This window comes from Malania oleifera, chromosome 2 (genome assembly GCF_029873635.1).
Source record: "Malania oleifera isolate guangnan ecotype guangnan chromosome 2, ASM2987363v1, whole genome shotgun sequence".
Classification (NCBI taxonomy): domain Eukaryota; kingdom Viridiplantae; phylum Streptophyta; class Magnoliopsida; order Santalales; family Ximeniaceae; genus Malania; species Malania oleifera.
The window spans coordinates 79467062-79609109 of NC_080418.1; the positions used below are offsets into that span (position 1 = coordinate 79467062).

General features: G+C 35.2%; 1 protein-coding gene across 2 annotated transcripts; it reads left to right on the forward strand.

Annotated features, from left to right (window-relative positions):
• The first annotated feature begins 55756 nt into the window (after positions 1-55756).
• On the forward strand, positions 55757-107722 carry LOC131149314 (probable LRR receptor-like serine/threonine-protein kinase At1g07650). Of its 2 annotated transcripts, XM_058099661.1 has the most exons (24): positions 55757-56093; positions 56568-56748; positions 58773-58844; positions 58981-59049; positions 59174-59245; positions 59474-59545; positions 59705-59776; positions 60483-60554; positions 60632-60703; positions 60793-60864; positions 60964-61035; positions 77555-77626; positions 77708-77773; positions 78116-78181; positions 78288-78326; positions 78451-78509; positions 80315-80700; positions 80813-81008; positions 81334-81489; positions 89827-89945; positions 90591-90801; positions 90911-91151; positions 106453-106603; positions 107179-107722. In XM_058099661.1, the coding sequence occupies exons 1-24, from the start codon at positions 55955-55957 to the stop codon at positions 107557-107559; spliced, it is 3108 nt and encodes a 1035-aa protein (XP_057955644.1). In that variant the 5' UTR covers positions 55757-55954; the 3' UTR covers positions 107560-107722. The 2 variants fall into 2 exon arrangements, with proteins under 2 accessions (XP_057955644.1, XP_057955645.1); XM_058099662.1 differs by lacking the exons at positions 77555-77626; positions 77708-77773.
• The last annotated feature ends 34326 nt before the right edge of the window (positions 107723-142048 follow it).

Consider the following 142048-nt stretch of genomic DNA (forward strand, 5'->3'; position numbering starts at 1 on the left):
CTTTAAAGTATATAACTTGATTCCTTTGTGAAAGAACTGTTGAGATTGAATTTCAAAACAAATTATATACTTTTTCAAAATTCTTAAACATGTGAGGCATAGCCTTCTTTATATTGTTTAAGTTTGTTTGATAAAATTCTCAATTTAAAGTGTTTCTGATGTATGTATTGATTTAAGGGTTAACAGTAGGACTAGGTCACCCTTCCTCGTCCTACATTAATGGAGCAGCGGGTTATGCTTCCATATTTCTCCTAAGGGGTGAATATTTACCAAGGTGGATATTGTTGGAGAGATGTGACTCATTTGAGTGGAACGCATGCACTAGGGAAGCATATTGATGCAAAGAACAAGGAAGCTAGCTGCAGGTTTCAGTCTCAGGAGATAACCATCAACAGTTTCATTCAGCACAGGTTACATATTTTGAATCGGGAGATCAGTAGATTAGGAGATTTTGGAGGATTTTCCTCTGGGGATTGCTACAAGAGTGTTTTAGATGTAGTCTAAGTCTTTTGTATGTATAGGGTTAGTATATATATAATTTTTTTTAACCCTTGATGTAAGCTTCACATGAAATAGTGAAAATCAGCTGCTTGCTCCTGTGGATGTAGGCAAATTTTCGAATCACATAAATTCTTGTGTCATGTGTTCTTATTGCTTGATTTTATTCTCTTTGGGGTTGATTGTTAATTCCCGTATATTCATCATTGAGTGCTTGCATTACTTGTTCATGATTGATTCGAGTTTGTAGGGTTTTTCCGCTGCGCATTCATATCAACATATAAATTCTCATATTTATCCACCTCAAACAATCCTTATCAAGCCTTAAATTAAAACCTATAGGTAGTGTTTTTTTAAGACTCTTTTTTGCCTTGAGCCTCATAACAGATTGTTCACATGAATTTTCTATATTTAGTTCTATCAACTATACTCCCCAACTATTTTCGTAACATGTTGGCAACACTAATATCAAAATAACCCACTAGTAGTACTTCAATAGAGACATAAACGGGAACTCCATCGAATTTGACACCTAAAGGCGGCACCTTTGGGTACATCCTTTTGACCACTAAAAAAGCTTCTTTAATTGTCTAGGGACCATCTTTAAAAACTCATCTAAAGTGCTTAGATTTTTCAAATTTGAAGTAATATATTTTTCTTTTTTTTAGTAAGGACGACTTGTGACTTTGGTAACCTCAAGGTCACAAGTTCGATTCCCACTTAAGGTATTACGTCGGTAAATTATTAGGAATGCATCAATGGATGAGTGACTTTCACTTTATCGAGTTTGGTGCCGAACCATAGTGTCCAACACGATGATAACTAGAGTCCCCAAGTTATCAAATATATATATATATATATATATATATATATATATATATATTCCTCCTATTGGAACCATATTCATTGCTCCTTTAAGCTTCTAGACACTCCGTAGGTTGAACTCTGCCATATTAGATGGTACATTCCCCATATGGAAGAATTTCCATGTAACTATAAACTCCTAATCTTTTTAAGCTTCCATTGAAATTGCCTGTCCATTTCAAGAATCACTTTTCTCATTGAGGAAGTAGGAGCTTAGCTCCCATTTTGATGCACTACAAGAAAACTAGTTTTTAGTGACGAAATTTTTAGTGACGGTTTCAATTTCGTCACTAAAAGTGACTTATTAGTGACAACTTTGGAAAACCGTCACTACTAGTCTACGTATTAGTGACAGTTTTGACAACCATCACTAATAAGTCCCTTTTAGTGACAAAATTGAAACTGTCACTAATAGTTTCATCACTAAAAATCAATTTTCCTGCTCGCGCCATCGTGGGAAACCACTTTTCACGCGAAAACTATCTTGGAAAAATATTAGCGACGTTTTTGAAGATATTAGTGACGATTTCAAGGCGTCACTAAAAGGTAATTATTTGTGATGGTTTATTAACCGTCACTAGTAGTGTAATATTAGTCACGGTGCCCTTAGCCATTACTAATAATGCATGTTAACTTAGAAAAGTCAACAATTTTAGTGACGGTTCTTTTAAGCTATCACTAATAATTACCTTTTAGTAACGGTTCTACCAAACCGTCACTATTTGTCTTGTATTAGTCACGTTTAATTAAATCGTCACTAATATAGTTTTTATTTAAAAAATATTAAAAAATTTATTTAATAATATTAGTGACGATTTTCATAAACTATCACTAATAGTCTATTATTAGCGATAAATTTATTAAACTGTCACTAATAGTCTTCCCTATTTTGCTTCCTCGCCAATATCAGCAACTGTCCACTACTACGAAGATAGTCTCCTACTGTCCCATCTGAATTGTAATCATCTTCATAAGCAACCCACCCATGTATAGATATTTGAACCAAACTCTTTCTTTTGCGTGCATCCCATTCCTTTTTAATTAGTACCATGACAATAAATAACTTCAAAATATTGCTCAAAGTCTATGGCATTTAAAAAAATAGTACATCATTGCAAAACTTGACCACAACATCCTTGGTCTATACATGGTCATTCCAAAGGTATCAACTTCAATATGTTTAATTAAATTATATAAGAGAATCTTGGCAAAATACTTCGAAACTGACCTAGCTAATGAGTCGGGCCCCTCTCAAACTCGAAAGCGAAATGATCTATATTTGGTCAATTCGAAACTGGGATTTTTCTTAACATAGTGGACAAAAAAGTTGGAAGAGTTGTCATTTATGTAATATTAGTGAATATTGGTTGAAAAGATTGATGATTTCTAAATTTAAACCTTTTGAATTAAAGTTCATACCTTTTGGAATGATCGTGTATGGACCAGGGAAGATTGATGTGGGGTGAAGTTCTACAATGATCGGAATGGTTTTTGAAATGGAATAGAGTTTGAGAGATGGGATGCACGTAATTAAGAACAGTTGTCTAATAAGCAACTTGAAACCACAAATGAGAATCTGGATGAGTTGAAGATAAAATACAATGAGAAGAGGATGTCCTATAAGTTTAATAGGACTAGAGCCGTTACACATCATATTATATAGCTTTTCCCCCAAGGAAGTTCCACTTTCATCATCTGCGGAAGATTTTTCTAACTTCTTTGAGACAGACTTTGTAGTATTGTGCAAAGGTTTCACGGAAGCGTTACTCATTTTTAGCTTCTTGAGTGAATCAGGTTATGAAGATCTTTTCTCACTTTTCCTAATAGAAGCAACCACTTTCAAATCTGAATAAGGAAAGATCTATATGTCTGGCCATGGACTGAGATTATTGTTCTTAACATAGTAGACGAAAAGTAATGGAAGAGGGAAAATTGATACTACTTTGTTTATAAAAACCAAAAATTAGGACATGCTTTTGGTTCAAATATATGTAGATGATATTATATTTGGAGATACGAAGGAGGATATGTGCAATGGCTTTGCCAAATAATGCATGCAAGAAGAATTTGAAATGAGCATGATGAGGGAGCTCACTTTCTTTCTTGGACTTCAAATCAAACAAGAAGAAAATGACACATTCATTAACCAATCAAATACGTGAAAGAATTGCTATCAAAAAAATTAACCTAAAATATGGCAAGGTATTGGCGAGGGACCCCTACGAGCACTTCCACTAAACTTGACAAAGATGAGCAAAGTATACCGGTAGATGTTAAGCTCTACTGAGGCATGATGGGCATTTTGTTTTATTTAACAGCTATCAAACTAGATATAATGTTTAGTGTACTGTATAACTTTTCTCCCAAGGGAAGTTCCACTTTCATCATCTGCGAAGATTTTTCCAGCTTCTTTGAGACAGTCTTTGTAGTATTGTGCAAAGGCTTCACGGAAGCATTACTCATTTTTGGCTTCTTGAGTGAATCAGTTCCTGAAGATCTTTTCTTACTTTTCCTAATAGAAGCAACCTCTTTCAAATCTAAATAAGGAAAGATCTATATGTTTGGTCATGGACTAGGATTATTGTTTTTAACATAGTGGACAAGAAATAATGGAAGAGTTGTCATTGATAGTGAATATTGGTTGAAAAGATTCTCTAAATTTAAACCTTTTCAAGTTTATACATTTTGGAATGACCTTGTACAGACCAGGGAATTAAGGTGTGGTGAAGTGATGCAATGATTTGACTGATTATTTAATTATACAATAGAGCTATAATTTGAGAGATCTTTTGAAATTGTTCATCGCGTATAGTAACAAGGAATGGGATGCATGAAAGAGAAACGTTGCGCTTTCTTCAAATATTGTCTATGCATGCATAGGTGGGTTGCTCATGGAATTAATATGATTACAATTCAGAGCTTGTCCTAGGTTTATTGGACTAGAGCCCTCACACATCATATTAATTATATAGCTTTTCCCCCAAGGAAATTTCACTTTCACCATTTTTAATTTTAATTTTAATTTTAAATGACAGACTATTAGTGACGATTTAGGAGTTTTAGTGACAGTTTTAAAACCGTCACTAATAGTCTGGTTAAAATCCCCAATTCCCCGAGCGAACCCTCCATCCTTTCCCTCCCCTTTTTTCCCTCCCCTTCTTTCCCTCCCTCGGTTGCTCGCCGAACCTCCTCCCGCCGCCGCCACCACCACTCGCCTAAGCTCACCGCCGAAGCTTGTTGAATCTAGCCGCCATTGCTCGCCGAAGCTCCAGGTACGTATAGTTCTTCTTCTTCTTCTTCACGTACAGTAACAAGGAATGGGATGCATGAACAAGAAACGATGCTCTTACTTCAAATATTGTCTATACATGCACAGGTGGGTTGCTCATGGAATTAATATGATTACATTTCAGAGCTTGTCCTAGGTTCATTGGGCTAGAGCCCTCACACATCATATTAATTATATAGCTTTTCCCCCAAGAAAATTCCACTTTCACCATTTTTAATTTTAAATTTAAATGACAAACTATAAGTAATGGTTTAGGAGTTTTAGTGATGGTTTTAAAACCATCACTAATAGTTTGGTCAAAATACCCAATTCCCCGAGCAAACCCTCCATCCTTTCCCTCCCCTTTCGTTTCCCCCCCCCCTCCTTTCCCTCCCTCGGTTGCTCACCGAACCTCCTCCCGCCGCTCGCCCAAGCTCGTTAAATCTCACCTCCGTTGCTCACCGAAGCTCTAGGTACGTATGGTTCTTCCTTGTTTTCTTCTTCTACTTCTTCTTCTTCTTCTTCTTCCAGGTACATATGGTTCTTCCTTCTTTTCTTCTTCTTCTTCTTCTGCTTCTTCTCCCTTATCATCATCTTCTTCTCCCTTATCATCATCTTCTTCTTCTTCTTCTTCTTCTTCTTCTTCTTCTTCTTCTTCTTCCAGGTACGTATGGTTCTTCCTCATTTTCTCCAGGAACATATGGTTCTTCCTCGTTTTCTTCTTCTTCTACTTCTTCTCCCTCGTGCGTGGTGCCTGCGTGTGTCTGTGTGTCTGTATTTGCATGTGGGTGTGTGAGTGTGTGTGTGGGTTTGACTATGTGTGGGTGTGTCTGCGTGGGTGTGTGAGTGTGTGTGGCTATGAGTGTGTGTGGATGTGTCTTTGTGGATGTGTGAGTGTGTGTGTGTGGGGGTTTGACTGTGTGTGGCTCGAGTACTTGTCTATGTACTACAATCTGATTCCCAATCCCCATAAATTGTTACATATAATTTGCATGTTGTTTGGATGTGTTGTATGTTGTTTGAATGTGTTGTATAATTCTGTTAGAAATTCAAGATTGAAGGATAGAATTAAATTAGTTATTTTGTAAGTAGTTTAAATTTTAGTTTTATTTTATTCTTATTTATGTTGTATGTGTTTATGTAAATTTTTTATTTATTCGATTCTTGTTTTGGGTATTATTATTTGACATCGTATTTGTATACTGTTATAGTTATTGTATATTCATTATTATTGTATTATTATTGTTTGTATGTTTTAGATTATTGTTATTGTAAATTTCAGTATTATTCAGTATTCCTTGTGAGTTTCGAAACAATTATAGATGGTGAGAGGCAATTTTGTTTAAACAATAAAAATATATTTAAATATTATCTTTTTATCCCTAGTTTAGCTAGTATATTAAAACGGGTAAAATGGAAGTAAATCAACCACATATTCTTGTCCTCTCAATACATGCCTCCTTCCATTTATAGGAAACAATAACAAATAAACCAAAACCCAACTAAAATTGAAGGGATTTATTCAAGTGCTTTTAAAGCTAAAAATTTCAATATTTCTATGCTCTATGCATACATGAAGTTATAAACAGTTAAAGACTCAATCTTAAGCCACTTGTCACGTAGCCAATTGTTGACACCAAATTCGAATGACCTGTTTATAACCAACAATTTTGATGACCATTTTGAAAAGATGAGTAAAGTATAGAAAATCGAATTACCGATTCTCTAACTCACTTTGTACTTTGAAAATGGAATCACCACTATTTTATTTTTTCGAAAAGATAAAAATAAAGGTGTTGGAATTGGTGTGATCTCAGGAGGGGGGTGAATTGGATTTTAAAAACTTGTTGGCTAATTTAAACATTTCACCGATTCACCACAAATCATATCTTATTCATAATACAAACGTGTATGTAAAATAATTAAACCATGAGTGCAGTATATCTCATTTAATTTAAGTGTGTGCATGCAAATAATTGTAACAGTAAATGAACAAGCATACACATACAAAAATTTAAGTGCAGAAATTTAAATAAGATAGAGAGAGAGCAACACTGGATTTGTTATCGAGGTTCGGTCAAACTAGCCTACGTCCCTGCCTTGGGCATACCCTTCAAGAATTCCACTAACCCTACTCACTTACGAGTGGAGCAGAAACCGTTTATAATGTCCTTCCGAGGTGGACATTCCCCAACTCAATTGCAAGGCTGAGCCCAACTTGTCTCACTTACGGGGTTGAGACTCTCCAATTCAATTTTCAGGCTGAACCGAACCGGTCTCACTTACGGGGCTGAGACTCCCTAGTTCAATTAACGGGATGAACCCAACTGGTACATTAAAACTCATTTTTGTACATATAAAAATGCTTCTAAATATAAGTAGAGATGTATACATTTAAGCTCTAAATACATGCACTCTAATATGGTATGAAATATGTGCTCAGTAGAGTAAGGGTGCTGTCAAATTATTTTACACAAATAAAATATATATGAAAAATGAGTATTATTATTCTCCTATAAAAATTTTTGCAAATAAAGAATATTTGAAGAATCTAGAAATTTAAGCTCGAGAAAATATTTGTGCTGTAAATAATTTTTCTTCTAAAAGAATATTTATCAAAGAAATAACCGGGAGAAACTCAACCAATACTCTTAAAATGATTTTTAGAAAATAAATAACAAGTGAGAGTATATGCATGTGAATACAAATAAAATTCCCAAAATGAATATACTCTCTTCCAAAGTGATTTTGAAATAAGTGAATGGAAAGAGAGTTTGAGAGTTTTTGTTTAAAACATGTGTCCTAAAGGAATGATTTTTGCAATAAAAATGGTTTGCGGGAACTTTGATAAACAAAATAATTTGAGAGGATTTTGGAGTTATTCAAAGTTTCTAATTTAGAGTAATGAGGGGGTATTTATAGATTTTCCAAAAATTATAATCGTTAAGGACACGCTCGTTATTTTGAAAAAAATTTAATTAAGCTTTAAACTTAATTATCGCAGTTAATTTTCAACAACCCGAGAGTTTCAGTCGCTCGGACCTAAGGGTCAGTCGCCCGAACACTCACAACTAGAAAAGTTTAATTTTAAATTTCAAGTTCCCGAAGACAGGTTCGGGTGGCTAAACCAAGGCGATTTTCCAAACACTCAAGGTTTAGTCGCCCGGTTCTAAGTTCGATCTAGCAAACTTATCATTTCGGTCGCTCGAGGTAAAAATGAACAGAAAGTTTGGGCGCCCGGGGAAAGTGAAAAAGTTAATATTATATGTTCGGTCGACCGAGGACACTTAGTTCATTTTGGTTCGATCGCCCAACCCAAGTAAACCTTTCTAACTTTTCAACCATTTGATCAACCGAGACATTTTCAATGCACAAGGTTCGATCGCTCGAAACCCTTTCAAACTTAAGCCTAAGTACTATTTTTGAGTAAAAGTTACATGCAGGGACCTAGGATCTCTCTAAGGTCTAGGCTTTTTAATTAAGCCTAAAAACCTGGCGTCGGTCAACTGAAATCTACCCTAAGGTCAAACTATGCCCTTTGGTTCCCTACGGTCAGTTTACAGTTCTATCTGAGCATTTAAGTCATATCATACTGATGTATGCATTATTACAAACCAAATAATACAAAATAAATGCATATACAATTAAAATATATATGTTTTCTTTTCCTCTTTGCTCTTCATTTTCCATGGAATTTTCCAGGATTGTGTGAGCTTTATGTCCTTGCTGGCTTCCATTTTTCGGTATCTTATGTTCATGCTAAAATGATAACCTATTCACACACTCAATGCACACATAAGATACTGGTGGTTTGTCAGCATCAAAATAGAAATCGGACTCAAAAAACCAACAAAAGGAAAACGTTTTTAAAGAGACCATTAATTCTTCAAATAATAAATTAATTGGTTAACATTCTATAATACTTGCTCTAAGAATGGTTATTGCGCTTATATTGTGTATGTGTCTCTCATGAAAAAAATATAAATTTTATAATGCTATATTTTTTAAAAGCTTACAAAAAGTGATAAAAGGCAATGATCGGTTGATTGACTAGGATAGATGACTAGGATATTGTTTATTGGTTGAGTTGACAGATTATTTACGTTGATGCATAAATTTTGAAATGCATGATTCTTAGTTGACTAAGATGTTGCATGCCGATTATTTGAACAAATTGAGAACTACATTTCATGTGTTCATTGAAGCTTAGACCCGTTCAAGAATGGTTACTATACATTCATGTCTCATCGTACATGTGAGACAAATCAAATAATGAAATTCAATTGATTATTAGTCATACTATGTAGACTAATAATCAATTGACCATGTTCATTATTTGTTTCATTTACGATTAGTGATGTTTGTATTTCAATCATTCTTGAGTTGTCCAATGTGAATAGTTTAGGAAGTTGTATTTATGTTGTTGTCATCGTTCACGCTTTGTTCATTGTCATTATATATTTTGAGCGAGTCTCTACTTGTGCTCTTTGGGTGCATAATGGGGTTTCGTGACAATTTGTTAGTGATGGAACACTAGCAACATGTTCACTTCCCCCATCTCGTGTACTTGGAGAGTTATGGGGAGATGCTACCGAAATTTAAAATGACTATAACGAAAGAATTTGAGCGATTGACTGCAATACAAATGCAACATTCCTGAATGGGATATGATACGTACCCTTTATATGGAAGATTGTTGATTTTAGGTTCATAATGTATGTGGTATAAACATTTTTCTGAGAATGTAATCAACACATTTACTTGAACATGTTATAGGGTAGTTAATGAACATGGATAAGAGTTGGATGAACACTCGGGGTAGATTTTTGGACAACTACGTGAAAGGGGTACATGATTTCATATAATTCGCGCGTCCTTGTGCAGACAAAACCAGTAGAATACAGTGTCCTTGCAAGAAATGCCAAAACATAACATTCAAACACATTGATATGGTTCGTAAACATCTATTATGCTTCGGAATGGAGAAAAGCTACACAACATGGGTGTTCCACGGTGAAGATTACACAGATCAAAGTGATAATGATGAAGATGAAGCTGAGGGGGAAAATATAGTAGGTGGTGATACACGTTCAAAAGGGTTGATCGAAATGTTAGGTGACTTGTAAAGGGGGATTGCAATGGACACGAACAACGTCAGTGTCTCGCATAATGGTGATGAATCTACTTCTGCAGGTACCATACCTTGCGATCCTAGTATGTTAAATCGACTAAGTAAACCATTTGCTAATCTCGTGAGGGATGCATGGGTGCCCTTATATCCAAACTATACAAAGTTCTCAAAATTGGAGTTCTTGATTAAGTTGCTTCATGCAAGTACAGTGCATGGATTATCTCAGAGCGCGGTCAACATGCATTTAAATCTCATTAAGGTGGCATTGCCTGATGGTGAAACACTTCCGAAGTCCTTTTATGAGGTGAAGACATACTTGCGTGAATTGGGTCTCGGTTATACTCCCATACATGCTTGTAGGTATGATTGTGCACTTTTTATAGTGAACTTGAAAATGCAAATGAGTGCCCAAAATTTGGTGAACCAAGGTTTAAAACTAATCAAAAGAAGGTTAAAAAGATCCCCCAAAATGTTTTGCAATATTGTCCATTAATACCACGTCTGCGACGATTATACATGTGCAAAAAGACTGCTGCAAATATAAGATGACATATAAAGAAACGTCTTTAAGATGAAAACACCCTTAGCCATCCAGTGGACTCGGAAGCTTGACCCGAGTTTGATAAAATGCATCTGTGATTTGCTAGTGATCCTCGCAACATCAGACTTGGCCTTGCTTCAGATAGGTTCATTCCTTTCAATAACATGAACAACCTGCATAGCATGTGGTCAGTTATGATGATGTTATACAATATGTCGCCATGGTGATGTATGAAAGAACCCTTCACTTATATGTCTCTACTTATTCCCGAACTGAGGGCACCTAGTAATGATATTGATGTTTACCTACGTCCATTAATTGACGAGTTGAAAGAACTATCAAAAAAAGGAGTGGAGACATTTGATGTGGAAACAGGGACAACATTTCGGATGCATGCTGCACTATTGTGGACAATTAATGATTTCCCCGCTTACGGCAACCTATCGGGCTGGAGCACAAAAGGTTACTTAGCATGCCCAGTGTGTAATAAGGATGTTGGGTCCTTACCCTTAAAGCATGGATGCAAGTTATGCTTTATGTGTCATCTTCGTTTTCTACAACTTGGACATCCTTGGAGGACTCGTGGTGTCAGAAGCTTTAATGGAAAATCCGAATGAAGGATGTAGCCAAACCGACTAAGTGGGGAAGAGATATTAAACTAGCTCAGGTTGATGGGAGATGTAAAATTTAGGAAACCACCGAACAGTAGAAAAAGGAAACATGCTGAGTGGGAGTTGAGTTGGACAAAGAGAAGCATCTTCTTCGAGTTGCCATACTAAAAAGATCTTCCACTATACCACAACTTGGATGTTATGCATATTGAGAAGAACATTTGTGAGAATGTCATTTGTACATTGCTAGATATAAATGGGAAGACAAAGGACACTACAAATGCTCGCTGGGATATGGAAGATATGGGAATTTGGCTTGAGTTGCATCTAAGTCGTGATGGGGACAAACTTCTTATGACATTATCCTGTTACACATTTTTAAAGGATGAGAAGAATAATTTCTTCAAATGGTTGAAATCAGTAAAGTTTCCTAATGGATATGCATCAAACATAGCTCGATGCATAAGCACGAATGAAAGGAAGATGTTAGGAATGAAAAGTCATGATCGTCATGTCCTTTTGAAAAGGGTTCTACCAGTTTTCTTTCGTGGACACTTGACTGAAGATGTTTGCTCTGTGCTAATTGAGCTAGGTATCTTCTTCTGAAAATTGTGCTCCAAAAAAATGACTGTAAACATACTTGCACGATTAGAGGAAGACATTGTGATCATACTTAGCAAGTTAGAGAAAATATTTTTGCTAGCATTCTTCAATGTGATGGTCTACCTAACCATCCATTTACCAAGGAAGGTCATAATTGGAGGATTGGTGTAATATCGTTGAATGTATCCTACTGAGAGGTAAATTATAAAGTCCTTCTACAATGTTCACGTGATTTCCTCGCTTTTTTTTGTGTGTACAAGTCACTAATGTTATGTAAAATGTACAGGTTCTTGTCCACTTTGAAGGGGTATGTGCACAATAAGGTATAACCAGAAGGTTCAATCATTGAGACATACATTGATAGTGAATGTCTTGCATTTTGCTCAATGTATCTACATAATATTGATATAAGGTTCACTCATGAGAAGCGAAATGCAAATGTTCATGTTATTAACGCCGAAGATGAAGAACTAAGGTGCTTTATATTTCGAGGAAATGTTCGGCCGTTCGGTGCATGGGTTTACGATTTCATTGATATGGATAACCTACAAAAGTCCCATTTTTATGTCCTCAATAATTATGATGAAACTATTCTATATTTCGAGTACATGGTTCCAAACTCCTTAATTTGCATTGTATATATATGCATATGTAAATACAATACAAAGTAAGGAGTTTGGAACCACATACTCAATATATGGAACAGTTTCATCACAATTATTGAGGACATAAAAATGGGCCTTTTGTAGGTCATCCATATCAATGAAATCGTAAACCCATGTACCGAACAGTTGAACATTTCCTCCTAAAATAGAGCACCTTGGTTTACACACACACACACACACACATATTTATGTATATATACTTAGTTGACATTAACATGTACTATTTTTGTATATAGTGAACATAAAGCTGAACTTCTGACTCAAAAGGAGAGGAATGTTGACAAAAGACATAAGAAGGAATTTGTCAATTGATTTGGGAGTCGTGTAAGTAACAAATTTTATGTGAGTTCGAAGCAATGTACATTATCAATATTAACGGTTTACTCATCTAAACTCATTTTTAATTAATAGATGAAAGTCATGTATTACAATAAAAACCAATGACAAGTAAAGATTTGTATGCATTGGCATGTGGCCCCAATCAACGAGTTAATCACTACAGCAGTTGCATTGTAAATGCCTTACGATTTCATATGAAGTCCCTCAAACTGCATAGAAGAACCCATAATCGTGGGGTTGCGGTGCTAGGCATAGAAGGAGATAAAAAATTGACTACTTTGGTGTCTTGGATGACATTATAGAGCTTCACTATGGAGCCAACAAACTCGTCCACATGTCCGAGTGTACCTGGTGGGACATTAGTAATAAAAAGATTGGGATAAACATAGATGCCTACTCTACCGGTATCAATTTTAGCAATACATGGTATCAAAATGACTCTTTTGTACTAGCGATGTAGGCAGATGAAGTGTTCTACCTTAAGGACATAAATTGAAGGGTGAATGGCATGTGACCCAAAAAATTCCTCCCCGAAGTTTGTATGATATTATACAAGTTGCAGATGTGGAGAAGAGTGTCAGCGAGGATGCTTTCTAGGATGATGAGTCATCTATTAGTGCAACAATGCAATCTGTTGCCAATGTTGTTGAGGAAGGAACCGATCCTATACCATTGAATAGGGTTGGTGCCACGACAGAACTCGTAGGGACTGTTGACATTGGAATTGAACCTTATGAAGACATTGACTTCATTGACAATGATGAAACTGATGGGGAAGATGAAACTATCATTGAGTACAGTCGTGAAGAGGAATACATATTAGAAAGTGAGTATGATATCGATGTTGAGGACGTATAGAGGGGTAAGCATGTTATGTTTTCACCATGTATGTGACAAGTGTAAAAAACAGAGAATATATATACCATGCATTCATCTAATATCCAATCTTCTTATATTTACTTGTGTATTATTTTGCAAACATGGCACCAGGAGGTCGTCGTCATCGAGTTTAGTCCAGACTCTTGACTACATCGTCCACTGAGGTTGATCCGACATCCTCGAGACTTGTGGAGGACAACCCACCTCATGCGACACCGTTTGAGCCCTCCGCACTCTTGCCCAAGGATGTTGATCCATCAACTGGGCATCAGACCCAGGGTGACTTGCCCACCATAATGAGCAACGTTGGTAATGTAGAGACCCAAAAAATAATAATAATAAAAATAAGTAAGAAAAAGGAGAATTTAGTTTGGCACATGCAAAATCGTCGACGATTTTGTGAGCTCATAGAAAACCATCTACGATTTTGAGTTACTAAGGGGTACTAAGGGTAAAAAAGGAAAATTTTGTTTGGTTAAAAACCAAACTGTCAACGGTTTCAAGAAACCATCGATGGTTTTGCATAGAGACAAAACCTTATAAATAGGTTCCAAGTCATTTTGAAACCGTCGACGATTTCGCATAGAGAGAAAACCTTATAAATAGGTTCCAAGTCATTTTTTTAGGTAATTTCATTCCTTCTTTCTCTCTCTCTCTCTCTCTCACTCTCTTAGATTTTTTGCCCGATTTAAGCCCGAATTAAAGGAGAAACGACATTTCGAGATTCTGGCTATGTTTCTCTACAGCTTAACTGGAGCGGTTTTGTGATTTAGGCTCTCTAGGCACCACTCCAAAGTTGAGGTAAGTAAGATGTTTTAAAGTTTAATTAGTCATTAAGAGTGTGTGGGCCTAGGAAGGTTAAATGGTTATTATTCTAGAGTTGAGCTGATTAAATTAGGGTATATGGATACAGGGTTTTGTGCTAATGCTACAGGCACTGTTTTAGGATCCCTGTATGCATATTTTCAAGAAACAGGTAAAAGGAATAAATTATGTAAGTCATTTTGGGAATTAGTTGTGTTGGTCTAGCATGACTTACTAATCATGTTTTGATGATAACAATAAAAGATTATTTAACATGTTTTTGCTATGAGTAATTGTAACGTCCCTCAATTTCTTAACATAAATTATCACATAATAAATAAAATGGTCAACCCGAACCCATGGGTAGCGGGGACACCTTTCAAACACAGTGGAAAACCTAGGAGCAGTAAACATAAAATCTCAAACATCCAATCATAAAATATAATACCAGAGCATTCTATACATCCTCACATACATCCAAATATCTCTAGGGTCAAACACAAAATAACTCTGACGCTATTACAAAATCTTACCCTTCTTACAGGGTAATCTCACTAACTCAACGGCGGCCCTGACCCGCCAGTCTCTCAGGAGCTCCTGAAAAATTAATTAAGTTTGGGGGTGAGACACTTCTCAGTAAGGGAAATAAACTAAATACAGCTGTGTGGCAACATGAATATTTAATGCATTTGTACGTATACAGTACATTTCATAATTCTATAAACATAATCATATCCGTACTGGGTAAACATATATTTTCACATCTGTTAATAAATCATATCATACATAAAATCATCTGTTATAACTGTAGTACTGAAAACAAATCCAGGATGACTAGCTAGCTGGTGTCATGTATTACCCCCCATGACGGGTTGTGCAGCCCGAAGGCGGGACCCGACAATGGCTGGCCGACCACTGCTGAATCAAATATGTTTGTAAGTACGATGAGCCCGCCACACCCTGGTCCGGACTGCCAGGTGGACGTCCACACTCTACTGAAAGCCACATCGACTTTCCATCTCCCATCCCCTCGTGGGACGGCAGCACTAATAAGGCTTTGTGCCAAAATTAACCCATGCTACGGTACCGAGCTCCTGGTCTGAACTAAACTAACATCCTGGTTATGAAAACATATAATACATGATCATACATAACATCATTACGGCCTCGTGCCGAAAACATAGATACGGCCTCGCGCTGAAATCATACATATGCCCTCACGCCAAAATCATAGTAAATATGGCCTCACGCCAATAATATAAATATGGCCTCATGCCGATAGCATAAATACGGCCTCGTGCCGATAACATAAATACATGGCCTCGCGCCAATAACATAAATACGGTCTCGTGCCGATAACATGAATATATGGCCTCGCGCTAAAATTGTTTCAGGTATATATATATATATATATATATATATATATATATATATATATATATATATATACTAAAAATACATCATTTATTACATAATCGTCAAAACCATCACAACATAACTCATATTTTCATAATACCTGAAATCATGCTTGGTTCGTAAAATCTTTCACATCATAATACATTTCATATAAAATAATATTCATGCCACACATATGCTGTTAAAAGTCATACTTCATATTCTAAAATCGTGAATTCCTTACATCTCATACATACATATACATTTCAATCATCATAGCAGTATTTTTCCAATCGTACATTTCATTCGTAATACACAATATAACATATGCTTTTCTGAAAATAAATTTACTCATAATCAATAATAATTTGTATGGAAAATTACTGTTTTAGTTTATTCCTTTACCTGCCTACTAAGAAATTCCTTAAGACCCAAAATTTCACGCCCTTGGCGCCCAAAATTTAATCCCTGCAATTTACATTTTTCCCAGATTAATTAATTTATTTCTCCAAAATAATACTCATCTAGCCTTCCCTAGGCTCCATATATCTCAAATTAATATTTAAACTATTATTTAACATCCCTACTTAATTTTCCAAGTTTTTCCTGCGGGTCCCAAAATTAGACCCGCGGCGCTCACCTGGGCCCTAAATTCCAGAAATCCTACTTCAGTCCTAGATGCTTAATATTTTAACATTTCTAAATTAATGCTAATTAATTAAAAATAAGCCCCTTAATAATCGCCGCACCCCAAATTTGGGGTTTTGGCCCGACACCCCCACGAGAATTCCGTCCCAGTAGACTTGTAGAGAATCATCTCTAGATTCTCGTGGTGGTGTCCGTTCGTCAATTGGGCTTATATTTTACAAGAAATTAAAGAAAAAGGGAAAAATGGCTTACCCCAGGGAATACGTTTACGCCGCTCCTACCACCGATCCGCTCCGGTAGAAATGACGGCAGCAACGAATGGAGTCTAGTGGTATCTTCAGATTTTCAATCGGGTGAAAATCCGTCATGAAATCGAGGAGAGAGGGAGAGAGAATGTGAGAAGAGAGAGAGAGTTCTGAGAGTTGCAGGTAAATAAAAATTTAAAAAAAAAAAAAGAATGAAGAAGAAGAAGATAGGAAATGGGGGGGGTGGGGGGCGGCTCCAATTTGAAGCACCTGAAGCTTCAAGAAGCTTCAGGTGATTTATAATAATAATAATAAATACATATTTAATTAATATTAATAATAATATATTTTATTTAAAAAAATAAAAATAAATTTTAATTTTTTTTCTTTTTCTTTTTCTTTTAAATCCAATTAATTATTTATTTATTTATTTTTTATTTTTATTTTTATTTTTTTTGGTTTTTACATTCTCCCCTCCTTATAAAAATTTCGTCCTCGAAATTTGCCATTCCCCTATTTCCCTTCCTTAGTGAAAACACTTCCAATTTTTATTGATTACCCTCACTTATGGCGAAGGAATACCGTGGTTACAACAAGGACTCTGGGAGATCACAACTATTCAAAATTCTCCCAAAACCATTCACGTTTCAAAACTAAAAACCCTATGTATCTTACATTACACTATACAATTAAAAACTACAATACTATTCCATTCACTTGACTGGCTCAGCTCTAAACTCCACTGAATAAGTGCGGATATCTCTAGCGCATCAGATCCTCTAGTTCCCAGGAAGCCTCCTCAATGGCATGGTTGCGCCACAGAACTTTTACCAGTGGAATCTTCTTCGTTCGTAGCTCTTGTTCCTTCCAGTCAAGAATCTGCACTGGCATTTCCTCATAAGCTAACGTATCGCCCAACTCCAGTGCTTCATATCTAATCACATGGGAGGGGTCTGGGACGTATTTCCTCAGCATAGAAACATGGAATACGTCATGGATCCTAGATAGGACCGGTGGTAATGCCAAACGATAGGCAACTGGACCCACTCTATCAAGAATCTCGAATGGTCCAATATACCTAGGGCTCAGCTTACCCTTCCTCCCGAACCTCATAACACCCTTCAACGGTGCCACCTTCAGGAACACGTGATCTCCTGTGTCAAACTCCAATTCTCGCCAACGAGTATCAGCATAACTCTTCTGCCAGCTCTGCGCTGTCCGGATCCTGTCTCTGATGAGTCTTACTTTATCCTGAATCTGCAGTATCAGCTCTGGCCCCAATACCTGTCTCTCTCCAACCTCATCCCAGTACAACGGGGATCGGCACCTCCTGCCATACAGTGCCTCATACGGTGCCATCCCAATGCTGGCCTAGTAGCTGTTGTTATACGCAAACTCAACCAGTGGCAAATACTGCATCCAACGACCTCCAAAATCCAGCACACATGCTCGCAGCATATCCTCCAAAATCTGTATCGTCCACTCTGTCTGTCCATCTGTCTGAGGATGAAAAGTTGTGCTGAACGACAACTGAGAACCCATGGCCCCTTGCAGACTCTTCCAAAAACGAGATGTAAATCGTGGGTCTCTATCTGAAACTATGGACACTGGGACGCCGTGGAGTCTAACTATCTCCTGGATGTATAACTCAGCCAATCTGTCCATGGAGTAGCTAACTCTGATCGGCAAAAAGTGGGCAGTCTTCGTCAATCGATCCACCACTACCCAAATAGCGTCCTGTCCATGCAATGCTGGCGGTAATCCTAAGACGAAATCCATCGCTATATGCTCCCACTTCCACTCAGGAATGTGGAGTGGCTGCAACCATCCCACCGATCTCTGATGCTCAGCCTTCACTTGCTGGCACGTCAAACACTGACCCACAAACTGAGCTATCTCCCTCTTCATGTTGCTCCACCAGAAAGACTCTCGGAGGTCCCTGTACATTTTAGTGCTACCCGGATGTACAGTATATAAGGATCGATGTGCTTCCTCCAGAATGACTTTCTTGATCTCAGGATTGGCAGGAACACATAACCTGGTATGGAACCTCAGGGCTCCATCATCTGAAATGTTGAACTCTGGTTCCTGACCATCCTGTACCTTTCCCATAAGCTCTACTAGTTCTGCATCATTCCTCTGAGCTACTTTAATCCTCTCCTGTAGAGTCGGCTGCAAAACCAAGTCAGCAATGAACGCCTGGTGATCGCCCTCTACCAGCTCCACACCGAGCCTCTCCAGATCCATCTAAATCGGATGCTGAATCTCCATTGCAGATACAGATGATTCCACTGATTTCTGACTCAAAGCATCAGCAACCACATTAGCCTTTCCCGGGTGGTAGCTAATAGTGCAGTCGTAATCCTTTATTAGCTCTAACCATCTCCTCTGCCTCATATTCAATTCCTTCTGCGTGAAGAAATACTTTAAACTCTTATGGTCAGTAAATATCTCACACCTACCCCCATATAAATAGTGCCTCCAAATCTTCAGCGCATAAACAACCGCCGCCAACTCTAGATCGTGGGTAGGGTAATTCTTCTCATATTCTTTCAATTGTCGTGAGGCATAGGCTATCACTCTCCCCCGTTGCATCAACACGCATCTGAGCCCTTTATGAGACGCATCACTGTAAATTACGAACCCCTCTTCTCCTGAAGGAATCGTCAACACAGGCGCAGTGATGAGTCGCTGCTTCAACTCTTGGAAGCTCTGTTCACATTCATCAGACCACTCAAACTTCGCTCCTTTCCTGGTCAATCTGGTCAACGGGCCTGATAATCGAGAAAAGCACTCAACAAACCTGCGGTAGTACCCAGCCAATCCTAAGAAACTCTTGATCTCGTGCACGTTCTTTGGTTGTACCCAATCAACTACCGCCTCAATTTTACTCGGATCAACAGAAATACCACCCTTGGATATAACGTGTCCAAGGAAGGTAACCTGTTCCAGCCAAAACTCACACTTCTTGAGCTTCGCATATAGCTTCTTCTCTCACAATACCTGCAACACTATACTCAGATGCTCCTCATGCTCCTCTGGACTCTTCGAATACACCAGTATATCATCAATAAATACTACCACAAACCGATCCAAGTACTGGCGAAAAACCCTATTCATAAGATCCATAAACACCGTAGGAGCATTCGTCAACCCAAACGGCATAACTAGAAATTCATAGTGACCATATCGTGTTCTAAATGCCGTCTTCAGAACATCTTCCACCCTAACTTTCACCTGATGGTACCCGGAGCGTAAATCTATCTTCGAAAAGATCTGTGTCCCCTGTAACTGGTCAAACAAATCATCAATACGCGGGAGCGGGTATTTATTCTTGATAGTTACTTTATTGATTTCTCGATAGTCAATGCATAATCTCATCGAGCCATCCTTCTTCCTCACAAACAAAACTGGTGCTCCCCAGGGTGACACACTGGGCCGAATGAACCCCTTATCTAACAGCTCCTGCAACTGCTCTTTCAATTCTTTCAGCTCTGCCGATGCCATTCTATACAGCACCTTCAAAATCAGTGCTGTCCCCAGAACCAAATCAATAACAAACTCTACCTCACGATCAGGAGGTAGTCCCGGCAAATCCTCGGGAAATACATCAAGAAAATCCCTCACCACTGGGATATCCTCCACCCTCAGTTCCTCTTCTGATACAGCCTTCACATAGGCTAAATATCCCTGACAACCTTCTGATAGCAATCTACATGCCTAAATAGCAGATAATAACGGAGGTGGGGTGCGCACACGTGATCCCACGAATCTGTACTCCTGTCCCTCTGGAGGTCTAAACACTACCACTCTCTGATGGCAATCAATGCTAGCATAGTGGGCAGCTAGCCAATCCATGCCCAAGATTACCTCAAACCCATGTATGTCTAAAACCACCAGATTAGCTAACAAATACCTCCCTTGAATATCCACTGGACAGTCCTTGAGTAGCTTCCTACATACCCCTACAGTCCTAGTTGGCGTAGCAACAGACAAACTAATTTCTAACTACTGAGGCTCAAACCCACACAATTTAACATAATCCCAGGCGATAAATGAATGCGTCGCCCCAGAATCAAACAAAACAGTAGCTTTAAATGACAGTATTGAAACAGTACCTGTCACCACATCTCCTGCCGCCTCAGCATCGCCCGGTGTCAAAGCAAAAACTCTGGCTGGGGCCGTATTCCTCTGCTGGCCTCCTCGTGGTGCCTGGTAACCTCCTCGTGCAGGTCTAGGAACAGTACCAATCTGTGTCAGACACTCCCTCATCATATGTCCTGGCTCCCCGCACCTGTAGCAGACACCTCGCCTACCACGACACTCTCCCAGGTGTCTCTTCTCGCAAGATGGGCAAGCGGGAGATGGCTGTGCACCCTAGAAACCGCGATTCCCGGTCTTCTGTCTCTGGTCCCTATAATAGCCACCTCTCTTCCACGCGGCATGGTCGGCTCCCTGCTGGAAATCAGAAGGTATGGATCTCTTCTTCTGCCTCTGCTCCTCAGCCTCTAATCGCTCACCAATCTCTGTTATAGTGGCTCGGTCAACTAACTCGGTGAAGTCCTGCAACTTCAATATCGATACCTGCTTGTAAATTTCTCTCCTTAAGCCTCTTTCAAACTGTCGTACCTTCTTCATCTCATCTGGAATAATGTATGGGGCGAAGCGAGATAGCTCGATGAACCTCGCCGCGTACTGCTGTACTGACAGCTGTCCCTGCTTCAAATTCAGGAACTCCGTAATCTTAGCCTCCCTGGAAGAGGCTGGAAAATACCTGTCGAAGAATATCTCTCTAAATCGCTCCCAAGTCATCTCTACAGGTATAGTCCTCTGCTACTCTAACAATCTCACTGCTGACCACCATCTCTCAGCCTCTCCAATCAGTCTGTAGGTGGCAAACAGCACCTTCTGCTCCTCTAAACACTGCAGTACTGCAAATATTTTCTCCATCTCCTGCACCCAATTCTCAGCGATTGCAGGATCCGTTCCTCCTGAGAAAGCTGGAGGATTCATCTTTATGAACTTCTCGATCATACAACCGTGGCCTACAAATAGACCACCCTGTTCTCTCGAACTCCTGGCAATTTCTGCCATAACCTGCTGTGCTACACTGCGTAAGACTTCATCTGAATCACTACCCGCAGCGCCTGAGGGTCCAGCACCCTCACTCTCACTGGCGTGGGCACTATTTCCACCATGGTCCATCCTGAAAGAAGAAATAACTTAACTCAAAACCTCTTTTCCTACGTGTATCCCCCAACTCATATAGTATATTCTCCTAATTAACTTATCACTCCTAATCTTAATTCAAGGTTCAATCCTGCAACCTAGATACCCAACCCGATGATAGTTTACAATGAATTTCCTGAAATCGTTACCCCAGGAAAATCATACAAACCACCACGGAAGTCCTGCATTTCAACTACAAAACCAGACCTCAAATCCTCTTATCCTATACTCTGGTATTATTACTGCTGCACTCTAGAGTCTACAGAACGTAGTATCCTAGGCTCTGATACCAAATGTAACGTCCCTCAATTTCTTAATATAAAATATCACATAATAAATAAAATGGTCAACCTGAACCCATGGGTAGCGGGGACACCTATCAAACACAGCGGAAAACCTAGCAGCAGTAAACATAAAATATCAAACATCCAATCATAAAATATAATACCAGAGCATTCTATACATCCTCACATACATCTAAATATCTCTAGGGTCAAACACAAAATAACTCTGACGCTATTACAAAATCTTACCCTTCTTACAAGGTAATCTCACTAGCTCAACGGCGGCCCTGACCCGCCTGTCTCTCAGGAGCTCCTGAAAAATTAATTAAGTTTGGGGGTGAGACACTTATTAGTAAGGGAAATAAACTAAATACAACTGTGTGGCAACATGAATATTTAATGCATTTGTACGTATACAGTACATTTCATAATTCTATAAACATAATCATATCCGTACTGGGTAAACATATATTTTCACATCTGTTAATAAATCATATCATACATAAAATCATCTGTTATAACTGTAGTACTGAAAACAAACCTAGGATGACTAGCTAGCTGGTGTCATGTATTACCCCCCATGACGGGTTGTGCAGCCCGAAGGCGGGACCCGACAATGGCTGGCCGGCCACTGCTGAATCAAATATGTTTGTAAGTACGATGAGCCTGCCACACCCTGGTCCGGACTGCCAGGTGGACGTCCACACTCTACTGAAAGCCACATCGACTTTCCATCTGTCATCCCCTTGTGGGACGGTAGCACTAATAAGGCCTCGTGCCAAAATTAACCCATAGCTACGGTATTGAGCTCCTGGTCTGAACTAAACTAACATCCTGGTTATGAAAACATATAATACATGATCATACATAACATCATTACGGCCTCGTGCCGAAAACATAGATACGGCCTCGCGCTGAAATCATACGTATGCCCTCGCGCCAAAATCATAGTAAATATGGCCTCGCGCCAATAATATAAATACGGCCTCATGCCGATAGCATAAATACGGCCTCGTGCCGATAACATAAATACATGGCCTCGCGCCAATAACATAAATACGGTCTCGTGCCGATAACATGAATATATGGCCTCACGCTAAAATTGTTTCAGGTATATATATATATATACTAAAAATACATCATTTATTACATAATCGTCAAAACCATCACAACATAACTCATATTTTCATAATACCTGAAATCATGCTTGGTTCGTAAAATCTTTCACATCATAATACATTTCACATAAAATAATATTCATGCCACACATATGCTGTTAAAAGTCATACTTCATATTCTAAAATCGTGAATTCCTTACATCTCATACATACATATACATTTCAATCTTCATAGCAGTATTTTTCCAATCATACATTTCATTCGTAATACACAATATAACATATGCTTTTCTGAAAATAAATTTACTCATAATCAATAATAATTTGTATGGAAAATTACTGTTTTAGTTTATTCCTTTACCTGCCAACTGAGAAATTCCTTAGGACCCAAAATTTCACGCCCGTGGCGCCCAAAATTTAATCCCTGCAATTTACATTTTTCCCAGATTAATTAATTTATTTCTCCAAAAATAATACTCATCTAGCCTTCCTTAGGCTCCATATATCTTAAATTAATATTTAAACTATTATTTAACATCCCCACTTAATTTTCCAAGTTTTTCCTGCGGGTCCCAAAATTAGACCCGTGACGCTCACTTGGGCCCTAAATTTCAGAAATCCTACTTCAGTCCTAGATGCTTAATATTTTAGCATTTCTAAATTAATGCTAATTAATTAAAAATAAGCCCCTTAATAATCGCCGCACCTCAAATTTGGGGTTTTGGCCCGACACCACCACGAGAATTCCGTCCCACTAGACTTGTAGAGAATCATCTCTAGATTCTCGTGGTGGTGTCCGTTCCTCAATTGGGCTTATATTTTGCAAGAAATTAAAGAAAAAGGAGAAAATGGCTTACCCCAGGGAATACATTTATGCCGCTCCTACCACCGATCCGCTCCGGTAGAAATGACGGCAGCAGCGAATGTAGTCCAGTGGTATCTTCGGATTTTCGATCGGGTGAAAATCCGTCACGAAATCGAGGAGAGAGGGAGAGAGAACGTGAGAAGAGAGAGAGAGTTCTAAGAGTTGCAGGTAAATAAAAATAAAAATAAAAAGAAAAGAAAGAATGAAGAAGAAGAAGAAGATAGGAAATGGGGGGGGGGCTCCAATTTGAAGCACCTGAAGCTTCAAGAAGCTTCAGGTGATTTATAATAATAATAATAATAATAATAATAATAATAATAATAATAATAATAATAATAATAATAAATACATATTTAATTAATATTAATAATAATATATTTTATTTAAAAAAATAAAAATAAATTTTAATTTTTTTTCTTTTTCTTTTTCTTTTAAATCCAATTAATTAATTAATTTTTTTTTTTTTTGGGTTTTTACAGTAATAATCTTCAGGTAACATGTGTTTAAAACTCAAGTTTAAGTTTAAGCAAAGCTCATTGCAAGACTTCATGTGAAAGCAATATGAAAGCTCAAAGAATATGAAAGCATGAATACCAAAGAGGAATTGATGAAAGCTTAGAGAGTTGAAGCTCAAAGAAAAAAATGACTTAACAATTAACAAGCTTGAAGACTCTAAAGCTTAGAATGTTTGAATGTCTTAAAAGAGTCTCTATGTGTCACGCCCCGAACCCGAATATGGGACCTGGGGGTGAAAATTGTAATCTAACCTGTCCCTATATCATACAAATCACCACAAATACAGTACAAAGGATGAGGGTCCGACCCCGTGGGGTTCCTAGGCACCCTAAACACATCCAAACACAATCATATACGCAGCGGAAAAAGGTCATCTATATACATATGCAGGGAGAGAGGTTTAGAGAGAGAGAGAGAGAAATAAAAATCTAAGTTTGCTTAGCTTAGAAGAAATGAGAATTTCCTTTTATAGCCCTTTCACCCGGAAAATTTTCAATTTTGCCCCTCTCTTAATATTTAAACCCATTTTTCATATTTCGGGTTCTTACACTATGCAAGTACTTCATTCAAATGATAATTTGTTTCAATTTGAAGCTTATTAGGAATTCAACTGACTTAGACACTAAGTTTTGTAAAACCCCAGAAAATACTTTTCAAAAGCCTTAACTTATTTTGGGGAAAGCAAAGAGTAAAAAGAATTTAGAAACAAAAATTTAAAAATTAGTTGTCTAGTCTTTGTAGGCAACTGAGAAGGATTTCCAGGCGACTAACTCGTATTTAAATTGATTTTGAACTAACCCGAGAGGACCGAGGTGACTGACTTCTGTCTTTCCAGTTGAATAACTCGGTTCTGCCTTGAAAATCTCTATTTTAAATGGATCCAGACGATTGACTCTAAATTCCCAATCGACTCACTCTTCGAGATTTTAAATTTTAAACATAACGGGCACTTTCCAAATTTGATTTTTTAAATTCTAACCGTTATGAAAACGTGGGAAACACTCCAAGTCACTTGGGGAATACGAAAAACTCTTGATTTCTCATTTATAAATAACTCCCCAAGGCTAAGGATTAAAACACACCAAGCAATTACAGCAATATAGCTCTCTTCCTCTCAAAACTCCCAACACTCTCAAAAGCTCTCTTGTGCTAATACTTTCTGAGTTTTTTCTACTGAGGTTGCTGTGAATCTCTTGCAAATTATGAGTCTACTCTAAATTCTTTGAACCTAGAAAGAAAGTTAATGGTGATATACTTCTAAAGGCTTCAAATTCTTTCAATTATTGTTTTGAATTGAAGTATATTATTAGTGTTGAATTATTGTACTGATTAGCTTTGTTTGAGAGTGTCTTTGTACACAAAAACTTTTTCTTATTTTTTTTGTTGACGGTTCAAGTTATTGAATCGTTGTTAGACCAAGCATGGGATATCGTTTGGAGAGGCACACTCTAGCCTATTAAAGGAGGGATTGTAATGGTTTGCTCTGCTTGTAAAGGAGTGGTATAGTTGAATCCTTAGGTGTATTGCCTAAGGCGAGGACGTAGGTGAGTATAGCTGAACCTCATAAAAGCTCTCGTCTCACTCTCTTCCCTACTCTCTTTAATTTTCCATTTATATTAACTATGTGGTTGATTGTTTATTTTTTAGTTCATATACACTGCATGGTTTGGAAATAAACAAAGCTGAAAATTAACTTGATATTGGGACTGCGAAAACCGAAAGGGAGTACGTTGGTTGATCAAATCTTATTGCAGAAACCATAAGGGAGTACATTGATTGATTAACACCCAAGACTCAAAAGTAATTAAAAGAAAATCAACAACGATCTTTAATCTTGAAAGTGATTGGTTCGAAATCTGAGTTTTGGAAGAGTGGTTGGGAATTTCTATTGTGTTTCATATTGAAAAATCAAGTGTATCTTGTGTATTAATAACAAGGCTTTTGTCAGCTACATGCATAAAAGCTGAAACTTGGAAGCATTTATGAGATTGTGTTATTATTTCATATTGTGAATCTTATCTTGGTTACCTTGGTTGGATTGGTTTGTTGGGTAATTGTTGAAAGATTTCTTAACTAATCCATAAAGCATTCAAAGTAAGCATACTCATTCATTAAGGTTGATAACTAATTTAATCTTCCGCTATACTTATTATTGTTAATCAATCTTACATGTGTAATTGTTAAAACTAAAGAGGATTGAGAAAGAGTTTATTAAAAAGGATTTAAAGAATATTTTATAATCCCAATTCACCCCCCCCTCCTGGGAGTATACCTTCCTTTTTCGATGATTAATTTAAAGCATGAGAAAATGATAATATTGTAAACCGGTATTTGAAAATACTGGTTTTGGAGTATCATATATTTATCTGAGCAATTACTAATTTATGAAATATTACTTAAAATTTGTGTGGCATGAGTATTGGTTTTGTTACCGTATATTTAACATGTGGGAATATTTTATGATGAAATGTGATTTATACTAGCAGATATTGTGAAATGATAGAATATGATTTTATATTTAACATGTGGGAATATTTTATGACAGGAAGTGAATTATGCTGGCTTATAGGAATTATTGAAAATAAAGACATGATATTTTGATACAGAGAAATGTGATTTATACAGACAAGATATTTTTAATTTTGAGATTACTATGGAAATTGTGGAAATGAAAGCCTTGATGGACCAATGATGTTATTGAGAGCACAGTACCGTTGCTAGGAAATGAGTCAGTACAACCACACTACTCGAGGAGAGTGTTGGTATTAGAAGTCAATTGGGCCTGCGGAGAGATGCTGACCGCCCTTGGGTCTGGACCAGGCTGTGGTGGGCTAATCGTACTATAGACGAGAATTGTTTTGACTTAGTTTGGTGGGCAAACCATGGCTAAATCCCACCTTTGGGCCGCACAACTTGATCATGTGGGGTGATTACATGACAGTGATATATGGATGCCCACTCAAGTTGGTTCCTCATTACAGACATGATGAAACTACATTTACAGACATGTTGGGTTTCGAACCCATGAAAACATATTGAGCACATATATATTTTTGAGAAAATATATGGTTGCAAATGTGTATATATATATACTCATATCCATATACATATATACATATATATATATATATATATATATATATACAGATTTCATGGTTACTCAATTAAATTATTTATTAAATGAACATGTTTTGATTCTTTTAAACTCATGTTGCCACACACAGATAATAATTTATTCCAACTTACTGGGAGGTGTCTCACTCCTTAATATTTTAACATTTCAAGAAATCTTGTGAGACGAGCTTAGAGAGCTCCGAGAAGGATTAGTGGTTTTGGGGATTGAAGTTAGCGCCGGTGAGACACTGCTATTTTATCTGTGTATAGATATGTTTATGTACCTTGGGTTATATAGATGATTTTGGGAGAGAGATACTTTTGTATTATGATGGTAATAGCACTCTGGTTTGTATTGTATATGGGATGTATGTATATTATGCTTCCTCTGTATTGTAACATAGCTTATAAACAGTTGTACTCGATAACCCATTTGGGGGTCAGGTGGTTTATATATGGTATTGGAGTTTTATGCATATAAAAAAAAAAGTAGTAAAATTTTCAGGTCGTCACAGTTTGGTATCAGAGCCTAGGTTACTAGGTTCTGCAGACTTCTGCGGATAGCAATACTATAGTATAGGAATGGATTTTGATGAGGGTAGGTTATGGATAGATTAGGAATCTAGTAAGTCATTTTTGGAATCTAGATAGAATCTTGAGTTTTGGTTTTGAAGCTTGGAAGCAAGAATCCATTGACGGTCTTCTGTGATTTTCTTGCGATGAAGGTTTCAGGAAAATTACAGCAAACCATTGACGATTTTTGTTTCTGTGCAGAGAGACCGGAACTTGAGTCGTTAGCTAGTTGGATAGGTCAAAATTTTGTGGGTTAGAGATTTGGCCTTTGAAATGGTTATATATATATATATATATATATATATATATATATATATAAAATAAAAGATAGGAGAGGGATTTTGGGCCAAACCATCGACAATTTTGTGTGGTAGGTAAAAACTATCGACGGTTTTGTGTCTGGGTTGTGTATTGATGCTTACAAAGAAGAGATGAAATGCTCAATTGTTTTCTTAGTTGATAATAGTAACCATCACAATAAGATAATGAAATTCTAAGATTGTTATGTTATATTTTCAAGATGGACCCCGAGAATAATAACGCGAGAGGAAGTAGCCATGTGGGGGCTTCCAACTCAGGTGCCAGTTATTCAAATCAAGTCATGTATAGCATGGCTCAGTAGGTGATAGCGGAGATAGCACAGAGTTCTAGGGAGCAGGTTTGTCCACCAATAGACTAAGGCAACACCATAGAGCAGTTCACCGAGATGAATCCCCCAACTTTTCCAAGAAGTGCCAAAAGAGTCTGACTGTACTGCATTGCACTGATGAACAGAAAGTTCAGTATGCAACATTTAAGCTGATAGGAGAGGCTAGCTAAGCGAAGGTGGTCAGCGGTGAAGCTCTTGGAAGAGCAGAGACTAGTACCTATAGCACTTACCTGGGGATGCCTTAAGAGATTTTTTTCAACCTCTATTTCCCCGCTTCCGTTAGAGATGCTAAGATGGACAAGTTTCTGAATCTAATCCAGGGTCATTTGACAGTGTCACAATATGCCTCTAAGTTTGTGGAACTAACCCATTTTTCCCCATTTATGATTCTTGATGAATTCAAGAAGGCGCAGAGGTTCGAGAGAGGGCTTATACGGGAAATATATGATCAGGTGGCAGTTTTGTAGATACTAGATTTTTAAGAGTTGGTGGATAAAGCCACCGTAGTAGAGACCAGTCGGCTAAGGGGTATAGGGGGACAGAGTCAAAGGAAGAGGCCCACACCTCCTGGATTCCAGGCGAGTACGAGTCAAGGGCAGTGGAGGAGATACGATGCAGGCAATCGGCAGGTGGAGGGACACCAAGTTCCTTAGGGTAATCTAGCACCTCCTACTTGCCCTCGATGCTACATGAGACATTCAGGGGAATTTTGCACTAGAGTGGTGGTCTATTATCGATGTAATAGACCTAGCTATGTGGCACGAGACTATCGTGTGCAGCTAACTAACGCGCCTGCTCTTATACCATACCGAGGGAACAACCGAGCGCCCCTGGCAGGCAGCTGAGGAACACCGCCTCGGCATAGGTGTACGCATTGACATTGGGAGACGTAGAGGTGGTAGGCGATGTGGTGATAGGTACCATTTTTATTCTGTCATATAAAGCTGTTATTTTGTTTGACTCAGGTATGACTCATTCATTCAAAGCTCGGGAGTTTGTCGAAATATAGGGAATAGAAGCTCAGACAATCGATGTCGATTTGTTAGTGGCTACACCGACAAGAGTCGTAGTGGTGTGTAGGAGAATACTTAGGGATTGTTCCATCAGTATTCAAGGGAGGTCATTGCCTACTAATTTGGTGGTTCTCGATATGCATGGGTTTGACATAATTCTGGGAATGGATTGGCTAGCTACCAACTATGCTAGTATTGATTGTCATCAGAAATAGGTGGTATTCAGACCTCCTGGGAGCAGGAGTATAGATTTGTGGGGTCGTGTGTGCACTCCTCACCACAGTTATCGCAGCTATTCAAGTGAGGAGGCAACTGCTGGAGGGATGCCAGGGGTATTTAGCTTGTGTGAAGAAAACACACGAGGGAGGGTTAAAGTTTGAGGATATACTAGATGTGAGAGAATTCTCTAATGTGTTTCCGGAGGATCTGTTAGGGTTGCCTCTTGATCATGAAGTCGAGTTTGCTATTGATTTACCTCTAGGGATGGTGCCGAGCTTTAAGGTTCCGTATAGAATGGTTCTGGAAAAATTAAAAGAATTAAAAGAACAGTTGCAAGATTTGCTGGACAGGGGATTTATTAGGCCCAGTGTGTCACCCTAGGGAGCACCGATGCTTTTTACGAAAAAGAAAGACAGGTCGATGAGAATGTGTATAGATTATAGGGAGATAAATAAAGTGACGATTAAGAATAAGTATCCTTTTCCTCGTATTGATGATTTGTTTGACCAGCTTCAGTGAACACATGTTTTCTCTAAGATTGATCTCCGATCCGAGTACCATCAAGTGAAGGTCAAGATAGAAGATGTTCCGAAGACAACGTTCTGAACTTGATATGGCCATTATGAGTTCCTGGTTATGCCATTTGGACTGATGGATGCTCTTGTTGCATATATGGATATAATGAATAGGGTCTTTCACCAATATCTGGATCAGTTCGTTGTGGTATTTATTGACGACATTATGGTGCATTCAAGGAGTCCCGAGGAGCACCAAGATCACTTGAGAATAGTTCTTCAGGTGTTGATGGAAGAAGTTGTATACCAAATTTAAGAAGTGTGAGTTCTTGTTGGAACATGTCACATTCTTTGGGCAAATGATATCCAGGGGTGGTATTTCTGTAGATTCGAACAAGATAAAGGCAGTAGTGAATTGGGTGAGACCAAAAAATGTTCATAAGATTAGAAGTTTCTTGGGATTGACAGGGTACTACTGCCGATTTGTAGAGGGATTTTCTAATATGTCAGGTCCTTTGACAATATTGACTAGAAAGAATGTAAAATATGAATGGACAGAAGAGTGCAAACAGAGCTTCCAGGAATTAAAGCAACAACTGATCACTACACCGGTACTAACAATCCCTTCAGGAGAAGGGGGTTTCATAATCCACAGTGATGCATCTCAGAAGGGGTTCGAATGTGTGCTAATGCAACAGAGGAAATTTATAGCCTATGTTTCTCGGCAGCTCAAGGAGTACGAAAAAAATTACCTAACACATGATCTAGAATTAGCAGTAGTGGTATATACGTTGAAGATTTGGAGACATTACTTGTATGGTGGAAAGTGTGAGATATTTACAGATCACAAAAGTTTAAAGTATTTCTTCGCGCAGAATGAGCTAAATATGAGGTAGAGGAGCTAGCTCGAGTTGATTAGAGATTATGACTGTACCATCAGTTACCACCCAGGGAAGGTTAATGTGGTAGCTGATACCTCGAGCCGAAAGTCAGGAAGTGCCTCATTATCAGTAGTGGTGCCGCAACATCATATCAGAATAGATTTAGAAAGACTTGGTGTGGAGATGATAGAGGGAGATCACTAGGCATTCATCGCCAATTTGGTAATTCAGCCCACTTTATAGGAAAGAATTAAGGCTGCTCGGATGAGAGATGTGGAGTTAGTAAAGATTGTGGATAAAGTGCAAAGCAGGGAGCCGATTTTAATATTTCAGATAACGGAGCTTTAAGGTTTTGTAGCAAGTTATGTGTACCCGATGATGCGAAAATTAAAAGGACTATCTTGGAAGAGGCACATCGTTCCCTGTATACGGTATATCCAGGAAGCACGAAAATGTACAAGGATTTGTGGGTATCTTTTTGGTGGAGCAATATGAAAAGAGAAATTGTTGAATATGTAGAGCAATGTTTGACATGCTAGTAGGTAAAGGTTGAACATTAGAGACCGAAGAGACCATTGCAACCACTTCACATCCTTGAATGGAAGTGGGTGCATATTTCTATAGACTTCATTTCAAGATTACCGCCGGCACTTCATGGACAGGACGCCATTGGGGTAGTCGTTGACCGATTGACGAAGACTGCCCATTTTCTTTCCATCTGAGTTAACTACTCCATTAGTATATTGACAGAGATATACATATATGAGATAGTTAGATTGCATAGAGTGCTAGTGTTCATCGTATTTGACCGAGACCCACGGTTCACATCTCAATTCTGGAAGAGTTTATAAGGAGTCTTGGGTTCTCAGCTGACATTCAGTACAACATTTCATCCTCAGACCGATGGACAAATAGAGAGGACTATACAGATATTGGAAGATATGCTACGGGCCTGTGTATTGGACTTTGGTGGTAGTTGGATCTAGTATATGCCACTGGTTGAGTTTGCTTATAATAATAGCTATCATACCAATATTGGGATGGCACCGTATGAGGCATTGTATGGGCGAAGGTGTCGATACCTGTTATATTGGGATGAAATTGGTGAAAAGAAGATTTTGGGCCCAAAAATAGTACCATAGACTTATGAGAAAATCAGACTCATCTGAGATAGGATTAAAACCGCTCAGAGTCGATAGAAAAGCTATGTAGACACTCGCTGGAGAGAACTGGAGTTTAGTATAGGAGATCACGTGTTCTTAAGAGTTGCACCGATGAAAGGAATTATGAGATTTGAGAAAAAGGGTAAGCTAAGCCCTAGATATATTGGACCATTTGAGATATTAGAAAGAGTTGGTCTAGTTGCCTACAGATTAGCATTACCTCCGACACTATCTAGGATCCATGACGTATTTCATGTATCCATGTTAAGGAAGTACATCTCAGATCCTTCACACGTGATCAGTTATGAATCATTGGAACTCAAAAATACCCTGTCATAAGAAGAGGTGCCCGTTCAGATTCTGGACCAAAAGGAACAGGAATTATGCACAAAAAAGATCCCCTTGGTAAAGGTACTCTAGCACAATCACGCAGTTGAAGAAGTTTCATGGGAGTTAGAGGAGAAAATGCGTCAGAGATATCCACACTTGTTCAGCGGGACCCAATATTGAACTAATAAAGATAAAGATAAATAATTATTTTTGACTTTGTCGTGTACAGTGTAGAGTAGTTGGTTATAAGTTAGTATTTTTTGTTCTAGATTATGTGGGGTTCTGGGAGAATTTTGATTTGGTTATTGTAATCTCCCAAAGCTGTTTATGTAACCACAATATTCCTCCATCATAAGTGAGGGTAATTAATAAAGATTCAATTTTGTTTTTCAATTGATGATATGAGTGGTGATTAACAAATTTTGAGGACGAAATTTTTATAAAGAGGGGAGGATGTAGAAACTTGGAAAATAATAATAATAATAATAATAATAATAATAATAATAATAATAATAATAATAATAATAATAATAATAATAATAATAAGAAGAAGAAGAAGAAGAAGAAGAAGAAGAAGAAGTAAGAAAAAGGAAAATTTAGTTTGGCACAGGCCAAACCAGCGACGGTTTTTTGAGTTTTGAGAAAACTGTTAACGGTTTTGAGTTACTAAGGGGCGGTAAGGGTAAAATAGTAAAAAATTTGTTTGGTTAAAAACCAAACCATTGACGGTTTCGGTTTTGCTCAGGGACTAAACCTTATAAATAGGTTCCAAGTCATTTTTTTAGGTAATTTCATTCCCTCTCTCACTCTTTCTCTCTCTCTCTTTGATTTTTCACCCGGTGTAAGCTGAATCAAAGGAGAAACATAATTTTAGGATCCTGGCGACGTTTCTTTGCAGCTTAACCGAAGCGGTTTTGTGATTTAGGCTCTCCAGGAACCACTCCAAAGTTAAGGTAAGTAAGATGTTTTAAAGTTTAATCAGTCATTGAGAGTGTGTGGGCCTAGGAATGTTAAATAGTTATTATTCTAGAGTTGAACTGATTAAATTAGGGTATATGGATACAGGGTTTTGTGCTAATGTCGCATGCACTGTTTTAGGATCCCTACAGGCATATTTCCAGGAAACGGGTAAGAGGAATAAATTATGTCAAGCATTTTTGGAATCAGTTGATTAATTTAAAGCATGAGAAAATGATAATATTGTAAAAGATTTTCTAACGTATCTGGTATTTGAAAATACTGGTTTTGGAATATCATATATTTATCTAAGAAATTACTAATTTGTGAAATATTACTTAAAATTTGTGTGGCGTGAGTATTGGTTTTGTTACCATATATTTAACATGTTGGAATATTTTATGATAAAATGTGATTTATACTGGCATATATTGCGAAATAAAATAATATGATTTCATATTTAACATGTGGGAATATTTTATGACAGAATGTCATTTATATTGGCTTATAGGAATTATTGAAAATATAGACACGATATTTTGATACTAAGAAATGTGATTTATATAGACAAGATATTTTTGATATTGAGAATACTATGTAAATTGTGGAAATGAGAACCCTGATGGACCACTGATGTAATTGAGAGCACAATACCATTGCTAGGAAATGAGTCAGTGCAACCACACTACTCGGGGAGAGTTGGTATTGAAAGTCGATTGGGCCTGCGAAGAGATGTTGACCGCCCTTAGGTCAGGACCTGGCTGCGGTGGGCCAATCGTACTACAGACAAGAATTATTTTGAATTAGCCTGGTGGGCTAACCATGGCTAAGTCCCGCTTTCGGGCCGCACAACCCAGTCATGTGGGGTGATTACATGACGGTGATATATGGATGTCCACTCAGGTTGTGACTCACTCAGAAAATGAGCAGCTCAGAAGCTATCCCAAGTATAGGAGTTCTGTCGTGTAATATTAAGCCCAAGGGCTAGATCGTCTCCTCAGGGAATGCGTTTTAATCTTAAATTTCACGTTCGTCTAATCGAAAATAAAAAGGCACTGAACTCAATTCAGATTCGGGTTTTGCATGGATCAATTTCACTTGTGACAAATTAAATGACACGCAATTTAAAGCCCTAAAACTAAAATGCATTGAAGTAAAAAACACTAATGGAAACCCTAACCTACTCAAGGAAACATCAGAGCACGCGTTAACAAAAACATGGTAACCTCGAACAAGGAATTAAAACACACAATGGAAAATTAATCAGATTCAGGCATGTGCAATAAAAATCGAATCTTTAACGTGAACTAGAAATTACGAATCCAAATCACAATTTAAACACAACGTGAACTTAACAGAAATTTAACGCTCAAAAGACAACAAACACAATAAATAAATAAAAAAAACACGAGCTTGAATAAAGCTAACCCTAAATTAACACAAGCTTGACAATAAAATAATAAAAAAAGACTAAACTTTAAAAAAAAAAAAAAAAAAAAAAACAACTCATGTAATTCCCTAAAAAAAAAACTTTTTTTTTCTTTTTGTATTTTATTCTTTTTTTTTTTTTAATAGCCAAACCGAACGTAATTAAAATAGATAGATAACTAAAATAAAAATTGAATGCCTCCAATAACAATTAAAAATTCAAAGTCTCTAATAAAAATAAAAATAAAAAACTACACTTTATCAATACCTAATAACTAATAAGAAAGCAAACAAAAGAATAAAAGAAATAGAGAGAGAGAGAGAGAGAGAGAGAGAGAGAGAGAGAGAGAGAGAGAGAGAGAGAGAGAGAGAGAGTAAAATAGAGCCGTGGAGATGGCCTCTGCTGCGTGGCTGGTCTGCTGCTATGAAAGCTGTGTAGAGGATGCTGAAGTGATTGCTAGTAGGAGCTGCTACTCGGGTGGAAGCTAGAATGGTGGGGATAGCCTCGGGTTTGCGGTGGATTTGTGGAAGCTGTCTGCTGGTGACTTTGCTGGCAGAGAAGGGGTCCTCGGATTGGAGAGCTGCAGCTGGTTGCTGGTGGAGTCGTGGACGGTGGCTAGAGCAGAGGTAGTTTGGGGGAGCAGGGGAGATTAACTAAGAGACAGGGAAAGAGTAAGGGATAGGGAAGAGAGTAAACTAAGGGAGGGACAGAGGAAAACAACACAGGAGAAAGGGAAAACCAGATGAAGAAAAGGAAAAGAGAAAAAGAAAAGAAGAGAAGAGGAAGAGAGGGAGAAAAGAAAGAAGAGGTGGGCAGAGACATAGGGAAAAAGGGGGAAAAACAGGGATTAAATAGAAGAGGTCTTTGCCCTAGACCCGGATGGCTCAACCTGACTGGAAGCAACTAACCCGGCCTTGCATGGCCGGGTAACATCAAGGCTTGTGTATTTTTTTTTTTTTTTCATTTTTTTTTTTGTTCTCTGTTCACAGCCAAATTTGCCCTTCCTAGAGCCCGTTTCTCATAAAACTCAAAACACGGAAAGTGTATATAATCTTTTTCTCTTTGTCTAAAAATTTGAATTGTCTTGATCGGAGCTCGTACGGAAAAATTATGCACAAAATACGAACAGGTACCGGTTTTGGTTCCCGGGAATTTTCCTAAGATAAAAAATTACCAAAAATTCATAAATTATGCAATAAAGCTCAAAAATGATAATTTTGACACTTTATTAAAATATTGGACATAATTGAACATTTAATTAAAAATATAAGCCGTAAAGATCGGATTAAAGTGCCCAATTACACAGTTTTGACGCGTAATTAGGTTGGTTCTTCATTACAGATATGATGAAACTACGTTTACAGACATGTTGGGTTTCAAACCCAAAAAAATGCATTGAGCACATACATATTTTTGAGAAAATATATGGTTGCAAAAGTATATATATGTATATGGATATGAGTATAGATTTCATGGTTATTCAGTTAAATTATTTATTAAATGAATGTGCTTTGATTCATTTAAACTCATATTACCACACACTGACAATAATTTATTCCAACTTACTGGGAGGTGTCTCACTCCTTAATATGTTAACATTTTAGGAAATCCTAAGAGACAAGCTTAGAAAGCTCCGGGCAGGATTAGTGGTTTTAGGGAGTGAAGTTAGCGCCAGTGAGACACTGCTATTTTATCTTTGTATAGATATGTTTATGTACCTTGGGTTATATATGTAGTTGTGGGAGAGAGATACTTTTGTATTATGATGGTAATAATACTCTGGTATGTATTGTATATGGGATGTAGGTATATTATGCTTTTGTTGTTTTGTAATATAACTTATAGACAGTTGTACCCGATAACCCACTTAGGGGTCGAGTGGTTTATATATGGTATCAGAGTTTTATGCATATAAAAAAAAGTAGCAAAATTTTCAGGTTGTCACAGGTAAGGTTACGAGTATTTGATTTAGAATAATATATTGATGATTGTACACATGCATGATTGTTCATAATTAACTCTTTTTACAACATTGACCTCGTTGGGGACATAGATGATGAGGATAGGCCGTGGTGCAGCAAAGAACACGGTCCTCAAAAAACACCTGGAGAGGAATGGTGGGCCGCGGATCTGGATCAATATTCCTCCAAGCTTCATGGCTCTGCTAAACGATTGGTGCATGACATAGACATGGGGGCTCATAATTTTATGCCGACAATATGCTCCAATCACCTGCTTCAGATGGCCAGATGTGACAGAGGCTCAACGCTTGGTTCTCTACGAGCGCATATTGGTAAGTAGCTCTAAACCATTTCTTTTACATTTAATATACTACACAATTAACTGTCTAACATGCTATATGTATTTCATATGTAGGTGAAGTTTGATATGGACATTTTCACTACCGACCATGTAAAAAAAGGTTGTGAACACTCAGTTGTGCGCTTGGTTCAAGAGCTGTCGCACTGAAATAGGCAAACATTTTAGGGCGATGGGAGATTAGGCTGAGGCTCACCCATTCGATACAATTTCCCTAGAGGATTGAGAGGTGGTGTGGTGCTATTTCTGTGACCCAGCCTATCAGGTGATGTGTTTGTGTTGTTATAACTGCATTTTCGTATTTTCATAGCATATCACTTGATTCTTTTGTGAAAGAACCATTTGGGAATTGAATTTTGAATCCAATTATATACCTTTTCAAAATCCTTAGACCGGTGTGATAAAAGCATGATTTGTTTGATTAATGTTTATTTGATTCAATTCTTATTTTAAAAGTATTTTTCATGTGTGTTGATTGAAGGTTGAAACCCGTAGGACTAGGTTACCCTACCCTGTCCTACATCATCTTGGTATCAGAGCTTAGGTTAGAATAGGCTGCACCCTCCAAGTCCCATTTCCTTAGCCGTAAGATTTTGTTTTCCCTAGTGTGTCTGAATCCTTGTCCAATCCCTTGGATGTCTACTCAAGCCAGGAAGCCTTAACAAGGTCGTAGGATTAATGATAAAAGAGAACCACCTATGCCTCCTAGAGAAAGGCCTTCCCTCCTTCCACAAAGACGAGTGAATTGTCAAAATGACTTTGCTAGGAGACCCCCACGTCATGAGCCCTATGCCCAACATTGGAATGATGAGGACTATGACGTTGATGACCTTCATGTTATAGGGACCATCATGATTCTTACAAGGATGTAATGAGGATAGAAACCCCCACCTATGATGGACAAAAGGATCCTAAAGTCTTCCAAGATTGGTTGATTGTGATGGATGCTTATTCTGATTGGTGTAAGATGACTGACCCTCATCGGGTTATGTTTGCAAAAATGAAATTAACGGGGCAAGCCAAACTCCATTGGATAAATGTTGAGAGGCAAGAAGCGAGAGGCTACGACGTTCTCCTCAGAGATTAGTTGGTGTGAGACAACATCTATCCATCATGTCTTCACCATCTCATATTCTCTATGCCATTCGCATACGAACATCCATAGTAGCAGTACTTACACCTATTCACTGCAATTATGAGGATTTCTTGGTTTGATTCAAGTTCGTTGATCATTGGTAAGATATCCTACAATTCCACCCTGTAATATATATCCTAATCCCTCCCTAACTTGGTTTTAAACCCTTGTTTAAGATCCCGTAAGCCTCAATTTCTCAAAACCCTAAAAACCTAAATTTTATTTCAGTCCCGTCGCAGGTCAGGCGACTGACCCCAAGGAGTTCAGTCGACAGACCCTTAGTTGCTCTTGGTATTTTGCCCAGAATCTAAGTCAAGTGACTAACCCTCGACTAACCCTTTATAGCTCTCAGTATCTCACTCAAAATCTCAGTCGGGCAATTGACCTTCAACCCCAGTCAACTGAAGACACCCAAAACTCTAAATCTTTGGCATTTTTTACACATATTTTCTTGCCAACTGTGAGAATATGATTATGATAGCGTAGACTTATTTTCTTGAATGATTGAATAGCATTTTCATAGCATATCACTTGATTCTCCTCTCATTAAAAGGTATACTCGGTATGCGGTAGGAAAATTTGTGTAGGGAGTTTTGAAAATGAGTTGATCTAAATTACACAATGTAATTATGTAGTCATATTTTCATATTTTATTATATGTATTGTGTATGCAATGAAATAAGAGATCCAATTTCTATAGAAAATCACATAGCAATATTTTTATTGTTAGAATAAAAAAAAGAAAACTTAGTAAACTTAGTTGAATTTAACAACCCAAGTATCCAAATTAGGCATACAAGGTCCAAACCAAGCTCAGTTAGTCCCGACACATCTGTCACATTGAACTAGACTTGCCAAATTTGACGGTGCCCAAAAACTCCATGTCAATTGAAAATTATAGGCTTAAAGGCAAACTTAGTAAAATTAGTTTAATTTAACCACCCAAGTGTCCAAATTGGGCATACGAGGTCTAAACTGAGCTTGGTTAGTCCCAACACGTCCGTCACATTGAACTGGACGTGCCGGATCTGACAGTGCCCAAAAACTCCATGCCAATTGAAAATTACATGCTTAGAGGCAAACTTAGTACACTTAGTTGAATTTAACCACCCAAGTGTCCAATTTAGGCATACAAGGTCCAAACCGAGCTCAGTTTGTCCCAACATGTCCATCACATCGAACCAAACGTGCCAGATTTGACAGTGCCCAAAAACTCCATGCCAATTAAAAATTACACGTTTAGAGGCAAACTTAATATAATTGAATTTAACCACCCAAGTGTCCAATTTGGGCATACGAGGTCCAAATCGAGCTCGGTCAATCTTGACACTTCCGTCACATCAAATTGGACGTGCTGGATCTCACGGTGCCTAAAAACTCCATGTCAATTGAAAATTACATGCTTAGAGGTGAACTTAGTACACTTAGTTGACTTTAACCACCCAAGTGTCCAATTCAGGCATACGAGATCCAAACCGAGCTCGGTTAATCCTGACATGTCCATCACATCGAACTAGATGTGCCGGATCTAACGGTCCCCAAAAACCCCATGCCAATTGAAAATTATATGCTTAGAGGCAAAGTTAGTACACCTAATTGAATTTAACCATAAGTGTCCAATTTAGGCATATGAGGTCCAAACCAAGCTCGGTCAGTCTCGACACATCCGTCACATCAAATTGGACGTGCCGGATTTGACGATCCCCAAAAAATCCTCTTCGAGAGCTTTTTCCCCACTTAGAAGCAAAGTGATAATAGAAAAAAAAAAAAAAAAAAAACTTAGTAAACTTAGTTAATTTTAACCACCCAAGTGACCAAATCGGGCATACAAGGTCTAAATCGAGCTCGGTCAGCCCCAACACGTCCGTCACATCGAATTAGACGTGTCGAATCTGACGGTCCCCAAAAAATCCTCCCTGAGAGCTTTTTCTCCTCTTAGAAGTGAAGTTATAATAAAAAAAATTTAGTAAACTTAGTTCATTTTAACCACCCAAGTGTCTAAATCGAGCATATGAGATCCAAATTGAACTCAGTCAGTCTCGACACATTCGTCACATCGAACAGGACGTGTTGGATCCAAAGGTCCCTAAAAACTCCATGCTAATTGAAAATTATACGCTTAGAGGTGAACTTAGTACACTTAATTGAATTTAACTACCTAAGTGTCCAAATCAGGCATACGAGGTCCAAACCGAGCTCGATCAGTCCCGAAATGTCCGTCATATTGAATTGGACGTGTCGGATCTGACGGTCCCCAAAAAATTCTCCCCGAGAGCTTTTCCCACTTACAAGTAAAGTTAGAATACAAACAAACTAATTAGTACATAAACTTAGCTTACAATTCGGTTATACGAGGTCCGAACCGAGTGGGGTGACTTTCAGCTGATCAAATTTAGTTATTTACAATTGTATCATTTTTTTACACTATGTCTGAATGCCCGATCATTTTGCTATCAAATCATATTTAATTAGAGTATATGCATATTTATAGTACTATAATGTACATTGTATACTAATTTCTTGTATAATTATTATTTTGTAGAGTTTGCGGCTATCACACTTCTACGACAATGATAGGCACTATAGTCGGGTCGGATGAGCGCATCTTTAATTTTGCCTTTTACTGTATTTTTTGTTACCTAAATAGAACTATTTTTTATTTTTTAATTTCAATTTGTATTTGTATATATGTATTTGAAATTTGAATAATTTATGAATTTTTTATTAATTTTGATTTAATTTTATATATATTACAATGTAATTATAGGTTTTTATAGGAATTTCCAAAAAAAAAAAATTTATTTCAAAGTATTAGTGACGGTTTATAAAACCGCTACTAATAATAGTAGGATGAACTCTTAGTATCAATTTGTAAACTGTCACTAAAGGCATAATATTAGTAATGTTTTTACAACCATGACTAATAGTATATTATTAGTGACGGTTTTAATAACCGTCACTAAAAGCTTAACATTAGTGACAGTTTAATTACCGTCACTAATACTTCAAATTTAGTGACAAATTTGAGCAGAGAATATGTATGATTTATAGTAACGGTGTTATGATATTAGTGACAACAGGCATCCGTTACTAATACTGCTGAAATTAGGAATAACTTTTCAAGAGATGGTGAATTGGCTTTTAAAATTTTCTTTTTAAAGTCCTTAACTTCTTTTAATATTTAACCAATTCTTTAACTTGTTTATCTATTTTGTCAATCAAACAAAAGTTTGGTTTATTTTAAATAATCAACAAAACAACTAATAAAACATTCAATCTTCAACCACAATTTGTTTGTCAAATATAAGTTCACTACAGCACTATTAGATTGATGGAAGATTCAAGATTCAGTACTTTCTGAAATATAAACACAGTTCACTCAATCTCAAGCTTTATACCATTCAATCACAATATATTTATAGTATATGTAATTTTCAACTTTTGTATTCTATTCAGCCCTGTGGTGAATGTGAGTTTGAACAAAGCCCGATATATATGAAATTGCTTCTTCAATATGATGTTCAATATAAAATCCAATTACTCTTTCCAAACTTCAGAATTCAAATAAACTCTTAAGTTAATTTATCTTTGGGGTGTTTAGCCAAGTAACGTACTCTCGTATGGTTTCCGCAAAGAATGATTCAACCAACATACTCCCTTTCGACTTTCACAACCCAAATCAAAATCAAAATTTAAGGTTTACTTGATTTCCAAATTTACGTAGTTTATATGATTTTAAATTTAAACCATCCACACAATTTAAATATGTACTGAAAATAAAGAATAGGGAAATAGAGAGTGAGACGAAGATTTTTACGAGGTTCGGATTATACCTAACCTACGTCCATGCCTTTGGAAAACCACCAAAGGATTCACTAAATTTGTTCCTTTAACGGGTGGAACAATCCTTTACAACACTCCTTGGTTAAGGCTAGAGCCCGCCTTCTCCAAACGATATCCCCTCGTCCGGTCACTCCTTAACTAGGTTAGAGTCCTCCTCTTTAAGCAATATCCCCTTGCTTAGCCAACGATCCAAACAATCCTTGAAATTATCAATCTACAAGAAATAAATCAAATAGAAGCGTACAAGAACTTGCTCACACAAAGAGATGATTAGTACAACAATTTAGAACTATAATATACTTCAAAGTAAATAACAATATGTAAATTAACTTGAAGTTCAATAAAGTATGTCACCGATTAATTCTTTTAATGTTTGAAAGATTTAGAATTTGTAGTACAATTCCGGTGGAAGAAGATCAGCAAAATCTCAATTGAATTCGTGCAAGTTGAGAGCAAGAGAGAGCCTTGAGAATTTGAGAGCAATTGAGAGAGATTTTGAATTTTTGTTGAATTTGAATTCTTGGTGCATTGATTCAATGATCTTTGAGGCTTATTTATAGACTTTAAAAGGTATGTAACTTGGTCCCCAAGTGACTTGGAGTATCCCCCAAGTTTTCGCAAAGTTTGAACCCCAAGCAAACCATTTAAAAAATGTTTCCGTTGAGGGTTTTTTTCAAATTCTGTTCGTGGCAGTCGCCTGCCCCAATCCACCAGTCACCTGCCATTTTATTTTTAAACGATCAACAAGGGCAGTAGGGTGGCAATCGCCTTCCAGGAGACAGCCAGTCGCCTGGTTTTACCACCTAGGCGCCTGTCCTGGTTCAGGCAGTCTACTAGTTGTTGTCAACTTTGAGTACCCTTCTATTTTTTGCTCATAACTTTTTCTGTGTAACTCTAAATTTGATGATCTTGATTTCAAATGAAAGCTAAGATAAACTTCTACAACTTTCATGTTGAACACTTTTTAAAATAAATGGTTTTTTATAGAGCAAAATACACCTCAATGCAGATATAGAAAAATTAACAGCATTTTGAAAATCCTTTTTTTGATGCTTTTCATTCCAAAAATAATTCTAACCTTTTTGAAATAATTTTTGACCCTATAAAAATATTTTCCAAGTATGTTAAAAGGTATCTAGGTCCAATAAATTAACCCAAGAGTTTCATATATCCATATTGAAATTATTTGAAATACTTACATAAAATTTCCTATAGATTCTTTCAAATTTGCAATTCTTGAATTCCTTGAGGTCTTTATGCTTGCTTCATCTTTCTTTAAGATTTCATCAAATTCTATTTAATCCTCATGCTCTCATGATCTTCAAGCTATATCTTTAAATCCATTTTTGAATCCATGCTTCAAGCTTAATATAATAATCCTTATTTGAAGTACAAGCTTTCATGAATTCTTTAACCTTTCATTCATCATTGAGTCTTGAAAATACGTCACTTAAACAAAGCATGTTAAGTTCTACTTGTTTGTTAGCATCAAAACAAGATGTTAAGCCTTATAAGACCAACAATCTCCCTCTTTTTGATGATGACAAACAAGAAGTAGAAATTGGAGTGAGCCTTAAAAAGACTCCCCCTTTCAATAAGCATCATCTTAATAATATTTGCAAGATCAATATCAATTTCAAAACTCTTTTACAATCATGCTCATCACTTCATTTTACAATCATGCTCATCACTTTATTCAAGTTCAAGTTTATCAATATCAAATACTTCTCCTCCTTTTGATATATATTATGTTCTTACTCAGTTTTTATAATTTGCAATACTATGCTCAATTTTTGCTTTAAAACTTCTCCCCCTTTTGACATCCATCAAAAAAGAAAAAAAATGATTAAGTTCAAGTAAAATCACATGTTGAGCATATCATCAAACATGCGTATCAAACATATGAACACACTCAATTTATTATTTTTTCAATATAGCATGCATAGTGTGTTATAACATTCAAGTATATGAGTTGTAACTTCATTACTAACAACTTTTTCCTTTAGACAATATTCAAGATTTCAATTGTTGATTTTATGATACCGATTTAAAATAGAATTTATGATATCTATTTAAAATTCATGATACCAATTGAAAATTTAATTCATGATACCAAATGAAAATTTTCTAAATTGATTAATAGGGAAACAATCATGATATAAGCAATATGACATAACGCTCCCCTTGAATTCAATACATTCGGTTTTGTTATCAATTTTGCTTTCATCATCCTATATTTCAAAATATTGATTCACATTATGTATCAAATATCAATATTATGCTCATATCATCAATGTCATACCATGCTCATAGATATAATTATTCTTGTCATGCTTAAAAAACCAATTGATCTTTTAGATTGTGATACCAGATGAGTTTTTTTTTTTTTTTTAAATGTGATACCAATTAAAATTTTTAAAATGTGATACCAAAAATATTCATGGATACCAAAGACTTTATAGATACCAAAGTCATTATCACATTATACACAGCTCATGGATACCAATATAACCATTATATCTCTCATAGCTCATGAATATCAATATAAAAAGCATTAAGTGTAAGCATTAAGGGATGTGCTTATACTCAATAAACATTAATAGCATGCATGATCAAGAATTAATCTCATATCAAAATTTATGCTTATACTCAATAATCTCATGCTCAAATTTTCAACATTGTGAACCATAAATTTTCAATATAAGTCAAGCATATCATGTAGCATATCATATAGGCATGTAAGCATATAACATCTTATATAGTCATTCATTCTCAAACTTATCTTAAACTCTTCTTTAAGTTTTTCTATTTTAACTAGTTTGTTTGTTGATCATGAATTAAGTTACTTTCTCAATTTTTAAAGGGAATGACTTAATCCATGGAGTTTTTCATTTATGAACTAGTCTATCATCTCGGTACCCATACCTTCTTGGGTCCGTTTGGTTTCATAAAGGATGTTTCTTTAACTCTCCATATTTGTTTAGTCTTCACATATTTTCTCTTAAATGGACATTCAAACTTTATATGCCCTTTTTTCTTACATTGATAGCATATGGTGTTAGTGTAAGCATTAAGGGATGTGCTTGCATTATCTTTGGAGGCTTTTGAGAAATAACCCATGTAAAGACTCTTTTTCTTTTTATTTTCAACTCCATTGAAACCAATGCCTTCTTTGTTTAATGACATTCTTTGTGAGCCAATCATCTTATCAAGGTTTTCCTTTCCTTTTGTAAAGTTGTAAATAATTTTATCCTTATCTTTGATTTGATTCTTGAGCTCATTTAACTCTATGTCTTTCTTGTTATCAACCTTCTTTAATGATTTCTCTAACTCTAGAGATAATTTTCTTATTCTATCCTCTAATTCAGAAATATACATATCTTTCTCATGTACCGTAGAGGATAGGGATCGAAGGTCTTCTATCATTTGTTCATTCTTGCTTTCTAGTTTCTTGATTTTCAAGTTGTTTTCTTTTTTAGCAAGATTTTTGGATTCTATTTCTTTCATTGCTGATTCACACTTTTGTTCTATTTTTTTGATCCTTGAATCCTTTTCTCTTTCATTTTCTCTTTCAGCATTTTTAAGGGATTCTAATTCTTTCATTATACTTTCATTTTTATTCTTCAATGAAGTATTTTGTTTATTTTCTTTGATCAGTGTCTTATGTACTTTGAATAAATCATTTTGAAGTTCATCATAAGATGGCATACCCTCATCACTTGATTCATCACTACAAGAATTATTTGAAGATTTAGTTGAGGAGCTTTCTTCATTATCCCATGCCATAAAGCACGTGTAGGCAACCTTTTGGTCACTTATTTCATTCTCCGAACTACTTGTAGTATCCCAAGTAGTGGCTTTCATGGTCTTCTTGTTTTTCTTTTTAGACTCTTTCTTTAATAGTGAGCATTTTGGTTTTATATGTCCAATTTTATTACAATTATAGCAAGGGTTTTATCTTTAGATTTCTTGGTACCAATATCTTTTTCATCTGATTTGGAGTCTTCGTTTCTTCTTTTGAATTTGTTTCTCCTTCTAAGGATTTTTGCTAGCTTTTTAGATATAAAGGTTGCTTCATCGTCATCCATCTCTTCACTGCTAGAGTTTTCTTTTGAGGCTTTGAAGGCTATTGTTTCTTGGGCTTTGGTTTTCCCGCTCTTTTCATTCATTGTCATTTCGTACGTGAGGAGAGAACCTATAAGCTCATCAAAGGATGTGTTTTTCAGATTTCTACCTTTCGTGATAGCAGTAGCCTTTGGTTCCCACATGGAGGGAAGGCCTCTTAGAATTTTTCTTATCATCTCATAAGTAGTGTAAGTTTTTCCTAAGATATTTAGGGAATTTATTATATGAGTGAACCTAGCATACATGCTGGATATGGATTCATCCGAGTTCATTTTAAATGCTTCATATTCGATTGTAAGCATATCAACCCTATTATCCCTAACATCCGTTGTTCTTTCATATGTTACTTCTAGCTTATCCCATATCTCCTTAGCTGATTTGCAAGCCATTACTTGGTTAAATTCATTAGCATCTAAAGCACAATATAATGCATTCATAACACTAACATTAACTTGTAGCATCTTATGGTCTAAGTCTTTTATATCCTTCTTTTCCTTAGGGATATGTTTTCCATCTACTAATTTGGTAGGAATTATATCATCATCTGTGACAACCTCCCAAACTTTCCAATCCATGGTTTGGAGAAATATTTGCATTCTCTTTTTCCAAAAAGTATAGTTGTGTCCACAAAAAATAGGAGGCCTAGTTGAAGATTGCCCCTCTCCAAAGGGAGCTACGCCTAATTGAGCCATTTAGATCTTTTTATAGCTACTAATTAAGATTTGTTATAACCCCGCTCTGATACCAATTAAAATTAGTGATAACTTCCTAAGAGAGGGGGTGAATTGGCTTTTAAAAATTTTTTTTTTAAATCCTTAACTTCTTTTAATATTTAACCAATTCTTTGACTTGTTTATCTATTTTGTCAATCAAACAAGAACTTGATTTCTTTTAAACAATCAACAAGACAACTAATAAAACATTCAATCTTCAACCACAATTTTTTTGCCAAATATAAGTTCACTGCAGCACTATTAGATTGATGGAAGATTCAAGATTCAGTACTTTCTGAAATATAAACACAGTTCACTCAATCTCAAGCTTTATACCATTCAATCACAATATATTTATAGTATATGTAACTTTTAGCTTTTGTATTCTGTTTAGCCCTGTGGTGAATGTGAGTTCGATATATATGAAATTGCTTCTTCAATATGATGTTCAATATAAAATCCAATTACTCTTTCCAAACTTCAGAATTCAAATAAACTCTTAAATTAATTTATCTTTGGGGTGTTTAGCCAAGTAACGTACTCCCGTATGGTTTCTGTAAAGAATGGTTCAACCAACGTACTCTCTTTCAGTTTCCACAACCCAAATCAAAATCAAACTTTAAGGTTTACTTGATTTCCAAATTTACGTAGTTTATATGATTTTAAATTTAAATCATCCACGCAATTTAAATATGTACTGAAAATAAAGAATAGGGAAAGAGAGAGTGAGACGGGGATTTTTACAAGGTTCAGCTTATACCCAACCTACATCCTCGCCTTTGTAAAACCACCAAAGGATTCACTAAACTTGTTCCTTTAACGGGCGAAACAAACCTTTACAACACTCCTTAGTGAAGGCTAGAGCTCGCCTTCTCCAAACGATATCCCCTCGTCTGGTCACTCCTTAACTAGGCTAGAGTCCGCCTCTCTAAGCAATATCCCCTTGCTTAGCCAACGATCCAAACAATCTTTAGAATCATCAATCTATAAGAAATAAATCAAATAAATGTGTACAAGAACTTGCTCACACAAAGAGCTGATTAGTACAACAATTTAGAACTATAATATACTTCAAAGTAAATAACAATATGGAAATTAACATGAAACTCAATGAAGTATATCACCGATTAATTCTTTCAATGTTTGAAAGATTTAGAATTTGTAGCACAATTCCGGTGGAAGAAGATCAGCAAAATCTCAGTTGAATTCGTGCAAGTTGAGAGCAAGAGAGAGCCTTGAGAATTTGAGAGCAATTGAGAGAGATTTTGATTTTTTTTTTCTGAATTTGAATTCTTGGTACATTGATTCAATGATCTTTGAGGCTTAGTTATAGACTTTAAAAGGTATATAACTTGGTCCCCAAGTGACTTGGAGTATCCCCCAAGTTTTCGCAAAGTTTGAGCCCCAAGCAAACCATTTAAAAAATGTTTCCATTAAGGTTTTTTTTCAAATTCTGTTCGTGGCAGTCACCTGCCCCAATCCATCAGTCGCCTGCCATGTTATTTTTAAAGGAGCAGCAGTGGCAATAGGGTGGCATTCGCCTACCAGGACACAGCCAGTTGCCTGACTTGACCACCCAGGCGCCTGTCCTGGTTCAGGCAGTCTACTGATTGCTGTCAGCTTTGAGTACCCTTCTATTTTTTGGTCATAACTTTTTCTATGTAACTCCAAATTTGATGATCTTAGTGTCAAATGAAAGCTAAGAGAAACTCCTACAACTTTTATGTTGAACACTTTTTAAAATAAAGGGGTATTTGATATAAAAAAATACACCTCAATGCATATGTAAAAAAATTAACAACATTTTGAAAATCCTTTTTTTGATGCTTTTCATTCCAAAAATGATTCTAACCTTTTTGAAATAATTTTTGACCTTATAAAAATATTTTCCAAGTATGTTAAAAGGTATCTAGGTCCAATAAATTAACCTAAGAGCTTCATGTATCCATATTGAAATTATTTGAAGTACTTACATGAAATTTCCTATAGGTTCTTTCAAATTTGCAATTCTTGAATTCCTTGAGGTCTTTATGCTTGCTTCATCTTTCTTTAAGCTTTCATCAAGTTCTCTTTAATCCTCATGCTCTCATGATCTTCAAGTTTTATCTTTAAATCCATTTTTGAATCCATGCTTCAAGCTTGATATAATCATCTTTATTTGAAGTACAAGCTTTCATGAATTCTTTAACCTTTCATTCATCATTGAGTCTTGAAAATACATCACTTAAACAAAGCATGTTAAGTTCTACTTGTTTTTTAGCATCAAAATAAGATGTTAAGCCTTGTAAGGCCAACAACTACACTATTAGTGACGATTTGAATTGTTCATTAGTAATAATTATTAGTATCCCCAGATATACTGACAAAGTTGTAACCATCACTAATGCTGATATAATTGTTACTAATAGTATTAGTGATAATTTTTTTTATTATTTGTGACAATTTAAAACCGTCACTAATAACTAGTTTTCTTATAGTGATGACAGATTGTCCATCTCTTCGATCTAGTGTGAACAATTCAAATTCATCTCAATTTTCTTACGAGTGGTCGGATGGTTGCCGACTAAGCTTTAACCACTCAAGTGTCTAAATCAAGCATATGAGATCCAAACTGAGTTCAGTTAGTCTCGACACATCCATCACATCAAACTGGACGTGTCGGATCTCACGGTGTCTAAAAACTCCATGCTAATTGAAAATTACACACTTAGAGGTGAACTCAGTACACTTAGTTGAATTTAACCACCTAAGTGTCCAATTTGGGAATATAAGGTCCAAACCGAGATCGGTAAATCCCGACATGTCTGTCACATCGAACCAAACGTGTCGGATCTAACGGTCCCCAAAAACTCCATGCCAATTGAAAATTATACGCTTGGAGGCGAACTTAGTACACTTAGTTGAATTTAACCACCCAAGTGTCCAATTCAGGCATATGAGGTTTAAACCGAGCTCGATCAGTCCCGACACGTCTATCACATCGAATTGGACGTGCCGTATTTGACGGTCCCCAAAAGATCCTCCTCGAGAGATTTTTTTCCACTTAGAAGCGAAGTTATAATACAAAAAAAACTTAGTAAACTTAGTTAATTTTAACCACCCAAGTGTCCAAACCGGGCATACGAGGTCCAAACTGAGCTTAATCAGTCCTGACACATCCGTCACATTGAACTGGATGTGTCGGATTTGACGGTCCCCAAAAACTCCTCCCCGAGAGATTTTCTCCACTTACAAGCAAAGTTAGAATACAAACAAACTAATTAGTACGTAAACTTAGCTTACAATTCGGTTATACGAGGTCCGAACCAAGTGGGGTGACTTTCGACTGATTAAATTTAGTTATTTACAATTGTATCATTTTTTTTACACTATGTCCGAATGTATGATCATTTTGCTATCAAATCATATTTAATTATAGTATATGTATATGTATATATATATATATATATATATATATATATATATATATATATAGTATTATAATGTACATTGTATACTAATTTCTTGTATAATTATTATTTTGTAGGGTTTGCGGTTCTCACACCACTACGATGATGACAAGCACTACAGTCGGGTTGGATGTGTGCAGCTTTAATTTTGCCTTTTTATGTATTCGTTGTTACCTGAACAGAAATATTTTTTATTTTTTAATTTCAATTTGCATTTGTATATATGTATTTGAAATTTGAATAATTTGTATTTGAATTTTGAATAATTTATGAATGTTTTATTAATTTTGATTTAATTTTATGTATGCCACAATGTAATTACAGGTTTTTACAGGAATTTTTTGAAAAAAAAATTTATTTCAAAGTATTAGTGACGGTTTGCAAAACCATTACTAATAATAGCAGGATGAACTTTTAGTGACAATTTGTAAATCGTCACTAAAAGTCTAAAACCGTTACTGTAATCAACATTTTCTGCGTTCAAATTCGTCACTAAAAGCGTAATATTAGTAACAGGTTTTACAACCGTGACTAATAGTATATTATTAGTGATGGTTTTAATAACCGTCACTAAAAGCTTAACATTAGTGACGATTTAATCACCGTCACTAATACTTCGGATTTAGTGACAAATTTGAGCAGAGAATATGTATGATTTATAGTGACGGTGTTACGATATTAGTGACGAAAGACATCCGTCACTAATACTGCACTATTAGTGACGATTTGAATTGTTCGTTACTAATAATTATTAGTATCCGCAGATATACTGATAAAGTTGAAACTATTACTAATACTAATATAATCGTGACTAATAGTATTAGTGATGATTTTTTTATTATTCGAAATGGTTTAAAACCGTCACTAATAACCATTTTTTTTTTTTTGATTACATAGGAATTCCAGCTATCAATAAGCCCTTCGGACCTCCTAGTGCGGCACCAAACTTATGAATCAGCGTCTTCCCCCTAGGTCTCATTGATCAGAGTAAAGTCCGAAATGCGAACAGGTCTTCCGTGCATCAGTTGAACGTTCGGCCAACCCGACCCCCGTGACACATTTCCATTACCATCAACGGTCCCAATTGGCTCATAGAGAACTCTCATAATCCATAGTACCCGCTAACTCACAGAATGAACTTTTATCATCCACGGTCTCCGCTAGCTCTTAGAATAAATTATCATCATCCACAAATACCGTTGGTTCCGTGAGTGTATTTACCTGAAATTAAACCCTTGATAATCTTTCTTATGTGCTGATACTTATCCACCACGCCATGCCCGTGAGGGCTAATAACCAGTTTTCTTATAGTAATGCCTGATTGTCCATCTCTTCAGTCCAGTGTGAACAATTCAAATTCATCTCAATTTTCTTATGAGTGGTTGGATGGTTGCCGACTAAGCTTCAACCATTATGCCTATAGAAAGATAAAAGCTAGATCCTAAGGACTACTTAATTACAGGTCTCGGAAAAAAAGCCACAATCAAATCACAACTGCTTAATAATAATGGGAGGAGAAAATGTAGCCTCAAAACGTGTTGAGATAAATAACCCTAGCTCAAAGAAACAAACGCAAACAATAAGATGCATGGGCTAAGGCAAGCCAAGCAAGAACTGCACTAATACCCGCGGTGATACGGAAGGAAGCAGAAAGTCAAATCTAGTCATCTCGAATTCAAACCCAAATCCAAGTAATAAAAGCAAAACAGTACTTTGTTTCTCTAGAGACTGTCATCCCAGCCCATGGCAATATTAGCCTCCTACTCCACACCAAGCTCTCAAAACTCCCTATTGGAGAAGCTTTTCTCACTAAATTACTCCTATTTTATGACTGCCTTGGTGAAACAAGCTCTCAAGTGGGGTTGACGCAGTCAACACAAGAAAGTGGTCCATGCAAAGATTATAATTGCACTGGCATTGGCATTGGCATTGGCATTGACAGCTCCATTTGGCTCTTTTAAAAAACGCGTAAAAGCTGACTGGGAATGGTATGCAGAAGGAGAATGGGCTGCTGCTTGCTGCTATTGGATTCTCTGGTTGACTGAGCACTGCATTTGAACTACCGGCAATTATTATCTTATTAATTATCACTGCTGTTTTTGGAAGGAGTTGCATGTCATGGTGCTGCCCCTCTTTTTTCTGGAAGGGAGTAGGGACTTGCGAATCAAGGTGCTGCTCCTCCTCTTCCACCCCACTTGTGCCCCGTTCACACTGCCCATTCATTCTTTCAACTAGGCCGCCAGGCGAGAAAATTGAAATTTTAAGTCTAATCAAAATTTGAAGCAAATTTCCATACCCAAATTATTTATCTTTTCAGTGTTCTACTAAAACATATAGGGTGTTTAGATTTTTCTTCTGTATCCTGTAATAATAGGGTATAACACGTGCATTGCACGTGCCCTACACTAGTATTTATAAATAAAAGTAATTTTTATAGTAAAGAAGCCTTTATAGTTCTCCATTATTGAATCTTTAGTTGGAAGATTAACTGAACTTTGACTACGTGGACGTCGGCAATCCATCTTATATACCATATCCATTTTGTCAGAATATAAATTTGAGACTTCTAACATAAAAATTTCCAACATTGACCATTATCTCCTAATTATAGATATTTTTCGAGATTATTATCGATTATATATGTATGGAATGCATGACGAATGAATGGATCTTATGATAATTTATCATCGTATTGAAGTTATGAGCCTAAAGTACCCGTCTATGGGGTCTTAGTATGTGTGGGTCTTGTTTGTTTAAGGAGTCCGTGATGAGTAGGATTTCCTTATATTGATATTTAAGCAATGTCCATGGGCAATAAACTCTTCTTGGATATTGTGAAACTTTTAAAATCTCAACAAAAAAATTCGTAGCATAAGGTATATATTTTAAAATTAATTTATATTTTATATTTATGTGTCTGTGATTGATTTGAAAAAATTTTTTTTTTTTCAAAAATTATTGTCTATTTTATCATATTTACTACCACCCCAACATTGGTACACAAGTGGTGGTGGTTCAAATGTAACTAGAATTTGTATGGGTAATGTAGAATGAGTTTTTTCCCAATTTGCCTTTTTTTTTTAAAAAAATATATTAAATAATACATTTCTCGGGAAAATATTTCTCAGAATAACTCTAACGTAATCTCACTACTTGGAGTAGCGAGATTTGCCACGTGTCATTTCGGGAATTATTTTCTCAAAAAAATATTATTTAATATATATATTTTTTAAAAAAATGATAAATCAGGAAATAAATTCTCCTGCGTAATAAATAGGGAAATAAATTTTTTTAATATATTTTTTAAAAAAAATGATAAATCGGGAAATAAATCTCCTATGTAATAAATTGGGAAATAAAACAAAATTTAATTCTTTCTCTTATTACTTTTGGAACAATAAATTTTTGAAAAAAAGAAAATTTCTATTTTATTATATATATTTTTTCTATTTAATATATTTTTTAAATTATTTTTTACTTAAAAGTATTGTTTTGTTCACTAGATTTAAAGATTATTTATTTAGTTTATCTTATATCAATATAGAAAATGTATACACGATACCCATTTCTTTATTTGGTTCATAACAAAAATAAAATTTTTACATAAAATTTTCATGAGTTGTATGAAATTAAAATTTTTCATATTTTGTAAGTATTGTGAGCATAAAGATAAAAGTGTCACATTTTTTAAAATTTTATATTCCTCAAAATATAAAAATTGTCATCATATATGACTTTCTAATCACCAGTTAAATGTAAAAATAAATATCATGAAGACTTTTAAAAAAATTAATGGTATATTTAGTTATGAAAAATATTTTTAATATTTTTTTTAGTTTAAAAAAATATTTAAAAATAGCTTATTTTTCATTTTTTTTAGAAATTTTTTTTTAAAATAAATTAACAGTATAAAAAATTTGACACAATTTTCTTGTAGAAATAGTTCTATTTTTATTTTTTTATTTTTTAAATAATTAAAAATGATGTTCTTTATTTTTTAAAATTCATATAGAAAAAGGTTACAAATATTTTTTACAATTTTTTTAGATTTCTAACTCTTGTTTTGTTAATTAAGACTTGAGAGCATGCACTCATATATTAAATTTTGATTTGTGAATTCAAATCCAAAATTAGTGATCAAATATATTAATATGACAATTTATTATAATATGACAATTTATATATAATATATATATTACATAAATTTTAAAAATAATATTAATATTATGACATCATTATTAATATTTTTATTATATATTATAATATTATAGCATATAAAAATTTATAGAAAGAATTTATTTCCTGATTTATTACGCAGAAAATTTATTACACAAAAAATTTATTTCTCAATTTATCATTTTTTTTAAATACATTAAAAAAATATATATGGATGATTAAACTCAAAGGTATATGAAGCGTCGTCTGTCTCTACTATACAAATTGCTAAAAATATATCTTTAATTTGATGTAATAGGTTATTTTCACAATTTCAGAAGGTTTTGTGAATCCCACATCCTTTTAACTTTTTTTGTTCATTTTTTTATCTTCCATTTGATGTACTACAAATATTTTAATAAAAATTTTCGTTTTTCTCAAGGAAAAACAAATAACAAACATTTAGCATCTTATGCCAATAAAATATTATGAATTAAAGTAAAACTTATACACTTCTTATATTAAAATCTGTTCAAATTTACAATTCAAAATTTGTATTTTTATATATGATTATATTATATGTTTTATGCAGAGGCACTCTGTGTCCCTCCCGGTCCGCCCATTATGATGGTCACTAATAGATACAATGGAGATGGCATATTTTGTACAGCACTCTGTATATCATTATTTATATACAAAGACATTTCAACCATCCCTGCTTTCCAACCAGGCAACCCTGTCTTTATTGCCACGATCCATCCACTTGTTCCTCTCTCTCTCTGGGAGAGACCTGCAGTCAAAGGTGCTTCTGGTGTTTTGGGTTTTTAATTTTAATGTAAAGATCAAAGAGCAGATCTAAGAGGAGCCAAATGGATATTCATCATTTGGCAAGTTCAAACTCCAACGCAAACAGCCTGCTGCCTCACTACTGCATCATTTTTTTCCTTGCATTCGCATTCTTCGCTGCCACTGGATTTGCAGCCACACCGAAGCTCCACAGCGCTGAAGGTAACTTCAAATGTTTTCAGTATCCCATCATCCCTCCTGTTTGGTCAGTGAGAAGAAAAACTGAGTAGAGCCGAAGGAAAACCTCCCCATGTTGCTCTGTTTTAATGTATTGTTTCCCTTGCCAAAAAAAAAAAAAAAGGAGAAAAAGCTTTGGTTCAATCAAGTGACCTCCGTGTTTTCATTGTGGCTCTAGCTCACTTGAGCAGAAATTTTGTGTTTTTATTTTTATTTTAACTGGGTTGTCTTGAGAGGTCCCAACAGCTCAAATTATATATAGCTGAATCTCTATGTTCTCCTTTCTTGCCCATTCCCAGCTGCCAAACAGAGCGAAAAGATACCCTTTTTTAACGTGTGTGTGTGTGTTTATTTAATTGAATGTTGAAGGAATGAGTGATGAAGTTATAAGTTAATTAATTAGGTGAATAAATGATTAATTCTTGTATATATGGTGATGCGATTTGTGAATAAATGTAGTGAAGGCATTGAGGGAGATAGGGAGGAAGCTGGAGAAGAGAGATTGGGATTTTGGGACAGACCCCTGCAACGGGAATGGAGAAGGAAACTGGACTGTGGCTTCCACTGTGAAGGGCATCGAGAGCAATGTCAGCTGTCACTGCCACTTCCGCAACCAAACCGTCTGCCATGTCGTAAGCATGTATGATCTATCAATTGTAGTATTCATTCCTCTCTCTCTCTCTCTCTCTCACACACACACACACACACACGCTTAATTTTTTTCTCCCCTATTGTTACATTGGCCTTTGTTTGAAATCTGAAGCATGGGATTATGCACTCCAATTTTGAAACTAGAGTTGAAAATTTATGAATTTAAAAAATATACCATCGTATTCTTATTTAAAATTTCACACAAATCACAATCAAGAGAGAAAGTTGTGGTCAAAGTTTAATTATAATATCAGGTCAACAATGTCCAGTGAAATGGTCGTGGGTCAACCAGAACACATCACAGTAAAAAAGTGAATGTCCTGACAGGGGAACTCTTTCCTTCCTACCAAATCAATTCCATTTATGGATGGGCCTTCAACCTCACATCAGCTTTGGTACATTTGATTCCCCTCCATTCCCTCCTCCTACCACCCTATTTCTTTTTATAAAATTGCCTATTAACGGACTCTATTTTTTAAAAAATTAGATAATATAAAAATATTTTGAAGTGATTGTAAATAGTTGTCTGGGTATTTTGAAATAATTATGAGTAATTTTATGGATAAATTTAATATAATTATAAGTTGAAAATTTTATTTATATTATTAGACATTGCACATAATTTTAACAATATTTGAGATAATTTTGAGTAGTTTTATTAGTAAATCTGACATAATAAAGAAGATGTTTTGATCTGGTTGTGGATAATTAAATAAAATATTTTGAAATAATTATTAATGGGTATAGAAATAAATTTGATATTTTTGAAAGAAAAAATCCCTCCCACTCTGAGACACTTCCTAATCCCATTTAAGGCCTCCGACAAAAGCTAAATACCGACGGCGACGTACGGATCATCCGTCCTCGCAAGCACCTCCGACGGGGCCGTCATGAAGAGAGAATAGAAACAGGGATCGATCGCAGCCTTTGTCAGAAAGTTTTACCGTTGGCTGCCGGCAATCGGGAAATCGAATTTCTTCAGGGAGAGGGGATTGAAGCTGGTGGAGATCAACGTCGATGTGATGGATGAATTTTCAAAATTCTCGTCTTATCTAAATATTCTGTACTGCGAAGCTTCCAATATTTTTTAACTCAAAAAGAAAAACAAATAATAAAAGTAGAAACCAAGGCCAACCTAAAGCAATAAAGTTGCCGACTAATGATGCCAGTGGATGAAACGCCAGAAAATTGTGGATGAGTGGGGTTCAGCGCTACATTTGTTTGAACGCCCCGACACCACAAACCGGGTTTGTCTTCTTATGCTTTCAAATATTAATATGAAATCTTTGAGGTGGGCTTGTATTCCTCATCAGTTTTTGTATTATTATATTCAACAAGAATTTAAACATTTATTCCTCATCAGTTTTTTATTATGGACTTGGAAAAAATGAATAGCACTGTTATTCGCTTCATCTTACAACAGCTTTTCCTGCAAAACTATCAAGTAATTGTATTGTAACCATTCTACTCTTAACAATAGATATTTTATAAACAAGTCTAACCTTTGCTCTCCCTAAAGTATTATGCTTCTCCAAACAGTAATGTGAAATTTTTTGAGTGCATGATGAGGAATAACAATTCCCAAATTTTATCATGGGAATGTATATTCTTTTCTTATTATATGTTTAGAAAAATAATTAGTAATATAGAAGAAATAAGTATAACGAAATTTTCACCATGTTTCATCTTCTTTAAAGAAGACCTGTGTTGCAGCCAATGGTAACCGTGTGAAATGACATTGCTTGTATGGTTTATTAGGAGGAGGGGGGATGTTTTTATGGCTAAAAAGTGGGTTTTATATGCATGCACGTTGAAGTAGGTGTTGAGTCACTACTGCTCAAGTCGTACACAATGAGAACATGTTTTCATTTTCATTCTGCATTACCCTTATATAGCTTCTTCTCAAGGATGAAGGGCATCCAATAAGAACGTTTTTGGCAAGCTGTTATACAATAAGAACATGTTTGGCAAAGTTGTTGCACATTTTTAACCTGCTTTAGGAAACAACTGCAGAGCTCTAAAAGCCCAGAATCTATCAGGAGTTGTGCCACCAGAGTTTTCCCAGTTTCGCTACCTCCAGAATCTGTGAGCAAAACCAGCTTTTCCTTCTGCTTATGACTCACCTTTTATATAATTACCTGTCACTCTGTATAGTTTCATTGGCCTTTTTTATTTTTTTTCCCCCTAAAGGCAAATCCCGCACTGACTTTCCCTGATGCAGTGATCTCAGTCGCAACCTCCTCAGGGGATCCATACCTCCTCAATGGGCTACAATGCGCTTGCTCGACCTGTAAGCACTCCCCGCTGCATCCCTTCTTGCTTTTATCTTGAAATTTTGATCATATAATTCTCTATCTCATGCACTGAACTGTATAGAATGAAGTAGTAACTGTTTTGTTAATTGAAAAATGCAGCTCCTTGATGGGCAATCGATTGTCAGGCCCATTCCCGAAAGTCCTTGCCAACATTACCACACTCACAAACTTGTATGTTCTAACATTCTTTATATTTCATTGCTGTGCCATGATGTAGATAAAGCGGACTGTAATGTTTGGGTTTGGATTGAGTCCCAAATAGTTTCTTTAGAACCCACACAAACAAACCCATTTATAATTTATTTGTTGGTTTAATTAGATGCTAGCAGCTCTAAATTTAATCGCAAAATCTTTTCAAGTATCTAGCTTTTAACGGAGATTAATATGTGCAAACTACAGGAGCATTGAAGGAAATCTCTTTTCGGGTCCTCTTCCTCCAGAGATACAAACAATGGTCAATTTACAAAAATTGTAATTCTTCACCCCTTTCTTTTCATATGCATGGTTCTCAAAATTAATTTTTCCAAATTTTATTTTGCGCATTTTCATTCTGTAATCTTTTGATGATAATATTATTATTGTTTTCTTACTTATCAAAAAAAAAATGTTATTATTGTTTTCTTTGCATAGGATTCTATCATCGAACGCCTTCTCAGGACAATTACCAGTTAAACTTGCGAAATTGACGAACTTGACTGATATGTGAGTCAACATTTTCCTTATTGTAAAGCTTATGGTTTGATTGATCATAACAACAATTGATCACTACCTTGTTGCAGGAACTGAGGTAAAAAATCTAAAATTTGCTGGTATCTATGAGTGGGAAAAAATAAATGTACTTCAATTTATTTATAGTGCAGTACTAAAACAAAATGAGAATTTTTGTAGTAAAAATTAGTGAATGTAAGCTAGAAAGGTGAGAACTTTTTGTTTATATTATAGATATAAGATGTAAGTAGATAATTATGTGTGTTTTTATGTAAATTTTATTTTTTTCTATTTTGTGATCTTTACGATCCACAATTTGACCTACAACAAGGGTTAAAAATCCTTTAGGGCCAGTTCAATCATGGAAAATTGTTTTACTTTTTATTTCCAATTTTCTAAAAACTTATGAAAACGTCACCTTGTTTTCGTTCTCCAGAATTTAGAAAAGTTGGAAAGTATCTTCTTATTATTTTTCAGCATTCCTACCTTGTTTTCTAGTTTTCCAGAACTTAAAAAAGTTGGAGAACATCTTTTTATTATTTTTCAGCTTTCCTACACAAATGTTAGAAAACACGGTGACATTTTTTTTTAATTAATGGAAAACTGAAAATGGAAAATGAAAACTGTTTTCCACAGCTGAACAGGCTCTAATTTTCCCTAAATTCCCAACTAATTTCTTGTTTCCTTTGGACATTTTTAGGAGGATAAGTGACAATGATTTCTCAGGGAAGATACCCGCTTTCATCAGCAAATGGACAAAGATGGAGAAACTGTAAGATTTTGTAAGTGGAGTTTAAAATGCATAAGTAGTCTTTGCTTTGACTCACTGCAACATTTCTTCTTTGGCAGGCATATGCAGGGTTGCTCTCTTGAAGGGCCCATACCTTCTAGCATCTCTGCCTTGACAAGCTTAATTGATCTGTATGCAATTGCAACATTTTATTCCTTGATTTGTTTTTTTCATAGGTAAGTTGATTGTGTTCAATGATTATTTTTTATTTTCTATGAAGGAGGATTAGTGACTTGAAAGGTAGAACATCTAAATTTCCACCATTGAGTAATATGGAATCAATGAAGACATTGTAAGTTGTATCTATCACATCATATGTCCTTGTCCTCTATTACTGTTAATATTTTTTCTTCTTCACAATGAAATTTTAGCTTCCCATTCTGTTTCGCAGAACACTGAGGAAATGTTTACTTTATGGAGAGCTCCCAAAATTTATTGGTGATTTGAAAAATTTGAAAAACTTGTGAGTAATTCTTTTCAGAGGCCTTGAGCAGTCCCTACGATTTCGTGTGTAAAAATTTCACAACTGATAATCTTTCCACATCTCTTGAATGAACCATAACTATTAAGGAACTGTTTGTTGTATGAAGAACTTGGTGTTCTATATGGTATTGGGAATTGTCAAACAGTGTTGCATTTGCAGCACACAAATGACACAATGTGCAAATGCAACACTGTTGAGACTAGTTTTGCTGGAATCATACAATACATGTTTAAAGTGGTGGATCGAAGCTTCCATCTTTTCTAGGGATGCTTATTCTTGGAAATAAGCTAGGCATATTGGCTTTTTTTTTTTTCATCTAATCACATGCAAAGAATGCATCCTACTAGTTTTGAATAAAAATACTATGTAGCCAACAGCATGGATAGTGTTAGATAATATCCTATATATTTAAATAATATTTTAGTTAAGGGGCACTTTAGTCTTTGTGTCATTATTAGGGTTAGGTTTATTCATTAGTTCCAATTGTATTCAATATATATATGAAAAGCATAAAGGCAAAGGTACTTTTTTTGGCCTCTTGTGCGGCAACTCTCTCTCTCTCTCCTTCCAATTGAATCTCTTCCTCTCTCTCTCTCATTGCATTCAATCATGAATGTTTTCATGGTATCAAAGCATTCTAAACACTGAGTGTTGCAATCATCTTCTCCACCATCCTCAGAGCTGTCTCTTCCTTCATCCCTATTCCATTGATTTCTCAGAAGCCACAGCAGCTCCCTTGCTGTCTCCTCCGCCCTCACCGTGCTGTCCACGCTCAATTGAAGCAGCCCTGGCATCGCCCCTTCCCTCAATATCAATCCTCTGTTCCTCTCTCTACAACTCCGGCACATCACCGCCAAAATTGCTAGTCGCACTCTCCTTGCACTGGTCAAAACCTTCCTCTATCATCTCCTCCATTGCTGGAATCGCACCCTCCTCGCCGCCTATTTCCCGGAGTGCAGTCTCCGAAGAGGAAACCACGCTTTCGAGCAGCATCATCACCTTCTTTACCAGCCCGGAGTACTTGTCGAGGTTGGAGATTATTTGTAGCAAGGAAGTGGCTTTCTTGGCGGTTTCCGAACCCAGTTTTTTTTGTCTTTCTCATTGATATGTGTAGATAATATTTCTTTTGCAACATCTTGGCTTCATTTGTTGATTGGATATCTACAATTAATTTATTTGCATTTGAAGATGGTTGGTGAAAGAGATGATTCTCTCCAAGCCATTAGTGCAAAATTAAATGAAAATAATTATTCATATTGCACATATGTTATGAAGAATTCTTTTATTAGAAAAAACTTATGGGGATATGTTTCTGGTAATGTGTCTATGCCCTCTGATAAAAAGAAAGAGAATTATGTAAAATTGTTAGCCATTTGGGAGGTGAATAATTCCAAAATTATTACCTGGATTAATAATTCCGTTGATCAGTCCATTGGTATACAGCTCGCTAAATTTTCTACAGCTAAGCAAGTTTGGGATTATTTAGCAAAATTATACACGCAATCCATTTTTGCTAAATGATATCAATTAGAAATGGATATTAGAGCAGCAGGGCAAGGAGATCAAAATATTCAACAATTTTACACTCTAATGACTAGTTTTTGGGATGAATTGATACTAACTGAACCTACAGATTTTAGTTTGAATAAGTCTTACTGCACTTAAAGAGAGGAACAATGATTTGTTAAATTTTTTATGACACTTCGAGATGAATTTGAGGCACTTCGTGGTTCTATCCTTCATCCATGCCCTCTTCCCTTTGTTGATTCAGTTGTTAGTGAACTAATGGCAGAGGAAGTGCATCTCAAGTCATATGTGGGTAAAGGTCTTCTCAGAGTTCCTACTCAAAACTGTTTTGGCTATCTCACCTAAGCAATCTTCCAATGGTCAAAATCGACGCTAGAAAGTTGCCATTGATGAGTGTAGTTTTTGCAAGCAGAATGGTCATTGGAAAGCTTAATGTCCATTATTATTAAGGGACGACAACAGGCTTCGAAGCTTAGACATTATCACACTGCAACTACTACATCATTAGAAGAGTTGTCTTCCAACAAGCCTACACTATCTATTATTACAGAGCAGTTGCAGAAGTTTTTTTCTACATCAAAGTCTAATGCCTCATCTGTTTCTCCCTCCATAGGTTTGTCCTCATCTACTTCAAGTATATCTCTATTCACTTGGATATTTGATTCAGGTACTACTCATCATAAGTCAAATGACATCTCTATATTTAAATCAATATTTTCTATCTTGACACCTTCATCTATTTTGGCTACCAATGGTACCCTAATGTCATTGGTAGGTACTGATTCGATCATTTCATCTTGTTTTTGTCTTTTTGATGTTTATTGTATTCCTCAACTTTCATTGAATTTGATTTCTATTAGTCAACTATGTGATTCTAGATACTGTGTTTACTTTACTCCAACCTCATGTTTTGTGTAGAATCCACATTCCAAGAAGCTGATTGAGACAGGCTGTAGGAAGGGGGGATTTGTATGTGTTAGAAGAGCTTCGAGTCAAAAAATTTGCTAGTTCTAGTGTTGATTTGTCTTCATTTTGTTTGAGTTCAAATTCTTCTAATTTTTATTTATGGCATTCACGCTTTGGACATGTTTCTAGTTCTTGACCAAGATTTTAGGCTTTCACAAGAGTAATAGGAAATTTATCTTCTCATGACCTTTTTGATTGTAGTGGTTGTAAGCTTGCAAAATTCTCTACTTTGCCCTTTAATAAAAGTACGTCAGTGTCTCTTGCCCCATTTTATCTAATTCATTATGATGTTTGGGGATCAGCTCCTACTACCTCAAAGGGAGGGTCCCGATATTATGTTTCTTTCATTGATGATACTTGTTTTTCTTGGATATATCGTATGAAGAAATGTTCTGATTTCATTAGCATCTATAAAATGTTTCATGCTTTGGTTCAAACACAACATTCAGCTGTCATTAGGTGTTTCAGGTGCAAGGGACGGGGGGTGGGGGGGGGGGGAATATAATTCTACTGAGTTTTTCACCCTACTGACCTTTGATGGTACTATACATCAATTATCGTGCACCGACACTCCTGAGCAAAATGGTGTGGTTGAAAGAAAACATAGGCACATCATTGAGATAGCTCGATCCCTTCTCCTTTCTAGTAATGTTTCCAAAGTTTTCTGGGGAGAAGCAGTTCTTACTGCCACATATTTGATTAACAGAATTCCAATTGCTCTTATTTTGGGAGTCTCTTCTTATGAGAAATTGCACAGTAAGGCTCCAGAGTATTTTCATTTGAGAGTATTTGGTTGCACATGCTTTGTCCTTCGTCCTCATACTGAGCGTTCTAAGTTGTCTGCACGATCCTTTATGTGTGTGTTTCTTGGTTATTGTGATGGAGGAAAAGGATATCGTTATGATTCGAAAACACAAAAACTTTGTTTCTTGTCACGTCATCTTTCTTGAACACATTCCTTTCTTTACTATTCCAATAAGTTCTAGCATCTTAAATGAGTCCGACCTTGTAAATATTGATCAATTTACTTGTGATATTGATTTAGAGTTTTCCCCAGTTACTCCCACTTCTTCCAATTCTATTGTTCCTGAAACCTAAGGTGTAGTTCTAAGAGGGGGGGGGTTGAATTGGGTTTATTAAAAATTTCTTTGATCCTGTTTATGAGCTCGTCTCTTTTTACAATCTCTTAAGGTTTTCTCATATTTTAGTTAATTAGGCAATACAAACTAACTCCTATTTCCTTTTAATCAATTCATAATCAATAAACACAATCAATTAATTTACCATTCACATACAACAACCACAAGACAAGAAATCAATTCGGAATATTTAAAGGTCCTTCAAATGAATGTTCAATTCTTGTTGTTGATTTATGAATTTGAATATTGCAATGACAACCAAACACCTTTTCAATATCAGAACTTAATTAAACCTTCAGCTAACAAGTTTTGGGTGTTAACCAATCAACAGACTTCCTTTCGGTTTCCGCAAGAGATCGATTAACCAACGTATTCCCTTTCGGTTTCCGCATGCCCAAGAACAAATTAGGCCTTTTTGGGTTTACGTAAATTCTAATAAGTATTACTTTATGATTTCAAGTATTAAAACATTCACGCAAGTTATATTGTTACTGAAATTAAAAGGAGAGTAAGGAGAAGAAAATAACACCACCACTTTTTACGAGGTTCAGCTTACCCCAGCCTACGTCCTCGCCTTAGGTCAACCACCTAAGGAGTTAACTAAATCTTGTTCTTTTCGGGTGGAACAAAAAACCTTACACAATTTACCCCCTTTTTCAGGAAGAGAAAAATCTCTCCAAGCATCAACCTGTGCTTAGTCCAACGATACAATCAATCCTTTGAACCGTTCAAAGTACAAGAAGATGGAAAATAAATCTGCGTATAAAAAATACTCTCAAAATTTAGAGCAGGTTGTACAAATTAAGATCTAAATTATACTTCTAAAAACCAGAGCAAAATAGAATATATGAAGCTCTAAAGTTTTAAAAGTCACCGATGGTTCTTAAAAAAAAATTGAATTGCAACCCGGAATCGAGCTTTGATATTTTGAATCTACCAAAACGGTAAAATTCCTCTCCAGCAAAAGATGTGAGCAAATTGAACTCAAGAAGAATTTCTTTCTCTCCAACAAAATGATGTGGGCAGATGGAGCTCAAGGAGAATTTTAGTACAAGAAGAGTTTCAGCAAAAGACTTATTAATCTCTCTTTTTTTGTATTCTATCTTATGTATATTTTTCATTACCTAAGGTGGTATTTTTCAAAGATCAATGTCCCCATCAAGTTATGTAATATTTGAAAAAAAAAATGTTGACTTAATTTTGAATTTCAAAATTTTTCATTACCCAAGGAGATATTTATATGTTTTTTCAAAGATCAATGTCCCCATCAAGTTAGGTAATATTTGAAAAAAATTGTTGACTTAATTTTAAAATTCAAAATTTTTCATTACCCAAGGAGGTATTTATATGTTTTTTCAAAGATTAATAACCCTATCAAGTTAGGTAATATTTGAAAAAAAATTGTTGATTTAATTTTAAATTTCAAAATTTTTCATTACCTAATGAGGTATTTATATGCTTTTTCAAATATCAATATCCCCATCAAGTTAGGTAATATTTGAAAAAGAATTGTTGACTTAATTTTAAAATTCAAAATTTTTAAAAGAGAACTTTCCTATTGAGATCTAAAATCTGCTCGCGTGGCAGTCGTCTACCATGATTAAATCTTAAACCCAGAACACTGGCAGTCGTCTGCCAGGACATTGTCTTCAGTTTAAAATACTCAAATTTTTCCAGTCGTCTGTCCATAGACAGACAATCGTCTGTCAGGTGTCTGACTTCTTTTTATTTTTGAAAACTTCCATTCCTTTAAGACCTTTGTTGCTTTGATTTTAAAAATATATTTTAAGCTCTTTTAACAAGATGGTTTTTAGTTTCTTTTGATTTATGAGAGCTTCACATATCTAAATGGCATTTGGTTTAGAAGTATTTACAACTGTCCTTCTAATTATGATCTCCTTAAATCAATAGGTCTTTTAGCCTTCTTTAGCCTCTTGAGGTTCACTTTTGACTTTGGGTTTGCTTGCCCTTAATTTCTTCATTTGTCATCCATGCCTTTGATATTCTGAGGAGTTTCCACTAGATTAGTATTGAGTTTTATTTTATCAACTTTGAGAGTCTTTTTACCTAAAAACACATTACTCAACATCACATGTTAAAGCATCCTTCATTTTGTTATCATCAAAACAAGATTGAAAAGCCTAGTTAGGCCAACAGTTCTCATTTCTTCTGCCTGTCCTTCATTTTCTTTTGCAGGTACAAATCCCCAATCTTTCCTACTCAAACTGTTTTGGATGTCTCATCTAAGCAATCTTCCAATGGTCAAAAAAATTGTCTATTATTATTAAGGGACAACAACATGCTTCAAAGCCTAGACATTATCACACTGCAGCCACTACATCATCAGAAGAGCTGTCTCCCAACAGGCCTACACTATCTATTATTACAGAGCAATTGCACGAGTTTTTTTCTACATCAAGGCCCAATGCCTTATCTATTTCTCCCTCCATGGGTTTGTGTTGGGCTAACTAGACTTTTCAATCTTATTTTGATGATAACAAAATGAAGGATGCTTAAACATGTGGTATTGAGTAATGTGCTTTTAGGTAAAAGCACTCTTAAGGTTGATAAACTAAAAGCTCAATGCTAATCTAGTGGAAGCTCCTCAGAATATCAAAGGTAATGGACGACAAATGAAGAAGTTAAGGGCAAGCAAACTCAAAGTCAAAAGTGAACCTCAAGAGCCTGAAGGACCTACTGATTTAAGGAGATCATAATTAGAAGGACTGTTGTAAATACTTCTAAACCAAATGTCATTTAGATATGTGAAGCTCTCACAAATTTAAAAAAAACTAAGAAACACTTTGTTAAAAGAGTTTAAAATATATTTTTAAAATCAAAGCAACAAAGGTCTTAAAGGAAGGAAAGTTTTCAAAAATAAAAAGAAGCCAGACACCTAACAGATGATTGTTAGTCTATGGACAGACGATTGGCAAAATTTGAGTGTTTTAAACTGAAAACAGTGTCCTCTCAGACGACTGCCAGTGTTTTTGGTTTAAAATTTAACCATGACAGACGACTGCCTATATTTTGGCAAACGATTGCCAGCATTCTGAGTTTCAGATTTAACCATGGCAGACGACTGTCATGTCGTGGCATACGACTGTCACGCGGAGCAGATTTCAGATCTCAAATGGGAAGTTCTCTTTTAAAATTTTGAATTTTAAAATTAAGTCAACAATTCTTTTTCAAATATTACCTAACTTGATGGGAACATTGATCTTTGAAAAAGCATAGGATCTCTTCTAACCTATGAAATGATGTTGAAAGAAAGAAGTACAGAAAACAAAAATAAGAAGTCTATAGCTCTAAAAGTTTTGAAAGAATATTCAAGTGAGGAAGATAATGAATCTAGTGAATTAGAAGACGAGGACTAAACTCTAATAACTAAAAGGCTTGTAAAATTCTTAAAAAGAAACAAAAAATTCACTAGAAAATTTAATGGATCAAAAGCTGAAAAAGGAGAAAGCAATAAAAAGGAATACAAAAATAAAAATGATCCTCCCACTTGCTATCACTGTAAAAAGGTCGGGCACATCAAACCGGAATGCCCACAACTCAAGAAGGAAAAGAAGAAAAAGAAGCCTGCAATGAAGCCAACTTGGGATGACACTAGTTCGAGTGAATCGGAAAGTGAACCAAGTGATCGAGAAGTAGCGAACATGTGCTTCATGGTGCATAACGAAGAGGTAAACTCTTATTATTCCCTCTTTGAAGATTCATGTAATGAGTCTTGCAGTAATTCATGTGAAAGTATGTCATCTTATAAAGAACTTCTAGGTGAATTACTCTTTCTACATAACAAGTTCATTAAAATCTTGAAGAGGAACACGAACTTGAAAGAACAAAACGAAGCACTTAAAAATCAACTTGAATTTGCAAAACTTGTTGAAGAAAAAAAAAATTTAAAGATTGAAGAACTTGAGAAGAAAGTAGATAACTTATCTCAAAAATTAGCCGAGTCTCAAGTGAATGAAGATAGCAAGATTATGCAAGAAATAAATAATCTCAAAAATCAAATTCAAGAGAAAGAAAAGGTCATCTATAACTTTACCAAAGGTAAGGATAACTTTGAAAAGATGGTAGGACAACAAAGAAGGAATTGGTTATAATGGAGCCTCAAACAAAAGAAAGAAAAACTTGTATATGGGAAATTTTGTAAATCAATCTAAATATTATGCAAGTACTTCATCAACAAATATTCATAAGCACACCACGTGCTACATGTGCAAAAAGAAAGGACACATAATGTTTAACTGTCTACTTAAGAAAAAGTATACAAAAGTAAAAGATGAGTGGAAGATAAATGCTAAAAATAGGCAAAATCTAAAGAAAATTAAGAAGGTTTGGATTCCAAAAGTAATAACTTGAATCCTTTCTTGTAGGTTTGCTTTAGGACCACTCCGTCTAAGGATAAATGGTACTTGGACAACGGATGTTCAAGGCATATGACGGGAGATAAATCTAAATTCACCTCTCTCACTCCAAAGGATGGAGGATTTGTACCTTCGGTGACAATGCAAAAGGCAAGATCATCGGAATAGGTAAAATAGGTAAAGACTCCTCACTTTCTATAGATAATGTCTTGTTAGTAGATGGTCTAAAGCATAATCTACTAAGTATTAGTCAACTTAGCGATAAAGGATATGAAATAATGTTTAAGAGAGACAAATGCATAATACGAGATTCTAAGAATCAAAATACATTATTCACTGCACTTAGAATGAACAATGTTTATTGCATAAATCTTAATAGTTTAATCCCTGAAGACATAACTTGCCTAGCAACCATGAGTGAAAATAGTTGGCTTTGACATAGGAGGTTAGGACATGCTAGCATGGATCTTATATCCAGACTCTCCAAAAAGAATTTAGTTAAAGGCTTGCCTAAAACAAAATTTGTCAAAGATAAAGTGTGTGATGCTTGTCAATTAGGAAAACAAACCAAGAAAAGTTTCAAAAAGAAGAAACATATATCAACTAGTAGACTCCTAGAACTTATACACTTGGACTTGTTTGGTCCTACTAGAACCCAAAGTTTAGGAGGAAAACAATACGCCTTTGTAATTATTGATGATTACTCAAGATACACATGGGTGTTGTTCCTAGCTTACAAAGAAGAAGCTTGCAACTCATTGATCACTTTATGTAAGAAGCTTCAAAATGAGAAAGGGTATAATGTCTCAAATATTAGAAGTGACCAAGAAAGAGAATATAAGAATCAAAATGTTGAAAATTTTTGTAATGAACATGGCTTAAATCACAACTTTTTAGCACCTAGAACCCCACAACAAAATGGAGCTCTGGAAAGGAAAAATAGAACCCTCCAAAAAATGGCAAGAACCATGCTTAATGAAAATGACCTACCCAAATATTTTTGGGCTGAAGCTGTAAATACAGCTAGCTATATAGTTAATAGGGTCTCCATTAGATCAAACCTAAACAAGACACCCTATGAATTGTGGAAAGGAAGAAGGCCTAATATAAATTACTTTCATGTCTTTGGGTGTAAGTGTTTCGTTCTAAATAACAAAGACAACTTAGGAAAATTTGATGCTAAATCGGATGAAGGCATTTTCCTAGGATACTCCACAAATAGTAAAGCCTATAGAGTCTACAACAAAAGAACACTCACCATAGTTGAATCAATTCACGTAGACTTTGATGAATCTAGCTCTTTTTCAAGAGAAGTTAAAAATGAAGAAAAAGATGATATGTTCAAAGAGGAGGATGAGATAGAAATCAAGGAGGAAAATGAAATAAATGAAGAAAAGTCAAAAGATGAACTCATAAAAAATATAGAATTACCAAAAGAATGGAAATATAAGAAAGATCATCCTCAAGAACAAATTATAGGTGAACCATCTAGAGGTGTGACCACTAGATCTTCACTAAAGAACCTTTGCAATCATTATGCATTCCTATCCCAAAATGAACCTAAAGATATTGAAGAAGCCCTTAAGGATGAATCTTGGATAGTTGCAATGCAAGAAGAATTAAACCAATTTGAAAGAAGTCAAGTATGGAAATTAGTACCCAAACCGGAAAATCATTTGATCATAGGAATTAAATGGGTATTTAGGAATAAAAAGGATGAAAATGGTGTAATCACTAGAAACAAAGCTAGACTTGTAGCAAAGGGGTACAATCAAGAAGAAGGAATAGATTATGATGAAACCTTTGCCCCTATAGCTAGAATGGAAGCTATTAGAATGTTATTAGCTTATGCTTCCTACAAAGAATTTAAGTTATATCAAATGGATGTCAAAAGTGCATTCTTGAATGGGTATATTAATATGTTGAACAACCCCCTGGTTTAGAGGATGTTGAAAATCCTAACCATGTATTTAGACTAACTAAGGCTTTGTATGGACTAAAACAGGCCCCTAGGGCTTGGTATGAAAGACTTAGTGGATTTCTAATTGAGAAAGGATTTTTAAGAGAAAAAATTGATAGCACCTTGTTCATTAAAAATAAGGAAAATAATATACTTTTAGTTCAAATCTACGTAGATGATATAATATTTGGTGCTACAAATGAACATCTATGTAAAGAATTTGCAAAATGTATGCAAGAAGAATTTGAATGAGCATGATGAGGGAATTAAACTATTTTCTTGGACTACAAATTAAACAAGCAAAAAATGGGACTTTTATAAGTCAAACAAAATACATAAAAGATATGATACAAAAATTTGGTATGAAAAATAGTAAACCCATAGGCCCACCTATGAGTACCTCCATCAGCCTAGGCAAAGATGAAAAGGGAAAATCCATAGACACAAAGGACTATAGAGGCATGATTGTATGGAAAATAGTAAACCCATAGATACACCTATGAGTACCTCCATCAGCCTAGACAAAGATGAAAAGGGAAAATCCATAGACACAAAGCACTATAGAGGCATGATTAGAAGTCCAGTAGACCCGATATAATGTTTAGTGTGTGTATGTGTGCACGTTTTTAATCAGCACCTAAGGAATCACACCAAATTGTTGTTAAAAGAATCCTAAGATACTTAATAGGCACAATGGACTTAGGACTATGGTATCCTAAAGACACTGGTTTTGAAATGATCAGTTATTCAGATGCGGACTATGCCGGTTGAAAGATAGATAGAAAAAGCACAAGTGGCACGTGCCACTTCTTAGAAAGATCTTTAGTTTCTTGGTCTTCTAAGAAACAAAATTTCGTGACTTTGTCAACTGCTGAGGCCGAATATGTAGCAGCTAGTAGTTGTTACGCACAAACTCTTTACATGAAACAACAATTAAGAGATTTCAATTTAAACTACACAACTGTACCAATTAAGTGTGATAACATGAGTGCATTTAACATATCTAAAAATCCTATTTTTCACTCAAGAACAAAGCACATTGACATAAGACACCACTTCCTAAGAGATCATATTCAAAAAGAAGACATTAATCTAGAACTCATCAATAAAAATGACCAATGGGCTGATATCTTTACAAAACCACTCTCAGAAGATAGATTTATAACCATAAGAAGAGAACTTGGTCTACTACATAGTAGAGAAGTAAACTAAAAGAACAAGGCTTAAAGAAAAATCCATAGTCAATCAATTTTCTCTAGGGTCACCTAGGATTTGTCTCTTTTGAGTGATCAAAATTTATTTTGGCATGTACTTTGATGTGTTGTATAATGCAACACTTAGCTTGAATTGCTTTCCTTGTTTCTTGAAACATAGGCTCATGATAAATGAGATGCAGCATGCTACATGTGGATGTTTGAGATATGATGTTGAATCTTGGCATGAGTGAGGAGTATGTGGTCATATGTACATTTTAATGTTTACCCTTTTTGATTGATGTCAAAAGGGGGAGTAGTATTTGAGCAAAAATACTATTTGAGCATGTTGAGCGTCATTGAGCAATAAGCATGACGGTCTTGAATCTACAAATTGTGAAAGTAATGCTTATTGTAAGGCGGAGTAGAATGATGGTAGTTGTAATGGGGAGATTTTTTTAATGCGTATTCATATTTTTTTTTTGCTTATCATTTGTCATCATCAAACAGGGGGAGATTGTTGACCTAACTAGGCTTTTCAATCTTGTTTTGACGATAACAAAATGAAGGATGCTTTAACATGTGGTGTTGAGTAATGTGTTTTTAGGTAAAAGCACTCTCAAGGTTGATAAACTAAAATCTCAATGCTAATCTCGTGGAAGCTTCTCAGAATATCAAAGGCAATGGACGACAAATGAAGAAGTTAAGGGCAAGCAAACTCAAAGTCAAAAGTGAACCTCGAGAGGCTAAAGAAGGCTGAAGGACCTACTGATTTAAGGTAATCATAATTAGAAGGACTGTTGTAAGTACTTCTAAACTAAATGTCATTTAGATATGTAAAGCTCTCATAAATTTAAAAAAAAAAAACTAAGAAACACCTTGTTAAAAGAGTTTAAAATATATTTTTAAAATCAAAGCAACAAAGGTCTTAAAGGAAAGACAGTTTTCAAAAATAAAAAGAAGTCAGGCACCTGACAGACGATTGTCTGTCTATGGACAGACGACTGGAAAAATTTGAGTGTTTTAAACTAAAGACGGTGTCTTGGCAGACGACTACCAGTGTTCTGGGTTTAAAATTTAACCATGACAGACGACTGCCAGTGTTCTGGGTTTAAAATTTAACCATGACAGACGACTGCCTATATTCTGGCAGACGACTGCCAGCATTCTGAGTTTCAGATTTAACCCTGGCAAACGATTGCCATGTCGTGGCAGAAGACTGCCACGCGAAGCAGATTTCAGATCTCAAACGGGAAGTTCCCTTTTAAAAATTTGAATTTTAAAATTAAGTCAACAATTCTTTTTCAAATATTATCTAACTTGATGGGGATATTGATATTTGAAAAAGCATATAAATACCTCCTTGGGTAATGAAAATTTTTGAATTTTAAAATTAAGTCAACAATTCTTTTTCAAATATTACCTGACTTGATGGGGATATTGATCTTTGAAAAAGCATATAAATACCTCTTTGGCTAATAAAAAATTTTGAATTTTAAAATTAAGTCAACATTTTTTTTTCAAATATTACCTAACTTGATGGGGATATTAATCTTTGAAAAAACATATAAATACCTCCTTGGGTAATGAAGAATTTTGAATTTTAAAATTAAGTCAATAATTTTTTTCAAATATTACCTAACTTGATGGGGACATTGATCTTTGAAAAAGCATATAAATAGCTTCTTGGGTAATGAAAAATTTTGAAATTCAAAATTAAGTTAACATTTTTTTTCTTCAAATATTACCTAACTTGATGGGGACAATGATCTTTGAAAAATGCCACCTTAGGTAATGAAAAATATACATAAGATAGAATACAAAAGAAGAGAGATTAATAAATTTTTTGCTGAAACTCTTCTTGTGCTGAAATTCTCCTTGAGCTCCATCTGCCCACATCATTTTGTTGGAGAGAAAGAAATTCTCCTTGAGTTCAATTTGCTCACATCTTTTGCTGAAGAAGAATTCTACCATTTTGGTAGATTGAAAATATCAAAGCTCGGTTCCGGGTTGCAATTCAAATTTTTTTTAAGAACCATTGGTGACTTCTAAAACTTTAGAATTTCATATATTCTATTTTTCTTTGGTTTTTAGAAGTACAATATAGATCTCAATTTGTACAACCTGCTCTAAATTTTGAGAGTATTTTTTGTACGCAAATTTATTTTTCATCTTCTTGTACTTTGAACGGTTCAAATGATTGATTGGATCGTTGGACCAAGCACAAGTTGGTGTTTGGAGAGGTTTTTCTCTTTCTAAAAAAGAGGGTAAATTGTGTAAGGTTTTTTGTTCCACTCGGAAGGAACAAGATTTAGTTAACTCCTTAGGTGGTTGACCTAAGGCGAGGACGTAGGCTGGGGTAAGCCGAACCTTGTAAAAAGTGGTGGTGTTATTCTCTTCTCTTTACTCTCCTTTTAATTTCAGTAACAATATAACTTGCGTGAATGTTTTAATACTTGAAATCATAAAGTAATACTTATTAGAATTTAAGTAAACCCAAAAAGGCCTAATTTGTTCTTGGGCTTGCGGAAACCGAAAGGAAGTACGTTGATTGGTTAACACCCAAAACTTGTTAGCTGAAGGTTTAATTAAGTTCTGATATTGAAAAGGTGTTTGGTTGTCATTGCAATATTCAAATTCATAAATCAACAACAAGAATTGAACATTCATTTGCCGGACCTTTAAATATTCCGAATTGATTTCTTGTCTTGTGGTTGTTGTGTGTGAATGGTAAATTAATTGATTGTGTTTATTGATTGTGAATTGATTAAAAGGAAATAGGAGTTAGTGTGTATTGCCTAATTAACGAAAATATGAGAAAACCTTTAGAAATTGTGAAAAGAGACAATAGCTCATAAAGAGGATCGAAGAAATTTTTAATAAACCCAATTCACCCCCCACTCTTGGAACTACACCTTAGGTTTCAGTTTGTCCTCATCTACTTCAGGTATATCTCCGTTCACTTAGATATTTAATTCAGGTGCTACTCATCATAAGTCAAATGACATCTATATATTTACATCAATATCATCTATCTTGACACCTTCATCTGTTTTGGCTGCCAATGGTACCCCAATGTCAATGGTAGGTATTGGTTCCATCATTTCATCTTGTTTGTGTCTTTCTGATGTTTATTGTATTCCTCAACTTTCATTGAATTTGATTTCTATTAGTCAACTATATGATTCTGGATATTGTGTTTACTTTACTCCAACTTCATGTTTTGTGCAAGATCCACATTCCAAGAAGCTGATTGGGATAGGCTATAGGAAGGGGGGATTTGTATGTGTTAGAAGAGCTTCGGGTCAAAAAATTTTCTAGTTCTAGTCTTGATTTGTCTTCATTTCGTTTGAGTTCAAATTCTTCTAATTTTTATTTATGGCATTCACGTCTTGGACATGTTTCTAGTTCTTGATTAAGATTTTTGGCTTTCACAGGAGTATTAGGAAATTTATCTTCTCATGACTTTTTTTATTGTAGTGGTTGTAAGCTTGTAAAATTCTCTGCTTTTCCCTTTAATAAAAGTACATCAGTGTCTTTTGCCCCATTTTATCTAATTCATTCTGATGTTTGGGGACCAACTCCTACTACCTCAAAGGGAGGGTCCCGATATTATGTTTCTTTCATTGATGATTATACTCGTTTTTCTTGGATATATCTTATGAAGAAACGTTCTGATTTCATTAGCATCTATAAAATGTTTCATGCTTTGGTTCAAACACAACATTCAGTTGTCATTAAGTGTTTCAGGTGCAAGGGAGTGGGGGGTGGAATATAATTCTACTGAGTTTTCACCCTACTAACCTCTGATGGTACCATACATCAATCATCGTGAGCAAACACTCCTGAGCAAAATGGTGTGGCTGAAAGAAAACATAGGCACATCATTGAGATGACTCGATCCTTTCTCCTTTCTAGTAATGTTTCCAAAGTTTTCTGGGGAGAAGCAATTTATTACTGCCACATATCTGATTAACAGAATTCCTACTGCTCTTACTTTGGGAATCTCTCCTCATGAGAAATTGCACGGCAAGGCTCCAGAGTATTTTCATTTGAGAGTATTTGGTTGCACATGCTTTGTCTTTCGTCCTCATACTGAGCGTTCTAAGTTGTCTGCACAATCCTCTATGTGTGTGTTTCTTGGTTAAGGTGATGGACAAAAAGGATATTGTTGTTATGATCTGGAAACACAAAAACTTTATGTTTCTTGTCACGTCATCTTTCTTGAACACATTCCTTTCTTTACTATTCCAACAAGTTCTAGCATCTTAAATGTGTCCTACCTTATAAATATTGATCAATTTACTTGTGATATTGATTTAGAGTTTTCCCCAGTTACTTCCACTTCTTCAAATTCTATTGTTCCCATTTCTTCTACTTGTCCTTCATTTTCTTCTATAGGTACAAATCCCCCATCCTCGGTGGACTCCTCTTCATCTTCCAATCATGTGGACCCTGCATCTTCTCATTATCCAATGCAACTTCATAAGCCCCCATCTCATCTTGATTCATATGTTCCTACATCTCATTCTTGTTATTCTTCTAGTGTTGCTACTTTTTTAGTTTCTCTTCATTCCTATTGTTAGCTTGCTTCCTATAAGGACGTAGCCCTTGACCCTTTTTGGCAACAAGCTATGAATGAATAACTTGCTGCTTTGTATAAGACCAGCATGTGGGAGTTGGTACCTCTTTCTCCTGGTAAAACGGTAGTGGGATGTCGCTGGATCTACAAGATCAAATCTAAGTCTAATGGTTCTATTGAAAAATATAAGGCCTGTTTGGTTGCAAAAGGGTTTACTCAAAAAGTTGGTTTTGATTATAAGGATACATTTGCACCAGTTGCTATGATGACATATATACGTACTTCTATTAACCAGCGGAACCTCTCATAGTTAGATGTAAAGAATGCCTTACTAAATGGGAATCTCAAAGAGGAAGTTTATATGTCTCCACCCCTTGGTGTTCCTCATCATCCAGGGGAGGTCTATAGACTGAGAAAACCTTTTTATGGCCTCTATTGTCTGTAAAATCTTGAGAATATAGGAAACCATTTGAAAACTACATCATAACCTAGAGTTTTAAGAATGTGCTTCTCGAAACATGCCATAACTTTTGGAAGCAAGTTCAGCATGTGCTGTCAAAATCAACATCAAAGATAAGGCCCCTCTAACTTGAAAGATTTCTGAATTCTCATCAAGTTGTCTAAAGAAAGTTATTCATCTTCCATAAAATTATTTAGTAATTAATATTTAATTGGTTGTTGACCTTGTTCGTTTCATTTTTTTTTTATTTTTTTTTGGGTTATGGGAACTAATAAACTTTGCTTTAACAATGTAGAGATCTCAGTTTCAATAACTTGACTGGTGAAATTCCAGCGTCCTTCATCCAACTATCAGAAGTAGAGTTTTTGTAAGTAGGTGTCCTAAAATTTTTTTTTTCTTTGAAGTATTTATTTACCAGCAGTAAGATGAGATTATTGTTTTCTTTTAGGTATTTGACAGGAAACAAGCTTACTGGACATATTCCTCAATGGATCTTAGGAAGAAACAAAAATGCGTGAGTATAGCACTCTTTTGACATATATAATCTCCCTTCAGTCTCTAGAAATGGTTTTTGTAATGTCTCACCCAACTGATTATGTAGATATTGTAATTTTATTTGTAGAAGAACTCCATTGTAAAAATTGCATTATTGCAACTAGCTGATCCTGGTTACCAATCAAAAGAAAAAAACTAGCTTATCTTAGGTAACCTGTTTTAATCTTGTTTACATGCCTGAGAATAATCACACAAAGTAACTGTCTAAGAAGAGGAAAAAACTTGCGCAATATCGTTATTATACTGCAGTTGGTTTAGGTATGTTTACAACATCATGTTGATTTCTGTCTTAATAATACAGGGATGCTTCTTTTAACAATTTCACTTGGGATAGCTCAAGTCCAGATGAATGTCCTCGAGGAAGTGTGTGAGTATAATTTGAGATTTGTTTGCCTTTTTGATAAATAAATCAATGAAATTTATTTTTCTGTTTAGAATCTTATTATCTTATCCTTATATCTATTTTTTTGCAGAAACTTAGTTGAGTGCTACTCCTCTTCAGTAAATAAACAGTGAGATTCTTTTGCCTGAGCATGAAATTTCAGATTGAAATAATGAATTATAGCTCTTGCCGAATTGTAAATTTATCTGAACCTATTAATAATGCCTAGCTTTCCTTCACCTCCATTATTACAGAAGAAAAGTTGATGCATGCCTAAAGAACAACTTCCCATGTAATGCGTCACACAAACAATGTAAGTAAATCTTATGGGCTTAATGTTTTAAGGTACAGAAACTGTTTCTCATTTATTTCTCTGCTGCTGACATAACCACACAACCCCCCCCCCCCCCCCAACCAAGAAAAGAAAGAGAGAAAAAAGCTAGTAAAGATTGATTTTATATTTTAGATTTTTTTTTCCATCAGAAAAATGATAAATTAAGATTGGGAGGATAATATGGTGGAGAGATTTCCCGGGAGAAAAAGCAAAATGAGGACAAAAGAAAACACAAAATGAAGTTATCTGTCAAGCCAAGCAATGAAGGTTGCCCCATGGACTCTCTATTTTACCTAGACTGTTGGCCTTGGAGTTTGCTTCCTAAAGGCGCATGGGAAATCAATACCATTGCTTTTCTCAATAAAGCCTCACAACTTTCTTCGTGAGCCAAGAAATAGCGTTACCGGAATGGCTTTCAACACCGAGACTTTTTCTGCTTGCCCAAACTGATTTAGAGAATGCTTTCAGACCCCTTCTAACGTCTCTCCCTTCCGCATAATTTGAATCTCTGATTTCCACCGATACTGAGAAGATGCAAAAGACCCCTCTCCCAGATGATTCCTAAAGGACACCGCCAATCCCTTCTGGGTCTGGTGTGCTGAAGTCTGAGCCATCAACATTAATTTCATGGAGGATTCCTGGCTGGGGAAGGGGGGTGGCAGCAAGTGATCTGTCAAAAGTGTTGTAATGGATTTGGCCACGGCATTTGCCTCCAAAAAGAAGAAAATTAATTGATAGAGAGGAGATTTACCATCCCATTGGCTTTGCTCCACAAAACAAGCCTAATGATGGTCTAATCAACGGTTTTCTCAACTGGCAACTGTTTGTTGTTGAAAAATAAATTCATTTTCCTTTGGGCAGAGGATAAAACCTTAATGGTAGAGAGTAGGTCTTTGAGGATTTGAATATTCCAGTCAGACAGAGATCTGAACTTCTAAAGTTGAGATGCCAGAACCATGAACCTTGATCCCACTGGCCCATGTCTTTAACCCAAGCCTCCCGGTTTGAAGGCAGAGCAAAACAGCCTTGGATTTTTTATTTGAGAGGGGTTTTGGTCAGATATTTGATTTTTAGAGGGGTTTTGTCCTCCTGGACATACTTCCAGAGCACAACACCAGCTCCCTTAGGTTTTAGAATTTTAAAACAATATTTTTGTTTATTTATTTTTTATAGTTGGGAAAATAGTTTGTAGAATAAATCCCTAGATACCAGAAAATAATCAATATATGATGCATATGCAATGGGTGTACTTGTTTGGTTTGGTTTTCGCAGCATGTCAACAAAAAGAAGATATTTTTTCCGTGCGAGTTATCTGAAATAAGACAAACTGGACCAAAATTCATAAAGGAATTTAAAATGTAAGATAAATCTCTCCGGCTCTGTGTTTGTGTTGTGTGGATTTAGTTGCCATTCTTTTGCTTAATGAAAAAAGTTGAAAATTCAGAAATTCAATGACAGTTGGATTTTCTCTGAACACTTATTTGGATTTTCGCTGAACACTTAAAAATTGTTAATCAATTCAACCTAGACACTTAAGCTGTTTGGTGAGACTGTAGAAATGACTCTCTCTAACAAACCATTACATATAATTCAAAAGGATTACATAATATATTCAGTATATTTCCATCAATATGCCATTGGTTTAGTGGTGGAAACAAATAAAAATAAGCAATGGATATGAAAACAGATAAAAAAGACCTGGTTATATAGCGTGTGCATTTTCCTTTTCTTCTGATCAAACCTTCCATCTTCTAATCCTATATTTTCTTTCTCATGCTCAACAGATGGTTATTCATTGCACATTAATTGTGGTGGTAGGGAAACAATTGTGGATGGAAAAACCAGCTTCGTAGCTGATTTAGAACAAAGAGGTGCTTCAATGTTTTACCGGGGTCAGAACTGGGCACTTAGCAGCACTGGGAACTTCATGGACAATGACATTGAATCAGATACCTATATTGAAACAAACAAGTCTGCTCTTTCCAATGTCTCTTCACAAGATTCAAAATTGTACATGACAGCACGTGTTTCTCCTCTCTCACTCACTTATTATGGACTGTGTCTCATGAATGGGAATTACACTGTCAAACTCCACTTTGCGGAGATCGTTTTCACAAATGACAACTCGTTTAATAGTCTCGGGAAGCGTATATTTGATGTTTACATCCAGGTACCTAGGCTGTACACAGCAAAATTAATATTAATGCACTTTTTTTTCCCTTTGTGTGTATATGTATATATATCATGATCTCAATTGAATGTTTTTGTAACCTTGGAAATAGGAAGAGTTGGTCCTGAAAGATTTTAATATTGAAACTGAGGCCAGGGGAGCTGGTAAGCCCATTGTAAAGAATTTTACTGCATTTGTGGTGAAGAACACACTGAAGATCCAATTTTATTGGGCTGGAAAAGGGACTATGGGCATTCCAGCTCGAGGAGTTTATGGTCCCCTCATATCAGCTATATCAGTAGATCCCAGTAAGTTCTTATAAGTTCTTTCTAGTGCATGTAGCTTGTTCTTGTTTCTTAATTCTCTTGGCTGAACTTCCCATGGTAATTCAAGAAAAATGAACTTTTAAGAGGAGCCTGAACACCTTTGATGAGTTCCACACTTCCACATCTATTAATTTTCATATTTTGATATATTTTCAACGTGTTTCAATTTGTTTAAAAAAATAAAAAAAAATTCGTAAAGTTTTATATGTTCCTTTTATTGATAACTATTATCACCTTTTATATATGTAGTTTATTTATATGTAAAATCAGATTGATCAGCGATTGATACTGTCTCTTTCTTGCACAGACTTTGAACCGCCTGCACCTGATGATGTAAAGAATGACCATGTGACAGTAATTGTGGCTGTGGTTGTGGTTGTAGTAGCATTATTACTTATGCTTCTACTTTTAGGAATCATGCAGCAGAAAGGATGTTTAGGACATAAGACATCCGAGGACAGCGGTATGTACAAAACTCTCCTCAAAATATATTTATATTTGTAGTACTTGAATGTCCTAATTTGTTTTCAACGTTCCACGTAAACATGTGTTGTTTCTAATTGATGTCAAAATATTGTGTGAATGGCCAAATGGTTTGGCCTTGAGTTCTGTATATCATATATAGACTTTATAAGAATGCTGTATATGGAAAGTAAATAAGGTCCAACATGATTCTAGCCCTATACATGTAAACTATAATCTGTCAAAAAATACATGCTAATTGTACAAAATAATGAATGGAGAAATAAGGAAATAATTGTGGGCTGAAATATGGAAAGAAATCTTTTGCTGTTTGCTGTTCCGTTGACAGCTTCCTCAAATTGATGCGGGTTGATCAACAAGCATCAATTTGCTACTTAGGAAGCAATGTCGATGATGAGTGAAAACCTTGGTGAAGATATCAACAATTTCTAATTCAGTGGAAATATGTAGAAGAGTAATAACACGAGCTTCAAAGGCTTCACGGATAGAGTGACAATCGACTTCATTATGCTTCGTGCGCTTTTGATAGACAAGATTGGCCGTGATCTGGATAGCACTCGTATTATCGGCATGTAGAGGTGTAGGATCGGTCTCAGAAAAATCTAGCTAAGCAAGAAAACGTCGAAGCCAAATAATTTCAGAACAAGCAAGAGACATCGCCCGGTATTTAGATTTCGTCGATGACTTAGAAACTCTGTCTTACTTCTTACTTTTCCAAGAGATCAATGCATCACCTAAGGACACACACCAACCAGTGATGGAGCGATGTGTATCCACACAACCAGCCCAACCAGCATCGCTATAAGTAGCAAGACAAGTAAAATTGTCTGCAGGGAAGAATAAACCACGGGCAGAAGTGCCCTGAACATAGTGTTTGATCCTACGGACAGAGGCCAAATGAAGATGATGAAGAGTCTGAAGAAACTGGCTGACTTGCTATACAACAAAAGAAATGTCCGGTCTAGTAATGGTGAGATAGACAAGACTACCCACCAACTTTTGGTGTAAACTGGGATCAGCAAGTAAGTCACCCTCCTCTTTGTGAAGCTTGACATTTAATTCCATGGGAGTATCAACAGAAGTACCTTCCTAAAGGCCAGTTGTAGCCACCAAGTCACTAGCATACTTATGTTAATTGAGTGAAATATCAGAGGAACTACGATGCACATCAAGACCAAGAAAATATGTGAGCGACCCAAGATCTTTCATATGAAAGGACTTTGAAAGATGAGTCTTGAGCTGAGCAAGTAAAGCAGAATCGAAACCAGTAATCACAATATCATCAACATAAACCAAAAGAACAATGATACCCATGTCTGATTTTTGAAGAAACAATGAAGTGTCATACTTGCTCTTCTTGAATGAAAATTGTAATAAAATCGTGCGGAATTTATCAAACCAAGCCCTCGGAGCTTGTTGGAGACAATAAAGAGAGTGACGAAGCTTACACACATGTGAAGTCAGAGAGAAAAACAAGCCCGAGGGTGGCTTCATATAAATACACTCTTTAAGATCCCCATGAAGAAAAACATTCTTGACATCCATTTGATGTAGTGGTCAATCACTGGAAGCAACGATAGCTAGAATCGTACAAACAATAGTCATCTTAGCCACAGGAATAGAGGTCTTTTCATAATTGACACCATATTCCTGATTATTCCCAAGTGCAACAAGGCGAGCTTTGTAACGATCCAAACTTCCACCAGATCAGACCTTGACTATGTAAACCCATTTGCAACCCAGAGGAACAATGGTGGGAGGACAATGATTGGCCTTTAGAGCGGCAATTTCTTCCTACATAGCTTGTCGCCAACAATCATGCTTGGCAGCGTGTGAGTAGGATGTGGGAATATCTAAATTGGACAATGCCGCAATAAGAGCTGAAATAGAATTGCCAAAATTGGAATAGGGAAACCCATACCTATTCAAGGGTATAGACACTAAAAGAAAGCAACGTACCAAAGGCTTTGGAGATGCTGCAACTGACTGAATCTGGAGCGTGGTAGGATCAGATATCAGATGAGCCACCGAAAGAGACCGTGGGCGGGAGCTTCGTGTATACACAATACCTGGTTTAAAATGAAAACTGACTTGATGAGGATCCGAGAACTGCTCCTCAAAGGAGGGGAGAATCACAGTAGAAAAGGGGGGTACATAAAAAAACACAGGAAAGAAATGTTTATTTTTAAAGAAAATAACATTCCTAGAAATGCGTGTACGATGTAATGTAGGATCATAGAAAACAAATCCCTTTTGACACGTTATATCATAAAAATGCACATCGAACAGATTGAGTAGATAATTAATGTCGCTCATGAGGAGGTAAATGAACAAATCATACACATTTAAAGGTACGGAGGTTATCATAACTAGGTTGCTTAGAAAATAAGCGAAAATAGGGAGACTCCATGAGTAGGACTTGAGAATGTAAACTATTAATTAAGTAGCAGTTTTCAGAGCCTCAACCCATAACATGGATGGAACAAAGGATTCTAGCAAGAGAGTACGTACCACATTTGTAACGCCCCAATCCGCCACATGGGTCTAGGGTGCTACTTTAGTGACGTCTGTGCACCTAATACCACATCATCATAAATAAATGCAGTGGAAACAATGAAACATTCTCCAAACATATATTACCAGAGTTCTAAATTTCCTTTATACATAAAGTTTCCAAACATCCATACTACAATCCATAATACAAAACAAAACCCATCTCAGTCTATACAACCATATTACATAGTCAGGGCTTCAAACCTAACGTATATACAGCAAAGTTCATGTTGACACTCACAAAAATCTAACTGGCTATAAACCTGCCCCGGAGTTCGCAAAACTCGAACTAGAGATGGTCCTAAAAAGATAATTTGTATATTGGGGTGAGACACCTCTCAGTAAAGAAGATTAAGTTAATATCAGTGTGTGGTCAACATGCATTTGGTGTTTATAGAAAACATTCATTCTTCATTTAACTGAAAATAGTTACTTTACATTGTACTCACTTTATACAGTTGAAAATACTCGTCTCATTTCCATAGTATAAACAGTTCGGTAAATAAGTAACATCATTTACATAAATCTACAGATTTGCGTAAAAGACATTTCCTGTGATTAACGTCATTTACTTCCCTCATGGCATGGGTTGTGCGGCCCGAAGGCTCGACTGAGCCTGGGGTGATCAACCTATACTAAGTCAAAACATACGTCTGCATCTAACTTCAACTACGCAGGCATCCGAAACTTGCTTGCAGGGTTCCAATTGCCCTACCACATCCTGAAAGTCCAGACTTCCAGGGAAGGTACCCCCTCTACTAAGGCTAATCGGTTGAAACCACCCTACACTTTCATCTAGAACAGTGTGGGCGCACATGTTCAAATACTGAATTTCTAGCAACAGTACCGTGCTCATAACATAACTAGTCCTCAGGGTTCATAAAGCATATCATGCAATTCAAGTAATAAAAACTGCATTTAAAACTCATTTCATATTAAGTCTGCCATTTAATAATTCTCGTTAAAACATAATCTCGGCCCTCGTGGCCGCCATATAAAACTCAGCTCGCAGCCGCTAAACATAATCTTGACCCTTGCGGTCGTCATATCAAGTCCTTGTGTTTTCACAAATAGTTCCAGTATTTCACAAACATTCCCACATTCGTTCTCAAAATAATACCTACATGCCATACACTTGCCACACAATTTCAATATTTGAACATAGCCCGCAAGCAACCAAGAAAACATAGTATATTCAGTTTAGAAGATAAAATCAAGCTTCTCACCGTTCGTTTTTACTCAAAATAGCATAACATATATCCTAGGTTTGAGAAAGGTTCTTTTTGAACAGTCGGTTTTCAAAGCATTAACTGAAAACATAAATATACTTGCCCCAAAAACATTTCAAATGGTTCAAATTCGTTAAAAAGCTGACTTAATTTAATCCCCTTACCTGTTTCTGAAAAAGAAACCGAAACGGTCGAAAAGACCCAAAATTCTAGCTTTTCGAACCGGTAGAAACATGAGATCCTATGAACCGGGAGAAGAGAGAGTGAACCAAGAGTATGAGGGAACTCGTAGGAGTTTTATAGTGAAGAAAAACCAAAACCCTAGCAAAGCTCAAAAGAAGGCTTTTGAAATTTTCTAAACAAAAATGAGCTCACTTCTATTTATAGGTGGGCAACCCAGCAGAAAACTGTCAACGGTTTCCCTGTATCCACAAAACCGTCACAGTTTTGTGGTTGACTCGCCCAGTTGACCCAAAACCGGCAACGGTTTTTCTTATGCTCTCTGAAACCGTCGACGGTTTTGGCCCTGCCAACTAACTTCTTTCCTTTTTCTTTTATTTTCCTTTGTTTCTCTCTTTTATATTTATTTTATTTTATGTTTCGGGTTCGGGTTCGGGTTTCTACAACATCTAGGAGATGACGAATTTTGTGTTCGGCTACTCCATTCTGTTGGGGAGTAACGGAACATGAACGTTGATGAATAATACCCTAAGAAGCCAAAAATGCCTGAAACACCGTTGACAAAAATTCACCACCAGAATCTATGCGTAATGTCTTAATAGAAGCAGAAAATTGATTGTCAACATACGCTAAAAACTTAGTGAAAGTACGAAAAACGTTAGATTTAGAGCAAAGAAAGTAGACCCAAGTAAATCTGCTATGATCATCAATGAAAGTCACATAGTACTTAAGTTTTTTATGTGAACTGACCGAGGAAGGTCCCCAAACATCACTATGGATAAGATCAAAACACTGAGAAGCTCTACTAGCATGCGAAGGGAAGGGAAGAGTTTTGCTTTTACCAAGTTTGCAAGAAACACACTCAAGAGATAAAGAAGAACGTTCTTTATTACCAAGTAAACTAGAGTTCAATAACATGAGATAAGATCTGAGTATTGGGATGACCTAAACGACAATGCCACACCATACTAAGATCTTTTCATCCAAAAAAAAAAAACACTCAAACCTGCACTTTGCTGGTGTAACAAAAATTATCTTTGTACACACAGCCGGTTTCAAGCTCGGATAAAGGAGTAGAATTGCGTCAGGTAGCTGATAGCTAGCATAAAACTCGTTAGATCTATATATAATGAATACTTATCAAATCCACTCAGGTCAAGGGAGTCAATATATAAGGGAGAGGGCTAAGAAGTTAGCACCAAGAAACTAAGATTAGTTTAGAACACTTGTGGGAAAAAACATGAAAATAGTGGAAACAATTTTTATGGGGAAAATTAATTTAATTTTCCTTCAATAGACAAAATGGGCAGGGGAGAAAACTAGAGAAATTGAAAAATCAGGATTTAAACTTTGGTGTACTAGAAAAAGAGAAACATAAAAACGGGGTAGGAATCATTGAAAACCAAAACTTAAAAGATAATGTAGTAGATGTTAAAGGAATAGGGGATATGATCATTAAAATCAAGATAGCTTTAGGCCTAGAGATAGTAAATGTCATTAGTGCGTATGCTTCCCCCAAATAGGCTTCACAAAAAATCTTACACGACAATTTTTGGGAAGATATGGATAGTATTTTTTAAGGGATACCAACGTTTAAAAAGACATTCATAGGATTTGATTTGAATAGACACATTGGAAAGGGTAATATAAGTTTCTAGAATGCATGGAGGACATGGATATGGGGATAAAATGAGGCTGGTGAAAAAATTTTGGATTTTGCCATGTCTTATGATTTGGTTATATTGAATACTTGTTTTATAAAAAGAGAATAACACTTAATAACTTTCAAGAGTGGGCAAAACAAAAGCCAAAAATATTTCTTCTTAATTAGGAAGGTGGATCATCAAACTTGCAAGAATTGAAATTTATTCCAAATGAAAGTTTGGCTAAATAAATAGAGTCCTAGTGTTATATATACATACTAAAAAATGGAGAGAAAGAGTAGCATAAATCAACAAAGAGGACTAGGTGGTAAAGCTTGAAGGGAGAAAATATTGTAAAATTCAAAGATAAAATGATCGAAGAGTATGATTGGACAATAGGGGGTAAGGTAGATGCGAATACTGTTTGCAATAAAATGGTTAACTCTATCACAAAGATAGAAAAATATATTTTAGGTGAGTCCAAAGGAAGATACTTGGGTATTAAAGAAAGTTGGTGGTGGGATCAAAAAGTCGAAAAAGCCACTAAGACAAAAAGGAATTGGTATAGATTATGGCAAAGTTGTAGAAATATAGAAAACTTTGAAAAGTATAAAGAGGCAAGAAAAAGTGCAAAAAGGACTATTGGTGAAGCTAAACATAGAACTTATGATATTTTATATAATAGATTAGATAAAAAAAAAGAGAAAGAGACATTTATAAACTTGCTAGAGTTAGAGAAAGAAAATGCAAAGCTTTAGGTAATGTAAACTATATAAAGGACAAGAATGATAATGTATTGACTAGAGAAGAAGAAAAAAAAAGAAAGTGGTGGAGATACTTTGATAAGTTGTTTAATGAAAACAAAAATGAAAGATTGAACTTGGAAGTGACAAATGAGAAAAAGTCTAAAAATAGGAGATTTATTCCCAAACTTAGAGTCCTTGAAGTTAAGATGACTTTAAAAAAATGAAATGTGGGAGGGAGATCTATAGGACCAAATAACATATCAATTGAAGGTTCGAAATGTATAGGGGATAAAGGAATTGTTTGGTTAATTAATCTATTCCACATTATTTTAAAAACCAAGAAAAAGTCTGAGGAATGGAGGAAAAGCACGTTAATACTTTTATACAAAAAAAATTGTAATAACTATCATGGAATTGAGATTATGAGTCATATGATAAAACTATGGACAAGGTAATTGAACAAAGAATAAGACTAGAACGAAGGTTAAGAGAATCAATTTGGTGCCTAGGAGATTGACAACAAAAGCTATTTATCTTTTTAGAAGAATAATGTAAAATTTAGGGAAAAGAAGAGGGACTTGCATATGGTTTTTATTGACCTAGAAAAAGCATATGATCTAGTACATAGGGAAGTTCTTTGGTGGGTCTCAGAAAAGAAAAGGGGTATGCAGTAGATATACTGAGGTCATTAAGGATATGTATAATAGAGTAATGGGTAGCGTTAGGATTGTAGGAGGGAATCTAGAGATTTTCCAGTCACAATAGATGTACATCAAGGTTCTACTTCGAGTTGTTATCCTTTTTACTTTATTGATTAATGAACTCACTAAGAATATCCAAAACAAGATCCCTTGGTGTATGTTTTTTGCAGATGATATTGTATTGATTGATGAAAGTAGGAGTGGAATCTAGGTTAGAACTTTGGAGAACTATCTTAGAGTCTAAAAGTTTTAGGATAAGTAGGAATATGACGGAGTATATGAAATGTAATTTCAATAACGTAAGGAGTAATGGTGTGAAGATTAAACTTGATAATCAAGAAACTAATAACACTTGTAGATTTTGATATCTTGGATCTACTATGCAAGCAGAATGGAGAATTGAAGAGGATGCAATACATAGAATTAAAGCAAGTTGGGTAAAATAGAGAAGTGCGTCAAGTGTGTTGTGTGATTGTAGAATACTCTTAAAATTAAAAGGAAAGTTCTATAAGATGGATATAAGGCCAGCTATGCTTTGTGGTTCACAATGTTGGTCAACTAAGAAACATGTACAAAAAGTAAAAGTTTTCGAAATGCAAATGTTAAGGTGGATGATTGGTGTAACATTAAAATATAAATTAAGGAACGCTGCATATACACAATAATCTAGGCCGGTTGAATACAAGATAAAGGGGGGCAGCTTAGATAGTATGAGCATTTGAAATGCAGGCCTAATAGCACACCTACGAGGAGTATGTGAGTTATTGTTTCTGACATGAAAAGGGGTAGGGACAAGCCTAAAGTAACTTGGAATGAGATAATGAGGAAGGATTTAATAGCTCTTAATCTAATCGAGGATAATGCTCTCAATCAGGTGAGCTGGTGGAAAAGGATTCATGTAGCCGACCCCACCTAGTGGGACTTAAGGCTTCTTGTTGTTGTTGTGTATATGTATTTGAGTGTGTGTAGTTTCCTTCATTGATGCATGCTGATTTTTTTCTGTTACCTTAAGTTTATAATTAATATTATGCTGCAACCTTGTAATTTCTTGAGTCATTATATATCTTTTCTGAGTTTCCAAGTTAGTTATTTCCCACTAAGTAGATAAAAGATAAAGCTCTGTTTAAGGAGCTGTGATTCAATCATAAAATATGCCAATCTGATTTCAATGAATTTTAAACGTATAAACCCAGTTGAAGGAAAAATACAAAAAAACAAGGGTATGCTATACTTTTATATGACATGTAATAAAACATGTTGGACAGATCTCAAGGGTCTAGATCTGCAAACAGGATCGTTTACTTTAAGACAGATTAAATCTGCGACCAGGAATTTTGACACAGCAAACAAGATTGGAGAGGGTGGTTTTGGCTCTGTTTATAAGGTAATTCTATTTTTTCTTAATTGTGTACTGTGATTATGGTTTTTTAACAAGTGAATGTTTTGGTACGGTAAAAGTCTAATGAATGAAATTGTCATTCTTGGGTGCAATCAGTTCTCAGCATGGTGGCTGCACATTTATTTTTCTCCCAGAGAAGAAAAAAATCTGCAATCACTTGCCCCCCATCTTCTTTTGTCAATCGAAATTTGAAACCCTTTTGAACTTGTTTTCTTTTTAATGATTTTATCCAATACCTTCAATAAAAAAGAAGTAGAGAAAGAAGGCAGGAGCATATCATGGTTGTATTGACAGCTTGCTAAATTTTAATAAGAAACCCTAAGTTAATACTCTAGTGAGGTCCAAGAAGTAATGTTTGCATGAGCTATGTTGATCACTAAAGAAAACCAAAAATTTTGCTCTTAAATAGAATTAATGATTGATTTCCTCCTTTATTGTCATAATAACTTCTGATCATTTTGAAATGGTGCTTTGTGAATCCAAAAGTAAAATTAAACTATCCAAGAAAATTTGGAATTTGAATTCTGCTACTTTAAGGGGCGAAACAATTTATAATTTGATGTCTAATTGCAGCTATGTTCTTTTTTTGTGGTTAAATTGAAATCAAACATGTCTCTGTGTTGAGCGTAGGGCCTACTATCAGATGGAACAGTAATTGCAGTGAAGCAGCTCTCCCCTAAATCTAAGCAAGGCAATCGTGAATTTGTGAATGAAATTGGCATGATATCTGCGTTGCAACATCAGAATCTTGTAAAATTGTATGGATGTTGCGCTGAGGGAAACCAGTTATTGCTGATTTATGAGTACATGGAAAACAATTGTCTGTCCCGTGCTCTTTTTGGTGAGCTTACTACTTCCAATGCCAAAATGATGTATTCAGTAATAACATCTAATTATACAGTTGTGATGGGCAAATAGTTTGATTGACTACATGGTTTCATTATTTATAGGACGCAATGGGACAGGAAAATTGAAACTGGACTGGCCTACCAGGCAGAAGATATGCCTAGGCATTGCGAGAGGGTTGGCCTATCTCCATGAAGAGTCAATATTGAAGATTGTGCACAGAGACATTAAGACAAGCAATGTGTTGCTCGATAAGGATCTAAATGCAAAAATATCTGATTTTGGACTGGCAAAGCTCTATGAAGATGAAAACACTCACATAAGCACTCGAATTGCTGGGACTATGTAAGTTCTCTGCTTAGAGCCTTCCATGCATATATTTTCTTTCTTGCAATATGTATTTGTAAACTGAAATTCACAAATGATGAATTTGAGTTTACAATACAATTTGTCTGCACAATCTATAACAAATTTCCTATGAGCATTCATCCGACATTGCATAGGTTCTTTAATGAAGATACTTCTATTTTCAAGTAGCTTGTAACATGAGTTTTTTGTAATGCTATTTGCGAGTTCATTTTCATGATTTCAAGAAGCAATGACAACGATCACACCCAGCAATTTTTCATGTTTATCATAGACAAGTGTAAATTAAAATTCTATTTTTCGTTTTTTCATCTGTAAGTTTTAGTTTTTAGGGATTCAAAATTGTTTCCTTATTCTATTGTCTTATTTTGTTTCAAAAGAGAAATGCATATAAAGGCTCCATCTTATAATGTTTGGGATGGCATGTATTATAAAAATTGAGAACCCTACTTATGTTCGTCTTATTTTCTTTTTCTTTATTTTTTTATTTATTAATTCCTATTTATTTTATTATTTTTATTATTTTTCTATTTCTTTCAAGCCAACCAGCTGTGCATCAATTTCTATCATAGCCCCATCCAAAATCCTGATCACTACCTATATCACTTGCTATCTTTGCCATCTAAATTGAAACCCTCTTCTCCACCACACTATCACCCGTAAGCCATAATGTAACCTTCTTTATGATCCACTAGTGAACCTAGTATTTCCACTGCAACATTCCAATCTCACATGTGAAAAAAAGCAGCTGTTCCCATCATATGTGATTTAGGAGAAAAAAAAAGGTTCTTGATTTTGTTCAGGTGCAGTGCTATTGTTAGTAACTAAGAAGTTGAAAACCTCTAGAATTAAAAAATCATCGCAATCAGCAGAAGTATTAGGAGATTGAGAAAATAAGTTTCAGCTGTGAGAGAAATATATACCCTATGTAGTTTGGGCGATGCCCATGCTAGGGCAGAGGTATAATCTTAGGCAGATCACTGTCAGTGTCATTGATTACATTACTCCATATGAGGAATTGATATTACATTGTGATATGTCTGTTATCAACATTGTGTCTAGGCTGGTCAGATGGCTGAGGAATGAGTTGAAGAAAGGTTTCATTGAATGTCCTTTGGGTCAGTGGAGGCCTATTGAAAGGACTTGGGTATGTATCCATTGAAAGGACAAAAAGAGATTCATAGATGTTTGTTCCTCATTGCGTCTAGGAACTCTTGTAACCCTACTCAACCTACTTTGGTAGCTGGTCAAAATGTCAACTAGCAACCCTCCACTTTAAACAGTATGTCTCAACCAAGTTAATCTAGTTGTCATTGTTATGCTAAGGGACCTATAGTGGTATAATGTGCTCAATGCACTCCAAGCCAGAAGATGAGGAACCATAAGACAATGGCAATAACTAGATTTATCAGCCTTTAGACCTACCTGAGCATAAGCGCAGCAATATCTTCCATACTCATGTTAAGTGTGGGGATGAAGTCCATGAACTTGTCAGAGGTGGTGGTGCTGAATTTTGAGTTGAAGTTAGCCATAAAGAGGTTGAATCTCAAGCCCCATCCTCAGCCATGTTCTTATAGTGTTGCTTGTGTAGATAAATTTCTTTTCCAGTTATCAAGAGCTGTAGAATATCCACTTGGATAGGGGAGTCTTCTGCCAAGATATTGAGTGATAACTTGACCATGGAGGTAGTAAGTGTCCTAATTGGTCGTCTCTTGATTTATGATGTTGATTGCCATAACTTTGGCAGGAGAACAATTATGTGCTCAAACATAAGTAATAGGAAAACAACTTTGTCAAACTTAAGCCTACTGAGAGCACCGTTGACCTACCTCCTCAATGTCAATCACAAAAAGCTGCCACATTTGGGCTTGTAGGAATTTTGAAAAAGAGGTAAGGAGTTAGGTTTTGTGATATCCTTGGCACAAAGTTTTTTTTTGAATTGGAGGAGACTTAACTTTTTGCAATTGTCAAATTGTTGAGTGATTTTCATGATATGAACCCTAACGAGATGCTAAAGGAGCTGCCTCCTATGAGAGACATCTAGAACACTATTTGTCTCTATGTCTGATCCCATTTTATATGTTAAACCATAAGGAGCATGCTGAAATGAATATATAGGTGAAGAGATTATTTAAAAGTGGATAAATAGAGTCTATCCTTGTAATTATGTGTCGTGCAAGCTCTTTTTAATTCTAAGAAAGATGGCACCTAGAGAACGTGCATGGAGAGTAGTCATCAAATCAATTTGAAATACATGTTTTCCATTCATAGATTAGAGAATATGATATATCAGTTGGCACATTTTAGATACTATTTGAAGCTTGATCTGTGTTGTGGTTACCGTCGTAGTAGGATCCAACCTGGGATGAGTGGAAGACCACCTTCAGACCCAAGATGGCTTTATGAGTGGCTAATCATGCCTTTTGCATTGTTTAATACCCCTAAAACATTTATTAAGGACATAATAGAGCTACTTCAACCTTTCATATTGTCTACTTTGATAACATATGTAGCCATTTGGGCCATGTTTGTAAGGTTTTTGTTACTCTTAGGTCTAGTGAGATGCACCTAAAGAAATTCTTTTCTAGACACGTGGGATTTCCTACTGTATGTTGTGTTTGATCTAGGCATTTTCACTATCTTAGAAGGTAAAATCTATTTTGGATTAAGGGCTAGCCACTTTAATATACGCGATCCATTATTAATTCTGTCACCATTATGGCTCTCTTAGTAAAGAGGACTTCACAGTGTTGTTGGAGCTTTCAAGGATATAAAGTTCAAAATATTTGTGGTACCAATTCTCTCAAGTCTTTGAGGCTGCTTGTGATGCAATTGAAATAGGTATTGGTGGAGTGTAAAAATAGGAAGTTGACACGCCAACACAGTAGCCTGCTTCCTTTTGAAATTAAATCACACTATTGTGAAGTATATCCTGTATGATAGAGTTCTATGTCGTAGTGCTAGTCCTTAGGTTGTTGGGGTATTATCTGCTATCTGGAATTTGTCATATATTCTGATTTCATTATACTTAGTATCTTTGATCCCAAAGAATCTTAGGGCTAGGAATGCTAATAGGTTGAATTCCTCCACAAGTATTCTTTTATAATTAAACATTGTGCCAGGACTATGTCTCTCTAGGCTTAATGCACTTAACCTGTTACAGTGCAGAACACCCTATAAGGCCCTCAATCTTGATACGTGCTCCATGTGCCATGAGGCCGCTGAAATGTATACACATCTATTTCTTCATTGTCGTGTGACGAAATATTAGAGTGCTTTTTTCTCTTGTTCTGGAAAAGCTTTGATGGATCACATGTCATGGGGACTTCCTGCAAGTGAGATAATGGGGTTTCGGAAAATCTAGAAAGGGAGCTTTATGGAGATTGCTGTTTTTGCTACCTCATGGACCCTTTGGATCAAGAGGAATTCTAGAATCTTTAAGGAGCACAAAAACTCCCCTCTTTGTGTTTATAGCCTCTTTCTGAGCTCATTCATATTTCATTGCTCAACCTGCAAAGAGATTGGAGGGCAACTGTCTTATAATTGTTTGTAACTTTTCTTTCGTCTCTTTGGAGGGCACCTTTCTCTCCTCTCATTGTACTTTATTTTTCTAGTAATATACTTTTACTTGTCTAAAGAAAAAGAACATTGTGGGAGTACTGAGGAACAAGTTCACCTATGATTTTACTTATACTATAGCACTCTTACATTATGACAGTTCATTTAGTGGGCTTTGAGCATATAAAGGATGAAAACACTTCCTACCCTAACTTTGGTATCATTTCTAGAGAGGTGTGAGATGATAACCATAATGGGTATGTTGATTTTGTGATTATCCATAATGGGTATGTTGATTTTGTGATTAGGGATGGTTACATGTTTAGAGAGTCTTAGCTCTTACGCCCTCAAGCTTCCTTTGGCTTTGGGAACTATATACTAGATGCCTTGGTGGTCATTTCTATTGAGATATAACCATTCTTCTACTCTTCTAGTGGAGCATTGTTTATGATTGGCCCTTATTAAAGAAATGATACACAAGTTTTTTCCCAATGTTTGACCTACCAACTTGCCAAAACTAGGAAGCAAAAGATTAGCCTATATTCTCCACTTCCACTTGTTCAGAATTCCACAGGCCTGGAAGATGGATCCGAATAGGGTCAAGACGTGGGAGGTAGAATTGGTTCGCAGGCCCACGTGGAATATTGTAGAAATCCTGAGTATCTTGGAGTGATTTAGGGGTATTTATGTAGAGGATTGCATATTATTGAGAGAGATTATTTTAGGAGATTGTTTCCATATTTAGAATACCCGATTGTATTATAAATATTGTGTATTGGCTTGTACAAAATTATTCAAGAAATGAAGAAATTATTCATTGTGATTTCATGGTATCAAAGCTAGGAGATTAAACCTCGCTATCAATGGCGGAAACCGTCAGCCAAAGTAGAGGTTCGATGACCACTGAATCTCATGAGGTCCTCCAACAGAGTTCCACGAGGTTCGAGAACTCCTCCAACATTCTACATAGCCTTTTGCACAGTTAGTTGCTTAGACCAACCGCACCGAACCCCATGGATTCCTGTTCGTCACCGGCGTCATCGCTGCATGTGGCCATCTCCGCCTTGATCGGTGCCTCCGCCAAAGCATTGCCAAGGCCCTCGTCATCTTCTAGCAGAAGCAGGTCGACGAGCAGTCCAAGAAGGATATCAAGGACATCTTGGTCTGCTATGACCGGACCCTCCTCGTTGCCGATCCTTGGTGGTGCGAGCCCAAGAAGTTTGGTGGTCGTAGTGCTTGTGCCAAGTTCCAGAAGTCCTACCGCTACAAGGCGGTGGAACCCATCCTCCTGCTCGGCCACCACCGCTTCAACAACATCGACATGCGCATCCGTGTCAAGGGCAAAGGCCACACCTTTTAGATCTACGCCATCCGCCTTCTACATTCACAAGCGCAGTGTCGACCAGATCCTCCGCCTCCTCATTAACATCCGACGCAAGCTTCCTTCCGACAACGCTGATCGTCGCTCCACGTTGCATGGCCGAGAGGAGGAAGAGGAAGAAGAAGAAGAAGAAGAAGAAGAAGAAAGACTGAAGCGGGACTTTGACATTTTTGGTTGCGACAGAGAGATTGGGATTGATGAGAAAATGTTGAGGCAGTTGGCAGACGAGGCCTCGTTTAGTTATGACAGAGTTTCGTCTTCCACAAATATTTCTTTGGGTTCTTTAGCCCAAAAAGGTAATTTTTTGCAAGCCTTGAATATAACCTCTAGATCCAAAACTCCTTGGATTATTGATTCTGGTGTTTCTGACCACATAACCGATGCCTATCATCTTTTCTCATCATATTCACCCTGTGTTGGAAATTTGAAAGTTAAAATTGCAGATGGATCACTCTCGTCTATCACAAGAAAAGGGAATATCTGACTCTCCGACTCCATCACACTAGAGTCCATTCTTCATGTTCCTAATTTATCCTGCAACTTACTATCCATTAGCCAGTTAACTAAGAATTCCAATTGTTCTATTAAATTTCTTCCCTCTCATTGAATTTTTCAAGACTTATCATCGGGGAAGACGATTGGCAGTGCTAAAGAGTGTGAGGGACTCTACTACTTTGAGGAGGCTAATGTGAGTGAACAATGTCAAACTGCTATTTGTGATTTTGCATCTGTTTTTAGGAATAGTGAGATTTTGTTATGACATTCTAGGATGAGTCATCCAAATTTTCAATACTTGAGACGTTTATTTCCTTCCATTTGTTCAAATAATATGTCTCCTAATTTTCAGTGTGAGATTAGTGAAATTGCAAAACACCATCGTAATTCCTTTCCAAAATCTACATACAAACCATCCATACCTTTTACTATGATTCACAGTGATTTATGGGGGCCCTCACGCTCTCTTAATCACACTCACACAAAATGGCTCGTTACTTTTATTGATGTTTACACTTGTATTTGTTGGGTTTACCTGTTGAAAAAAAAAAACTGAAGTCCATTCTATTTTTATCAATTTCCACTCCATGATTCAAACACAATTTCAAATTCATATTCAAATCTTACGTGCTGATAATGATACAGAATATTTCAATACTAATTTGGGAAATTATCTTCAAGAAAATGGAATTTTTCATCAAAGTTCTTATGTGGATACTCAACAAAATGGGGGTTGTCGAATGCAAAAATAGGTATATTTTTTAAGTAGCTTGGGCATTGATGTTCACTACAAACATGAAAAAATATTATTGGGGCGATGCCATTTTAACAACTACATATCTAATTAATAGAATGTCTAGTCGGGTTCTTTCTTTTGTCACTCCTCTCCAAAAATTCCAAGAGTGTTTTCCCAACTCCTAGCTTAACTCCAATCTCTCCCTAAAAATTTTTGGGTGTTCTACATTTGTACATGTTCAAGCTCACAATAGGGATAAATTGGAATCTCGTGCCATTAAGTGCGTTTTTATTGGTTACTCTCCTACTCAGAAAGGCTACAAATGTTATAATCCTGTCACAAAAAAATTGTTTGTTAGCCTTGATGTCACGTTCTTTGAAACCACTCCTTACTTCCCAAAGCCCTCTCTTCAGAAGGAGAATTGGAGTGAAAATCGGTTCTTTGATTTCTCTATTGATGAATCTGTGTCACGTATCTTTGTTGATGAATCTGTGCCATATACTGAGTCTGCCATTGCATCATTTCCTAACCTGTCATTTCGAAGATTGACTTGTGATCAGGTTATCATCAACTAAGAGTTCGGGAATCAAACATCCCAAAGATGGCATTCCGTACACAATATGGTCATTATGAGTTTCTTGTGTTACCATTTGGGGTTAGCAATACACCTACCATCTTTATGGATATGATGAATTAAGTTTTTCAACCATACCTAGATCAATGTATTATAGTTTCTATCGATGATATTTTGATATATTCAAAGACTCAAGAAGAACATGAACAACACTTGTGATTGGCTAGGCAGGAGAAATGCGAGTTCTGGACAATGAGTGTGAAATTTATGGGTCATGTCATAGCCAAGGATGGGTTAATTCTAAAGTTGAGGCAGTACTGAGTCAGGAGAGCCCTAAAAATGTGACCGAAATACGTAGTTTAATGGGTTTGGCAGGGTATTATGGTTTGTGCAGAATTTGTACAAAATAACTATGTCGTTGACTGAGCTGACAAGGAAAGGAAATAAATTTGTGTGGAGTAAAGAATGTGAAAGAGTATTTCAACAATCAAAGCATCGATTAATAGCAACCCCAAAACTAGCTCTTCCAAACAATGAGGATCGCTATGTAGTATATATAAATGCTTCCTTGAATGGACTGGGTTGTGTGTTGATGCAAAAGGAAAAGGTGGTTGCATATGGATCACGACAATTAAAGCCACATGAGCACAATTATCCAACACATGGCTTGGAATTGGCTGCTATTGTGTTTGCACTAAAATTATGGCATTCATACTTGTTTGAAAACAAATTTGAAGTTTATTAAGACCATAAAAGCCTTAAATATCTCTTTACTCAAAAAGAATTGAACTTAAGGTGAAGGCGATGGGTGGAGTATTTGGAAGATTATGACTTTGAACTCCATTATCATCCAGGTAAGGCAAATGTTGTGGCAGATGCACTAAGCAGGAAGTCCCAACATACATTGGCAAACTTGAAAAATTCAAAGGTGGAAGATGTTGGAGACAATAGATTTTTTTAACTTGCAGACGACCCTTCGAGGAGATAAGGTTTTTATATGTAACTTAAGGGCACAACCAACTCCGTTCGAGCAAATTATCAAAGGACAAAAGCAAGACCCTCAATTTCAGAAAATATTGAGAGGTATAGAAGAGGGTGCACACTCTTAAGGATGGACAAAATCTTCTGATGGAGGACTTTGTTATTTGGGTAGGCTCTGTGTTCCACAAAATTTGAAAAAGTAAGTCTTGCAGGAAGCACATTGTTCTAGATACATAATCCATCCCAGTAGCACTAAAATGTATAGAGATCTCAAAAGGCAATTTTGGTGGATAGGTATGAAGGACATGAGAGAATTTGTGACAAATGTCTAACTTGTCAACAAGTGAAGGCTCATAATCAAAAACCTGCAGGTTTATTACAACCATTTATAGTAGCACAATGGAAGTGGGATGAGTTAAGAATGGATTTTGTTTCAGGGTTGCCAAAGACTACCTTTGGTCATGATACCATGTGGGTTATTATGGATAGGTTGACAAAATCGACTCACTTTTTACCCATCAAGACTTCAGATTCACTCAAAAGGCTAAGTCAATTGTATATAAAAGAAATTGTACGACTACTTGGGATTCCGTTATCCATCATCTCAGATAGAGATCCTAGATTTACCATTCAATTTTGGCAAAGTTTCCAAAACGCTATGGGCACAATTAAAATTCAGCACTGCCTATCATCCCGAAGTAGATGACCAATCCAAAATAGTAATTCAAATTTTAGAGGATTTGTTAAGGGCTTGCATTCTAGACTTCAAAGGGAGTTGGAGTGAGCATCTACCCTTAGTAGAATTTGCCTACAACAACAATTTCCAATCAAGTATAAATATGACACTAATGAAGCTCTATATGGGAGACCTTGTAGATCACCAGTGTGTTGGGCAAAGATGGGGGAAAGTCAAATGTTTGGTCCAGATTTAATTCAAAAAACTACTGAGAAAATTAAGAAAGTACGAAATCATCTCCTCAGCCCAAAGTTGACAAAAGAGTTGTGCTGATAAAAGAAGATGACTGCTAGAATTTGAAGTCTGAGATTTGTTACTCCTAAAGGTGTCACCTCGAAAGGGGATTATTAGATTTGGAAAGAAAGAGAAACTACAGCCTCGTTATGTTGGTCCATTTCAAATTGTCATATGAGTTGGAAAAGCAACATATAAATTGAGGTTGCCATATGAATTAACTCATATTCATGAGGTTTTCCATGTCTCGATGCTTCGAAAGTATTCATGTTATTGAATGTTCCAATATTTCGTTGAAGGAGGATGTCAGTTATGAAGAAAATCCTATCCAGATTCTTGAAAAGAGTGAAAGAGTTAAGGAAAAAAGTTATTCCTTTGGTCAAGGTACTATGGCAACACCATGGCATCGAAGAAGCAACTTGAGAATTAGAAATCGACATGGCTGAAAGATATCTTCATTTGTTTACAACCTAGATCGGATGAAATTTCAAGGACGAAATTCCTTAAGGGGGAGAGAGTTGTGATAATCATACCCTTTAGGCCACGGTAAATTTAAACTACTTTGATAAATTAGCGTGACTTGCTTTGTTTTTCAATAAATAAGTTCATACTAGCCATGCTATTCATTTATTTGAGTTGTGTTAACTAATATTGGAAATTCCTTTTGACTTATAAGTGGTAGTGGGGGCTTAAATGAAAACAAATTATGAGGGTCAAGCTAAAACATAAATAGAATAAGAGTTGGGGCAAAGAGGGCAAAAAAAAAAAAAAAGATGGGGCATGCTGAAACCAGGTGTGACACCTGGCAGCACTACAAACCAGCAGCCGTCACCTGGCAGTTCTGAAAAACCAGCAGCAGACACCTAGTTCACAACTGTCAGCACTGCAGGACCCTGTTGCCACCGCCTGATGTCTTGACTTTTCTAACTTGCAGAACAACCTGAACATGGAAAATTATACCCCAAAACTCTTGCTTAAAACCCTGGTCCTAGAGAGAGAGGGAGAGATAACTCTGCAGAAAATCAGGGAAATTGAGAGAAAATCAAGAGAAAATACAGGAAATTCATAGGGGAACTTGGACTAAGTTGAAGAAGCTGAAAATCAAGGTAGTGTTCTTAATTTTCATTTATCACCTAGGCATTTTGGGTATTTAAGGGAGTCAAGGGTAGAAATTTGTATAAAAGTTGAACCCTAGTAAGGAAGATTTAAGTTTATTTTCTCTAATTACTTGATATGTATGCATAATACATATATGTTTCTTTGGTTATCATAGTTGCATATCTTGTTTAGTTGGGAAATTTTCATGTGATAGATATTCCTCTTATAAGGATGATGGTTTTACTTGCTATGGCAACGCTTGCGTATGCATATGTTGAATTTTCGTTGCATAAAATAGATGGCACCATGTGTTGTTGTGGCTATGATATTGTGGAATTTGAGCAAGTAGGTATTGTGTCTCCATTGGGTGTAAGGCCTTAAACCTCTGAAGGGTATTTCCATGTTAAACAGTGGTTGGCCAAGCTGAATTTGGCACTTGTTAGTATTTTTGCATTAAGCGGTTTGGCCAAGCTGGAATTTGGCACTTGTTAGTATGTCCGTGTTAAGCAGCTTGGCCAAGGTGGAATTTGGCACTTGTTTGAGATAAAATGTGTACTTTGTTGGGACAACACTACTATGTTGGAAAAAAAGAAGTGTAAATGTCTGCTATTTGAATGTTTTGTACTAGTCACTTTAGATTAACAGATTGCTTTAAATAAAGATTGTGTTCATGCACCTTATGATCATGCATACATGTAAGAAATCATGTGTTATCCTTATTTGAATAAAGGGGAGTTATTAATGCCTACTAAGCTTGTGGTTGCTCACCCTATTCCTTAATGATTTTAGGTTCAAACTAAAGGAGAGCTCCATTTGTTAGGTTCTCCAAGATACTACCTTTTTGACATGTATTATAGGTTAGCAGGAAGACAATAATAATACTAAGTGTGTGTTCAGTTTTGGGCTGTTATGTATGTAGACTAGGGAGTGAGAAAAATGTCGTATGAAAAGTACAACCCAATATAAAAGCTTGTTACTAAATGAAAAACATTTTTAGTTGCTTATGGAATATATATGTGTGTGTGTGTGTATATGTGTTTTTTGTTTTTAACAAATGTTCACTCTTAATTGGCTTTTAACTTGGTTCCAAATGATGATTTGTAAAACAAATTCTTGCCTAGGACTAGTGACCCCATTGGATTTTAGATGGAGTCACGGGCGGTCATGTGCCAAAAAGCTAGGGACATGACAATAGACGGTATATATCTTTGAATAATATTAATGTAAAAGTTTAGGAAAAAGAAGAGGGATTTGCACATGGTTTTTATTGACTTAGGGAGAGCGTATGATAGGGTACCTGGGGATGTTCTATGGTGGGTTTTAGAGAAAAGGGTAATAACTAGCCTTTGGACTATAGGTAGAGATTCTAGGGAGTTTCCACTGACAATAGGTGTGCGTCAAGAATTTACTTTGAGTGCGTACCTTTTTGCACTAGTGACGGATTCCATAGTATATTTTGTTTGTAATAATATTTTCTTGATTGATGAAACTAGGGGTGGCATAGAATCTAAATTTGAATTATGGAGAGAAGTTTTAGAATCTAGCTTTTTTAGGATACGTAGAAATAAGCCATATATATGAAATTTAATTTTAGTAGGAGGAATATTTGGAGAAAAGATTAAACTTGATGGTCAAGAAATTAATAGCACTAGTAGATTTCAATATCTTGGATCTATTATTCAAGCTAAAGGATAAATAGAAGATGTAATACATAGAGTTAAAGGAGGTTGGGTAAAATAGAGAAATGCTTCGGGCATGTTGTGTGATGGTAGAATACCCTTAAAATTAAAAAGGAAGTTCTACAGAACGACTATAAGACAACTATATTATATGGATCAAAATGTTGGGCAACTAAAAAACATATCCAAAAAGTAAAAGTTTATAAAATGAGAATGCTAAGGTGGTGGATGAGTGGTATAACATTGGAGATGAATTAAGTAATGGACATATTCGCAACAAGTTAGGTGTAGCTCTCGTATAAGATAAGATAAAAGAATGGTAGCTCAAATGGTTTGGACATCTGCAACTTAGACCAAATAGTGCACCAGTGAGAAGAAGTCAGCTAGTTACTTCAAGGGGTAGTAGAAGGGGTTGGTGTAGATGCAAAATAACTTGGAATGAGATAGTGAATAAGGATTTAGTGACCCTATATGTGTCGGTGGAAGTTGATTATTGTCATGTTAATTGATGGAAAATGATTCATGTAGCTGACACTCAGTGGGACTTAAGGCTTGGTTTTGGTTGTTTGTTGTATTTTGTTGCTTCATATCTACATAGAACACTGGACTTGAAATTGTCAAAAATGCTATCTTCCCCTTTGCTTTGTTAGCCTTGAAGTGAGCATAATCAGGTAGCAGGCCAAGGATAATCCTTTTTCCAATCCTTTATGAATTGATACGCATTGCCCTTCTAAGTAGAACATTTAGGTCAAACTGCCAAGGCTTGGCCAATAATAGATGACACATGTCCATGTCCATGATATCACATAGAACCTCATCCATATACATGTCCATAGAAAAGGGAACTCATCACTCTTGTTTACCTTAATTTTTTTCGTTACCTTAATCCAGCCAACCTATGTGGTGCTGGGTGCTTCTCAGTTCTTAGCAGGTGACTACAACTTTTGACAATATTTCTCAATGCAATGTTCTCATTGCCACTACTATGACATCATAGATATTTTGCTTGATTTTCTATCAAGGTCGAATGATCAAATGATGTTGTCCATTGGGGGTCCTCCATCTCCTCCAGTTGGGGCTCCATTGGCATTGATCTCAAAACCACCAAGTAATAGGCTTCTCCTTCCTCATTCCCCAAATCAACTTGATTATTATACAATTCTGATTTTTCATCATCATCATAGAATCATCCTCTAGATCTATTTGTTCACGATCAAAAACATTGATCTGCCTTTTATCTCTTCCCTTACCTATATTTGAACTCTTGCCAGATTGATGCTCGTACTCTTGACAATGGAGTACTAAAGAGGGACCATCTCACCGAAAGGATTCCCCAATGTTTCTTTCCATCCATGGGGCCCTAAGCTTGTTATTTTTCTTTATTTGGTACATCTCAACATTTTAAGGTTATCCGTGCACGTACTATCACAACTATAGCTCATCCCAAATCAAATTTTATGACCATTTAAAGTTGGGCCTAAGGTTCTACTTATAGGAAGGCTTCTTCTAATCATGTTGAACTAAGAACATTGCTGTGCTAGTTCAATAACATCTGATATGGATATGAAGTTTATTAGCTATTTTTGAAAGATCTCGTAAAAATTATTTGACAGATAGCTAAAGGCGTCAACTGCTTTTTGTCCTCGTACTGATGGCCAAACTGAGGTGGTTAATTATAATTTGAGTGAATTATGTGCAGTGTCAGATAAAGTTGGAACCTTAGATTGTTTTAATGTCCATTTTGAAGAGTTTGCATATGATAATTTAGTGAAGTAATCTATTAGAAAAAGCCTTTCAAAATTGACAAATAGTTTTTCCCCTCTATAGCCAATCCCAGCATATTCATGAACTTCGTGCTAATGTTAGGTGAAAGATTAATATATACATGGAACAACATAAGCTAGTTGATGACACTAAATGTAGGCATCTAAAGTTTAATTAGGATGACTATGTGATGGTACATTCAAGTTTTAATCATTATCCTCGAGCATTTTTTAAGAAATTGCTTGCTCACATGGTTTGTCTTCTTTGTATTATCCGTTGTCTTGGCCTTTATTCTGTGTTGAAATACCATCCAATATGAGTATTAGTCCTATTTCCATCGTTGAAGACTTAACACCTCACAAGGCAGCTTTAAGTTCCCCTTTGTGCATGTTGATGTCTCTACTGATAGGGCGTCCCCTCCATCAAATGCAGCTCTTGTTCTTTCATCTTGTGTTAATGTCTATAGATCGTGTCAAGAGTATTTTAGAGGATGAGGATGTTGTATCTGCACGTGGTGATTGCAGATGATATGCAATGAAGTAGATCACTTTTCTAGAGTAGTGCATTCATTCTTCCATGCTATAGGCAAGTTTTTACCCATTCAAGAAATGATAGGAATTACATTTGGCAACATTTTCATGTTTCCCATAGGCAGGGGCGTAATTTAGGAATCTCTTTGTTATATTTATTATGTAATTTCAATTTTTGGAAATCTGATATTCCTTCCTAGTTTTGTTTCTTTATTTAGTGTTTATAACATAAACCTATAGAAAGGCTCATGTAAAGTTTAGAATGACTTGCACTATTGAAACTTGAAAGTTGATAAATTTCTCTTTATTTTCTTTATTTTTTACTATGTTTTAAAAGCCATTTGGTCCTGCATTGTGAAATCATTTACTTCTTTTTTTTGTCTTTCTTTTTTTCCCCTAATATCCTGAAGTAGTGATTTTGAACTTTAAGGGCTGTTTGTTATAATTTTGTTTTTGTTGTGGTATATTGGAGAACATGTGGCCACAATGTATTTGTCTGCGTTGCTAGCTTTCAATTTCTTCCATCAATTACCTAGCAACAACTGAAAATCATATTTTCTTATATTTACTTGGTTTGGTGGCATGTTGCCACGACATTTTAATATCCAAAATTTACTTTCGTGGATTGAAGTAGTGCATGCACAAATATTTAAATGATGAAAAAAAATGGAAAAAAAAAAATTGCTATGTAAATTTTAAAAAAATGAATAGGATATTTTAAATATCCTCAAATTTTCTATTATAAACATATATCCAAAAAATATTTTCACAATTTTTTTTAACCTTCATATACTATATTATTGTTATTGTAATATTAAAGATCATGTAAAAATATAATTATTAAGAAAAATAATGATTCTGTAATTTTTATTTTTATTATAGCATCTTTTAATTTGTATTCTTTTGCATGTTCATTTACGTAATCATATTTAATTACTTTAATGCTGCATTTGGAAGCATGGATTTGGAGCCTTGGATTGGGATAAAATTCAATAAAATTTTAAATCACATCTTTTTCAAATCCACACAAATTCAAATCAGGTTTCTCCCAAACATAGGGTAAGTTTTACATTTGTTTCTAGTGTTTGATTTATTAAGTTGATACTGGTATTATTAATTTGCTAAGTACTTCATGGTAAAAATTTTTTTGGTGATTGAATGATGGCATGACAGTTAATTGTTGTCTGATTCAAAGAAAAAAAAGTCATATGCATTTGGTCATGTTTTAAAGTTGTTTCAGATTTGGGAATACAATCAAATATGTTGACAGTACGCAATTTTTAGTTTCTGTTTGATTTTAAATTTTTGTTTGTAGTTTTCATTTTCATAATTCTTTATAATTATACCAAATGTTTCCTTAGTTGTTTCATGGATGTCATTTTGTTCCAACAAATCCATTCAAGAAAGTGGATATTTGCCCTAGAAAGGCCTTTTTGTCTGTTCTGTTAGCGTTGAAAAATATCAAAATATTCTTCTTTTATCAATATCTCATGCTTTCTTTTTTAATCTTGCAGTGGTTATATGGCTCCTGAATATGCAATGCGGGGTTATTTAACAACCAAAGCTGATGTTTATAGCTTTGGAGTTGTTGCATTGGAAATTGTCAGTGGAAAGAGCAACACAAATTATAGGCCAAAGGAAGATTTCGTTTATCTTCTTGACTGGGTAATGTCTCCCAACTATTAAATTCCCTTTCTTAAATTAATTAATATATCTCCAATGATCTATTTTCCTGTTTTTATTTTATTTGCTTTAGATGAACAATTCCTTGCCAACCGCAAAAAATAGTTTTCTGCAATTTAGAAAAACTAGCAAATCATATATAATCTTGTCACACCAATAATTTAGTCCTCTTATTTCAACATTGAGCATGTTACTGTTTGTTTCAAAATTATTGTGACATATTCAACCGAATTCCATGAAGATCAAATTTATTTATGGCAGAAAATTCATAATCTTGTTCTTTGATCTTAATGAACTATATTCCCCAAATCTTACGTTTTCTAATTTATTTCCAAAATTCTAACCAAATTTCAATGTGATTACTAGTTTCCAAATTTTTAAAATGCATTTGGTTCGTTGCATGGAATGTGATAAAAATGGAATGGAATAAAAACCGAAAGAACATGCAACAAATTCAATTCCATTTTCTCATTCTTGTGTGCAAAATGAGTAGTGAATGCTGTGATTTCTTTATATTAGTGAATACCAACATAATTCTTTCTTGTGGGCATTTCCAGGCCTATGTTCTGCAAGAGAGAGGGAGCCTATTGGAGTTGGTTGATTCAGATTTAGGTTCAGCATATTGTTCAGATGAGGCAATGGTGATGCTGAATGTGGCCCTTTTATGCGCCAATGCGTCCCCCACACTAAGACCTACAATGTCTCAAGTGGTGAGCATGCTCGAAGGCCAAACTCCTGTTCAAGACCTACTCTCTGATCCAGGGTTTTCTATCGTTGACTCAAAATTTAAAGCCATCAGAAATCACTTCTGGCAGCACCCAAGCCAAACCCGGAGCTTCTCAACCAATAGTCCACAAATGGATTCTTCCATTTCGAAGATAGAAAGGGAAGAAAGTGGCCAGCCTCTAAGAGTCTGTTCAGCTATATGTAATCAGTAAGCAGTCTCATGTAGTATGAATATTAGAGGGAAAAGTCACTTTGTATACGCCAGTCTCAATGTGTCTTTAGCATGTGGGAAAAGTCCCTCTGCTTCTCCAAATTTTCTAAATGATTGTAGTCATTAGTATCAAATTAATACGTAAATGATATGCATTTGTAGTATGTGTATGCGTTGGAAAAAAATTTTGGTTAATTTTTTTGGTGCAACAAGATCAAATGTGAAAAGTATTGAAAGCCAGGTCAAGTGAATAAAAATAGTAGTGATGCAACCATAGCTCGTTGGGCATGGAGAATCCTGTTGCCTCCAAAGGTAGAAGAACCTACCTAGCTAATGTGGGTATTGGCACCTTAGTTTAATGACTCCAAAAATACAACCGAAAAGTTAGAAATAATTTGACTATTGGGTGATACAAAATGAGCAACCCAGTCAATTCGCCCAAAAATAAACTGGAAAATTGGGTGTGTTTGTGGAACAGACCCATTTTATATTTGTGTAAGATATGTAAGTTGCAAGCTAATTAATACAAAATTAAAAATAAAATGTAGCCAGCCAATTAATTTTATTGGTGTAACAATAAATAAGAAACAGTAAATCTGAAAATTGAGTTTTAAGGAAAATTTGAAAACAAGGTGTCAAGACTTTGAAAACTTCAATAGATATATTAAGCAAAATGATGTATAATTTACTAGCTTAAAATTGTGAAATGGTACATTTTGTGCTGAGAGTTACCACTTGACATAATCATATGGGGCTCTTAAGAAAAAGATTCATTCTATAGTTGTAGCTTCATAATGACTCTTATTGGTGAGTAAAAAATCTTCCTTGACATCACATAAAAGGCATTGTTACCATAGGGATGGGAAGGTGTTTGTGCAATTTTAGCCCACCCCAGAAATGAGATACAATGGCTTAACAATTGGTTGTGGTGTTTGGAAGGCTTCGATTACTAATATGAGGATGAGTATTGATGACTTGGCCATACCTAGGTGTGCGATGACGGTGAAGTGAAGCAAGCTAAACATCACTTAAAAGACAAAACATTGGCGCAAGAGAAAGGGGATATCCATCCTTGGCCAATTAACAAGTAGAGGCCAAAGACCACCTAAAGAAACAATCAGGTCAAGGAATCATGCCTCGACCTTCATCATGTCAAAGGCAATATTTGACTTGGTTTGTAGGCACCCAAGAAAGCATTACAAAGCTTGATGCTAGCTCATGTCAAGATTTACATTGCCCATGGAGCTCTTAAAGACTCATGAGCAGAAGCCATGATAGGGAGACAAGCCTCTAGCAAAAATTAATTTTTTCAACTCAATAAAGGTGTTGCCTACCAGCTCATTCCAAAGGGAGTTGACTTCGGAAAGGAAGGTGAATAAAGTTTATTGCAATAAAGTGCCAATGTTTAGAGGAGGAATTTATTTATGCTAAAAAAACGATGGGGATCAACATGTCTTGTCTATTTCCTTTGCAGATATGGTGACACGTGAACGACCTCTCGATGTCTACCACTGTTCATAACTCTTTTGTAAGTACACGTGGGATTTCTTGAATACTATCTACTTTTAATGGAAGACATTTGTTGAAGACTTTATAATTTTGGATTTGTATTTGTTTGGATATTTTATTTCAAGATTATTAGGTGCTTGAAGACCAGGTGAATTATTGAAGCAAGATCCACTTCAAGACCCATATGGGCCCCACATAGATTTGGGCCTCCCTTTTGGCATATGTCTCATATTTAATTTGTAAAAAAACAAGATAATTAAGCTTGCATTTGTGCTTAGTAGGTTGTGAGATTGTTTACGATGTTAGGTTTTAGTGAGAGTATTAATTATCTTCGTCTCCCATGCATGTGTGGGAATTGTTAGCTAGTTAATGTCTTGTCTCCCCATGCTAGCTTTATATCTTTCATTGTAAGAACTCTAATAGCAATTATGTTTGAATATTGAATGAATTTCCATTGTTGAAGTTTGAAAGCTTTGTCCAATCTATCGATTGTGTAGTGTGAGGCTACGACGTTCTCTCCGAAAATCAAGTGGTGAGAGACCACTCTATCCAGCGACCCCACCACCACCTCCTCCCTCTAACCCACACGACCATCCCCATTTGAACACCACACAGCCACGTCTCCTTATACACCCACACAGCCACCATCCCTACACTCCATTGCTGCGTTCATCTTGGTGATTCAAAGCTTGTTCAAAGGACTTACAACGTGGTCTAACTCTTGTTGAGTAACGTCAAGCTATCCAATGAATCTCGTGGTAAATTCAATACTTGTTTGAAACCTTGCTTAATATTGTGTAAGCCCTTGCTTAATATTGTGTAAGCCCTTACTGCCTAAAATCCCCTATTTGATAAGTCATTTGAATCCTTAGAATTCAATATTGATACTAGCTAGCTTAAATCAATTGTACGAATATGAGTTTGTTAATTTAGAACTTGAAATCTTGACTTTGAAATTAACATTTTTATGGATAAAGCTTGATTCCTTGATCAATAACTCTTAGGACTTATTTATAGACAAAAACATACACCTTTTCAAAAATCCGATAACATGTGAAGGGTAGCATAATTTACGATGTTTATGTTAGTTAATTGAATTCTTAATCCAAAGTGTTTTGAATGTATGTGCTTGTATGAGGGTTGAACCATAGGACTAGGCTAACCATACCCGTCCTACATTAGAAAATCTATTGGGACAAGAACAATATCAGCTACCATTCTCGGTAATGTGATACCTTCAATAATCCTACATCTAATTATTTTTTACTTCCTCATTTATCTTCATATACAATTCGAGATGCATTCTTTTGAGCTTTTGTTTGAAGTATTGAATCAAAGGAAAAGATCAAATCGTGTGGAAGTTCGAATAGGAAAGATCAAATGAACACTCACTCAGAAATGACTCAAGCACAACCAACGGAAGCCTAATTGTTAAATTATATGTAATAAGGGTTGTGTGAGGTAGGAACATTTTGTAACTCTTGTGGGTGTGTTTCTTGCATGATTTCTAAGAAAGAGTTGAGCAAATGCATGCATACTAGGACACATGAGTAAATAGGATTTCACCTAAAGTCACAAACACAACTTTAACAGTTTTCGAAGTTAAAATCAAAGAGTTTATCAAAAGAATCCTAAACCAAAAAAATATGTTTTCAAAGGGACAAGTTTGTAACATCTTAATTTTAAGAACATTTTTATACTTAGTCCCGGTTGTGTCAAAACAATCTTTAAATCCTAAGGACTCAAGAAAGTCAAGTATATTTTCATAAAGACACACTAAGCATATAAGATATCGAAACGAATTTTTAAATGTGTTTTCATAAATAAGATATCTTATATTCAAAATAAATTTCTAAAGGACAAGTTTTTAAATTATATTAGTGTTATAATCTTTTACAAACTTGGTCGTTGTTGGGTTTAAAACCTCAATTATGCACCTATCAAATTTCCCAAACACCTTTTATTATTTGGGGCATAACTTTTGCTAGAAAAGTCCAAAAAGGATGATCTTGGTGTCCATGAAAAGTTAAAAAAAAATCCCACAGCTTCATGTTGATGACTTTTTCTGATTCAGGGCACTCATCGATGATTGGGTGCAACTCGTCGACAAGTCACTAGTCAACGAGTGGGGGTTACTAGTCGATGAGACACATCATGAACAACGCAATAACGACTAGAAAATGGCTAGTTTCTTTTGGGAATTGCTCCCAATGGTCCAATAACAGCTAGTAAGGGCTTTTGGCTATAAATACAAGTCCATAGACTTGTTTAGCATGGTTTTGGTGATTTATAAAAGCTATTAGTGAGAAATACTCAAAAACACAAATCGTAGGAACTTTGCATTTTTGTTCATTCATTCACAAGTGCTCAAGTTCTCCCTTGCTCATTGATCTTGTTTGAATCATTCCTTGAGAGAGTAGTGTAAGGTTCGTTTTTTATTTGCTGTTAGCTCAATAAGAAGCATTCTCTTTGTAAATCATCTTCTTGGTGTAAAGGTTCTTTGTGAACCGTTGTTGGTGAAGGTTTTTTATGAATCGAAGACACTTTGTGAGCGTGTAGGGATTTGTTCCCGAGAGTAGGGTTTGGTACCCGAGTTGTAAGGCTTGCTCTACTGGTGAAGGAGTATTTTAGTAGATTGTGGAATCCTTAGCTTGGTGCTAAGGCATGGATGTAAGCTTGGTGCTGAACCATGTTAAATATCCAATGTTAAGCTTTCTCTCCCTACACTCTTTATTATTTGTCTTGTGCATGATTTACATTCCATATATTGTGATATAATTGCTTGAATCTTGTCAAGTATTTTTTTTTGTAGAGAAAATTTTAATTATGCAAAAAGAGTCTATTCACCCCCCCCCCCCTCTAACTCTATATACTCCCGGCTAGGACGAATTAACAACCTTCGTCCTGAAATTTGACTATCATGTCATCTAAATATACCTTTATTTCCTTGTGCATTAGATCATGGAATAAAGTAACCACAGCTCTTTGATAAGTGGCTTTTGCATTCTTCAAACCAAATGGCATAACCTTGTAGCAGAAGGTTCCCCATAAGGTGATGAAGGTGATTTTTTCTTTATCTTCCAGGGCCATCTTGATTTGGTTATATCCCGAAAATCCGTCTATGAAGGAAAACAAAACATGTCTAGCAATGTTATCCACCAATACATATAAGTGTGGAAGTGGAAATTTGTCTTTAGGGCTGGCTTTGTTTAGATCCCTATAATTGACACATACCCAGACTTTTCCATTCTTCTTTATGATAGGAACCATGTTAGCCATCCATTCGGGATATTTAGCAACTTTTAAGAATCCGACCTCGAATTGATTTTTAACTTCTTCCTTTATTTTTATTAACATATCCGGTCATAGGCTTACTATCAGGATAAGTGGGTATCTTGTGTGTCACCAAGTCGGTGTCTAAACACAGCATATCCTAGCATGACCGTGCAAAAACATCCTGGTATTCCCTTCGGAGATTAATCATTTTGTCCTTTTCCTCCCTTTTAATAGTGCCGTTATTTTCAATTGTTTTGGTACCTCTTTTGTTCCCAAATTTATTGTGACTGTGGGGTCTTTACTAAACATACTTGGTCTTTTAATTGGACTTCAACATTCTTTGCATTTCAGGGGATATGTTTGTTTCATCTTCTTTTGTTTCAGCCTTTTGTATTAAGTTTTCAAAGCTAACATCCGTTTCCGACTCATGAATACTAGTAAAATTATTTTCCCTATTCCTACATGAAACACAAGCAAACAACTTTTGGCAACTGTACCCACCTAATGCAAGTGATGTGTGAAAATGCGACATTCATTTATTTATTGAAAAGATACTTCCTAGACAAAATAATGTCTATGGCTTACAAAAAGAAAGTAAAAAGAAAATAAAAATCAAAAAGTATTACATGAAATTGGTTGGATAATCAAATGTTTGCCAATTTTGTATTTTTGCTCCCACGGCCAAAGTGTAGACCCAGTCACTCAAGCTGCTTCCGGAGTCTGCCGGATCTAAGACCGATATACTCATCTGTCCCATCCTCTGACTAGTTTCTTTTTCGATTTCAAGATCCATTTGTCTGCCCTTCCGGAAGGTCTCGTTTATCAAAAGAGAGGAAGTGAGGTAGAGGTGAGATGGGCTACTTTTGGATGTTTCCAAATTGGTTAATGTTGTTCTTCAATTTTTTATTTTTTTTTGGGGGTAGCTAGCCCTCTTAGCACAACCGATTTAAGATGGCGTTGTATATATCTTGTGTTACTTGCTTCGGTATTTTAAGATGCCCAGCGATTCTATCCTTTCAAGTGAGAGATTTTTTTATTTTTTATTTTTGGCTTGCAATTGGCCACATTGTGCTGTTTATGATTTTGCTAAATATTGCTTGTCCTCAAGCAATATTTTACGAGGTTTAGGTAACTATCTCATTGTTTTAGGGGTTTACAAAAAAAGGTAGTACAATTCCCTGTTAAAATCTTATCATTGAGAGTATTAGGGATATACAGCAATTTGTTAACTATTATATTACTTCTATTTTTAATTGATAGTATATTATTTAAAAATAATTAGGTACTCCCACATGCCCCCTCACCTACAACAATATTCAAAAGAACATAATGGAAAATAGAAAAAATAATCTGACATTAATAGAAACAATAAGCCTGACTATTTTGATTTAGTTGTGTCTGTTGCTTCCTTGAATAAGTGAATTTTGGATTCGAAGTAATTTTTTTGCTATAGTTCATGGACCACAAATATTACATCAAAATTCAAAAAAGAAAAAGAAACAAACAGAAAATAGTAATAATAGATGAGAAACAAAAGAAAGGATGGTAGAAGAAAGAGAGGAACTTACCTTCATCTTTAACAGAGTTCTTCCTCTTTAAACCAAAATTGGGTGGAGAAAAAGAGGCTTGCCTTTCAAAGATAACACTACTAGTAAAAATATTAATGCTGTCAATGGAGAATGAAATGAGTGAAGTTTGGGATACATGTAAAAGAGGCTTGTGAGAAGAGAAACAAAATTAATGCTCTGAACAAAAAAATGTCAAAATAACAATGGAAAAAAAAAGTTACTGCATTCCAAATGGACACCTCAGAAAACAAGCAAAGCTTGCCTTTCAAGAATTTGTTTCTAATACTATAAAAAGGAAAATTTTCATTTATCCCTATAATTACCAATGATTATTCTTCCTTTGGTGTCGTCTTTTTAAAACGTCAAATTTATCCCTATAAGTATCAATGATTATTCTAAAACGCTCTTTTAATTACCCACAACTTTCCTAAAATACCTTTTAATTATGTCACACTTATCCTTACAACTACCAATGATTATTTCAAAATACTTTTTTAACTACCTACAACTATACCAAAATACCCTTATAAGTATGTCAAATTTATTCCTATAACTACTCATAATTATTTCAAAGTGTCTCTATAACTATATAAAATTATCCTAAAATGCTCTCATACATTTTAATTTTTTTGATAAAATTTTAAAATTTTTAAAAACTAGTAAGTTGTGGAGCATTCACATAGTGGGTGCGCATAACCAGTGTAATGTTATATAGATTAGATTAGAGCGTATTTGGTATTGTTGCTATTTTTTGTTTTCTATTTCTGTTTCTCCATAGTGAAGAAATAGATTATAAAAATACGTTTGTTTAGGTTGTGAGTTTTTTGTTTCTATTACCGATTTTTAGCTATTTTAACAAAAAACAGAAAACCAAATTTTATGGCTTTCAATGGCAACCTCTTGTCAGAAATTTTAATACTCATAAATAATTTTTTTCTAATTAAATTATTTATTTTATACACTTTTAAGTTAAAATCAAAATTAAATGAACATGTGAATTTAAATTTAACTAAAAAAAAAACTATAAATTTTAAAAAAATAATAGTAAAGTCAATTACAAAATACTTTTACTATTTTTCAATTGTTATGTTCAATAAAATTTTTATTGTAAAGCAAATTTTGAAAGTATAACAATTAAGTAAAATAATTATAATAAACTTTATTTTTATTATAGTAAATTTTTCAATGTGTATTATTAGTAATTTTATTATTTTAATCATATTTTATAATATTATTTGATTTAAAGATGAAAATGAACATTTTTTAGTTAAGTTTTAAATTTGTATTAGTTTTACAAGCGTTAACCAAACATGTTGCTAGTTTCTAATTTTTAGTTTTTGTTTTTGATTTTTTGTTTTAATTTGTAATTTTCGTTTCTCTAATTTTTAACAGTGACACCAAACAACCCTTATGGTTTTCAATTATTTTGGCAACCTGTTATTAGCAATTTTAATATTTAGAAATAGTTTGGATTAAATTATTCATTTTATACACTTTTAAGTTAAAATTAAAATTAAATGATCATATGAATTTAAATATAATTAAAAGAAATATATCTATAAATTTTTAATAATAATAATAATAATAAAGTCAATTACAAAAATATTTCATGTCCTATAAAATTTTTATTGTAAAGTAAATTTTGAAAGTAGAACAATTAAGTAAAATAATTATAATAAATTTTATTTTTATTAAATTAATTTTGTAATGTGTATTATTTGCAATTTTATTTTTTTAATCATATTTTTGTAATATTATTTAATTTAGAGATGAAAATGAGTATTTTTTAATTAAAATTTTAATTCATATTAGTTTTATAAACATTAACTTATTGGTTTCTAATTTTTAATTTTTATTTCTAATTTTTAATTTTTATTTTTCTAATTTTTGATTGAATATCACATAGCCCCTTAGATTATAGTTTGCCAAGAAAAGTCATTTTTGTTATAAAATATGCAGGAATATAAATAGAGATGAGACAATAATTTACGTGGTTCGGCTATACCTACTCCACGGAGAGATGGAATCAAAACTTCACTATTTCGGAAGGAATTAAAAGATGATTTAGAATCAATTTTGCACAAAATCTCTCTTCTCTTTATCTCTCCTCTTCTTTTATCCTCATTGTATATCTACATACATGGAAGCATCAAATGTGTGTCTACCAAATGAGAATGGGAGGGTGTTCTTTTATTGGGCAATAAGGAGACCTAAGCATTTATCGAGGTAAAAACTAATTAGGTGAAAGATGAGGTGACATTCATATATTTCATAATACTCTCCCTTAGATGTCACTCATATATTAACTTCTTCTGTTAAGATCTTTAAGATATCTCATTCCAATGAGATGAACCAATTTCTTGAATGTTGTAATAGGCAAAATTTTGGTGAACAAATCTGTTAGATTATCACTTAATCAAATCTGCTGAACATCTATATCACCATTCTTTTGTAGCTTATGTGTATAGAATAATTTTGGAAAAATATGCTTTGTTTTATCACTTTTTATGTATCTTCCTCTTAGTTGAGTTATACATGTAACATTGTCTTCATATAAAACTGTTGAAATATTCTTATTTGATTGAAGATCACAATGTTGACCTTATTGGTCATACCCGGTTTTGATTGTGACAAATACTCAGGTATTTGATGTCTATCAAGTTTGTGTGCAGGTTCATATTAGTAAGATCATTTAATGGCATATGAAGACTTAAAGACTAAAGACTCAAAAGATTCATTTTTGTTGTAATTTATATTATGCCTTATTCGGGGTCTGTAATAGAAATATAGGAAAAGATTTGTAATAATCTTCATATCATGCAGTAGGAACTACAAGCTCAAAGGCCTTAGAACGACCCTAGGTCCCTACACATCACTTAGAAATCGAGAGACCTAAGACAAAAGCCAGGTTTTTTAGGCTAAGTTAAATGCATAAAACCTTAGAAAAGATCCTAGATCCTTGCACTTGCACTTAGGATAGTCCCCAAAATCATAGATACTATCAGGGGAAATAATTGAATTGAAATAGGACTTAAAGGGGTAAAAGAGTAAGGTTTCGGGCGACCGAACCCTGGTGTTCAAAATGTATCGGTTGACTGAACCATTGAATGATTAAATAGTTTACCTAACTTTGGGCAACCGAACCAAAAAGGACTTCACCATCCTTAGTTAACCAAACTCGTACACTCACCTTTTCCACCAACTCGACAGCCCAAACCTTCACGTTCAAAACTGGCTCGAGCTACCGAATGCTCAAGTTCAGTAAATTGAACTTGATACCGAGTGACCGAATCGCGGACTTTTGGAAAATCGCCTCGGGTCAACAAACCAAACCCTTATTCAAGCACCCAAAGTTCAAAATTTACTTTTTTCTGTTGTGTCTGTTTGGTCGACCGAACCAAAGGTCAGGCGCCCGAAACTCTCGGGTTGGTCTAATTTTTACTGAGGTTAAATGGGGTTAAACAGGGTTAATTTTCTTAATAATTTTTAAAAAAAAATTAATAATACCCCTGATGTCCCCAGCGATTATAATTCTTGGTATCTCTATATATAGGTCTTCATTTGCAAAAATTAAGACAAGATTAGGAGTTTGATTAACGAAAATATCCTCTGAAATTTTTGCGAGTCTTTTCTTTATATACTAAGCCAAATAATCATCCTTTAACTATTCCCTTGCAAAATATTTTTGAGCGAGTATATGTTGAGAGATCCTACAAAGCTATATTTTGATTGTGTGATTGCTTTTCGATTGAGAGTTTAGTCCAAAGCTTTTCCCCCTGATTTAATCAATAAATCCATTGTATGGGGAAAACTTGGTAGCTTGTGAGTCTTAGCTTTTTTATTGCAAGACTCCTAAGCTTGTATTGTGATTTGTGAAGCAAAATAGTTTTTACATGCTTATACTCAAATATCTATTTTGCATAATATTTTTGAAAATCATTTTTGAGATATCTAATCATTATATTTGGATAACTTTGAAACCTTACTTGTGATTAAGGTATATTGATATATTGTTTCAAAGATAGTTTGAGAATACACTATTGCACTTGATTGCCTATTGATTTTAGATTAAGTGTGATTACACTTCAATAGCACTGAACTTATAGTTTATATCTATGTGTTGAGCATTGATTATACTGTTTTGTATCGGTACAAATCTGCTTGTGTTTAGAAGCATTAAAATTATACAAAAATTTAAATTGTCTGTTGTGTTCTAGGCGTGGCCTGAGGGGATTTGATCTAGCTCGTAAGGATCAGGTTCGGGTCAGCCCTGTGAATTTGACCTCGGACCTTCTTCGCCCTGCAAGGAGAGTTTGTAAAAGTTGAGTTCAACCCTGCTTTAATTTGACTTGGTTGTAATCAGTGCCGCTCCACCCGTTAAGTGAGTAATAGTGGTAATCCTCTGGCTTGCGAGCTGAGGCAGGGACGTAGGCAGTATTGGCCGAACCCCGATAACATATCGTGTGTGCAATTTATATTTCTGCAATTTATTTACTGCCCGTGTATGTTACTTTCAATAGTCTATGAATGTTGCGCATGACTTAATTTCTGTACTTTATATTTATCTGCGACTTTGGGATTGTATAGATAGACCCTAGGTTAGGAAATACTGTTTGTGGAACTAAAATTAACCTAGGAAGTTTTAAATACCCAATTCAACCCCCCCCCTTCTTGGGAATACACCAAAGTCAACATAAAATTTTCTTGGATATGAGAAATCATTTATTTGAGTCCCAGGCATTCTCTACTAGCTTCAAGGATAGCTAGTATTTCAGAATGATTGGAGGATGTTGTTGTAATCATCTGCTTTACTAATTTCCAAGATATAACAATTTTTCAGTAAAGAATTACATATCCAGTTTGAGATTTAGCATTGTGATGATCAGATAAATATCCAGCATCTGCATATCCTACTAGTTCAGATTTGGAATTAAATGAGTAGAATAGACCCAAATAAGATATACCTCTCAAATAGCGTAGAATGTGCTTAACTCCATTCTAGTGTCGCCGAGTATGAGCATAGCCATATCTTACTAGTAGATTTACAGCAAATGCAATGTCGGCTTTTGTACAATTTTTCAAATACATTAGAGAGTCGATAGCACTTAAATATGGTACTTCAGGACCAAGTAGTTCCTCTTTCTCATCTTGAGGTCGAAATGGATTTTTTTTAACGTCAAGTGATCGCACCATCATTGGAGATCCAAAGGATGAACTTTGTCTATATAGAATTGCCTTAATACCTTTTCGGTATATTTAGATTGATGAACAAGAATTCTGCCATTTACATGTTCAATCTATAAGCTAAGACAATATTTTGTCTTTCCTAAATCTTTCATCTCAAATTTCGCCATTAAATAATTAGCAGCTTTAGTGAGCTTTTCAGGAGTCCCAACTAAATTCAAATCATCAACATAAATAGCAATTATAGTAAATTCGAATTCTGATTTTTAATAAAAATGCATGGACAAATTGGATCATTTATGAAACCTTCTTTCACAAGGTACTCACTTAATCGATTGCACCACATACGTCCAGATTGCTTTAATCCATATAAAGAATATTGGAGTTCAATTTAATATAAATATCTAGGCTTTACTTCAGGAAATTTAAATCTTTCGAGGATTTTGATATAAATTTCATTATCCAACTATCCATATAGGTATGATGTTACTACGTCCATAAGACGCATGCTCAGTCATTCAGCGACTACTAGCCCAATTAAGAATTTGAAAGTGATTTCATCTATTACAAGAGAATATATCTCCTAATAATCAACTTCAGGTTTCTACGAGAAATTTTGTGCCACAAGCCTTACTTTATATCGAGTAATTTCATTAATTATTTTGATTTCATTTGCGCACAAATACCCATTTATATCCAACGGGTTGGAAATCTTCTAGTGCCTGGACTATAGGTCCAAAAACTTCTTTTTTTGATAGAGAGTTTAATTATGATGTGATATCCTCTTTCCATTTTGATCAATCACTTCTATATCGACATTCATTAATAGATTTAGGTTCAGGATCCTCATTACTTCTGGTAATATCAGTACCTACTGCATATGCAAATGTGTTGTTGACAACAACTTTATTTCTATCCCGCATTTCTCCAATATAATGAATTGAAATCTCATTATTATTTCCAGGTACTTGTCTCTTTTCAAGAGATGTCTCTTCAGGAGATTCCTTTTAAAAGGTTCCTTTTTAGGGGGTTCCATAATAGGGATTTTATTTTCAGGAGAAACGGCTTTGTGAATGTAGAGACCTAAAAATTATAATAGTTAAATAATGAAGAGAAAGAAAAATTTACAGGGGGTAAAGCAGGGTTTGTCGATGAATGCATTGACTTCATCGATGAACTTCTATGATCAGTTCCTGTACGAGTTTCAGGCTTCATCGACGAAGAGAAACCGAGAGGGGGTAATTCAGACCCATTGGTTCGTCGACGAGCTCTTTAGTTCGTTGATGAGGCCACATGTCTCGTCGACAAGGCCACATGGCCAGCCACCTATAAATATGCAAGAATCACGTTGTTAGCAAGGAATTTCATCCCCTTCCATTTATCTCTCTAGAAAAACAGCCTCTCCTCCTTCTCTCTAAGATTTTGGCTTCGTTTCTCTCCGGTTCGACGATGAGAAGCTACCATGATGATCTTGGGAAAATTCTTTACAACTTAATCAGAGCAGAATTTTAGTTTGAGGAGTTCAAATACCATCCCAAAATCAGGGTAAGTGAGTTATTTAAGGTTTATTTGGTTAGTAGGCTTTTATGAACTCATATTTTGTATTAAATAGTGATATACTGATGTTTGGGATGATTAAACTAGGGTGTTACGATTTCAGTGTTTGGGGTTCCAAACACTTCAGGCATGGATTGAGAAGCCTCATGGGTATTATCTCAGGGACCCAAGTAAGTGATAAATAGTTCATAGCTTAGAAATGTGGTTATGATAATTATTCTGGGTATTCAGTTGATTAACAGGGAGATATATATATATAGTTTCAGGGTTTGGAATAATGAGCGTCGTAGGCGTGAGATAGAGTGAGATAGAGAAATAATAAATAGAACTCAGATAATCAGGTAAGGGGAAATATGTTATGCCAGATAATTTAGAGATTTTATCAGTACAACATAGTATTTGAATATGTGTTACAGAGTATGATTTTAAACTAAATAAGCATGGAAACTACACTGTATTAGAGTAGATATTAATACAGTTTTATTTAATTGTGTGGCATGAGGAAAATACTAGAATATTTACAGAATTTTATACAGATTTATAGACCCATGATTATATAGTTTTTATAGAATTATGAAATACAGTTTTATATACAGAGCTAAGTTTATACAGAGTTTTATAGAATTACAGTTTACATGGTTATACAGAATTGCAATATATAGTATTTTACAGAACCATGTTTATACAACATTATACAAAACCATGTAATACAGTATTTTATAGAAACATGTTTATACAAAGTTTTACAGTACCGTGATTATACAGAATGTTTTATAGAACCATGATATACTGAAATACAGATTGTAAAGAAATACAGATTATACATAAATGCAGTTATACAGAAATACAGTTATATAGAGATTTACAGCGCCATGGTTAATACATATGATACAGGATCATGGTAAATTACATAGAAATAGAATTATATAGTATCAGACCCTGATGGAATAGAGCAGTTTATAGAGTATGGTACCGTAGCTATACAGTATATACAGTGCAACCATACGTCTCAGATAGAGTTTGGTATAACCGATTGTGCCACAGGTAGAGTAGTTGACTCCCTAGCGTCCGGACTAGGTGGAGTAGGGCCTTTCATGCTAGAGGCATATACAAATGCATACAGTTAGGATGAAATTGGAGGGCCAACCAATGTCTAGCCCTACCTATGTGCCGCACAATCCAGTCATGAGGGGTTAAATCATGGCATACAACCATCCAGGGGAAGTTTTCGGAGTTATGTATGTATTATAGCATTCATAGAGAACAGAGATTACTTATTATACATAGAACTACGATTGAATAGGTATCTCAAAAAATAATGAATTTTAAATGACATGGATGTGGATTATTATACAAATACTTTTTACATGATATCATATTTACAGCTTTAATTAAGGATTATATTTTATATACAGACTCATATGTCACATACTGGTAATAACATGTTTTCTCCTTATTGAGAGGTGTTTCGCCCTAACATTATAAATATTTTAGGTAACCCAGAGAGGCGAGCAGGGCCGACTCAGAGATAAAGGAGGCGGCTCAGTCGGCATAGTTTTGGGGTGAGTCTTGGGCTGGATAGTAGAGCCTACAGTATTTTGGGATTTTTGAAAATGATGTATATGTGTGTATGTATATTCAAGTGGGTCCGTAGAACTCTGGTATTGTGTATTTTGGGGTTATGCTTTGGATATTTAAGTTTTCTGCTGCATAGGTAAAATACAGGGATTGCATAGGTTACCACGGTGCCTACTTTGGGCCATAAAGATGATAGATGTTTGTTTATAGGGAATCAGAGATTATGTTATATATTTTAACAGATAAATAAAAAAATGGTTAGAAATTTTGGGTCATTACAGTGAATGTTTAATGGATTATCCACCTCTATAACCTCTTCTAGAGTGTTTATATATTTCAATTTTCTCCTTGTGGGAGTTTTATCTTTTGCACCAATAGGTCTTACATGCTTAACTTACGGTTTAGGTTCATTAGTTGGTTGTTGTCTTTCAGGAACATCAATACGTGTTGGAATATTTGCAGTAGATATATGAGATTTTAATATGATCTTGGTATCTGCAAAAGAATCTGGTAATTGATTTACAACCCCTTGCAAATATATAATCTTCTAAACTTCAAGTTCACTTTGATTTGTGTGAGAATCTAAATGAGATAAACTCATGACATTTCATGTGATTTCATGTTGTGCTTTAGACATTGATTTTGCTCCCTCAAATGTAGGGAATGCGGCTTCGTCAAAATGACAATCTTGAAACCATATTTTGAACAAATCACCTGTTAAAGGCTCAAAATATCTAATAATAGAAAGGGAATCAAAACTAACATAAATACCAAGCTTACGTTGAAGACCTAATTAAGTTCTTTAAAGAAGGGCAATAGGAACATATATTGTACAACCAAAAGTTATTAAATAAGAAATATCAGGTTGTTGCCTAGAAACTAATTGTATGGGTGAAATATTATTGTAAGCAGTTGGCCTTATACGAACTAAGCATGCAACATAAAGAATAGCTCCCCAAACCGATAAAGGAGATTTAGTTCTCATAATCATAGGTCTAACAATGAGTTAAAGTCTCTTAATAAAAGATTCAACAAAACCACTTTGTGTATGGGTATGAACAATATGAGGTTCAACATTTATTCTAAGTGACATGCAATAGCTATCAAAAGTTTGGGATGTAAATTCACTAGCATTATCCAAATGATTGATTTAATTGGATAATCGTGAAAATGAGCTCATAATCTAATTAGCTGAGAAAGAAGTCTAGAAAATGCAATATTACGAGTAAGAAGTGTGACAACCCAAATAATAATGGGATTTAAATAATAAATAGGAAGGGAAATGGAAACAGTAACAGAAGGAGGAAGTCGACTTCGTCGATGAACACGAATTGCACTTTGGAAGGAATAACCAAGAGAAATTATCAGGGCCTCGTCGACAAACACAGGGGATTCATCAACGAGGGTATAAGAGGGCCTCGTCGACGAGGAAATACTGAGAAAGGTTTTAGGAATTCTGAATTTCGTCGACGAGGAGTTGGTTTTGTCAACGAAATTATTAAAGGACTCGTAGACGAGATGACATGGCTCGTCGACGAATCCAGCCCTATAAATAGTGAAAAACTCGGATTTTCATGAAATTCAGCACAGAAACTCCCCCTCTCTCTCTCCTCCCTTCGGCCCCCTCTCCTTCTCTCTTCAATTTCGGGCCGGATTTTCGTCGATTCGACGATCACGCTCCTGGAGAAGTTCTCTCCATATTTTCCGGAGCGGATCGTCAGTGGAGCTGAGTTGAATTTTGTCCCTAAGTTGAGGTAAGACTTTTTATGCTAAATTTGGTCTTACCGTAGTTGTAGGAAATGATATTTACGAAGAAATATTGATGTTCAATTCTGGAGGTTGTCGTTTTTAGGACATTGGTCAGGAAACCCTACGGGTGTTAGACCGAGATTTTTAGGGGCTTTCTTAGTAGCCAAGTAAGGGAATAAACTAAAGTAGTTATTTTTCACGCAAATTACTATTATTTATGAGCAAATTGATTTTCTGAAAAATATGTACGATATTCGAATATTATGGAATAAATGCATACTTAGGAAAATACTGTTGTTGTACGGAAATTATGATTTTAGAATGAAATGTATGATTTGCCCAGCTTTGTGTGGCATGAATGTTATTTTTCATGAAAAGTATTATGATATGGAAGATTTTGCAAGTAAAGCATGTTTTCAGGTATTATGAAATAATACAGTATGTTATGATGATTTTGACAAATACATGATAATTGATTTATTTTCATAATGTATATACCTGAAATGTTCGGCACGAGGTCGTATTTATGAAATGTTCGGAACGAGGTCGTATTTATGTATTGTTCGACACGAGGTCGTATTTATGAAATGATTTCGGTGCGAAACCATTTTTATGAAATTATGAAAGATGCTATATTATCATGTATTATATGTTATAAGAACCCAGATGTTAGTTTAGTTCAGTTCAGGAGCTCGATACCGTAGCTTATAGATCAGATATCTATGATCAGATTGATGCTAACCACCCTATGAGGGGGTGGGAGATAGATAGTCGATGTAGCTTTCAGTAGAGTGTGGATGTCCAACTGGTAGTCCGGATTAGGGTGTGGCGGGCCCATCGTACTTACAGACATTTTTGACTCGACAGTGGTCGACCAGCCATTGTCGGGTCACGCCTCCGGGCTGCACAACCCGTCATGGGGGGTAATACATGACATCAACTAACTATTCATCCTAGGTATGTTTTCAGTATTATCAGATATAACAGACAATTTATAAATGATATGAGTTACTAGAAAAATATGAAAGTATATGATGATTCAGTATGTTATGACGAATGTTTACAAATATATGAAATGTATTGTATATGTATAACTGCATTATATATTCATGTTCTCACACAGCTGTATTTAGTTTATTTTCCCTTACTAAGATGTGTCTCACTCCTGAACTTAATTAATTTTTCCGCAGACCCTGAGAGACCGGCAGGTCATGGCCGTCGTTGAGTGAGTTGAGCTTCCCCGCTAGAAGGGTAGGCTTTAATCTAAGATCAGGAGATTTTTGTTGTAAGATCCTAGGTCTATTTTGATGTTTTGGAGATTGTATTCAAATACTGTATTTTGGAAATTTAATAGACTCTGGTATTATGTAATTAATGGTTTAATGGATGTAAATTATTTTTATTGCTGCTTAGGTTTCCGCTGTTTATGTTACACTATTTCCCGCTACCCACGAGTTCGAATTGATGTTATTATTATTATTTATGTTTATTATGTGATAAGTTAAGCAGGTCATTACAGAAAGTGTAGAAACATATGACCATCTAGTAGATGCATCAATTAAGATAATAAAATATATAAATGGTCCATATGGTGGATGTATTGGTTCGCATATATCACTATGAATTCTCTGCAAAATACTCGGAGATTCAAGACTTACTTTTGAAATAGATGGTTTGACAATTAATTTCCCTTGAGAGCAAGCAGCACACGTGAAATCATTTGATAAAAGAATCTTCTGATTCTTTAGTGGATGACCATGTGAATTTTCAATGATTTTTCGCATCATTACATCTCTAGGATGTCAAAGACGATCATGTCAAAATGTAAATAACATTGGGTCTGTTAACATTACCGTGATCCTAAGAGTCGGGGTGAATTGGTATTTTAAAATTGATGCCCTAGGTTAATATCCTAATAGCAGTATTTTCACAACCCTAAAGTCAATCTAGTGCACGTAAATTAAATCAATTGCAATATGTAACAAAAATTAAATAGCACAATTTAATCAACCAAGCATGCACTGGAAAGCAGTAAAAGTAAGTGACACCCAGAAGTGTTATCGAGGTTCAGCAAATTGCCTACGTCCCCGCCTTGGCTAACAAGCACAAGGATTACCACTATAATGCTCACTTAAGCGGATAGAGTGGCACCTAAACAACCAAGTCAATTAGCACAGAGCATACCTCAACCTTTATACACAATCTTTACTGGGCTGGATTATCGCCCCCTCAAGCCACGCCTGGAATACAACATTATTTTTCTCAATCAACTGGTACAGTGATTATGTGTTCATGTAAAACAGATATATACCCAATACGCGTAATCACATACACATTAATAATATGGATATAGTGTAAGTTTAGTGATGCAAATAGTTGTGCTAACAACACTTAATAGGGTATTATCAATGAAATGCTCAAAAGTGTTCAATACAAACAATATCTTGGAATTTAAGCAAATCACATTTCAATAGTAAGTCAAGATTCCAAATATATCAATTAGATATTCAAACTAGTTTAAGAATATTTTCTTCAATGAAATAAGCACACTACTAGTTTGAAAAATAATTTTATTTGTTGAAAATATTTTTGCACAACAAAAATCAAAACTATGGAAGTCTTGCAACAATTATGCAAAGACCCCTAAGCTTGCTAGTCTATCCCAACAAAGATTTATAATATGAAATCAGAGGGATAAAACTAAGCTAAACTCCCCAAAAATAATATCAATAATCACACAAGCAAATGGGAGTTTTAGCAAAATCTAGCAATCACAAGCACACTATATACGCTCTCACAATCTCATAATGTATCAAGGGAATGGAAATTTGATAGTATTTGGACAAAAAGAGTATTTGCAAAAGAGAGGATTATTGGCTAATGAATTTTCTATTTAATTACTAATCCTTACAAATGAGCCTATATTTATAGTCAAGGTAAAAATTATAACCAGTTGCGACTTGTTGGGAATTCTTAGAAAAGTTTCAAAATGTTTAAACACAATTAACCCATTACCTCAGTTAAAATATTTTTAACTCGGCGAGGTTCAGGTGGCTGAACTGTGGTTCAGTCACCCGAACAAACACAATTATAAAAGCCCTTTAAATCAGTTCGGCATCCCGAGTCATAGTTCGGTGGCCTGAACAAAAGTCAGAAACATTTCTTCGGATTTTCAGGTGCTTGGTCATAGGTTCGGTGGCCTGAACTTAGATATTCGGTCGCTTGGGCTTTAATTTGAACTAACTTTGTCGATAGCTCGAGTTGGTGAGAGGTCCTTTTTAGGTGGTTCGGGTGCCCGTGGAAGGTATGCACAAAATGGTTCGGTCGCCCGAGAGCCTAAGTCAACTGTTGACTTCTTAACAATTCGGGCACTCGAGGAGTTTTGAACTCCTAGGGTTCGGTCACCCGAGCTCTCTCAAATTCCCTAATAATATTCAATTACGTGCATTTTTAACACTCCTGTATTTTGTATGATATATGTGCATGAGTGTTGGAACCTAGAGTCATACTAGGGTCTTACTGAGCTTACCATATATCTTATATGCATGATATGCAGGTAATTATTACAGACCATATCCCTAGTTACTATTACAGACTCATATTACATTAATTGAATTTATAATATGAAATGAAATATTCAGGGTCTTCATGTCTTGCTTCAAGTGTCATTCCTTGAGATGCTCATCTAAGCCTACATATAAACTTGAAAAACATCAAATACCTAAGTATTTGTCATTATCAAAACCGGGTGTAACATATAAGGTCAACATTCTCCCCCTTTTTTATAATGACAAATACATCATGCAAAAAATGGGTATAGCCTAAGAAGGCTCCCCCTAACGATGTGCATTATGTAAAAGTATTATTTTCCTTGACAATGTGCATCATGTAAAAGTTTTTTTTTCCTTAAGTTTTTGTGACCCAATATTTTGCCTCTTATTTATTTTCCCCTTTTAGCAATAGCAAAAAGGGCTATGAAAGTAATAGCCTTAGGCAATAGGTAAAAATCATTTGTATACAAGATAAGTTTGGGAATTTTTAAAAATTTCGGTAGCATGTCGTTTGAAAGTAGGACATTTCCCAAAAAAAATCCTGTATAAAAAGGACCTATTTTGAGTTTTTAAAACCTAACAGTTTATCCACAACTAGTCAACTCAAACAGTTCTAGTATGATCAATACATAAAACATAAATGCAAACATCATCATGCAATAGATATGAGAAATGTGCATTGTAAAATATAATCAATTTCATAAAGTCCAAGCCAATGAAAGATATCAATAGTTATATTAGTTGTTAAACTTTAAAATTATTTGAAAGCTCCCCCTAAATTTATGCAAACTATGAAATATCTAGGAAGCATCTATACTATGTTTAAGACCTAATTCACGTCTAATTTGTATGAACCTATCTTCTGGAAGTAGTTTAGTGAAAATGTCGACCTACTACTCACTAGTGCATACAAACTCAAGAGTCACATCCCCTTTCTGCACATGATCACGAAGAAAGTGATGTCTAATTTCAATGTGTTTTGTTCGTGAATGTGAGAAAGGATTTCTAGAGATGTTGATTGCACTAGTATTAGCACATTTAATCGATACTATATCGTAGTGCAACCCAAAATCCATAAGTTGTTGTTTCATATAAAGAGTTTGAGCACAGCAACTTCTAGCTGCAATATATTTTACTTCGGTTGTGGATAAGACAATTGAGTTTTGTTTCTTGGAGAACCAAGAAACGAGAGATTGTCCTAAATAGTGACAAGTGCCGATAGTACTCTTTCTATCAACCTTACTACTGGTAAAGTCAGCATCAATATAACTCACAATCTCAAAGGTAGCATGCTTAGGGTACCATAAGCCTAACTCTATAGTTCCAACTAGATACCTAAGGATTCGTTTAACTGCTAATAAATGAGATTCCTTAGGAGCGGCCTGAAACCTAGCACACATGCACACACTAAACATAATATCAGGCCTACTAGTAGTGAGATATAGAAGACTCCCAATCATGCCACGATACAATTTCACATCAACAGGGATCCCTTACTCATCTTTATCAAGTTTAATGGACGAACTCATAGGGGTCCCAAGAATTTTACAATCTTCCATATTAAATATCTTTAGCATCATGACATATTTAGATTGGCATATGAAAGTTCCATATTCAACTTGTTTAATTTGCAGCCCTAAAAAGAAACTAAGCTCACCTATCATGCTCATTTCAAATTCACTTTGCATGTATTTGGCAAACTCATTACACAACTCATAATTAGTTGCTCCAAAAATGATATCGTCAACATAAATTTGAACAAGGAGCATATCATCATTTTTGGATTTGATAAAGAGTGTAGTGTCAATCTTGCCACGGGTAAACCCATTTTCTAGCACAAAACCACTAAGCCTCTTATACCAAGCTCTAGGAGCTTTGTTTAATCCATACAAGGCCTTAGATAATCGATAAACATGATCTGGATATTTATGATTTTCAAAATCGGGTGATTGTTCTACATATACTTCCTCATTAATATAGCCATTTAGAAAAGCGCTTTTAACATCCATTTGAAATAATTTAAAATTTTTAAAAGCGACATAAGCAAATAGCATATGAATGGCTTGGTTCCATTTAGAAAAGCGCTTTTAACATCCATTTGAAACAATTTAAAATTTTTAAAGGCGGCATAAGCAAGTAGCATATGAATGACTTCCAACTTAGCAACAGGAGCATATGTTTCATCAAAATCTATTCTCTCTTCCTAATTATAACCTTGGGCAACTAGTCTAACCTTATTCCAAGTTATTTCCCCATTCTCATCTTTCTTATTTCTATATACCTATTTAGTTCCAATAATTGTATGATCATTAGGCCTAGGAACTAGGGTCCATACTTTGCTTCTTTCAAATTGATTAAGTTCTTTTTGCATGGACATCACCCAAGACTCATCCTCTATGACCTTTTTAATATTTTTAGGTTCTTCTTGGGACAAGAAAGCAGAATGACTCACTAGGTTCTTCAAGGAAGATCTTGTGGCTACACCACGGGATGGTTCACCTATGATTTGATCTATAGGATGGTTCCTAATGAATTTCTAATCTCTAGGCAACTCCAGAACTTCATTTTCATTGTCATTATCTTCAAATGATTTATCATTTACTTCTGAATTTTCACTTGCATTGTTTTCAATAGATAACTTATCTAAACATTTTCTAATATCAATATTATTTTCATCATCTTTCTTAGAAAATTGATTAGATTCATCAAACACGACATGGATAGATTCAATGACAGTCAATGTTCTTTTATTGAAAACTCTATATGCTTTACTATTAAGAGCATAGCCTAGAAAAATGCCTTCATCAGATTTAGAATCAAACTTCCCTAGATGTTCATTATCCCTAAGCACAAAGCATTTACAACCAAAAACATGAAAATAGGAAATATTAGGTTTATGGTTGTTCCATAATTCATAAGGGGTTTTATTAAATGACGATCTAATCAACACCTTATTCATGACATAACAAGCAGTATTTATGGCCCTAGCTCAAAAATATTTAGGTAGTTTGTGTTCATTCAGTATAGTTCCACCTATTTCTTATAATGACCTATTCTTTCTTTCTACCACGTCATTTTGTTAAGGGGTCTTAAGTGTAGAAAAGCTATGTGATATGCCCTCTAGGTCACAATAATTTTCTATGCCTTCATTTTTAAATTCAGTGCCTCTATCACTTCTTATATGAGTTATCTTATAGCCTTTTTCATTTTAAATTCTCCTGCAAAGCTTAGTAAATTGTTCACATGATTCATTTTTATGTGAGAGAAATAAAACCCATGTGAACCTAGAAAAGTCATCAACAATGACAAAAACATACGATTTACCACCAAGACTTTGCACAAAATTAGGACCAAACAAATCCAAGTGAAGCATTTCAAGTGGTCTAGTAGTAGATATAAATTTATTTTTCTTAAAACTTGATTTTGTTTGCTTAGCCATTTGACATGCATAATAGATTTTATCTTTCACAAATGATGTTTTAGGCAAGCCTTTTACTAAATCTTTTCTTACTAGTTTTGACAATAAGTCCATGTTAGCGTGTCCTAATTGCCTATGCCACAACCAACTAGCTTCATTTATTGCAGAAAAACAAGTTACTTGTTGTGAAGCTAAGTTATCAAAAGTGGTAGTGTATACATTTTCATGGTGATCTGCAGTAAAAAACACTTTATGATCCGATTTACTTTCAACTATGCATTTATCATTTTCAAATAATACCTTATATCTTTTATCACACAATTGACTTATGCTCAACAAGTTATGCTTCAACCCATCAACTAATAGAACATTATCAATAACTAGGGAAGGATCCTTACCAACCTTACCTATGCCAATGATGCGTCCCTTTGCATTGTCGCCGAACGTCACATACCCTCCATTCTTGGGAATGATTGACACAAATTTTGCCTTGTCGCCGGTCACATGACGTGAGCACCCGCTATCCAGGTACCACCTATCCTTAAAGGATGACAATCTCAAACATACCTGCAAAATAGACTAAGTAACTAATGTTGGTCCCCAAATTTTGTTGGGTCCACGGGGGTTAGTAACTAGATCACCCTTAACTACCACACTTTTCTAATTTTCGCATACTTATTCCTAAGTGGACAAACAAATTAAATATGGTCAATTTGTTTACATTTAAAACGTTTCATTCTACACTTAGGATCTTTAGGTGGGACTTCAAATTTTGATTCACGTGTGAAATGTCCCAAATAAAGATTAGGTCGTCTAACATTTTCAATGTCATTAAAACCTAGACCCTCTTTACTTAAAAAATTTCTTTGGGTACCAAGTAGTTTTTCAAAATTGCGTTTGACCTCGGTGAATTTAAAAACAATTTTGGAGCTATCTTCTAATTTCCTCTCAAGCTCAGCAATAGTCACATTTTTTCTTTCAAAATCAAAGCATGAGAGGTTTTTGCAATTCCAAACAATTTTGACCAATTTTCACTTTTTTTTTTCAAACCATTATTTTCTTTGGTCATTTTATTCAACAGTTTAGATACATGAATATATTCAAATTGTAATTCTCTAAACGTAGGAATACAATCAGAAGCACAATCATCAGACGAATAACATGAAGATAAAAAGGAAGAGGAAGATACCTCATCATCGTCTGCCATCAAGCACAGATTGGGAATTTCTGAGTCGCTGCGGTCTAAGTTTGAGTCACTGTTGCTTAATTTATCTTATGAAGTGCCTGCTTTCATGGCTTTCTTCTTTTTCTTAACTTCATTTTTTAGCAGTGGGTAGTCTTACTTGATGTGCCCAACTTTGATGCAAATGTAACACATGGGAGCATTTGATTTTTCTTTTATTTTACTAAACTCTCCTTCCTTAGATGCAGACTCCCTATATCTTTTGTATCACTTTCTATTCTGCCGAATTTTCTAGTTAGCATGGCCATATCATCCTCAGAGTCAGGTTCACTGCATTCACTAGATGTATTAGTGGATGTTTTCAAAGCAGTCACCTTTTTCGCCCTATTATGTTCATTGAGTCTCTCGTTTATGACCAATTCATAGGTAATCAGGGAATCTATCAATTCATCTAGAGTCATGGCCTTAAGGTCTCTACCCTCAGAAATGGTCGTAGCCTTAGCTTCCCAAATAGGAGGCAAGCCTCTAAGGATCTTCTTAGTCATCTCATATGTAGGATAGGTCTTACCTAATGTGTAATAACCTGGAAAAAAAAAAAGAGTTATTAAATTTAAAAAATTATTAATTAATTAAAATTATTAATCAATTAATTAGTTAAACATTATTAAATTAATTTATTATATAAACAAATAAAGGGAATAGTAAAAAAAAGAATTAAATTAAATTAAAATTATTTATTAGTAATTAATTAGTTAAACATTATTAACTTGAATTAATTAAGTAAAATGGTGATTATATATATATATATATAAGTATATGATATAAGTTAAGTTAAAGTAAGTAAAAATAAAAAAAAAAACGAAATGAAAGCATCTTCAGTAAGCTTCAGCTTCCTGAAACAACAGACGCCTCTCCTCTCTCTGTCTCTCCGCCGTCTCCATTTTCGCCTCTCTCTCTCTCTCTCTCTCCTCAATTTCGTTTGCCTAACAAGTGCCGATCGAGAAACAAAAGGTGTCTTCGAATTCCTAACTCCAACACCAACATTTCTACTAGAGCGGCTTTGTCATGGGAGTGGCGTAGACACTATTCCTGAGGTAAGGCAATTTTCTCCTAATTTCTCAATTTCTCTTTAGATCTGCTGTTAAATCGATGATAGGCACCACCACAGGGTCCTAGTCGTGATCGTCGTCATTTTGGCCAGAGTAAATTTTCAATTGGGGTTTTCTAGGCCCCACTCCAAAGCAAGAGTGAGATTTGAAAAAAAAAATTGGTAAATTGGCTATATTTAAGGGTATAATTATTCATTTGGAATTTATGACCCTAGGAAATATTAAAATAATATTTTATTTAGGGTCAATTTGATGAAATTAGGATTTTTGATTCAGGATCCGGGTGAGCGCCGCAGGTATTTTTCTGGGTCCCTACTGGCATAATTCAAGAAACCAAGTGAGAGGAAATTATATATTAAATTAGATTTTATGAAATTAAAGGTAATAAATTATGTTATATTATATATATGTTTTAGTGTGAATTATAAAATGCCAGCCATGTAAAACTGTGTTTTCTGAGCTTAGGACCACTTATTTAGCTATGTATATGTGGAAATGAACTAGGGAAAGTGAAAGGAATTTTCTGAGGAATTAAGTAATAAATGAAATGTATTTTCAGCATATAAATGTTAAATGTGGGTTGACCTATTTTACAGGAATATGTATGAATTTTACTGTTAAATTGTGTGACATGAGATTCTATGTAAATATATGTTAAATGTATAAGATGCAGGCTAAGTAAGTAAAACATTGAGAATAAAATATGATATGAACTATGTTGCTTGTGTATATTAAATGCAACCATGTAAATATAAGACAACTAAAAGACAGTCATGTTAGCAGATTTTAGCACACTTTTGTGTAAACTAACTGATGACAGCTAAAAGGAGCTGTAGACTAACTGATCATGGCTAAAGACTAGCTATAGTACGAAGGAAAGAAAGGAAAATGCAATATAATGACAATGAAATAATAAAGGAATGAAATGTGAAACGTGAACAATATGAATGGAAAGAGTCACTTAAAGTGAAATGTAATGCTATGTTTAAGCTATAAACAAGAATGGATGTGAATGATTGAATAATGGTAGAAAAAATAATGCAATATGTTATTAGAAGTATTTATGCTATTACAACATGTTACAATTGGGCGAGGCGTACTCTTCGCCTAAAGGCTTGCTGAGTAAGACGAGTGCACTAGTAACTTTAGAAGTGGCAGTAGCTGCATAACGTACTAGGGCAGAGGGAATATACTTATATGGATGGGTAGATTTCCCTATCTTTAGGGCCTTCGCTAGTAAACTTTTGTTTAAACTGTGTGAGTACGAGGTTAATCTAATACTTGAGGGCTTACTGAGTAAGATGAGTGCCTTGGTATGCTTCAGTGGTGACCTTTGGGTTGCCTAAGTATCAGAGTAGAAGGGTGCTACTTGTATAGGCGGGTAATCACCCCTATCCTTAGGTAATCTCTTGGGTTAAACCTTTGCATGTGTTTGATTAGGTTCAGAGAATGATTTCAATGTTTATGGAAGTGTTTTGCAAATGTTATTAATATGTTGTTATATAAACTCATGTTAGCCACATACTATTTTAATATATTGTTTCTTCCCTTATTGAGATGTGCCTCACCCAAATATAAATGTAATTTTTTTCAGGACCTCCTTGAGATAGAGCTTAGAGAGCTCGAGGTTTTATAGTATTTTTGGGAGATAAAAGAAAAAAAAAAGGATATAAACATTTTAATGATGTTTTTGGAAATACAAATATTTTATGTTTTATGTTTTAAGTCTTTTAGATATTATGAATGGTTGTGAAACATACTGATATTGTGAATACTGAATATTTTTTGGAGATATGTGTATATATGAGAATACAGGTGGATGCATGGTTTATTATGGTATATAGATAGATTGAGAAAACTCTGGTATTATATTTGTTGAAAGATTATAATTATATTTTCCGTTGCGTACATGATATTAGAATGTAGATTATTAGGTAAATGAATGGATTAGTAGCACTCCGGGCCCACGTAGAGGGTCAGGGCGTTACATAATGCATGCAGTGAGTTTATAATGTGGGTGAGTCTAGTGTACATGCTCTGAATGGACTCACCTACATTCATCCTAAATGCCTTATATTCACTAGTCAGCATATCTATCCTACTATCTTTCACATCCCTAGTACCTTCATATGTGACTTCTAATTTATCCCAGATTTCTTTTGTAGTATCACAAGCCATTACTCTATTAAACTCATTCACATCAAGACCACAATACATAATATTCATAGAAATAACATTCAAACTAACAGCTTTCATATCATCATCATTATATTCTTCCTCAGTTTTAGAAACTCTAGTTGTACCCTTTGTTTTCATGGGAACATAATTTCCCTTAGAGACGATCCTCCACACCTTTCAATCTGTATTTTGAAGGTAGATGTGCATTCTCTGTTTCCAAAAGGTGTAATTAACACTACTGAAAACCAGGGGTCGTGTGGAAGATGGTTCCTCAAGGAAAGGGGTCACGGATCTATGAGCCATCTAAGATCTTTTGCAAAATAACTATTAATCTATGCTACGTGGCTCTAATACCAATTGTTAACTTTACCGTGATCCCAAGAGGGGGGGAGGGGGTGAATTGATATTTTAAAATTGATACCCTAGGTCAATATCCTAACAATAGTATTTTCCCAACCCTAAAGTCAATCTAGTGCATGTAAATTAAATCAATTGCAATATGTAGCAGAAATTAAATAACACAATTTAATCAACCAAACATGCACTAGAAAGTAGTAAAAGTAAGTGACACCCAAAAGTGTTATCGAGGTTTGGCAAATTGTTAGCGTCCCTACCTTGGCTAACAAGCACAAGGATAACCACTATAATGCTCATTTAAGCAGGTGGAGCAGCACCTAAACAACCAGGTCAATTAGCATAGGGCTGACCTTAACCTTTATACACAATCCTTACCGGGCTAAATTACCGTCCTCTCAAGCCACACCTGGAATACAATAATATTTTTCTCAATCAACTGGTACAATGATTATGCTTTCATGTAAAGCAGATATGTACCCAATACGTGCAATCACATACACATCAATAATATGGATATAGTGTAGCCTTAGTGATGTAAATAGTTGTGCTAACAATACTTAATAGGATATTATCAATGAAATGCTTAAGAGTGTTCAATACAAAAAATATCTTGGAATTTAAGCAAATCACATTTCAATAGCAAATCAAGATTCCAAATATATTAATCAGATACTCAAACTAGTTCAAGAAAATTTTCTTTAATAAATAAGCACACTACTAGTTTGAAAAATATTTTTACTTGTTGAAAATATTTTTGCACAACAAAACTCAAAGCTATGGAAGTCTTGCAACAACTATGCAAAGACCCCTAAGCTTGCTAGTCTATCCCAACAAAGATTTATAATATGAAATTAGAGGGATAAAACTAAGCTAAACTCCCCAAAAATAATATCAATAATCACATAAGAAAATGAGAGTTTTAGCAAAATCTAGCAATCACAAGCACACTATATACGCTCTCACAATCTCCAAATGTATCAAGGGAATGGAAATTTGAGAGTATTTGGACAAAAAAAGTATTTGTAAAAGAGAGGATTCTTGGCTAATGAATTTGTTAAATAATTACTAATCCTTATAAATGAACCTATATTTATAGGCAAAGTAAAAATTATAACAGTTTGGGACTTGTTGAGAATTCTTAGAAAAGTTCCAAAATGTTTAAGCACAATTAACCCATATTAACCCGTATTTACCTCAGTTAAAATATTTTTAACCCGGCGAGGTTCGAGTGGCTGAACTGTGGTTCGGTCGCCCGAACAAACACAATTATAAAAGCCCTTCAAATTAGTTCGGTAGCCCGAGTCATAGTTCGGTGGCCTGAACAAAAGTCGGAAACATTTCTTCGAATTTTCGGGTACCCAATCATAGGTTCGGTGGCTCGAACTTAGATATTTAGTCGCCTGGGCTTTAATTTGAACTAAATTTCTTGATAGCCCAAGTTGGTGAGAGGTCCTTTTCAAGTGGTTCGGGCGCCCGTCGAAGGTATGCACAAAATGGTTCGGTTGTAGAGACCCGAACTTTCAAATAAGCAGGGTTCGTCGACGAAATTCAGAGCCTCGTCGATGAGGGAATATTGAGGGGTTTTGGGAAGTTCTCGGGAAAGCCTTGTCGACAAAATTCAGAGCCTCATCGACGAGGATGTCAGCAGCCTCGTTGACAAAGCCACCGCCTCGTCGATGAAGTTGACTCAGTCAACGACGCTTTAAAGGTGTTCTTGAGGTTGCTTAGAGGTTAAGAATTCATAAAATATATATCTCTCTCTCTCTACCACCGAGCTCTCTCTCTCTCTCTCTAAGGTTCTTCGCCGTTCGTCGTCCGTTTCCAAAAACGGAGGGTACTACGTGGATCAGAAGAGAAAAACTCTACAATTTTAGCGAATCGGATTATCGTTTCGGAGATTTTCCAGTTTTCCCAAAAATTGAGGTAAGGATTTGATTTTAATTTTGGTTGGATATTTGGATAGTCGTAGAAAATATAGTAAGATTATATTTTGTGGTTTTAGGTTTCTAGGATCCCGAGTTGTCGATTTGGACCGTGTTCGTACGAAGTTTCGTTTCGAGTATAAGGTAAGGGGAATTTGATTACAATAGCATTTTTGGAAAAACCAAACCACTAAAAAACTAGTTTATGTTATTATGTATGATTTAGCTATTTATTTGCTAAATTCTACATAGTAGAAATGCTGGTTTTATGATTTTACAATTTTTGGTAAAAACGAGGATTTCGGCGTATGATCTCCAAACTTTACAAAAATCATTTATTTGTGTTTATACTATAGTAGGAATGCTCGAATCCTTTACTTATTCATTTAAATGATGTTTAGTGAATTTCTCTCATTTAGCGGGTTTTGGAATTAAACTTGTGTGATATATGTTGAAATGGAAACGTATGAATTTTCTATACTATTGATATAGATTATGGGAACGGAGTTCCAATTTGTTATATTGAATATATTTAAATGGAAATGTATGAATTTTCTATACTATTGATATAGATATGGGAACGAAGTTCCAACTTGTTATACTGAGAATGTGAAAAACAGAGGCCGATGATACACCGAGCTGAATCAGTAAACAAAAAGGGGTAAACTGAGTGGTAAGGCGTCGGTTTGAACCCAACATAATTATCTGAATTTGTGAAAAATACTGGAATTGCACAGGTTACTGTTTTGCTATAAATTGTATACATGATACTGGAACCACAGCTTGTGACCAAAAGAGGTTGAAAGAAACTTCAGTAAAAGGGGTTGAAAAATACTCCAGTTCGGGGGTTGAAATAAACTCCTAGGGCTAGATACCGATGCTGGCAGTGCAACCATACATGAGAAAATCAGTATGGGTACATTAGATGGTCGACCTGCGAGGAGTTAGTAAGCTTCTAGTAAAAATAAACCAGGTGGCGATCGGATCATAAAGAATGCTCAGCATTGTCTGCACGAACATGACACTATCAGAGGCAATTAGTGCACAACCCGTGCCACGGGGTAAACAAGCAAATTGTCATACCAAGCTGGAGGTATTCTAATAATCATATGCATGATTTAAATACTTGATGTGCAGATATATGTTATATGATACAGTATTATAGACAAATGTTTCAAATGTATGAGTTTGTATAAAAATGTGCATATATGCAGTCACACACTGTTGCAACACTTTCTTCCTTACTGAGAGGTGTCTCATCCTATCATACAACCTTGTTTTCAGGTCCATCAGTACATCGGTCCTAGTAACTAAAGGGGCTGGGGAGATCGGATTGTTGGTTTAGCTTACGTAAGTATTTGAATTTTGTATTAAACTTAGGCGAAGTTCCTTTTTGGAGGGTTGTAATAACAAGATTTTTTCTAAGTTCGAATTTATGTAAATTGTGGATGTATTAGTAAGCTCTGGCATAAGTTTAGTAGAAATCCCAATGAATGTTTATGTTTTTCCCCAACATTTACATTATTATTATGTATGAGTTACATCTGTATGTCCCTGTTTAAGGCGGGTTGTCTATGTATCTGGAACAGGTACAAGTATTATATATGAGTGAGTGACACCTGGGTCCGTATATAGGGCCGAGTTGTTACATCGGTCGTCTGAGAGCCTAAGTCAACTGTTGGCTTCTCAACAATTTGAGTGCTCGAGGAGTTTTGAACTCTTGGGGTTCAGTCGCTCGAACTCTCTCAAATTCAATTAAGTTCATTTTTAACACTCCTGTATTTTGTATGATATATGTGCATGCGTGTTGGGACTTAGAGTCATACTAGGGTCTTATTGAGCTTATCATATATCCTATATGCATGATATGCAAGTAATTATTACAGACCATATCCCTAGTTATTATTACAAACCGATATTACATTAATTGAATTTACAATATGAAATGAAATCTTTAGGGTCTTCATGTCTTGTTTCAAGTGTCATTCCTTGAGATGCTCTTCTAAGCTTACACATACACTTGAAAACCATCAAATACCTAAGTATTTGTCATTATCAAAACCGGATGTGACCTATAAGATCAATAGGGTCATTGTACTTCTGGTGCAAGACATTTTATGATTCAACTGTTTTAATCTTTTTATAATACAATCCATAAGATAAAGTTGATAGTTTTTCTAGAATTTGTTTTTTCTCATAAAAAATAGAAATAATATAAAAGAATTCTTTATTGCCTTCATTTGTAGTTTCAATGTGATATCTGTTGAATTTTAAATCTTTAAAGCTTAATAGATTTCTTCTAGATCTGTTGGAATATAAAACTTCATCAATTTATAATAAAGTACCATTAGATAATTTTATATTAGCTTTTCCGTAACCTTCAATCAAATTTGTAGAACTAGATATTGTATTAACATTTGTTGAGATATATTCAAGTAATGGAAATATTTTTTATCTCAACGAATTGTGTGTTTTCTATTCAATGTCAGTTAAACAAATTTCTTCCAAAGACATCCTAAAATCGACCAAAGTTTTAAAACAATTCACACTACAATACATATTTTAAAAACTCATTATTATAATTGATCATAACAACAATAAATACGATAATTTATTTATTAAAATCAAAATACAACATTGCTAACTATATATCTTAAAATATTACATCATTTATTTTTATCTTGATTTATAAGGAAATCAGCAACACCAAGATAAACAAAGTTGGATGGTCCAATATTAAGATCTATTGGAACAACATTATTAGAAAAAAATTATTTTAACTTTTTTACTCTTTTCCTTTTCTTTTATAAAGGTTTGGTATAGATCTACCAAGTGTCTAGGCATACGATAGGTACACGACCAGTGACCTTTTTCTTTGCATATGTAACATTTAGTTTCATTCTACCTAGATCGCTGATTTTGATCATTAACCTGCTACTGGGGGCTATCCATTTTTTGAGGGATTACAGTCTCACATTGATGTTAGTGATTATTTTGACCACGACCACGATCATGCTCACGACCATGCCTGCAGCTTCGTCCTCGACCACAACATGTATTCATATTCATTTCAAGGAATGAGGTTGAACCTGTTAGATGAGTTTGGTAATTTTTTTTATTTTATTTTATCAAAAACTCGTTATTTTGTTCAGTAATAAGAAGACATGATATAAGTTTAGAAAATTTAGTAAATTTCCTCTCCCTACACTGCTGCTGCAGGAGCACATTAGTGGAATGAAAAATAGTAAAAGTTTTTTCTAGCATGTCATCATCAGTAATATTTTCACCACATAATTTTAACTTCAAATTAATCTTATGCAGAGTTGAGTTATATTCGCTCACTATTTTAAAGTCTTGCAATCTTAGGCGCAGCAATTCATATCAAGCTTTTGGTAAAATCATTGTTTTTTATGGTCAAATCTATTATTTAAATTTTTCTATAGGATAAATGAGTCTTTAACACTGAGATATTCAATCATCTAAATGATGACGGAGGAAGACCATAACTTTTGTGCGATCTTGTAGGGATGCAATATTTTCATCTAAAATAGAGTTTTTCAAGTTCATTACATTTAGATGAAAATCAACATTGAGAATTCATGATAAATTATTGTTACCTTTGATATCAAAGGGAACAAATTCAACTTTACTTAGGTTCGACATTTAAATAAATTAACAATAATAAGACAATTTAGAAAATAAAATGTAAAAACTAAAATAAAATGAGATAATAATATAATATTATTTCCACCCTACCGAGGTACTTAAATATGTTTTTTTAGGAACATTATATTATTTTTCTCAATTTGTACTATTTAGGCTTATGATTCCAATTTATAATATTAAATTGTGTAATAATTTACCACTTATTCCGGAGACTAAATATACTACCTTATTTGGAGGATAAATATTTCACCTCTTTAGGAGGTCGAATTTAACACATCTTCGGGAGGTTAAAAATATACCCTCTCTAGGAGGTAAATATTTACCATCTCTTTTGGAGATTAAATACATAACCTCTTCAAGGGTCTATCTTTTTAGGAGATTAAATATATAGACGAGAGATTTAAATATATTACCTTTTCAGGAGGTCTGTCTCTTCGGGAGATTAAATATATATACAAAAGATTTAAATATATAGTCTCTTCACAAGGACTATCTCTGAGGGAGATTTAAATATATAATCTTTTCAGGAGGACTATCTTACCATCTCTTTTGAAAATTGATACTTTTTAAACTTTAAAAGATATATTCTCTTATTGAGAATATTATATTCTTTGGAGTAAAGTTTATAAGAAATAAATTAATAAAATATGATAAAAAAAAATCTCAGTTGATTAGAGTCTAGTGC

What these genes read in the sequence shown, in the direction of transcription:
- LOC131149314 (XM_058099661.1), top strand. Translation starts at nt 55,955, where the DNA reads ATGGATATTCATCATTTGGCAAGTTCAAACTCCAACGCAAACAGCCTG. An exon ending in ATTACCACACTCACAAACTT is followed by an intron (nt 59,246 to 59,473) that starts GTATGTTCTAAC and finishes TGCAAACTACAG; the next exon opens with GAGCATTGAAGGAAATCTCT. An exon ending in TTAGGAAGAAACAAAAATGC is followed by an intron (nt 77,774 to 78,115) that starts GTGAGTATAGCA and finishes TTAATAATACAG; the next exon opens with GGATGCTTCTTTTAACAATT.